We start from the raw sequence: 144179 nt of genomic DNA, 5'->3' as shown, positions 1-144179 counted from the left end.
GCCTCCTCAAAGATGAACAAAATTCCCAACCTATATAATAACCTACTTTATCCTTTGGTCTTTCATAAAACTGTACCTGATAATACCATGTTTGTAGTCATCAAAATGAAAAAGTTGGGAAGTAACCTCATAAGGACAAAAAATTGGATCATCCTAATAATTGAAATTGAAGTTACTTGGGTGTGTATATTTTCATCATTTTTCTTAATTTTGACTCAGTTTTTTAAAAGAATTTATTTGTTCATGAAAGACAGTGAAAGAGAGAGAGAGAGAGAAGAAGGTTCCCTGTAGAGCAGGGAGCCAGGATGTGGGACTCGATTCCAGGACCCTAGGATCATGACCTGAGCTGAAGGCAGATGCTTAACTGACTGAGCCACACAGACACCCCAATTTTGACTCAGTTTTTGTTGAATTCTGTTCCTAGCCAAGTCCATAGTTTTTTGCTTGCTTTGGCTTTTCCATTTTAAAAAATACTAATCTCTGTTTAAAGTCAAAGGAGGCTGTGTGCATGAAATATATGCAAAAGTGTGAAGTTGCCGAAAAGTAAGATGCCCCAGAAGGACAGATTGCTTGGTGAGGAGTGGTTTAGAATGAGGTAGATAAATTATCTGTTACTACCATATTTTTCACAAAACATTAGAAAAGGGGCAAAAGGCTGAAAGTTAATGGTTCTTCACCTGATGATGCCCTGCCCTTGTCATTTTGAATAGTGTTTTCTTGAAAGGGCGTCACTATTTTAAGGCTGTGAATTCACAGGAAAAGTGAAGCTGATTTTTTGATGCTGAATATTGTTTTTAATTACTAAGTCCTGAGGGAGATCTGAAAAGCATAGAATAGTTTTTAATTTTCTTTCCAGTTTACAGAATTTTCTTTAAAAATTAACTTTTAATCACTTACAGAGGAGAGTTATTTTGGTGCGGTAAACCAACTGAAAAAAGAATTGTATCCCCAAGTCACAGTTTGAAATAACAGTATTTTTGACATGACTACCTATATTTTGAAGACTGAATAGAGAAATACTGAGTGTTTAGTATGTTGTGAATTTCTCTCTATTTATTGTCTAAGTGGAAGTTAAGAAAATTAGGCATTATCCCACAATAAGCCTGATACATAATCAATCCATTCAGTAATTCCCGCTATGCCCAGACCTCCATAAGGTAACTCCAATGTTGGCAAGTCTTGATACAAAGTCAGTGATTCAAAGTTATAGGCAGCTGGATAAGCGCATCACATGTAATAAAGACATCTACTTAGGTGCTTCCTCAATACTTTGACCTTGAAAAATTTCCATTTCACCAACTGGAAAGTGGTCTAAAGATGGTCATTTCTTGAGTATCTGACAGCTCCTAGAAATTCCTGTTTTCCTTGCTTTTCCCTAAGAATTAGAGATAGAAAGACTTTGAATTCATTTTAAACTTATGTGACAAGGTAATCACAATTCAACATAAAAGATAATAATATAGTATCTGTCATGACTCAGAAACATTTGCTGGTTTTTCCTGACCCTATGACAGCCTTCACACTACCACAGCTCTCTTTTCAATTCAGTGTGAAAAATGATGTAGAATTAGGAACATACATTTGGTTTTTTTCGTTGATAGGCAACATTAAAAGTTTATAATTTTATATTTAATGAAAACACTGCAGTGATCTTTTTAGGTGTATTGTCATAATCGGTGATTCCTTGTTTTGGTCATTGTTGTCACTTTACAAGAGTTGCTGGTCATCAACCTATCCACAAATTGTTCTCCAAAGTTACTGAGTGTCCTGAGCAAAAAAGTTTGCAATGATTTTGAAAGGCTCATCTCTTTAACTGTGTTGACCTTTGGCTTCCTAATTTCAAATTGTTTCTGAGAAGCAGTAAGAGAATTATAATTACATTTCAGGCACAACAAATAGTCATGTCAGCTCCCATGACTACATGATAATAACCAAGTGCTTGGGAAGAAATAACCTAGTACATAAGGTCACAAAGGAGTTTCTCTGTGAGAAAACAAGATTTTTCACATAAAATGCTTCATTCAAGTGCCTCTTTTTAGTAGTGCTAAAGAAAGATTTCTAGCTACAGTGTTTTTAATTGCCCTAAGGAAAGCTAAACATTTTATGAAAATTGGGATTCATTTTTAGACTTTCTCTCCATTTTGCCATTTGGAAACAGGGTTATGTGTTGGATGGGTTTTCACTTGACTTCACAAAAGGGGCTCAGATAGACTTGCTGGGTGCTTTCATGAATTGGTGGTAAATAGGCAGTTGTGTTAAATGACTGAATGTAGTAAACATAAGGATTAGTGGTCCACAGTGACTTGATTCAAAAAGACACCTTAGGGGAAATAGAGTTCACCCTCCCCATCTTGAGTAGCTAGGCTTCTGTCTTTCAGTTGCAAGAAAATGAAACCCAACTTTAACTAACTTAAACAAAAGAGAAATTAATTGACTCATATAATCAAGGAGGGATATAGGATAATTCATAAAATTGAAAAGAAACAAAAGACTTATGGATTCAAAACTTAGAACCCAGGGTTTAATGGCTTCAGGATTCTTTTTGACCTCTCATTTGTTTCTTTTCATGTCCTGGAGGAGTTTCCTTTTGAACATAAATCAGCAATCACATATCAGCAACTCCATTGGAAAAGCAAGTACATAGCGTCCCTAAAATCCATGGATTAATACCAAGGAAGGTCTCTGATTTGTCCATCCTTTGGGCCAATCACATTTGTCTGGAGAATAAGTTATAACAGTTACCAAGTCTTATTGCACATCCCTATACCTAAGGGACTAGTGTAAATTATAGGAATAAGGATATGAAATCTAGCTGGACAAGCAGAAGAATAGCTAACACAGTCCAAGGAAATATTTCTTGCTGAAACACCTCTACAACATCATGAAAGGTGCTCCTCTAGCATCACATTGAAAAACCATTGTGCATGGTAAAGAGATCACTTGAGTGGGGAACAGGAGATCACCCATCCCGTCTCTGCTTCTAACCACTTTATGATAGTTAAAAAGCTGCTTTGCAGCTCTGGACTTCAGTTCCCTCATCCATAGCATTACGTCAAGCTTGTTATTCTATCAAGTTCATTTTCAGTGAATAGAAATTACTCCGCTGGCAGGCTCATTCTGTTGTTGGAGAACTCAGATAAAGTTATATTGAGTTGAATTTTGCCTTTTTTACAATGTAGCAAAGAGATTAAAAGCAGATTCTGATGTTGGATAGCCCTGAGTTTGAATTCTGGTATGTGATATTGTGCAATTTACTCAATTTCTCTATCTCAATTTTCTCATTTGTAAAGTTAGGGTGCATAATTTTCCCAGCTGGTAAGGTTGTTCAAAGGACTTAATTAAAACATGGATATAAAATATTTTGCAAAGCACCTAGGACTTACAAGTACTGAATAAATATTAGTCATTGTTGTCATTATTACTGTTTTTCTTTATTTATTTTAAAATTTTCAGTGACTGATGTCCATTGTGTTCTCAAAAGCTACGCAGAATTAAAGAATCTCTCTTTCATGAGACAGGTTTTTCTTTTTTTCTGATACCCTTTCTACTTTACCATAGTTTTTTATTGTTTAGTAAATAGGTCCTTAACACTTCCTTACAGAGCACAAAAAATTTCTAGTTGTCCATGTTTAGAGATTAACTGCCTTGTCATTTTAACTGTGCTTTGGATAATTTATAACCCAGAGTTATCTCAATATAACAAAATTTTTAAAGGTGGTGGCAAAAGGCACCAGAAGAACATGGACATATGGATTGGATTGTAGGAATGGATAATTGAGCACAGTTCAAGTAAATATCTAGATCATATAAAAATACTTATTTGAGAACTGACCCAAGTAATTTGGTCACCCATTTCTGGCATGATGAAACTGCTTTTGATAATTAGTTTTCTGGCCTGTGTTATTGTCGGGGAGAAGGTAATAAAAGGTGAGAAAATAATTGCTATTTTAAATGATGTCCTCGGGATGCCAAAACATTCTATCAGTTGGGTCAAAAATTCAGTCAAACCAGTTCAAAATCATGTGGAAAAAGTCTGTTTATGGATTGGGCATTTTCCACTGAATGTGCCAAAAATCTTGACTTTTCTCTGCTTTTTTTTTTAATTTTCTGTTTTGGATTTATTTATAGTTCTATGAATAGTGATTTCTTAAATTAATTTTAACAGGGAAATTTAATATGAAAATTCTTATTTCATTATTTTTACAACCTGCGAAGGTAGGTAAGGCATGTATTATAACTATCGCCTTATTTTTAATCAAAGCAATTTACTCGAAGTCACCCAGCTAGTAGATGGCAGCAGAGACTTGCACATAGGTATTATAACTCTAAGTGTTCTTATTAATAGAAAACAGTTAATGTATTTGTTCCATTTTTCTAATGTTGCCTGAGGTTCCTTAGATAAATCATCAGCATTAAGGTTGCTCATAAATGAATCTGAAGATTCATGGAATTAAGTTGGGACAATTCTAAAATGAAAATTCAAGTGATGACATCCCCTAGAGTTCAATTATCTGAGTTAACTGTTTGTAATAATAGATCTGGGTACACAGCTGGCATAATTCTCTGTTGTGTTTTTCCTCTTTCCATCACCTTTCTGTTTCTATTACAACACCCCTAGGGATATTGCTAATAAATTAATTATTGCAAAAGCATATATAACCTCAAGGTTCATGTACGGTAACCATTAGCCACAATGTGGTAGAACAGATATGCCATTTCCCTGAAGAAATACCAATCAAGTGGAAGTAAATGATCAATGTTCGGAGGACATGCAAAGGGAAAAAAAATAAGGATATGGTGCATATCCATTTGGGGTATTTTATTCCATTAGGCGTAACAAGAATGAACTCATGCAAGAGTTGGAACACAGCTGGTTGGAACCATGACACTATGAAATTGAGAGTTGTTTTACAAACGTATGTTCCAGGTCAGGAGCAGCCTCTCATAATAACAGCTTCTTTTTAATAGCAGCATCCTAGGCACTTGATCCACAGAGGGAAGTAATTAAATTTAATAGACACAATCCTCATTTTGAGGATACCCTTGATTTAAAGTAGCAGGGGAGCATAATTAAGTCTAATAGAAACTATGGCTCGAAAATGAAGATACACTAGCAAGGAAACACAGACCAAGTCTACACAGTACCAATTACCCAGTCAACCAGGGTTACAAACTGTGTTTATTTCCAGGGATGAAAGGTGCAGCATAGGAAATTGTCAATGATATTAGTAATAGCATTGTCTGGTGACAGATGGTAGCTACACTTGTGGTGAGCATAGGGTAACATAAACCTGTCAAATCACGTGTTATACATCTGAAACTAATGTAACATTATGTGTCAAGTATACTTTAAAAAAGAAAACTAGCTTTGCTCTGAAAAATATATGTAACAACTGTTTTTATTTCATATTACTCAATGAAAGCAAAGCTTGAGGGTTGAGATTTATTTATTTATTTAGTTTGAAATACGTTTACATTTGGAAGTGAGTGAATATAAACCACAATATTAAGATGAGCTTAAGGTTCACACATATCCAAAACACACATATCCAAAACCACAATATTAAGATGAGCTTAAGGTTCACACATATCCAAAACAAAGTGAAAAAGTGAAATAATTGGGTATTTCTAACTAAAAGAATATAGTCTGAAATATAGATATTTGAATTAGCAAATGTATAGCCTAAACCATCAGAGTAATTACTGTCTTTGTCCTCCTTTCTAGTCTTACCCAGTTTACTCATAGATATATTTGAAATTAAAGGAAATAACTAATTTGCAGTTAGATCATAATATAGTATCTGTTGGCCTGTCTGTCATGGATAAAGTCAGCTTGGTGCAGTGCAAAGAGGAGCTGGCCTGGGAGTTGCATTCTCACTTTTAATCTTGCCTCTATTCATTTATGCTTCTATTTGTCTAATATATGTTGAACTCACAATGTATCAGTTTAGCATGCAGAGAGTGGGGGGGAATAATTAAATGAACAAGATCCATTTCTTATCATTGAAGAGCTTATAGAATATTGGGAGAGATAAACATGTAAAAATAATTATGACCAAATGTATTTAATACTAGAATTGATTTTTATAGAATATATTGTAAGAGATAAGAATGGAGACATAAATATATGAGTCATCTGAAAAATTGCTCATGAATGAGTTAATGTTTTCTCTGGGTCTCAAAGGATGATAATAATAAAGATTTATTTATTTATTCAAGAGAGAAAGTGTGCTTGTGGGAGTAGGGGGAGGGTCAGAGGGAGAAAATCTTCAGGCCGACTCCCCATTGAGTGCAGAGCCTCACTCAGGGCTCAATCTCACACAGGACTCCATCTCACAACCCATGAGATCACAACCCATGAGGTCATGCCCTTAGCTGAAACCAAGAATCGGTCCCTTAACCAACTGAGCCACCCAGGCGCCCCTCAAAGGATGAAAAAATGGCTTCAGAGATGAAGAAAGCCATATGTACAAGGGTATGAGTAAGGACCTAATAGGTTTCTTTGAGATTTCAGTGTATATGGAGAATAGATGGTAAAATGGGAATGTAGGCGAAAGCTCTGGTTGTTCAGAGCAGATGGGACTTGAGGTATAAAAGAAAAAATAAGACTAGAGAGTGGGCAACCTTATAGGATATGTTCAAGAGTTTGACTTTGATCCTTAGAAAATAACCCTTTAAACCAAGGAGTTATTCATGTTCTATCTGTATTCTTACCTAAACTGCATAATCTTTGGGTTTTTTTTTTTCTATCCGGTATACAATACACTGTGTTGAGTGAATATGAATGAGAAAATAATTGGTCACAATATGTATTCAATTTTATGTCATAGTTTTTAATTTATGACCTTAAGAAGATTTAAAGGATTATAACTTTAATAAATTTGTCATCCAGTGACATTCCTGGAATACTATTTTTTTTGGAATACTTTTATACTCAGATAAAACACTAGAAATATCAGGATACAGAAATGGTACACATGTTAAAAACCAGTAATGTAAGCAGCTCTTCCTTCAGAAAAGCTGGAGCAGAGCATGCATAGTTTAAGAGAAGGCTATTTATTGGGAAGAAATAATGGAAGGAAATATCAAAGGGAATGTAATCTAACGTAGGTTCTGGAATAATCTGCTTGTGAAACCTAACATGTCACTCCATTCTTCTATGTTTTATTCATTAATTCTGAAAATATTGTTTGAGCACTAGTGCATGAAACAATGATAAACACATTCTTGTCCTAACTGAGCTTTCATGTAATGAGCTAAAGTCAGCAAGGATTCTTTGAGAACAGGCTACCTAAACCAACTTGAGTTCTCACCAGCCAAAAATGATTTAATTCTAAGGACCTGGGGTAGCTGACAGACTTGAAGGGGAAGCTAGAAATCCAGGCTTTGGAAGGAGCAAATAACAATGAATTCCAGAAAACCAGATGGAAGGGAACTAGAAGAAAATGGACTGTGTGCTGTCATCATCAGGGGAGGAGTGATTTTGCATGAGTTATCATGAATAGAAAAGATCATGGAAACTGGGCAGGCAAAAGAAAATGTTTCTCCCCAATAATGTTTGTCTTATTCTTTAAATGATTTCTAAGGGCTTTTTGTGTTGTAAAAATTCTAGAGATAGTTAGATTATGATTTGCTGTTTCACAGTTTTTGTTTTTCAGGTATACTTTATTTTCTTTAACATAGAGACCTGCTTTTTGTAAATAGAATCTCAGAACTAAAGGAAGATGGCTTTCATCTCAAAGTTAAATGGAAAAAAATAGTGAAAATATTTTTTTTTTCTAAAGAAGAGGTCTTGATCATATTTAAAGTAGTTCTATAAATAGGCATTCTACAATGCACCATACACTTTAGGGAAAGAGCAAGGTTCAGTTCTAAAGCTCATTTAAAGCTATCTTTCTGGAGCTGAGATGGCCCAGAGAGATTTATTTTCATGGATTTATAAGCTCTCAGAAACTGCAGCTTGAACATGGGCTAGCTGTGAGATGTTTAATTACTGATTTTGGTCATTGCAGCAACGATGTTAGGCCTTTCGTTAAAGACAATGGCAGTGTTATCAAAAACTGCAAAGCTTTATTAAAACTATCTTTGAGGATAACCTCTTTTAGGAAGCATTGTTTTTAATTAGACCCTGGGTTTGAAAGCAAGAAAGGTCAATGAAAAGAAAATTTTTAATCATACCCCAGCTACTCAGCTATTCCTTTACAAAATTCAATTACTTGCATCCAGTGCAGCATAAGAAACATTTGGTAATTGATTAAAACAATTCTTAAAGCAAATTATAGCCCTGTCAGAAAACAAGAAATCAGAATGTCAAAACACAAGGACATTTCTATGCAAAATGTCTTGCAAGTGTCTTTGACAATTTCTGTCTGCTTGTTATATTAGTTTCATTAATTCGGTCCACATCAAGCAAAAGAAAAAAAAATAAAGTACTTCCATACATTTGCTGTTTGAAATAAAAATCCTCAAATGAATAATATTCCCAAAGATAACTAAAGTAGTCATGTGGGGAAGTTTTATGCTTTAATTTTATCCAAGCTTACTCAGCACTGTAAAAATCTATGTACAGGTTTATAGCTATAGAGACCCCAAAATAACTGCTTTTTCTTTTGGCAGTAAAGCTGCTTCTATAAAATTTCAGCCACTACTAATATGTAAATGCCTCTAGACATAGATTTTATTTATTGCTTTCTGGGGAGAGCCAAACATAACAATATGTTATTTGTAGTATATTCGGTATATGCTTTAAAAAGTTAACTTATAAGCTACATAGATTTGATCCATGAGTCCTAAAATATATTGTTATTTTCACCTCAGTTAAATGTTGTTTATACTGTGTTTATAGAAGATTATAGATTGTTCTTCTCTTCTAAAGCTAAAGAAAAACTCAAAATACATATTGCAGAAAGATAAAACTATAGGTTATTAGTGAAATAAGGTTACAAGAAATCTGGCTTCTTGTTAATAGATTTCCTGTCCCATATCAAAATGAAAGTACTGGAATCTTGTATTCAGCCTTATAAAGCCTGTTAACTGACTCCATGCTTTGTACATATAAAAATCCTCATTTCAGTGAAGGGAAGCCTTGAGTATAGTAGTATCACAACGCATTTGTTGAAGTACAGCTGATCCCTGAACAACATGGATGTTAGGGGCACCCTCTTCCCCCTACAAAGTCAAAAAACTGTATATAACTTTTTCCTCCCCCCCAAAACTACTAATAGCTTACTTAGATCTGAAGCTTTATTGATAACATAAACAGTAGATTAACACATACTTTTTAATGTTATATGTCTTAAGTACTGTATTTTTACCATAAGCTAGAGAAAATAAAATGTTATTAGGAAAATCATAAGGAAGAGAAAATACATTTATAGCACTGTGCTGTATTTATATTTTTAAAATCCACATATAAGTGGACTTGCATAGTTCAAACCTGTGTTATTCAAGGATCAATTGTATATTGAAATAAAGAGACATGAGAGCCATCGATCAACAAGTGTTTATTGAGCCCCTTAGAACTGCTTGACAAATAACTATATACTCAATGTTCACAGATTTTATGAGATTGGGTCTTACTTGAATTAGAGAAAGAATTTGGATCATGGAGTTTTATTATTATACCTACCATATTGGCAAGTATAATGTGTAAATGAGATTTCTTTTAAATAATAAAACCTTAACTGAGAAGGCTTAAAGGATAGAGTCATGATGATGGATCTAGACTGACAGACAGACAAACAGATAGACATTTTGGCTCAAGAAATAAAATTTTAGAGGGAGTTTGGCTTTGATTCAGGAACTCATATGATGTAACCTGGATTTTTTTTTTTTTCCCTTTCTCATACACATAGATGCACACACACACACACACACACACACACACTTTCGTCTTCTTTGGTGTTGATTTCATTCTCCAATAGCTCACTCACTCTATATAGTTGACCCCCCAAATTACAGGCTTACACGTTTTTATCTTAGCCAGTGTCCCTAGTGAAAGAGATCATCCTTGTTTTGAATACTTACAAAATGATCCCAGCATTGAGGTACTTTCTTTTAACTCACTTATTCTCTCTAACTGTGGCCCATGGAGATGAACTGGGCTGAAACATCAGTGCACTGACTCCAGGGGAAGGATGAAAAACTATTAACACAAGCCAATGCAGCCAATGTCCACAGATACTAAGAAACACAGTAGTGAAAAAAATAAAAGGAAAATTATACAGTATGACATTATGCCTGGCTTATGGACTTCCTTACTATCCTGTAACTTCAATTTTGATGTCTATGAAACTCACACAATTTTTTTTAATTTTATTGTGTTATGTTAGTCACCATACAGTACATCATTAGATTCCGATGTGGTGATCCACGATCCATTGTTTTCGTATAACACCCAGTGCTCCATGCAGTACATGCCCTCCTCAATACCCATCACCGGGCCAAGCAATCCCCCCTCCCTCCTCCCCTCTAAAACCCTGCTTGTTTCTCAGAGTCGACAGAATCTCATGGTTCATCTCCCCCTCCAATTCCGCCTCCCTTCATTTTTCCCTTCCTTCTCCTAATGTCCTCCGTGCTATTCTTTATGTTCCACAAATAAGTGAAACCATATGATAATGGACTTTCTCTGCTTGACTTATTTCACTTAGCGTAATCTCCTCCAGTCCCATCCATATTGATGTAAAAGTTGGGTATTCATCCTTTCTGATGGTGAAACTCACACAATTTTTTTAAAGATATTATTTATTTATTTATTTATTTATTTATTTATTTATTTATTAAAGAGAGAGAGAGCAGAGGAAGGGGCAGAGGAAGAGGGAGAGAGACAACATCAGGCAGACTCCCCACTGAGCAGGGGGCCCAGCATGGGGCTCGATCCCAAGACCCTGAGATCATGATTGAGCTGAAACCAAAAGTCAGATGCTTAACCAACTTAGCCACCCAGGCATTCCAGCCTTATACAGTTCATTAGTGGTCCCTTGACTCCAGCACCCTCATCAGAATTCCTGTCTCAGACAGTAGAAGGAGGCAGGGTTTATGGTTTAGGCTGGGGTACTCAAGACTAGGTTTGGCATGAAGGAATGCAGGTAGCTTAGTGCTGTCGGTTTGGAACAATGTGAAGCTAAACATTCTCAAAATTCTAGACCCACATTGCTAACTCTCTGCCACAGAACTCTTCCTACTTCTCAGCATGCTGAATTCACCTATTCTAAAACTTAGTGCATTCGGTGTGTTCCAAGCTGAACTGACTCTCTTTCCTGCCAAGTCAGTTACCTTCCAATTTTCTATTCAGATCTTTATGGTTACTGCTTGGGAGCCTCCCCATAATGTCTTCTACAAGATACTCCTTTTCAAAAATTTTTTTTGTTTAATTTAAAATTTGACTAGATAATGAGTTTACCTGTAACTGTGAAAAGTATCCCCATCTCTATCTCCTAGTCCTAGCCTAGTGTAGGCAAATACTGCTTTCTTGTATGCTAACCCAATAAAGATAGAATATACATACACAAGAATGCATGTTTTTGTTAGCCTAAGATAAATTCTATTTGGGTCCTACCTTAAATACTTTACGATATCTTCAAGAATAATTTTATGTTCCTTTAAAAAATAAAATTTTAAATGGATGCATAATGATATAGTATACATGTAACATATATATGTAACCAGTGATGAGCACATATTTACAACACTTTTGCTATTGTAAACAATACTGTAATGAATAACATTGTGCATATATCATATGTCTTTTTCTTTTCTTTTTTTTTAAATATTTATTTTGAGAGAGTGAGAATGAGAGAGAGAGAGAGAGATAGTACATGAGAGGGGGTAGGGTCAGAGGGAGAAGCAGACTCCCTGCTGAGCAGGGAGCCCAATGCAGGACTCGATCCCGGGACTCCAGGATCATGACCCGAGACAAAGGCAGGCCCTTAACTGACTGAGCCACCCAGGCGCCATCGTATGTCTTTTTCTTATTGAGTTTTAAGACTACTTATATTATATTCTTATCTATAAATACTAAATGTTTTTATCCAAGTATGTAATTTGCTTTTGAATTTTTCTTGGTCATGCAGAATTTATTTTTATGTAGCTAAATGTATCAGTTTTTCTTTTATGGATTTTGTATTTGATATCATAATTAGAAAGGTTTTTCCCACTCTAAGATTATTGAGAAACAAAGTAAAACTAAACTTCTGTGTTGTCTAATACTTTCATGAAAAATCTCATAGTAATGCTTTGATTCTTATATTAGAATTATCTCATTCTCCCTTTCCTCTCTTCCCTGATAGATTATAAACTACATTTTTATAGCCTCACAACATTTGTTGCCTTGTCCCTAGCACTCACTGAATAAATTTTTGTTCGGTGGGAATAAATTGCAAACGTTGGTCTTTTCAGATATCTACAGGAACATATCTAATGCAAGTATGAAACTATTTTATGCATATATAATTAACTGATTTTCTTTATAAAATCATTTTTAGGTGAAAATTAATACTTGAATATAGAACTCTTCTATTAATGACTGTGAAAGATTTTTTTTTAAATATTATCTAGTATTTAAGTCACAAGTCACACTGGCCTACTTTCAAATGAAATAAAAGGATGAATAGTTTGAAAAGAAAGGAAAGGATTCTTAGATGAGAGTATGGTTTTGATTTCAGATAAACAGAAGTTCTGAGTCTCAGTTCTACATATTGAAGCTGTATAAACCAGGGCCAGCTTCCATGCAATGTGCAGTTTGTGAAACTAAGAATCAGTTTCCTCATCCATGCAATGGGATTAACAGCATTTACCCCATTTAGTTGCTGTGAGGAATAAATGAGGGGATGTAAGTAAGCCATTGATTTCTTAAAATTGAAATGACATGCTAATGTGCATCATTAGCTAGACTGAAACTCCTTTGTAATATTGGATACACACTTTATTTCACAAGATAACCTCAAAGTGTCAGATAATTGCCATTGCATACTGTTTAGGGGATCATTGTAACCCACACTTTGAGGGTGAAGCCATTACAGAGTTTGAAATAAGCTGTGAAGCAACATGTATCCCAAAACAGATAAACTGTGAAAATCCCAATTGAATATTACGAATTTTTGTCAGCCCTCAAGAAAAAAAGTTGATATTCTACACTTTCATGGGCAAAGTAGGAGATTTAAGGAGGTGACTAGAATACTACTAATTCTTTGTTTGAACTTAATTTGCCCTCTAAAGTGTTTTGGCAGAATTTTGGCCTCATTCTCACTGTACCCAAACAAATGTACCTACCAGGCTACTACAAGGGAACAGTAGACATATTTTGCTTTATTAAATTGAGAGAACCAGCTAAACTTGACGAATCAGACCAAAACCTCATAATCCAGGCTATATGCATAATTAATCCATAATCCAGTTATCCCTCTATTTTATCAAATTAGTTAAGAATTGCAGACTGTTTACTTCTGGTAACTTTTGGTAATAGTTTGTGCACATACTCACTGTCTTACCTTGAACAAGGTAAGGAGATCCAGGGACTCTTATTTCTTGAGATCCTACTTGAAATTCCTTTGGTAAATATTGCCTTCCAACCCCTGTTTACTTACAAATGAAGCAAAACAAAACCCAGAAGCTTTGGGATGTTATTCCTTTCAGAGCTCACCTTTCTGGTGGAAATAATTAGTTACCGAGGAATAAGCAGCCCCTCACCTAGGAGACAGGTGAATTAAAAAGCTAAGATGTTTGCCGGCATTTCAGGAGCAGCATAAATGCAAGAACTAGACACACAAGGAGAAAGCCATTCCTTAAATTCAAAGGGGACCCTAGGCCCCAGCATCAATAAACAACGCAATTTAATATAATCATAGGGAGAAGGAAAGTTAAAGTCACGGTGTTTGTGTGTGTATTTATCTGTAGGTTGTGTAACATTAAAGGAGAGGGGCGTATATTATATACTTTTTAATTCAGAGTTTAAGTGTGTGTTCCTGTTGTTTTTGTTCCTTCGCTGTGTAAGTTTCTGACTAATATTCTAGCAGTTTCAGTTTAGCAGCCTTTGGAATTTGTTGAGAAAAGCCAGGAACTATATGCTGTAGGGTCAAAATGGCTGATGAATTCACTTCATGCTTTCACTGGGGTAACTAGTGTGGCCATCATAACTAAGGGTTGGAATGTGTGGGGGAGGTTTTGACTCTCAAGTCATAAATCTCATTAGTAGAAATAATCAAATGGGTGAGTTCTGTTTCCAGGGCATGTCTGTATGTGCCCTCTGCCCAGTTTCCAAGTATAATGTATACCTTGGGTTTTCAAAGTCAGGCATAAAATCCATAGTTTAGGACACAAGCAGTGACGCTGATCATTACTGAATGAGGTGCTTCACTCTGTATCATACGGAAATATCAGAGAATACGTCTTTCTGTTTAACTGACACAGCATTGATTCTGTTTGGTTCTTCCATCTGTCTAGGCCAGTAGTTCTTGACTAGGTGTGAATTTGCTGCCCCCTTCATCCCCAGGGGACATCTGGCAATATTTGGAGACACTTTTGATTGTCGCACCTGGCATCTAATAACCAGAGACTAGGAATGCGCCCTTACCACTCAAATGTCAACAGTATGAGGTTCAGAAATCCTGGGCCATCATTTGGGTTGAGTGCAAATTCAGATAAAATTTTAACTAAGCTTCTTGAAATAAAAACTTGATAAAGGAAAAGCACCAATTTATTTTGAGGATACTGAGATTTTGTTACATAAAAACGTGTGGGCACGGAGTTTCTACTAGATTTAGTTTTAATTCTTTTCTGGCAAGTGGGTTTTTCCAATGGGAAGGACAATACCACTGATCTCCACAGGGGGCAAAAAAACTTAGTAGGTTGTTTGCATTGTACTCACTCAATTGTGAATAATCTGTAATTTTCCATCTCCTAAAAAATGCCTTTTAGTTATTTTTCTTCTTTAAAATTAAAATGGCTTTTGCCTATGCAAAACTTACCTTGAGCAAGTTCTACATATAAAAACACGGATTAAAAAAAATTTATCTTGGCTTACTGTTTGCTTTAGAGTAAGAATTTATAGTTTTATCAAAGTCAGTGAAAGAAAGTTTCCTGTAAAAATACAAATGGTAGTACCTTTACATAGTGTGATTTTTCCCACTTTAGGAGACACATAAATATTAATTTAAAAATTAAAAGAATTAAAATCAATCATTTGTTCACTTTCATAAAACAATCTGTTATTTTCTAACAAAAATTGCTACTCATCTTCCTCTGAGTAGATACAGTTGTTAAAGTGCATGTTTTACATCATTGCTGTGTCTGTTGAACAGGTCCCACAGAAGTGCTTTTCATCTCTACACTGTTATCATTCTTGGAAGAAATACTGCCAAAGGTGAGACTTTCTGTTTTTTTTTTATCAATCTAAGTTTTTAGGGGTGTTAATCCAACTGAACAGGTTTATATACAATGCAGCATTACGTGAGGAGTATGTTGAATATATATTGAAAATCAAAAGAAAACTTAAAAAGACACCATCAAATATTAATCACACATAAAGCCCTAGCATTTATTCTCAAAATTTCTGCAAAACTCACATTTCATTAACCTATTTGTTCATTCATTTTATCATCAGTTATATATCTGGTACCTACCAGAATTTAGTGCTTGTGAGATGTACTCCAGCACCCAAGCCCTAGGGTATGGTGATGTGGCTTTTAAGCCAGACAGGCAAGGTCCTTCTTTCCCTAAGCTTAAAGTGGAGGGATAAAGAGGAAGAACCACACTGACTGCTCATAGCAGAGCTATGATTAACTAGAATTTAAATTGAAACTTGATACAAAAAATAATAATCATAATAAAAAAATAAATAAATAAAATGCCATGTCTTTCCAGATTTTTTCTTATGGTTGATTTCTAGTTTCATAGCATTGTGGCCAGAAACTATACATAGTATGATTTCAATCTTTTTTGTATTTGTTGAGGACTGTTTTGTGATCTAACCTGTGATCTGTTATGGAGAATGCTCTGTGTGCACTTGAAAAGAATGTGTATTCTGCTGTTTTAGGAAATATTTATAAATCCAAAAAAAAAAAGGAAGTGCACAGAATCAATGACAACTAACTTTGTGCAAGGATGAGTATGTGTGGGACAGCCTCTTAGAGAAAATAACATAAGAAAACAACCTTTGAAGACAGAAAAAAGAAAAATGACAAAGGAGCAGATAACTTCTCGGATGTCTATGGAAACTTGAACTTTACTTCATGTTATAATGCTTTTCACTTATTATGCCCCTGTATTAATAAAGTCATTTGGAGACTAATGGGGGAAAGATTCATTCATGATGAAACCCAGAAGCCAGACTAGAATACATACAATAAGATATTTTAAAATAACCATTACCTAAAACTATGTCACCTGCAGAATGGAATTTTCTATTTTCTACTAATGTAGTCTACCTTTTGACCAGTTTCTAGATTTAGAGAGTAAGCCCATAATCCATCACCTGCATAGCCTTAGTGAACTTACAAGTTCATTCTGAGTCTGTTTTGTCATTCTTAAATTGGACATAATAATACCTACCTTTAGAATTTTGTTCTGATAATTTAAAATTACAGAGCTTTAATTCCTAGCACATAGTAATTTAATTTTTCTCTAAACTGCAAGAAATTGGTCATCACCCTTGAAAAACACTTTTAAGAGAAAGTTTGCTTTTTTAAGATAAATGATAAATATACATATATGTAATGTGTATATTCTTTTTGAAAAGCATTATAAAATGACTTATTTTTGTGAAAGGAAAATAATTTTAAATGACAATTTTATAAAATGGACTGGCAAACCTGCATGAGGTTTTATTACTATAGCATAGAAATAAAATACTTTAATATTAAATTGTTAAGCACTTTAAAAATGAATGATGAATAATAAGCAAAAATCAATGTGATATTTACATGACATTATATGATGTGGGAAACAATCAGTTCATACTTAAATTATAAGGTGTTACAATAGGCTGAATAATGGGCCCCCCAAAATGTCCATGTCTTAATCCCCAGAACCTGTCAGTATGTCGGCTTGTGTGATAAAAGGGACTTTCAGATGTGATTAAAGAATCTTGAGTTGGATGGGAAGATTTTCCTATATTATCTGGGTGAACCGAATGTAACCAAGGGTCCTCTTAAGGACAAGTGTCCTTATCAGAGGGAGGCAGAACAATCAGGGCTGGCAGTAAGAGTTGTGACGATGAAAACAAGAAGCTGGAGAAAGAAGACAAGGCAAGGGCCAAAGGTCAAGGAATGCAAGAAGCTGAAAAGGCAAAGAAATGGGTTCTTTCTCAAAGCTTCTAGAGAAAATGCAGCCTTCCCAACAAAACTTGATTTAAGACTTTTCGCCTCGAGAACTGTAAGTTAATAAATTCAGGTTATTTTAAACCATGCAGTTTGTGGCAATTTGTTATGGCAGCAATGAAAAACTAATAGAGGTCTAAAAATACCCAGGTATATTTACATAAAAGAAGAAGACTGAAAATGACTGATAGAATAATTGAATTAAAAGTCAAGGAATACAGGGGCACCTGGGTGGCTCTGTCGGTTAAACCTCCGACTCTTCATTTTGGCTCAGGTCGTGATCTCAGGGTTGTGGAATCGAGCCCCAGGTCAGACTCCGTGCTCAGCAGGATGTGTGCTTGACATTCTCTCTCTCCTCTTCCTCCCCCTCAGTCCCTCCCCCACATCTAAATTAAATAAAAATATTTTTTTAAAAAAGTCAAAGAACATGAAAAGCCAAAATGTATTATATATTTCTATTTTTCACTGCAAAAGTAATGCACTTACTTTTTTATACGTACAGAATTACTATATAAATTTCAAACTGTGTTTAGTTCATTTGACTGCAGTATGAAATGAGACTAGAGTAATGGGTATACAAATACTCTGAAACATTTGTAATACAATATTGAAACATCATAGAGATACTTTATTCCTCAGCTAGAAGCTTCTTTGTCATTTTATCAGTCAAAGTCTTTCTTCCCAGGTCAAATTTTCAGATCATTCATAAGTTAACTCTTTATTTTATATGTTTGTTTATTATTTTGGAATTAATTGTAGATTTTAATGTCTTTATGGTTAGCATGGTAAGTAAGCCTTAGAAAAACCTCAATCTGTTTGCCATATCATAGCAAAATTGGTTTTGCCCTAGAGCAAATTTCTCTTTGTGTAGTGTGTATTTCTCTACTAAGGAAATTTTGCTTTAAGATACTTACCAGAAATCGGTGTCTATCTTATTGTATATAATTAAACAAAGAATATCTGTTAGAATGTCCTAAAACTTGTATCATTTTCTCCCTATGGTTGAGAATGCCCTCTTGTTTGATCCTACTACATGGAAATGGAATTTGTGGTTGAAATGGTACCTCAGAAGGAAACAATGCATGACAATGGAGGTTGGTCAAAGGGAAAAATAACTGCTGGAAAATCTCCATCTTATTCAATGTCCACAATGCTGATTGCTTTGGGGAGGAGATAAATTTGTATTGGCTTAGGGGAAATCAGTGTGTGGACCCTGCTGCTTTAGGGGGAATTTTGTTGCATTTTTAATTCCCTGACCTGGGTCACTCCAATCAAACAAAATTTTGTTCTTTTCACTTGTGCTCCAGATGGAAGAAAATGTAAACAGCTGTCCAAGTGGTAATGGAGCCTTTTCTTCCACATTCTTGCATGTCATTATGTTAGAGATTTACTTTTTCAGCAAATTGAAACCTCTAAAACCTAGTAATCAAATTTTCCCCCTCTCCCTTGCTTTGTATTCCAACTATCATCAATTGCTTACTTTCTGAAATAGTTTTCCAAAGAGGAAGCTATGATGAGTATGCATGGTCATTATCATATTTACTCTTGTCAGTACCATATAGCATTATGTTGTTTACAATAATTAGCTGCTGGAAACAATCCTGTAAACACAACAATGTGACAGTCTGCATATAGAAAAGCAAATCGCGGTTAGCGGAGCCAATGGGTACATGCTAACTTGGCTACTATGCTGTGGCTCTTGGGTGTGTCTACAACAGAAAGGTCTAAAAGAAACCACTTATTCAATGCTTTTTAAGATGATGGATAAATGTGAAAAAATAAGATATGAGGTAATTTGGAAGTTTTAATAAAACAAATGGGAGATGGGTCTTTAAGTTGATGAACTAAGTTCACTTGAGAAGCAATACAATGAAATTGTATAATTAATGTATTTATCTTACGCAAATTTAATTTTATGCATGGGATATGCCCCTATTTCCTCAAATTAAATAGGCAGTGGATGTAGTCACACCAAAAACAACCAATGCAAACTATTAAAATTTATGGAAAGTACGTATAAAGATTTTTTCAGGGTTTCCTGACCATTAGAAAGAATTAAATAGGTTATTTAAGTGATCTTTAAGTAGGTCGTGACAAATCAGCACTATCCTTGAGGAAGAAATTGAGGAATAATTGAGAAGCATAAAAAATATTGAGTAAATGGAATTAGAAGAGCTGACAGGAATATATACACAAAACCATATATATTTCTTAATGGGAGTTTTATAAGCTTTTCAAAGATAATTTTAATTTTATGGAATTGTTGCTTTTCTTGCTGTCTTGATTAACTGACCACCTCATAAAATGTAATGTCACTGTCTATTCAACACACATCTATTGAGCACCTCCTATATTGAAGGCACGAGTCCATTCAGAAAACATGAAGAACCAGACACTGCTCCTTCTTGGAGCTGTCTCAGTGGTACAGATATATCAAAGAAAAAAGTGATACTTTTTAATATTGGAATCAAAAACATGCTAACAAAGCATGAAAAAGTTGGAAAGTGATGTGAGAGGAAAAACTATTTATGGTTTCTCCATTAAGATTAAGATATATCTTGGGACGCCTGGGTGGCTCTGTCGTTAAGCATCTGCCTTTGGCTCAGGTCATGATCCCAGGTGCTGGGATCAAGCCCTGCATCCGGCTCCCTGCTCAGCAGGAAGCCTGCTTCTCCCTCTCCCACACCCCCTGCTTGTGTTCCCTCTCTCACTGTGTCTCTCTCTGTCAAATAAATAAACAAAATCTTTTTTAAAAAATAGATTAAGATATATCTTAATCTCCATTGAGATATATTGGAGTTTTAGAGTTCATTTTTGTTTGCTAAATTATTAATGGAGGTCAGATGGTGAAAATTAGGGAATAGATTGGTAAAATGTATATATTTACTAGCACATTTTAAAGAAAAGCAAATGTGTATTTCTGCATGTACTTTTTTTTATTATGTTATGTTAATCACCATACATTACATCATTAGTTTTTGATGTAGTGTTCCATGATTCATTGTTTGCATATAACACCCAGTGCTCCATCTGCATGTACTTTTATGTTTTATTTTGTTTTTCTGGTAGTGCAGAGAGGAAATGGATTTTCAAAGTTATTTCATGACCAGATAAAGAATAAACAAATAGTGAAACAACCAAGCCAGTTCTAATGCCAAAATTTGATATTGGTTATGAGTTCAAAGGACTTTTTTTATACTAATGGTAATTTTTTGTTTTCTTGTAAATATGTATTTGCTTGTTTGTATAGGGTATTCTTCCTCTAGTCACCTTATAATGCTGGGTAATCTTTCTAAGTGGTTAAGTGAAAGTCTCGTTCTGTCATATGGTGGTCATAACAGAGGCTTCTGTAGTGGATGGTGTTGTTACCCTATGCAGATTGCTTTTCCAGGCCAGTGCATGTACACTCCAGCCACTGTGAGACTTGGCTGCTAAGGGTTTATTGTTGCCTTTTTCCAGATAAGTGCCTTCATTTAAACTGGAGCTATTGTGCTTGAGTGAGAGTGCTGCCCCTCACCCACTCTCTTTCAAAGCCCACAGCTAAACTGACTGACTTGATGAGATAGCTGTTTTCACTGCATAAAGTAGAATCAACTCTGTGGTGCAGGCCATGCTCCAGAGCTTTCCACTGGGACAGGCTGGACTTAGTTTATAGCTCCTTAGCTGTTTTCTCCTGCCACATCCTGCTTTCCTCCCTCTCTTTATCCAGAGCAATTAGCCTATAAATTACTTGAACAAGAATTCCCATCTCAGACTTTCTGCTAGGGAACCAAGTTAAAGCAGTATCTCTATATTCCATCTATCTACCTAGTCCAATACCAAACACATATCAAATTCAGATAATGATAATTGAATGAATATTGAGTGATATTTGCATTAATGGTATTAGCTATTAAGTAATACCCAGGACTACTGGTTTATTGGTGGATGTATGTCTTTTTTTTTTTTTTTTAATTAGGGAGAGAGAGGGGCCCATGGAGCGGGAGAGAGAGAATCTTAAGCAGGCTTCACACCCAGCTCAGAGCCCGACATGGGGCTCAACCTCACAACCCTGAGATCATGACCTAAGCCAAAATCAAGAGTCAGAACCTTAATCAACTGAACAACTCAGACACCCCTGGTGGATATATGTCTTGATAGACCTCTCTACCCTGCAGTGTTCAGAAAGGAAACAGTTTTAGTGATCATTTTGCAAACTTAAGAAGGACAACATTGCAAACCCATTGCCATTTTAGCTTTCTTTTCTTTTCTTTTCTTTTCTTTTTTCTTTCTTTTCTTTTCCTTTTTTAGATTTTTCTCCCTTAGAAAGTCAATTTATGAGGTAACCAACTTACCTGCTACTAGATTCAGTGAAGTTGCAGTAACAACAGCAACCACACACACAAAAAATCTGGAATTTAGGAAACAATTTGTTCTAGTATGTAGATTGTTAAAAGAAAAAGTTGTGAAATACATGCTGTGAATAAATTGAAAACTGTCTAGCTACAAAGCTTCTATAAAGATACGAGGACAGCTTAAGATGGTACAGTTGCATGATGGTTTATAATTTACACATGGTTATTTATCTGAAACTCTCCAGAAGAAAACATAGGTTGCTTAAATGACTTCAGAGTAAACCCTTTCCCCCATTTTTCCCAAACATGTCCAATAATCTCACATCAGTCTTGACAGTGAATTGTCTTGTTAAAGAGCTTGCAATTCCATTACAGATAAGCTCCAGATATTGATTTGTACCTTTTATTTCCTTGGCCTGAGACATCATGGTGGGGCTAAAAATGTTCAAATCTGTTGCTGCACGGCAGAAAAGAATTGACTCCAGAGAAAGGCAGATGAATGTACAAAACGGTTTACTAAATTTATACTTCACTGGACATCTTTGTGTCGGCTAGGCTTATGCTGATCCAACAGGGAAGAATGTACCAAAGTGTGAGCAATGAACACAATTCTGAGACACAGTAAGCATTCAGTAGAGACACATGGAAGGTGGTCATAAAGCAAGGTCTGTGTAGAGTGGCCTCAGAGAACCCCACTGACATTGTGGCAGTTAGTAGAAAGGACATTGTACAAGATAGAATTCACAGTGCCTAATTTATAGGCATGCAGATTAATGAGTTTGTTGTATAAAAGATTTAAGGTGAGCTCCTCAGGGTAAAACAAAGAAACATATAGACAAAAATTCCTTTTTGTTCGTCTCCTTATCCTCAGAAATCTATATCACAATGAATTGCTGGAACAATGCTGATGAAATGTGTGAGTAAATGATAAATTGAGACTAATTACTATGTATTTATTTGGCATCTTAGGAGGGTGCCAAATGTGGAAAGCCATTCCAGCCTCACCTGCCCACCTCTCCCCACCTCGCTGCCTCTCAGTCAGCCTTGCCTTCTTTTAATGTTTTGAATACTCATTGCTTTCCTTCTGATACGGGACCTTTGTCCTGACTGGTCCCATTTGTTGGTCATATTTTTCTCTCCCTTTACTGCAGTTAATTCTTACCCATTGACCTTAACTCAAACATTTTATTATTAGGGGACTTTTCTTTGAACTTCAGGTTTTAAAATCAGTTTGTTTATTTTCTACCAATCATGTTAACTTGATTTAATTTTTTTCATTTGCTAAGAGGTTAATTTGAAATTTTCAGATTTTATCATTAATTAAATAGTATCATAACTGATAAAGTAAACATAGAATAATTGTCTAATGAATACCACCAGTGTGAGCTACTAATTTAGGTAACCACTTAGAAGTAATTTGTATTTTTCCTCCAGAATAAATTCTTTTTTTTTTAAGATTTTATTTATTTATTTGAGAGAGAGAGACAGAGATAGCGACAGAGAGCAGGGAGGAGAGCTGAGCAGGGAGCCCGACTTGGGGCTCGATCCCAGGACGCTAGAGATCATGACCTGAGCTGAAGGCAGACACTTAACCAACTGAGCCACCCAGGCACCCCTAGAGTAAATTCTTTTAACTTATGTTTAATTTGTCCAAATGACTACATGCACTTATCAAAGAAAATAAGAATGGTATTGGATATATTGAGCAATTAAATATCATATAATTTTTCTAGGAATAATGTTTCTACTAGGTAAGCAAGATATAACTATATGGGGCGTTTGACAGTTATTTTGTTCTTACTATACAATGACAGAGACATGTATAGTTGTTGCTCTATTTCATCCATTTTTATATTTAATTAACTGATACTTTAGATAAATTCTGTAAGATTATTTTTCACTAATTATAAAGGATGTATATTACACTAAAATTCATAAGAATTGACTTAAAGGGAAGTGAAATCATGAGATCTTCTTGCTCACTGGTAAGCCACTGCTCTAGTAGATTTGTTGGCAAATTATTCAGAAAGTAGACATGATGATTATTAAACTCAACTCTCAACATATTATAGAAGGCACCTGGCATAAACAGTTTGTTTACCCAGTATCCATTTCCTGGGTTCCATGAATCTAGATAGAGTCAAATGATTCATTTTTATAGTGGAGAATGAACAGAATTGATGTGGCCTTCTGGTCATGACAAAAACATGTGAATATATCTTCCTCAAGCTTTCTTTGTCCTCAGCACAGGTATAAACAAAGGAGTGTAAGGTGGCAAAGTTTTGAGATAGAAGTAGCTTAGTCTTTGAATTCCTTGTTGTAAGATAAGTAAGTGTAAGCTGCTTAACCTGCACTGGGCTCGGGTAATATTAGCAAGTGAATTTCCAGGTCTATTTATGGCCATGGCATGGCCTTGCATTACCTGACTATAGCATGTCTTAAGATTTGCCAAAGAAAAGCTATCACACATCACACTTGGTCAACAAAATCAATCCAACAAAATTCTACTTAGTGAGTACTGACCAAGTAGTATACTGCATCTGTAATTATAGACAGAAATAGTATCTTTTTTTCTTTTCTCTAGGACCAAAAACTCATCAGGAGAGGTGTGGCTTTACAAATCAATAAATGGATGTTATTTGCTGTTATCATGATAAAAACAAAGCAAAAAAGATAGGTATTTTGACTTAAACAATAAAAATTTATTTTCTCACAGTTCTGGAGGCTATAAGGCCAAGTTCATGGTACCAGCATTGTTGGCTTCTGGTGAAGGCTCTTTTCCTGATTTACAGACAGCTGCTTTCCTGCCATGATCGCACATGGCAGAGAGAGAGAAAAAGATCTCTCCCTCTTCTTACAGGGCCACAGTCATATTGGATTAGGGCCTGCCCTTTTGACCTCATTTAATCTTAATTACCTCTTAAAGACCCTATCTCCAGATACTTTCACATTTGGGGTTAGGCTTTAACATATGAATGGGGGGTAGAGGGAATTCAGTCCATAAAAGTATTTTTCTAGAACTAGGCATTAAGTACTATATATATATTTTGAATCATGGAGAAAAGGAATAATGCTTCCAGAGAGGTGGTGAGGTTTCTCAACCAAGTCAAATTTTAAGCTACACTAAGAAATAAAAATCATTAAAATTGAAAATATCAAAAATTCAATTAAATATATACCCACAGACACAAAAATATTAAGTACAATACCGGAGATAAAAAAACATAATTAAGATAAAAAAAGAGATAGTAAGACATAAAAGATACAGTAAATATAGGATCGGTCAAAGAAATGCAACACAAAACCATTATAATATTTAGAAAAAAGAGCAGAATAAGGGGAGGGGAAGAAGTTATCAAGAAATAATAAAATGCCCCAGAACATGAGAGACACACATATAGAGAGAAAAATAATCTAAACTGGTAAGTGAGGGGAATTTTTAAAAATATGTACCTAAACATGCCATCATAAGACCTCAGAACACCAAGAAAAAGTGTTAAATTTCCTGGAAAAACAAAGATAATCTATAAAATATTGAGTATCACAGTGGCATCAGATACTGCATCAGTAAAACCAGTTTCTAGAAAACAGTGCTTTCAGATTTATATTAACTATAAATCCTATGCCAGTCAGAAAACTAATGCTAAAGTAAATATTTCTCTGACAAGAAGATTCACAGGATACATGTGGGTTTCTGCCAGAAAAAATGAAGGTGAAAAACAAGAGAAGAAGTTGTGAGAAATAAGAACAAATGGAGTTAACTTACAAGTACAGTGAAAATAAACTACAGGGTGATGTCCAGAAAGGCAGTTATATGTAGATCTAAGTGTAATGTCTAAAAAAAATGGAATGGAGTCTTCAAATGAAAGAATGAATATGAAGCTAAAAAATGATTGCAAGCTGGTAATTAATACTTGAAAAAGGAATTTTTTTTTTTCTCTCAACAAGGAAAAAAAAATAAAAGCAATAAGAAAATCACAAAAATACTAAGGGCATCCAAGGTTCCATTATAAAGTACAATGAAATGTAGTATGATCCTAAGCAATTGATGAGTTAAGACAATGAAGGAATTTATCTGAATATGACTCCAGGAATAGTTTTTTATCAAATGACTGAGAAGTAATGGACATTGGAACCACAGGGAAGAAAAGTGAATCCAAAATAGTTAAAATCCTGCTAATGGTTTTCAGTATTTCAAATCAATGGCAAAAAAATTAATAGAAGTCTTAATTACATTTATTGGAACAAAAAAAATAATCTTTGCACCATTGACAAATTGAAAGGAAAGATATAGCTGGAGAAGAGAGTTGCTTGTTGTTGGAGAAGTGTGGCCAGAAGAATAGGAATGCTAATATTTTTTATATGGCATAGTATGTAGAAATACTTTCTAATTTGATGAGATGATAAGAGGCTTAAATGTTCTACTCATAGATTAAAAGGTAATTAGTAGAATATCTAAAAATAATAAGATTACAAAAACCCTCAAGATGGAAAAAGGAATATTAGGTGACAAATACTTGCATTATAAGAAGTCAGAAGATTCTGTCTAAAGTTATGTAACCAAACTTAGGACTATAAATACATATTTGTGAAATAAACATAGAATTTAGAAACTGAAATTCAAAATAACAGAGACCATAAAGTTAAAATTGTATCTGGAAGGTATGACTGAAGGTGAGGAGGGGCAGAACACAGCCATTAACAAAATACAAAGTAAGTTTCAACTAACCTTGTACATTCAAAAGTACTAAAATTACCTATTTAAAAAGTGAAACTAGGGATGCCTGGGTGGTTCAGTAGGTTGAGCGTCTGCCTTCAGCTCAGGTCATGGTCCTGGGGTCCTGGGATTGAGTCCTAGGTCAGGCTCCTTGGTCAGCAGGGAGCCTGCTTCTCCCTCTCCCTCTGCCTCTCCCCCCTCTCATGCTCTCTCTCTCTCTCTGACAAAAAAATAAATAAAACCTTTTTTAAAAAGTGAAACTAAATAATAAAAAATACAACAATTTTATTTTCATCCCTTTTATTTCTCAGAGCATTATCTATCGTATTGCTCCTGGACACTGCTTCAGATCTTTTCAGCTTCATCTCCTGTGTCATCTGACTATGTGCAGTCTTTGACCAGATTCACGCAGGTGCTGTTTGATGGCATTTGCTTAAGTTTGTACAATATACCCTTCATCTTCTGCTCCAAGGCTTCTCTGACCCTGTGGCAGTTGGACAACCCTGGGTACTTTTCAGCATTCACAAATGCACAAAGCATGGATGTGGAGGAGTTTATGCCCCCCATGAGACAAACTTTGAGCACTGGGGGTCAGGAGCTTATGGATAGATGATTCTGAGACTGATCTAAATCACAAAGTCCAATGGAATGGAGGAACCAATTACCCATAGACACCTTCAGTATATTCACTCTTGTACTGAGTCCTCTTTCTTCTTTCCCCATCCCTCATCTCTGCTCCAAGTTCATCTTCCTAATTTAACCAGTTGGTATAAACTAATTTAACCACTCTGGTTCTCCTTTGAAGGGAACCAAGGATAAGACCCAGGGCATATATTAGGGGAACATAAATTGTCACAGGAGTACTGATCTGTGAATCCCTTCTCAATATTCTGGGAAGGACATCTGGAATCAGTCATTAATGCTCTTTATGATAGCTCCTAGGAACTCAGACATGCTAATGTATCTAGTAAAAGAGGTTAGGTGATAAAATGTGAATATATCTAGTAAAAGAGGTTAGGTGATAAAATTGTCTTGCCACTGTATTGAGGTAAGAGTCAGAAGACTAAAGAAAGTTAGAAGGTTAAAATGGACTTATAATGTGGTACAGGAAAACCCACTCTCTCTTACCATGTTTCCTTGGAGGACTAAGGGGAGAATCCTTTCACTAAGGCAATAAAGAATACCCTAACAAAGGGGGCACTGGTCCTATGGTGGTGGCTGTCCTCTGTAGACCAGATTTGACAATATTATATATAATAGAACAGGGCTTCTTAGTATCAATAGGAGTAATGAATTGCAGAATGGCAGTTTTATTTGGCAGCAGTTTACTTTTAAAAGGCAAGTTAGATAAGATTACTATAATTGGCAGCAAGCCTGAGTGACAATCAAAATTCCTAAACTGCAGAGATGACCGACAATGTCTAATAGATTATGGCATGTCCTCAAATGTAACACATTAGCAGTCAAAAAAAGGAATTACTGGACTTTTAATATTTTTTTAAAAACCCACTTTTTTTATGTCAAAGATCAAAATGAAAAAACCACTGTTTATAAGATCTAAGTTTCCAGATGTCAGTCTTACCCCAAAGCCCACTGATTGAAAGTAAAGCAGGAAGAACTTGTAATGACACTGCAATTGTGCACAATATGCTTCCAATTCTTAAAGAGGACAGTGGCTATTTACCAGAGTGATTGTGCTCTGGGAAGGGGAATGTCCAGAATTTTTGAGAATTGTTAGATACGAACTCTGAACTGCTACTGGGGTACATGGCAAGCCATGAAGTCCTCTAGTTAAAGTGGAAGCCAGGTTAAAAAAAAAAAAAAAAAGATTGATCCAAGCCCAGTGTATATATGGACCAACTATATGGTTATTTCCCAATCTCTGAGTATAAAATTGGATAAATATATGTAACAGCCAGCCAGCAGAACCTTCAAATTATCTCCCATCCTGTAGCAGAGGAGGCATAATGGTAGAAAGAACCAAGTGTAAGATCTCTGTATGTTCTTTCTTAGTCCTACATCATGGCAAAAATAACAAGTCTAAAGAAATACCACATCCCTGGGCGCCTGGGTGGCTCAGTTGGTTAAGCAACTGCCTTCGGCTCAGGTCATGATCCCGGAGTCCTGGGATCGAGCCCCACATCAGGCTCCCGGCTCGGCGGGGAGCCTGCTTCTCCCTCTGACACTTTCCCTCTCATGCTGTCTCTCTCTCTCTTTCTCTCTCAAATAAATAAATAAAATCTTAAAAAAAAAAAAAGAAATACCACATCCCAAAAGGAACTGTGGAAATTAGCATCACTATCAAAGACTTAAAGGATGTAGGAATGGTAGTCCTATCATATTTCCATTTATTTAACCACGTGGCTCTTTTAACAACGACAAGATAACATATAGATTAGGACGTTAGGATTTCCCAATACTTGGGACTATTTTACACATTTGCAAGTATATTGCTGAGCTAAGCTAAATGTGTTCTCTTTACTGAAACACATCAACACAGTATCTGACACAGAATGTTAATGTTGGTCTAGCGAACATGCTTTTCTCATTCTGCATCAACAAAAGGAAGCAAAACTAGATTATCTTTAGTAGTACATATTCACTCTCTTGTTATGGGCTATGTTAATTCTCTTACATTGTTCTCATAGTCTGCAGTTACCTTGATTATCTTGCACTTATGCAGAATACCACACCGGTGCATTATACTGAAGATTATCCTGATTGATCTGGTCAGCAAGAAGGACAAGTAACTGAGATGTCCTAGTAAGATAAATATGCCATATGATTGTAAAAAACCTACAAAGTTTCTGAGACTGCTACCTATTGACATCTTCAGGTTGTGGCATCCTGAGACATCCCTTCTAACGTAGGATGATTTATTTCACCATTTACCCCCTATCATTAGTAAAGAGACACATTATTTTGTGCATGTTCTATATTTTTCAACCAACATATATTGTACCTAGAAATATTGACTAACTGAATAAAAAGGGAAAACATACATAACAATTCAGTTGGTGTGAGAGACTGTGGTGAACCAAAAATGGACTGTTTTCTCATTATATCCATTTCAGGGTGGCTCTAAACAAAGGGGTAAATGAGAATCTTTCTGGAAGACTGATCTGTGAGAAGTTCACTGTTTTCTTGGTAGGGTACCTTAGTTATGAATAGACATGGACTCCTGAGCAATAGTGAATGGTTTGCCTAATTAGTAGAGAATCTGGAAAGAACAAGCATAAAAATCAGACACAAGAAACAAAGACTAATAGTGATGAACTTAAAGGAGCAAGCATAATGTGTGTACTTGTTTGTGCCTCATATTAATACCAAACAGAGGTTATCCACTGCAAAGAGATGCCTAACCACTAATTGAAGAGAGTAACGTGTTCTTGAATGCCAGTCACTCTCTCTCCTTGATCACACAAGTCTTAATGCAGTGAGCCATGGATTGAGTGGCCATGGCCTCATGGATGGATTTATTTTTTAACATGAACTTCCTCAACATATAGATGACTAGCTATTGCCACTGCTGACTCCATAGTCTACTTGCAATAGAGACCAATCATGACTCCTCAATATGGCACTATTCCTCAAGGATCCAGGTACCATGTGATGGCCAGTTGATTATAATGGACATCATCAATCCTGGGAAATAGTGATTTATTCTTATCAGAATTGAAAGCTACCCAGGATATAACTTTTCCTTCCCTGCCTGTAATTCCTATGTTGGCACTACCCTCAGAGGACTTATAGAATGCCTAATCTATCATGATGGTACCCTATATATCATTGCTTAGGCCCAGAGGATCCATTTTATGTCAAAGGATGAGTGACACTGGGTGGATGACAATGAGATTTTCAATATTCGTATCATGAGACCTTATCACTCAGAGACACCTAGTCAGATAGAATGATGGAATAAACTGTTCAAGACTCAGCCAAACTGAGTTCCAGGAACACACCTTGCAGAATTAGAGCCCAGTCACCTAGAATGTGATATATATACTAAAAGTGCATTTGATATATGGTGGTGCCCACACTGGTGGAATACATGGATCCAAGAAATGAAAGCGAGTAGAACAATTGGTTATTCTTACCACCATGCCCAATTATCCGTTCACAGAATTTGTGTCCCATCCTAACTTCAGATCACTTAGATTAAAGGTCCTGAATCCTAAAGGAAGAAACTTGCATTAGGGGGACACAATAAATATTCTGGGATATCTACCTGATCTCTTGAATCTTCTTATTCTCATGCACTCACACAGAAGAAAGAAGTTAATATATTGCTTGTACTAGTTAACCCTTAATATCATCAGAAGCAACATTGCTGTGATATATCATGATCTTAGAGTAGTCCCTATCTGTAATGTTGACTATTCATTGGAATATCTCCTGGATTTTATATGAAAATTAATAGTGAAAAGGCAAGTGCAGCAATGTAGTTTCACTAGGGCAAGGGATCTAAGGGTGTAACCTCCCCAGGGAAGAGGGTGTGTGTTACCTGAACAAACAGCCAAATTGCTAGTTGAGGATGGAGGTACAGGGTGTGATAGTGGATACAAGTTATGGTCCCAAGATGAGTTTCAGTGGGGCATAGATATTTTTCACTAAGCCTCTTGCCTTTAAGTCATTACAGGGAGGGTCGCCTGGATGACTCAGTTTGTTAAGTGTCCAACTCTTGATTTCAGCTCACGTCATGGTCTCAGGGTTGTGGGATCAAGCCCCACATCAGGTTTGTGCTCAGTGTGGAATCTGCTTGAGATTGTCTCTCCCTCTCCCCTTCCCCCTGCTCTCTCTCTCTCTCTCTCTAAATAAAATAAAGGTTTTTTAAAAAGCAGGAAGCACTTGGGTGGCACAGTCAGTTAAGCATCCAACTCTCAGTTTAGGCTCAGGTCCTGATCTCAGGATCGTGAGATCCAGCTCCAGGCCAGGGCTCCCTGCTCAGCACAGAGTCTGCTTAGAGTTTCTCTCTCCCTCTCTCTGCCCCACCCCTCTCAAGTAAATAAATAAATCTTAAAAAAAACAAAAAACAAAAAACTCATTGCAGGGAATTTGCCCAGCTGAATCCAGAAGCTGACTGTTGCCAGTTGTACTTAATGAAGTTTTGTGGGTTTTGTTTTTTTTTAAGATTTTATTTATTTATTTGATAGAGCACGCGTGCATAAGCAGGGGGAGTAGGAGAGGGAGAAACAGACTTCTCGCTGAACAGGGATCCCAATGCAGGGCTCGATCCCAGGACCCTGGAATCATGACCTGAGCTGAACGCAGATGCTTAACTGACTGGGACACCCCAGTGCCCCTTAATGAAAGTTTTTGCGATCTGAGTGATTCAAAATGGAAACCAAGTTTGATACCTTTTTCTGTCAACTCTATGGTCAACTAATCTTCAACAAGTCAGAAAAGAATATTCAATGGAAAAAAGACAGTCTCTTCAATAAATGGTGCTGGGAAAATTGGACAGCCACATGCAAAAGAATGAAACTGGACCATTTCCTTATACCACACACAAAAATAGACTCAAAATGGATGAAAGACCTAAATGTGAGACAGTCAAAATCCTAGAGGAGAACACAGGCAGCAACCTCCTCGACCTCAACCACAGCAACTTCTTCCTAGAAACATCACCAAAAGCAAAGGAAACAAGGGCATTGGGACTTTATCAAGATAAAAAGCTTTTGCACAGCAAAAGAAACAGTCCACAAAACCAAAAGACAACTGACTGAATGGGAGAAGATATTTGCCAATGACATATCAGATAAAGGGCTAGTATCCAAAATCTATAGAAAACTTATCAAACTCAACACCCAAAAAACAACTAATCCAATGAAGAAATGGGCAGAAGACATGAACAGACATATCTGCAAAGGAGACATCCAAATGGCCAACAGACACATGAAAAACTGTTCAACATCACTTAGCATCAGGGAAATCCAAATCAAAACCTCAGTGAGATACCACCTTACACCAGACAGAATGGCTTAAAATTAACAAGTTGGAAACGACGGATGTTGGAGAGGATGCAGAGAAAGGGGAACCCTCCTACACTGTTGGTGGGAATGCAAGCTGGTGCAGCCACTTTGGAAAAAAGTATGGAGGTTCCTCAAAAAGTTGAAAATAGAGCTACCCTATGATCCAGCAATTGCACTGCTGGGTATTTACCCCAAAGATACAAATGTAGGGATCCAAAGGGGTACGTGCACCCCGATGTTTATAGTGACAATGTCCACAATAGCCAAACTGTGGAAAGAGCCAAGATGTCCATTGACAGATGAATGGATAAAGAAGATGTGGTATGTATATACAATGGAATATTATGCAGCCATCAAAAAAATATTGGCATTTGTAACGACATGGATAGAACTAGAGGGTATTATGCTAAGTGAAATAAGTCAATCAGAGAAAGACAAGTATCATATGATCTCACTGATATGAGGCATTCTTAATCTCAGGAAACAAACTGAGGGTTGCTGGAGTGGTGGGTGGTGGGAGGGATGGGGTGGCTGGGTGATAGACATTGGGGAGGGTATGTGCTATGGTGAGTGCTATGAATTGTATAAGACTGATGAATCACAGACCTGTACCTCTGAAAGAAATAATACATTATATGTTTAAAAAAAAAAAGAAGATAGTAGGAAGGGAAAAATGAAGGGGGGAAATCGGAGGGGGAGACGAACCATGATAGACTATGGACTCTGAGAAAGAAACTGAGAGTTCTAGAGGGGAGGTGGTGGGGGGATGAGTTAGCCCTGTGATGGGTATTAAGAAAGGCACATATTGAATGGAGCACTAGGTGTTATATGCAAACAATGAATCATGGAACACTACATCAAAAACTAATGATGTAATGTATGGTGACTAACATAACATAATAAAATAAAATGAAAAAAGATTTTATTTATTTGATAGAGCATGTGCGCACAATCAGGGGGAGTAGAAGAGGGAGAAGCAGGCTCCCCACTGAGCAGGGAGCCCGACGCGGGGCTCAATCCCAGGACCCCGGGATCATGACCTGAGCTGAAGGCAGATGCTTAACTGACTGAGGCACCCAAGCTCCCCTTAATGAAGGTTTTTAATAGATCTGAGTGATTCAAAGTGGGAACAAAGTTTAATACCTATTTCTGTCCAATTTCAAATCTTTTCAGCCTTACCAAATATCCAAGCCAATATTTCATGTAACCTAACACAGCTGTGACCTGACAATCTTTCATTTGTATTTCATCTCATTTCTATTCAGCAGTTTCTCTGATTCCATGGTATTGAGGGCCCACACAAACTTGACTGGCGCTCTTGTGTGTGTGTACCATACATGTGTAGGAGAGTTAATTTCTCCCAGAACTTTCTTGCATCAGTGTGTAGGGTAGCCATACATCCTCTCAGCCTGAGATAGATCCTAGTTATATCAGTTGTGCCAGGATTGCTATTAATACTTTTTCTTTTCACTGTCACAGTTGTCCTGTTTTACATGATCAAGTGTCTGGTTGTCTTATCATTGGATATGAGAGCCAGAAGATAAATGCTTCCCCCATGTTCTGTCTAGGTGGTTGGCCCTAAGGGGTGTTTGATATGGTAGGCTCTGAGATGTCCCCATAGTATTGAACAGTCGTTCATACTTAGTGTTAGAAAACTCAGTGATGCACCCTTTATTGGCTTTTTCTGCTCCCCATGAGACTTTTTAACTCTCCCTGTCCCTCACTCACTCATAGGTCACGTTTTCAAATAAATAACTCATACATGACAAAAGACAGAAAGTCCTTGTCTCAGACTCTGCTCTAAGCAGAATCCAGCCTTTGATGACTTGGCTTTAATAAGTAACAATAACTGTGTTCACTAGCTATTATTGAATGACAAATTACCCCAATATTCAGTGGCTTAAAATACTAAAATCAATTTTATCTGTTATGTCTGCACGATAGCTGAGGTTTGTACAGCTCATCTAGGTTGCCCTGGGCTGAGCAGCTTTCTTATTACCCAGTCGTGTGGATAGCTAAAGTGGCTCTGCTCCAAGTATCCTTCATCCTCCTTGGACCGCAAGTAGCCAAAACATGGTTTTCTATGGCAACACCAAAGGAACAAGAAGGTAAGCAGAAACACATAAGGGCACTTAAAAGCTAGGCCTCTAGCCAGCCAGCAAACTGACTTCAATTCACATGCTGTTGGTCCAAGTAATTCATGTGTCAAGTTCAAAATCAAAGGGCAGGAAAGTGTACTCTATCTACAATAAAGGAATGGCAAAAGTATATATACATGGAAGGATAAAAGACTGAAGGTGATATCGATCTACAGTATGATTTTGAAAGAAATACCAGTATATTGTCTGTGAAAGAAAAGAACTTGTTCTGTATCTCTGGTAACGGTGTCAGTGGGCCAATAGGTAAATTCTATTTAATGGGAAAAAAAATCTCATGAAACTCACATTCTATGTCTAACCACCATTATAACTTAATGTAATAGTTGTATATTTTAGAAATGAAGGACAAAAATGGGAAAGACAGAAATTTGTTAAAGCCACTAAACTCTTGATGAAAATCCAGATCTTAGAACTTATGTTGTATGATGTTTATACTGTGTCTAAGAAATAGAATATAATAATTATTACACATGGAAAAATCTCTCAATATTTAGAGTTAAAAAGGTTAGAGTAGAAGAGGAACCACATTAATGAAATACATTTATTTTTGCTGGGGCCCAAACAATTTACCTTATAATTTAGAAAGATCACAATGGGTCTCACAGTAAATAATATTCCTAAAATAAGAGTCTTGCAAAGCAATTGGTGCTCATTAAAATTCAGTATTGAAAGCAGCATGTGACAGGCAGTTCCATGAAACAATTTTGCAGTGTCCTTCTATGATTGAAGCAAAACAATTCATGTCACAAGATGCCAGGTCTTACTCCCTGTTTTAAGTTATCATTGTGTAACAAATCTTCTATTTTTATATAAATATAATCAAGGAACTCAAGCTGGATTATTGCAATAGCTTTCTAAAATACACATTTGCTTAACATGTGGTAGAAGGAGAATACATGCATTTCACTGTTAACACTTTGAAAAGTAATACATTTCATGGCAAAATGTTATTTTTTTTTTCCAGAGGGAAGTGAATTTTTGAATATCTGTAAAATTATACATATGTGGTCTCAAGTGAAAAGAAAATTTTTTGTTGGGGCAAAAGACTAAAAAAATTGTTATCACCCATCTTCCAATGTGTTTTTTTTTTTTCTGAGTGAAAGTAAATATGTGTCGCAGGTTTCCCTTCCTGACACTAATCCCTACCTCTCCCTTACCAAAAAGGAAAAGGGAAAGGAAAAAGATAATTTAGATTTCTTGGAACCATTTAATACTTCTGTCCTTTTCAAAGCTTAACTACCTAGTTAATTGTCAAAGTCTGTGTAGTAATGGCTTAAAACACTATATTCAAGAGAAACCTTTAATTATGTCTTTAAGAGGGGAAACAACCATAAAAGTTAGAGCAAAAGTATTGCCTTCCATTTGATATACCAATGGATATGGCAGAGAGCTCCTGGCAGAGAGGTTTAAAAGACAGATTTGTGGAGTAAACGGACCTGCATCGAAATCTCTGTTTGGCCTTTTACTGTTTGTGTGATCTCAACATACTGTTTAATCTCTCCAAACCTCAGGTGCCGTAAAGCAAAGGTGCTAGTACCTACCTCATATGGTTGTTGTAAGGATCGAGTGAGATTTTAGAGTTAGTGTCTAGCCCACAGAAAGCACTCAGGAAATTATATAAAATTGTTTATAATCTAATAATATTAGAAGAATCACCTATGGTGGGCAGGGGAAAATATCTCATAAAATATATGTTTTAAACATGAGTTATACAGGGATGCTTGGATGGCTCAGTTGGTTAAGCGTCTGCCTTCAGCTCAGGTCATGATCCCCGGTCCTGGGATTGAGCCCTGCATTGGGCTCCCTGCTCAGCGGGGAACCTGCTTCTCCCTCTGCCTGCAGCTCCCCCTGCTTGTGCTCTCTCTCTCTCTTACAAATAAATAAATAAAATCTTAAAAAATAAATAAACATGAGTTATTCAGAATAATTGTTTATCTGAATGAAAAATAAACCAAACAATCAAAAACAATAACACCAACCACAAAATACAGACTGTGTTAGCATATCATATAATTTTTAAATGATTGCATAAGTTCAATAAAGCATTATGTGTTAATCTTTTTTTTAATTCCTTCAGACAAAAAATATTAGAAGTAACTTCACCATAAGGCAATCATATGCAAGTAATAGTTATTAGTCATATTCTTTTCCTGCGAGAGGTAGAAGTAGATCAAGATTTAGTGAGGTTTGAAGCTTATACAACTTGGGGCGCCCACTTTAAGAGTTGGCAGGTGAGGGGATCCTAAGTATTTTATGGGGAAGTATTGGGAAGAAGACAGAAGCAGAATTTCCTGATAACAGGAAAGCAGAAGAAATAGCAGCCATGAAGGCAGATTATCCTGGGGCAGGGGTGAAAAAGACAAACAAACCAACAAAAAAAAAACAACTGCTTCAAAGTTCCCTGAAGTTGGTTTCACTGCTGAAGGAATTCTGTGACAGAATCTCTTGAGAGGCTCTACACCTGTCAGCTGTGACTGATGTTGGGGGTCCTGCTGAATGATGTTGTCCCACTGCACTGGGTGCAAACAGCTGTTGGTTTCAGTGTCTCCCAGACCATGTGGACATGTGAGGATTCCTTGCACCTAGAGAGACTGCTGACTCCATACCTCCGCAAAACTGAGAGGAAATCAGTACATTTTAATATAAATGTCAGCTGCCATACTAAATGCAAGTGCACTAAGGTACCCTATCAAAAATATGAAGTCTTATTGGGCTTAAACCATGCAACTGTATAACAATTATGAGAAATATACCTGAACCAAAGTGGCAGAAAAAATGTTTTGTTCACATGCAAGTATATCAGGAAATGCAAACCAGAAAGAAAGCAGGGATGCCAAATAAAATTCTAAGAGATGTAAACACATTTTTACAAATTCCTAAAGATTTTATAAAATCATAAAAATGCAATCATGCGTATAGTTATATATGTATATATATAATTCACTATATATTTATATATATAATTCACTATGTATTTATATATAGTGTATTTATATATTTTTATATTTATTTATATTAAATATAATATATATATTATATAAATAATAAAATAAAATATATTTATATATATTATATATATTTATATATAGTATTTGTATATAGTGAGATATATATAGTCCTATATATGTATATACACATACATATATACACAATACACACACACACCCTTAATCCACTAAGCAATGTAGTAGAAAAATATATAGTGCTAAAGCTTCTCTGAAAATTAAGATTACTTGATTTTAAAAATCTTTATAAGAAATATTTACTATGCCTCTCACAGGATTTGACATGTCAAGCAGATAAAATATAAAGAATATTAAGATTTGAATAATAAAATCAATATTTTTATAGATTCTTCAGCCAGACTGCCTCGGATTGATCCCTCCTCCATCTCCTGTTTGGATGCTCTTAGACAATTCAGTTAACTGCTGTGTGCTTCAGTTTCCTTGTTTGTTAGATGTGGAAAAGAATAATGTAATGCTAATCAGGTTATTGTGAGAATTATGTAGATTACCAATTTAAGTACTTAAAACATTTCCTACCATATATTTTGAGCTATAGAAGTTACCTTTCAGTATCTCATCATCATCATCATCATCATCATCATCATCCCCTAGAAAAATATAAATGATTCAAATTGACCCAAATAGATCACTCATTTTTGCAGTTTGATCAGATTTTTCGGATGCATATACCCATGTAACTGCTGTCACAATCAGAAACAGGATATTTTGTCACTTTAAAATATTCCCTTATATCTATTTGCACTTAATCTTCACCCACCTCAGCCTTAAGCAACCATTTTGTTTCCTGGTCAGTGTAGAATTGCTTTGACTTTTTTTTCTATATATTATTTTTGGCATTTTTCTTTTAAGATTAATTCAAATAGTAGGGCACCTGGATGGCTCAGTCAGTTAAACATCTGCCTTCAGCTTAGGTCATGATATCCGGGTCCTAGGATTAAGCCCTGCGTAGGGTTTCCTGCTCAGCAGGGAGTTTGCTTCTCCCTATCCCTCTGCCCCTCCCCAAGCTCATTCTCTCTCTCTCTCTCTCAAATAAATAAAATCTTTAAAAAAGATTAATTCAAATAGTGAATATTAGGAATTCTTGTCTTTTTATTGTTGACTAGTTTTACATTTTTGAATGTATCACAATTTTTAATTTATTATCCTACAGATGGGCATTTGTGCTGTTTCCAATATTTGCCTATTATAAAAAATTGTCATGAATTTTTATTGCAGATCTTTGTATGGACATATGCTTTCAGTTCCTTTGGGAAAATATTTAAGAGTGGTGCTTCATATTTTAAGAACTGTCAAATTGCTTTTCAAGGTAGTTTTAACACTTTATACTTCTACCAGCCAGATGTAAGAGTTCTAGCTGCTTCACATCCTCAAAAACCCTTGGAATTTTCAGTGTTCTTAATTTTGGCCTTTCTCATGGGTGTGCAGTGGTATTTCAATGTGGTCTTAATTTATGTTTCCTTGATATATAATGATGTGGAATACCCATTTTTATGTGTTTAAATGTCATACAGATATCTTTGGTGAAATGTTTGTTCATATATTTTTTAAAAATTATTTTAATTGGTTGTTTGTTTTGTTATTGAGCTGTAAAAATACATTAATGATGTATTTCAAAGATCAGCCATTTTTCATTTTGGTGAAGCCCAATATTTCTATTTTTTTGTCTCTTAGGTTTCATGTTTTTGTATACGAATGTGTATGTGTGAGTGTGTGTCTTAACAAATCTTTGCCTATTCCAGGATCTTGTATATTTTCTTCTAGGAGTTGAAAGTTTTACCTTTAGGTTTGTGATCGATTTCAAGCTATTTTTCATGTATATGGTCTGAGGTAATGTTCAAAGTTAATTTATTTCAAATGAATATTCATTTGTTTAGGCATCATTTCTTGAAATATGAGCTTTTATCATTGAACTGTCTTGACACTATAGTCTAATATCAATAGACCCTATAAATGCAGTTCTATTTTTAGACCTTATATTATATTCTTTTGACCTAAATTGCCAATACCATACTAATTTGATCAGTTTAAATTAGTAGTGAATGGTAAAATCAAAGTATAAGTCTTCCAACCTTGTTATCGTTTTAATTTTACTTTTCTTCATTTCCATATATATCTTTACTTTCTTGGTTTCATTCCCATATAAATTTTAGCATCATTTGATAATTAACCCAAGAAAACCTGCTAGGACTTTAATTGGAATCATTTCAAATCTAAAGACCTACTTGGAGATAACTGACCTCTTAAAAATACTGAGTTTTCCGGTCCATGAACATAGTATATTTCTTCATTTATTTAGGTTTTATTTTATTTATCTCAGTAATTCTTGGTAGTTTTTAGTGTATAGATCTTAATTTAGAAGGCTGACGCACATCCCACTGCCCTACAGTGATTAAAGATTAAGAGAATGAGAAGATACCAGCAGAAGTTTTTGAGAAGGAGCTGCTAGTGATGTAAGGGAAGGGAGACAAAAGACCAATCAAATTGCATTCAAGATAGAATGAGAAAGGATTATTTGGAGACAATGAGTATAGCCAATTCTTTTAAGATGCTTTAATGTAAAAAGAAGCAAGGAAATGAAATGGTAGCTGGAGGAAGATGTGAAGTCAAAAAGGTTGTTGATTTTTAAGATGGGCAAAATAGCAGCAAATCTCTATGCTGTAATGATACGAAGAGAAGGGAAAACTGTTGATTCTGAAGAGAGAGGGATGCATACCTGGAACCAGTCTCTTGAATATGTAAGAGAGCATGGTAACTGGAGCACAATAGAGAGCTTGTCCTGTGGAAAGAGTGTGGTTTACCCAAAGCAGAAAGAAGGCAGAGTTTATGGGTACAGATGCACACATATGACTAGCTGCAGTGGTAGGAGCTACTGAAGGTCTCTTTTGATTCTTATTTTCTTATCAGTGAAATGGGTAGCAAAGCTATCAGCTGTCTTGGAATATGGGGTAGAAGTTTTGGAGATTTAACTAAAGGAGTGTCCTTTAAATTGAATGAATTCCTCTTCAAGGAAAAAACCCACTACAAGGTAACTATTTTTCTCCTATCTCAGTAGAAAAATTCAGCATTTTGGTGTTTTTTGTTTTGTTTTGTTTTTTTAAGATTGTATTTATTTATCCGAGAGACAGAGAGAGAGAGAGAGAGAGAGATCAGGAGTAGGGGGAAGGGGTTGAGGGAGAAGTAGGCTCCCCGCTGAGCAAGAAGCCCGATGCAGGACTCTATCCCAGGACTCTGGGATCATGACCTAAGCTGAAGGCAGACACTTAACCAGCTGAGCCACCCAGGTGCCCAGCATTTTGGTGTTTTTATAAATAAATAATATTTTTATTTTGAAAGAGGTAGAGATACTTTTCATTTAAAAAATTAGATATTCAATTAGGACAAATACCACAACTATAAAATAATTCATCCAGTTTGCCTTCTTGTGTACTCATTTTGAGTACACCTAATGTTAAGAAACAGTAATTCCTCTCTCAAGCCTCTTATGATGGTGGTTAGACCCTATGTAGAAATGAGGTATATGACTGATGTATTTACAGAAGTATGTAATCATGGAAATCTGTAGGATATAGTATAAAAATGTAGCCATAGAAACCTTCTGGCTCATCAGATAAAAGCAAACTGAGTCTGAAAGATTATCTTTTGGTTTACTCACATTTTATTTTGTGGATTTATTTTCCCAGTATTCATTTACTTTAAGATGCTGAGAGTATAATTTCTTTTCATTACAACATGAAAATAAGCCCAAGCAATTATTCTGCTCTCATGTTATAGCCATGTTTGTATGTGTTGGTGTCTCTGTGTGCATGCAGCTGTTTTTCCTATTGTTAGCTTTTTTTTATTGTTGTTAGCTTTTTTTCAGTAAGAAGTTAGTCCCTTCCAAATCAATGACAAGACCCAAACATATTAAAAAGTTTAGTTGGAGGGCAGGGTGTGTAGCACGAACAGCATTCTTTCCCTTACAGAGTTGTTTTGCAAACACATGCACACTTGTTCGTGGCCTCTGGAGATTATAAGCACGTTACCTAGGAGAGCAGCAATACTCTTTTGGACTTGACTTCACTTTCTTTACACACTTCTCCGTCTTTTAGAAGCCTCGTGCATAGATTTTAAAAATATGATTTAGAAAGGATTTAGTGACAGTGCATAAGATCCTTCGATTTTATGTCCCTTTCCTCTTCACCCTAACTAGTAGTGGGAGTTACTGGCATGCTTCAGAAAGCTTACTTCCGTTTGAATACTGTCTAAATCGGTGCAGACCCTTGCCTGACTTAATCTTCATTTGCAAATGACAATGCAGTGAAACCAGAGGAAGGAAAAAAAATGACTTCCTTTCCTATTGGAAACCTACTAAGTAGTTCGCCTGACCCAGTTTTCAATAAGAGAGATTTTTCTGATGACCCAACAGGAGTGACTGTCTCTAGTCAAAGAAAGGGGAGGGTGGATTTAATCTTTCATGCCCCTGGGATGGCAGCTGCTGGCAGCTCTCTCTCATTCTGTGAAGGATGGTGAAGATAGAGCTGTTTTTTCAATATAGGGAGAATTTTCCTTTTGACTGTTCCAAACGGGAGATTTGCACATGTGCCTCCAGAACTAATTGTCTAGGTTCCGTCAGGAATGCAGCAGGAGAGGAGCGGATTTCATGCCTAAGACCAGAGAAGAGCCACGCAATACTCAGTGGATAAAAGGCTCGCAGTCCCAGCTGGGAAAAAGAGTCCCATTATCTCCCAGCTGCATAGACATTCCATACGGCTTGGTTCTGCCTGGATGCACAGCATGCCTGGCTGAGAGCTTGAAACAGAGTTCTGCAGAAAAATTGTAAAGATCCCGACATTTCCCTGGTAAGATCTGTAAGTACAAAATTGTGCTGTCTGCTGCAATGAGAATTTTGCTGGGCAAGCTGCAGCTTTTCTCCCTTTCGATGTCTTTGTATTAGCGTAACAGGTAAAAGCTGGGGTTGGGGGAGAAGTCACTGCTATATGCTATGTTTCTATGATGTTGATGCTTAAAATGCATTTATTCCTCGTGAGAAAAAATGTATTGAATCTGTGTTCTGGAGAGCTTAGGATCAAACCAGGGAAAGAGAGACTACAGGTACATTTTTCAGTGTTTCACCAGTCTTTGCTGCAGTAAAACTAATGGGCAAGACGGGATGACAGTGCTAATTCAGATACTTTCAGATGGCTTCATGCCCTTTCTATGATGGCAAGTGGGAAAATGTTATTGCTAATTTTTTTTCATCAAAGGGTAGAAAGGTGGGGTTTGCAGTGTCGGACTGATGATTTAATGGAATGGTTATAAAAAGTTTCCTGGGGGAGGGATTTGGTGAAGGGAGCAGTGCAAGACTGGAGGTCACATGACCCCACCAAATTCTGTCTGGCATTTTGCTTCTCACCCAGCTTCCAGATAATAGCTTCTGGAGTTTCCATTTACAGTAGTTAAGCTTGTCAGTATTAAGGTACCTGTAATACTTTATGAAAAGTTTCAGAAGTTGATGACTTGGGAACAAAACTTATAAGAGCTCTGAGATTAGCACATATAACCCATTATGTTAATGGAATACTGTCAACTTTGAGGGTTTGGGGAGAAATTGGAATTCATAGTTCTTGCTTCTCCAATTGAAAACTACTTATGTTTAAATAATCAGCATCCTGACTACATCCTCTGAGAAATATTCACAGAATGACTAAACAGACGTTATACTGAGAGAAAATAGGGAGAACAGTAGAATTACACAGAATCAGTTTGGAAAATGAAGTATTCATAATCTTATCTACAGTGGCAAGGTTTTAAAAATTTTTTGCAAGAGAAAGAGCTATATGTTGAATATTGAGTTTCCAGTTTTGAACAATATTTATCTGATGGGTTTATCTTTATTGTTGTTAAAGGTTTCATCAATTTATGTGCATTGTATTTTATAAGATAAGATATTTAAGCACACTCTCCCATGTCCCACCCCCCTCTCACACATGTGTAAACCTACACAGATTCAGAAAACAAACATACACACACAATACTGACATGATTTGTACACCAAACAGAAATACGGAGTCATTTCATCTTTGATGCTTCAGTGATTTTTTTAAAGCAATATCATGGCTATGCAATCCAGAGATTTCAAATATATAAATTTGCAATTTTTATAAGGTTATATAAATGCATAACTTATCACATCTTAGCCAAAAAGCTTGTCATTTATAAACTGCACTGCATTACTTCCTTTGAACATTTCTAGTGAAGTGCCAGAATAGTTTGTTTAGTATTCTCCATGTAACTTTCCCTAATGAAAACAAATTCACATTGTCATTTGGAGAATTAATACATATTTGGTCTAAGCTTAGACAAAAAAAAAACAATTATCTTGTGAAAAGAGTGTGAGGTATATTAAGTTGTTTGCATACTTTTGTGTTTTTGACAAATGAAAATACTCAGTTATAGAAAAGTAAGTTTGTACCTTTTTTTATTATTTTAGTGGAAGGAGGAGGGTTACAAAATATATTTTTTCACTTAGTATTTAACATCATATTAATTAGAATGAAGTAGCATAAACTATACTCCTTAAAAATAACTCAAGCTAAACATAAAAGTTCAAAAAAAATCTTGTCACCTGTAAAAAACAATCATAATATGTGTAGACATCCTATGCCTAAGTTCAAATAACAAAATGAGAGGGAGAGACTTTAGAAGAATGCTTTCTTATCGTATGTTTTTGTTTGTTTTTGGCAAATAAGTATTTAGATCATGTGATCAGTGATAGATGATAGATTGATAGATATTCTTTTAAAAGAATATGATCTTACCCTATTCTTTAAAAAAAAGTATTGAATTTATTTTAGATTTTGATTAAATAGAAAAAAAAGAAATTGCTAAATTTCAGGTATTTGTTCCCCCCCCGCCCCAAGGAGATATTAGGTCCATAAAAATAACACGAGTTAAGAACAAAAATTAAGAAAATATTAGTAGTTCAAAGTCACCATTTTTAGGATGCATGTTTAAATATTAAACAATCTCTTGTAAGTCTGTGTTATGATAGTTAAAGAAATTAACACAAGTTCTTTATGGTTATTTTCCTTACATACACCACCTAAACTTCAATTATATTATCAGTTTTACATTATTGAGATTTATAGTATTTACATTCTGGCTTAATTCACACAGTCTTGGTTAGACTTACTTGGAATTTGAAAAAAAATCAGTTGTTACCAATTACTTACTACTCAATTCATCATTCCTGTATTCCTAATTTTGAATTATTTCTTGGATTGTTGGATTTCACTGTTAAGTAGTACCCCTCCACCAAAGAAACAGTCATAGATGCTATATTTTCTATGTTACTACATAGAACATTTTCTTCTTTTGCCTACTTTTGACTCATTAAGCTTCTTGAATCAAACATAATTTTCTCTTTAAAAACTTGTAAATATTTGTAAACAATGCTGGAGACTTCCCATACTGAATGTTGCTGTCCATTGGTTATTAGGTATGTCTGAAATTTCTATCCTTGAATATAAGTTGCTTCTTTCTGATGCATGTCCATATGATTCTTTGGGTTTTTTTGTTTGTTGGTTGGTTGGTTGGGTTTTTTTATTTTGTTTTGTTTTTGCCATAGCATGTCCTAGAGTTAGTCAGTCTTCATCAGCTGTGCTTGAATATGGTGTACCACATTGATTTGAGATTTTTATATTTCAATTTTGTTGTTGTTTTTACACTCTGTATTTGATTATTTTATTGTTATTATATTGCTTGTTCCTTTTCTTCAGGATCACCACTTATGAGCATGTTGGATCTCATTTGTCTGTCTTCTGCACCAATCATTTTATCCAAATTTATTTTTAGTTTTATTCTTTTTCATTTCATTTTGATTTTCTTTTTAAAAATATACAAGGAAAGATTATGTTTTAGAGATATTTAATCTATATAAGAGTAATTGTCTAAGCACTTTGCTCAAACTGTGGCTGATTCTTCTTGAGATTTACATTTTCCAGCTGTGTTTCTCTTAATTTTTTCCCTTTTATCTTATTTTTATTCAAAAGTGTATGCATGAGGGATGAATAGAGAAAGCACAGAGGATTTTTAGGGCACTGAAACAATTCTGTGTGATACTGTCATGGTAGATACATGTCACTATGTATTTGTCTAAACCCATAGAATATATAATACCAGGAGTGAACCCTGGTATGAACTATGGATTTTGGGTGATAATTATATATCATTGTAGGTTCATTGATTATAACAAATTGTAAAACCATGCACACAGTGGTGGGGATGTTGATAATGGGTGAAGCTGTGCACATATGGGGAAAGGGGGTATAACCTAGCAGATTGGGGGCAATCTATATCCTCCTAAAAGTAGATAAAGGAGAAAATACTTGTCAGCTTTCCTATATGCCTCCACCCACCCACTTCATGTAGGTCCATGTTTTTGTTTTTGTTTAGTATTTGGCAGCAGTGGAAATATGCTTCAGAATCTATGTTTTAGGGTTGTATTTGCATGCATTTTTATTAAAGACAGAAGGCTTTTTACTTTGATTTTGTATCCCACCACATCACTGTGTTTTTCTTTCTTTGTTGTTTCTGTAGAACAAGAGAGGAATTAAAATCTCTTTATTTAATGAAACTTAAGTAAAAATCTTTCAGTTTGGGAGAATTATTTTAAATAGAAATTTCATTAGAAAATGAAATTACTCCCATTATTCATAGTGACAAGAACTATTCTAGTCAAAATTTAGTATGTAGTATATATTCTAATACTTGCTGTGATGAAGGCATAACACAGAGCATACTAGGGAAGAAAAAAAAGCAGAGTCAGAGTCATTGGTCACTCTTTTATTCTTCTTGTATTTATTATTTTATTATTATATTTTCATTTTTTATTCTTTTATTCTTTTATTCTCCTATCAGTCTTTAGTAATGAAGTCTATGGCCTATTTAACTATCTTGTAAGGAATCTTAGGGTAATTTAGAGTGAATTTGGGTCCCAGTAACGTGAATCAAAATTAGGCATCTCAAGTATTTTATGGTAGTAGGGTGGGCATAAAATTTATATATAACGAGCTTTCAATTAAATCAATACATGAATGAAATTACTCAGATATTGAGATTTTTTAAAAGAAGCCACGGGAGAGTCATGTATCCTATGAAGTATAAAAGAAATAATGTTACTGGTAAAAGAAGTTCCATTTTCTCCAGTGTGTATAAAGCAACACCAAGATTCTGGAAGCAGGCCTTTTGTAATGAAGGGCCACACATCAGCTATATACTTGCTTTTCTCTACATTTGGCACAAATACCTTTGTGGTCTAAAGCAAGTAACTTAGCCTCTCTACATCTCCATTTCCCATCCATAATGGGAATAATAGTAGAACTGACTTCATAGTAATAACAAGAGGAATAAGTAGGTTAACATATGAAAAATACCTTCAAGAAAGCCTTGAAATTAATAAGCACTCTTTATATTAGTTGTTTTTATATTTTGTCTACAAGCCTGGGATTGATTGTGAAAAATAATATAAAACAATAAAAATGAAAATTTTAATCATCATCTAATCAGTTATAATGGGTATTTAGTAGAGAATTAAATTTGGAGGTGTAAATTATAGTTAGATATGAAAATGGAGCTCAGGGAATCTTGTGAGAACAGAACAGAGATGCTGGTCCTCAGATTCACATAGCCTAAAAATAGAAATGATAGTTCTGCATGCACCAGAGATGATCAAGAAAAATGGCTTATTTAATTTTCTAACTATAAAAATAATATACAGAAAAACATAAGAAAAGAATAAGCCATAATTCCTTTCACCAAAGAAAACCACCACTTGTGAATTTCTTTTCTGTTGTTAATCGTTTTGTTTTTTCTATTTTTTTCTTTAATTAAAATTTTAATGTCCTAAAAAAGTAATGTGTGAACCTGGAAACAACAATAAAATTTGAAATTTTTTTATTTATAGGAACAATAATAAAAATTAATATCTTCCCACATATTTCTAATCTCACTTCCCAGAGATATTTTCAACAGTTTAGTTTATTGTATTTATTGTTTACTATCTTTTATTGTATTTATTAAGCATTCTCTATTCAATTTTTCCAACTTTTAGTATCTTAAAAATTATTCTATTACATTTTAATGAACATAAATATTTTAACATAAAATAAAACTTTATGTTTTCCAATAAAAGCTAAAGATAATGTATCTATCCTTTTCACAAACAGGACAATGGCTATTTTAATTTCTTCCAAGGTATTTCTGCCAATGTCCATGTTTCTACTATTTTATTTTTACTTTGTTTTTAAACTTCTCCTAATATTTTATCAATGTTTATTTAGATTTATGACATGTTTTTCTGAGTTATTTATTAACCATTTCTTCTTTCTACATGCCTACATCTTGTGGGTTCATTTCCTGTGTACTGAAGACCATTTGAAGGTCATTATAGAAACAGTCTTAAACTCTCTTACCGTTTGTCTTTCTAAAATTTACTTACTTTACTCACATTTTAAAATAATAATACGGTTGGTTACAGAACTCCATGATGACCAATAATTTTTTCTCTCGACATTTTTGCATATTTTGTTCATTGCTCTTCTGGAATATAATTTTGCTCATGAGAAGACTGCTCATAGTCTAACTATAACATCTTTGAAGATATATTTGTCTTTCATTCTGGTAGATTTTTAAAATTTCTCCTTGCAATGATGTCTTTAGGTTCATTACAATGTGTGTAGGTGTGGATTTGTTTTAAATTTATACCATTCTGGCCTCTACAAGTTCTTAACTCTGTCTAACTTCAATTTTGAAAAATTCTCAGCTACTATATATTTACTTTTATACCTTTTCCATCTTTATTTTCTCTAAGATGCTCATTAAGTATTTGAACCTTCTTCTGTTCTTCTGTCTTTGTCTTATTTTATATATTTTTATATCTCCCTTTGTGTGTTTCACTCTGGGTGATTTCCTGTCATTTGTATTTCATAAATTTATTTTTCTTTTCAGAAAATATTTTTGATTTCTGTAATTTCTATTGCTTATTTTAAAAATTCTTTTATTTTCAAGTTGATTTTTGATTATTCAATTAGTTTTAGTTTACTTAGGGACAAATTATTTCATTATTTGTGTCTGCAGAATCTCCCTTATGGCGGTTTATTCCTTTCGATGTTTATAATCTCCTTTTATGACAGATTCACCTTCAGCAGATGTTGATTCCCGTGAGAGACCAGCATTATCACAGTTGAAGATGCTTCTCTACAGCATTGTTTCACTTTTGCCTCTAGATTTGCTCTATAATTTCCCCATTTTGTACTAGCTTCTATGTTAATTTTTGGCCTAAAATTACCTTAACATGCAGAGAGAATAAATTTAGGCCCTACAACCAAATTTGGCAAAAACTTGATTTTCAGCCTATCCCTGGAAGACCCTTTCTTTCCAGCAGATAAGCAGAATCCTTTACATTCCCCTGTTTTGTGGAGGATCCTCTTTTCTTTGGTTTATTCCAGCTAACATTGAGTTTCCTCTTCATTTTGGGTCTTGACAATTTATCTTTCTTATTTACAACCTTGATTATGCATATTTTAAAGGATTTCTTATATAGCATTCTATGTGTCTATGGTAGAAATGATACCTTTCTGCATCATATTGCAAAGTATCATATACTACCATGTTGACTACAGTTTCCTCATCTGCTTTCCATCAAAAAAGAGGTCATCAAATTTTCTGGTTTGCTGGTACTTTATTTTTCCTGGTATTCTTACGATTTCATATATTTACTTTGGTGTGTTTTCTATCAGTTTAGTGGTGCTTTGGGGTCAAGGAATAAACTCACTCCAAAGTCTTGAACCACAAGTTAATTATGGGTTAAAAATAAGATTTTTCACAGAAATCAAAGATGTCTTTCCACAATTTTTTTTTCATTAGATCATCACACTAGCTTATAGAAATGGGTGAAGTCAATTGTATATGTCTTTCCATTAATTCCTCAAACGTTAGTTTAATTTACCAAAGTGCTGATTTAGTCCAAAAGCACAGTTCATTCAATGAGACAACATGTGGATGTCTTTCCACAATTTTTTTTTCATTAGATCATCACACTAGCTTATAGAAATGGGTGAAGTCAATTGTATATGTCTTTCCATTAATTCCTCAAACGTTAGTTTAATTTACCAAAGTGCTGATTTAGTCCAAAAGCACAGTTCATTCAATGAGACAACATGCTAGGAAACACTCTAGATGTAGTTAGAAAAGCTGGCCAATTGGTGTTGTTTACATATTCTCTAGGAATGGTAGCTATATTAATTCCTTATGTTTAGTGGTGTACAAATTCTTAAAATGTAGAGGAAATTATTCAAAATGTTTGTCAGCACAATAATTCCTAATAACACATTAAGCTGAGTGCTAAACAGACCATTCTTCCTTTAGATGATTTCTGTTGATTAAAAGTGAGAATTTTGGATGGATTTTTTATAAGTGTTCTTTTAAGGGTGGAAGGAGAAACTCAAATAAGACATTTTGTAAAGTTCCTAGTAATTTATCACCCTTGTATGTAAGAAGCCAATATGGACATTTTATTTTCAATGCTTTTATTTGTCCGTTATTTCCAAAGTTTAATTGATCTGGCTTCTCTTACATTTGTATGATAAAAGGGTTGTACATAAGGAGACTTTTGTAGTATCTTTGTAAATATCAGGAGTATCATATACTGGTTGGAATAGAGCTCTTAGCAAAAGAACATAATTTTCCTCTCTAGCACCTGTTAAAGTCCTCCAATCAGTAAAGAGCGATAAATGAAAGAGAAGGTCAGAAATCAGACATGCTGCTAATTTTCTATCAGCTGATACAAGAGTAAATTAAAGAAAGTCCTTAAAGTTTTGTAGGGATGAAAAGGTTACAATTACTCAAGTATTGATAGAAGGTAAATTTTTTTGACGTATAACATGAAGATGTTTTCTGGATATTTAATGTTAGCAAATTCTTCAACATGCTTAATTGTGAATCTGTGGTGCTAACAGATAAGCTAATTCTGACATTCCTATTTATAAGTTAACACAAAAGTGTATATTCAAGGATTGTCTTAAAATTAGCATAGTGGTTCTAACATATGTATTTTTCAGAGGTGGCTACTTTATTTTAAGTTGATATTTTGTGCAAACTGTGTCTGTATGATTTGTAGACAGGAGGATGAGGACTTCATCTGCATCTTCCTGTCAAGATATAGGGCATTTTGGTGTGGAAAGCTTTCTGTTTGCTGACTTCATTCTAGTTCCATCTTTTGTCATAAGATGTTCAGAATGATTATGCAGTGACAGAAACAACTTAATTACAGAAAAAAAGAGGCTGGAACTTAAGAGAAAAATCACCTTTTTGCCATGTGTAATTCAACACAAAAAGCAAGATAGAAGTTTTCATACATTTACACAACACACACATCCACAACACTTGAGACAATCCCTTTTACCATGAGTGGCTTCTTTACTTAATGAGTGAAGGTCATTTTTCACAAAGAAGCATGGGACAACAACAACAATAAATCATGCCACTGAAGTTTCAAGATTCATGAACACATCTTTGGATGTCCTAAAATATTTTTTTTTCCATTCTCAGAGTTTTAGGCCCTGGATGTTATTTCTTTTAGGCTTTCATTTGTACATGAAATCACTTCAGTTTATCCAAAACTTCTAGTTAATTTAGATGACTAATTTAACATACTTAATTACCAAAATTAATATTATAATTAATTAAAATGTACTACTAACAAAGCAATAGTAAAAGTAATTTTAAAATTTAATTAAATAACATCTCAGAGCACCAAAATTTGTTAATTTCATCTTTATAGATGATTGAAAAGTGTGATACATAGTGTTAGTTACAACTTGTCTTATAAACACAGTTTTAAAGGGTTGTTTTTTCTTTTTACTTTTTTTTTAAATACTTGGTATTCACAGAAGTTTGAGTCATGTATTTGGACTTGTTTTATTAACTGTGGTTGTGCTCTCTCGCAGTCTAAGTTCTTGAAAGCTTGGACCCTGACTGATTCCTCTTTGTATATCCAGTGCCCGTTCATAGTAGACAATGATCTTCACTAATATCTTAATTCCACAAATATTGCCTGAATGCTTATTGTGTGATTGATGCCATTGCAGGCATGGGGGTGTTTAACTCTGAGTAAGATAGAGAAGAGTTCTGCTATTGTAAAGTTAAAATTTTAATATGTGTTCTTGAACTCAATTAAGCATTCATCTCTACCAGTTGAGTGGCTAACATTGTTAATTTTATATCTTACTTGAGAAATGAGCATTAGAAGTTAATAAATTATCTAATTCCAAGATAATTTTTTAAAAAGAAAATACTGTAATATAGTGAGAAATACCAAAAGGACTACATTAAAAGGGATATGTATTTGCTTGGAATAATAATTATCCCTCAGTTGTGCCAGCTAGTGATATAGTCTAGGTTATGCAGAGGATTCATAATCCGCCTAAAAAAGAGTGGATTAGCAAAAAGTAGCATCTCATATTATATAAATGTTCACATAATTATCTAATCACATATCCTATTTCCTTTACCTGAATGTTACTCATTTTCATCAAGTAAATAGTACTTATGGACTTACTGAGATGATGATATCTGTTCAAAATTTGCAAACTACATCAAATTCTTAAGTAACTTTAGAAAATTATATAGCAAGTAAAGAAAATAAAAGACAAATGCCATTTATTTATTTTTAATTATTTTTTATTGAAGTAGAATTAACATACAATGTTATATGTTTCAGGTGTACAACATATTGATTTAGTAATTACATAGATTACTCAGTGCTCATCACAATAAGTATAATCACCATCTGTCATCATACAATGTCATTACAATATTATTGACTATATTCTCTAAGCTGTCCTTTACATCTCTATGACTATGTTGTTGTATAACTGGAATTTTGTCCTTCTTAAGCCCTTTTATTTCACCCATCCCCCTACCCATCTCCCCTCCAGCAACTGCCAGATTGTTCTCTATATTCAAAAGTTTATTTTGTGGTTTGTTTCTTTGTTCATTTGTTTTTTAGATTCCACATATAAGTGAAACCGTATGGTATTTGCCTTTCTCTGACTTACTTCACTTAGCATAATACCCTCTAGGTCCATCCATGTTGTCACAAATGGCAAGATTTGATTATTTTTTATGGCTTTGTAATATTTCAGTGTGTGTGTGTGTGTGTGTGTGTGTGTGTGTGTGTGTATCACATCTTCATCCATTTAATTATTGATAGACACTTGGGTTCCTTCTTTATCTTGGCGATTGTAAATAATGCTGCTATAAAAATAGGGGTGTATGTATCTTTTCAAATTAGTGTTTTTGTTTTCTTTGGGTAAATATTCAGTAGTGGGACTAACTGGATCAAGAATATCATTTATTTTAATCTTTTTTTCAGATTATGAAACTTATATGCCTTTATTATGCAAAATTTGGAAAATGCAGAAAAATTACTAATTATCATGTCACTCAAGATATGGCATCCTTTCAGTCATCTTTGTGTGTGTGTGTGTGTGTGTGTGTGTGTGTGTAAAGTACATTGGGGTGAATCTATCTGTTCTGTTTTATAACTTGTTCTTGTTAATTAACATACTGTGAGCATTTTCAAATATCATAAATATTCTCTGAAATCTGAGAGATATTCACCAGATGGGTGTGCCATAAATTTTCTCAAACCAATAATGTATCCTCAGATATTTAGTTTTTTAGAATTATTTACTACTTACAAAAATATTATGATGCCTACTTATATCCTTGTACCTGAATATTTTATATATATCTCTGATTACTTTTAAAAAATAAATCCATAGTATTAAAATTTTAGTGTTAAATAGTATTCATTATTTTAAAGATGCCAGTGTGTATATTACTAAATTGTCCTTTGGGAAGACAATTCCATCTGTACTTCTGGGCAGCTCAATTCCCATTGCCACATACTTGTAAACAGTACCTGTGTATATTGTGAGTACTCTCCAATTGGATTGGCAAAACAAACACACAAATAAACTCTATTCCAGTATTGCTCTAAATCAACCTTTTTCCATAAATATGGTCTGAATATCTCATGACTTTCTGCTCCTTTTATTGAGGTCACCCCATATCCTTTGTCCATTTTCCCAGTGGTATTTCCTTTTTTTCTTTGGCTCAAGAAGTTCATCATACATCAAGAAGATCACACTTATTTTTCACACATTTCAAACTTTTTTCTAAGTTTATAATATAATTGCATTTTAGGCATAAAACCTTGTAAAATGTGTGAAATAATATCTGAACCTCAGTTTCTATGTGTATACAGTAGCCTGGCTTTCACAAAGTCAAAGAACTACATGAAAACTGAATGAGTTAATGTTTCCAAATATGTTTTTGTAACTATAAGTGATCTACAACTACTGATGTACAATTACTGTTCTCAGTCTTATTAAATTAAATCACTATTTAATATGGATTGTGTATTAAGTCATAAAGTCTAAATAAATAAATTTGAAGTTTACTAAGGAGAGGGACTATGTTTTCAGTTTTATAGTTCCAGCACCTCACAGTGTCTGGCATGTGGTGGGTACTCAACAAATGTTTGCTCTAATGAATGTAGATTCTAAATATACTAGAGAAACATTAAATTACATATATTTGTGCTTATTCCAAATATGCAGTTGCAGTGTCATCTAAATCTAATGGTGTCAAAAATAAGACATTAAAATGATAATTAATGTTAAATTTATGTCTCTGCCCTTGACAACCACTATAATCTATCCATGATGAAGCAATCAGAAAATTTAAATAGTTATTTATTATATAAATACAAATTGTATTTGACCCATCTTTGGAGTTGATGTATATTGTGGGCTTTCAGGGATTTGGCCTATTAAGACAATTCAGAAGTGCATATAGGTGATAGAAAATAGTTTTGAGGATAAAACCTGTAATTGTAAATATCTCTGGATCTGGCAACAATTTATAAATTTACAGAGAGACAGACTATATATGTGAGGTGTGTGATAATTTCTTTTTCAGAAAGATCAAAGAATGTAAAATTCATAATTGGCTTCTCCGGATCCTCAGAAGAACTTACTATTTTTTTGTTAACCTGCATTTAACTTAGTAAAACTTATTATGTTCATATATGATCCTATTTTATTTTGGAGAAAAATGAGATATTTGGCTTGCCGAACAGTATTTTAGGAATAAATTTTTGTTTGATTTAGACCTGAGTATATTCATTTGTTTGGCATATTTAATAATAAGATAAAAGCCATCAAATAAACTTGTTTTATTTCTGTTTCTAATCATGACATTTATAAATCAGGTTATGCTATGGTAAAAAAAATAAGCTTTGAATCTTTCTTTTCCTTCTTTTTTTTTTTTAACAAGAGCTCTTGCTCATTCTACTCAATGACTTATATTCAGGAAATGTCCATATAATCTACTTTAAGCAGGCAGAGCACAGACAACAAATACAAAATCAAATATTGTATGTGTGTTACTGAGTGCTCTTTTTACACATTGTTTTTTGTTTTCCAGCCTTATTTAGATATAATTGACATATAACATGTTATTTTAAGGTATACAAAATAGTAATATGATATATGAATATTTTGCAAAATGATTACCATAATAAAGTTAGTGAACATATACATCACTTCACATAATCGCATTTTTTTCTTTTTATAGTGAGAACTTCTAAGATCTACTCTTTTGGCAACTTTCATATATACAATACAGTATTGTTAACTATAGTCACCAATGCAGAGCATTACATCCCAGAAATTATTTATCTTATAACTGGGAGCTGGTTACTTTTGACCACTTTCCCCCATATCCCCCACTTCCACCCTCACACCCTTCCCTGACACTGCTCATCTGTTCTCTGTTTCTGTGAGTTTGGTTTTTAATTCCATAAGTGAGATTATACAGTATTTGTCTTTTCCTCTCTGTTTTAATTCACTTAGTATAAGGCCCTCAAAGTTCATTCATGTTGTCACAAATAGCAGAATTTCTTTCTTTCTTTCTTTTTTTTTTTTTTTACTTGACAAGTTGTCGTAGTACATTTATTTCCTATGGTCATTAACAAGAACTCACAACTTTAGGAGTTTAAAAAGTAATCAGACCAGTATAAAATGGTATGTGTACAAGGATGTGAGTTGAAGGATTGGTCCAAAATGCAAAACTTGGAAGTAAATTGGTTAAATGAATTATGACATTTCCATGCTGTAGAGTATTATGCAGTCAGTAAGCATGGAAATAAATGTAGACATTATGTCATGTTGGGCTTTTTCCTGTTTAAAACACTACATACTCAAGTTCGATTAGTCAGAAGTTTGTATTATTAGTAACATCAGAAATACAGAGAAACGGTTTCAATAGCCACCCAGCTAGGCTGCATGGAAATTGAATGGATTTTATTTTTTATCTTGTTTCCCCAGAGTGCCATACTTTAGTCTCTAACCATTATGGGGTTCTGTGATGCTGTGTCTCTCCCTCTGTTGATGTCATTTTTCTGTGTCCAGCTCACATTCAGATTTAGAATTTCTTTCTTTTTTATGGCTGGAAAATATTCCAGTGTTTGTGTGGGGTGTGTGTGTGTGTGTGTGTGTGTGTGTGTTTATACACATACCACATTTTCTTTACACATTAACCCAATGATGGACATAGGTTGTTTCCATGTCTTGGCTATCATAAATAATGCTACAGTGAATATTGGAAAACAGATATCTCTTTAGAACAGTGATTTAACTTCCTTCAGATATATACTCAGAAGTGGAATGGCTGGATCATATGGAAGTCCTGTTTTTAATTTTTTGAGGAATCTTCATGTTGTTTTTTATAGTGACGTTACCATATACAATCCCACCAACAGTGTACAAGGGAAAAAAAACCTAAATCTTAGGAGTTTGAATCCACAAAGATTTTTTTTGGTGTGCATCTCTAAGGAAACTCTTCTCCAAGAGGAAGTTCAGTGTTAAATTTTATATAAACATGTTCTTCCACTATTATAGAAAAGAGAATTTTCTAGGGTCTTACAGCGGCAGTTAAATGCTTCCACCCAGAGGTGATACATATTACTTGAATTCCCATTTAATTGGCTGAAGCAAATCACTCAGGGGAATAAAGAACTGAAATCACTTACATACTTGAAAAGAGGAGAGTAAGAAACAATGGTGAGTAGCAGCAATACTTCCCACTTTGAATTTGCTAACAAGAAATTCTCTGCCTGGCCCTTTTGCTCACTAACTTAGCTGTGCTAAGCAATCTCACTCAATACTTCAGGTAACTTTTTCATTTTGTTTTATTGAGATGCATTTTTACTCTTTGTACGTATTGAGGAAGGAATATAGTTTGTAAGCAACTTTTCTTTGTCTGCTATGCACTAATCAGCCACCTCATTCATTGCATTTTCACTCATTGATTCATTCAGTCAGTAACCATTTATCTGGATCATCTATCCACCATGCCGAATACTTTGTTTGGAGTATCATGGCTTAGAGAAACATGCCTTGTACTCCTGAATCATAGAGCATTTCAAGGATATATTTGAATTAAATCATCACGTAAAATATCACCTGTGCTAAATTTCCAGAAGAACAGCTACATGGTGCTATAAGAACCTAAATTAATCAATAAGGAAAGCCAGAAAAAATTTCCATGGGAGAGTGCTGACTCTGTGTTGACTAGGTGGATGTGAGGGGAAGATGTTCATGTAAAAGGAAGAGCAGATGAGTGGAGGAGGCATGGCAGGGATGAGAGATGGAAAAATGCAGGGGTTGAGGTCTAGGTGGATCAGAGGTCCAGGGGCCAGAGGAACCTAGAGAAGTGGACTAGAAACTAACCAAGAGGTTTTTTAGCTCATGTAAAGACTGAATATTCTTCCTAAGAAAATAGAGGAAATATTGAAAACTATTGAGAATGAAGTAATATCATCAGATTTAGATATTGAAATAATCATCCTGTCTACAATGTGAGAAACTTGATCGTTCATTATTCCAATATTTGGCATCAGGTAGATATGGAAATCGGGAAGGAATGGCATAGGCAAGAGAGAGAATAGCCACCTATCTAGGATTTTTTTCTCCTTTGACAATAAAGCAAACCTTGTTTTGAACTTCACAAATTCTGAAATTTGGTTGTTTGTTCCACATGCTAACTTTTTCTCTCACAATAGTCAATTATAACATTTGAAAAAAAATGAAAAGAACAGTTTACTAATTTTTAAATTTTTCTTTTTTTCAATAGGCTCCATGTCCTGTGTGGAGCCTAGTGTGGGGCCCAAACTCACAACCCTAAGATCAAGACCTGAACTGAGATGAAGAGTCAGATGCCCAATTGATTGAGCTACCCAGGCCCTCCAAGTTTACTAATTTTTTAAGTATAAGTCCAAAGTGGGAATTTCATAAAGTATATAAAATAGCAATATGGAAAAATGAAATCATAAATAATACATCTTCTGAAAATTACTCCAGAATATTTCTCTAAACCTTTATGTTTTAAGGATAACAAGAGTTGTAATATTTTTATTCTAAGCTAAAATTGTATTAACATTTCCCAGACATGTAAGATTCTCACTGTAGTAGATAATCTTTGAGGATGGTCACCATGTATGTATATGCCATCCCTCCTTTTAAGAAGTGGTGCCTGTTTTCTTCCCCTTGACTTTGCTTTGAACTCATGACTTACTCTGACCAAAAGTGGAAGTGAAACTATGCCCATTCTCAGTCCTTGAGAGGCCAGTTTCCACTTGTTCTGTGGTGTATATGAAGCCATGGTATCTGCTGGAAAGAGTGATCAATAGAATCCCTAAATGATGAGAGGAGGCTGCTTGGGTGAGAAACATAGGCTCCCTAACTAAGAATCTGTGCCAAGGCTTAGAGATCTTCCAGTCCAGTTGCAGTGTCAGTGACTCCAGGTAACACTACATAGATCCAAAGAACTATCTAGTGAACCCACAGAATTTTGAGAAATAATGAATTTTTTGTTATGGAGCATTAAATAAGTAAAATAGTTACAATCACTTAGTTAATTTTTATAAGGAAAATAAAATGCTATGGAGTATCTTCAAGTTTCCTATTTTGTACATTGCAGACCCCTAATTTATACATCCTTATTAAAAGTATGCCAAGAGTTGGGGTGCCTGGGTGGCTCAGTTGGTTAAACATCTACCTTTGGCTCAGGTCATGGCAGATCACTCCAAGTCCTGGGATTGAGCCCTGCTCAGCAGGGAGTCTGCTTCTCTCTCTCTCTCTCCCCTTCTGCCCCTCCTCCCTACTAGTTCTCTCTCTCTCTCTCTCAAATAAATAAATAAAATCTTAAAAAAATATGCCAAGATTTCCATGGCACAAATTTGGCTCTGAAAGCTGTATGTGGTTAATTTTGGACTTTCAAATCTTTAAAATTATAAACTACAATATCAGCCCAGGGAAATGAAAAAATAGACAGGAAATCTCTGTTTGATTCATTTCACCTTAATGTGTATTATATGTTGGTTAGAACTTGAGCCAAGACCAAAATACAAGATATGTTTGCTATTTTTGGCCTTTGAGGTGGATTGGAGGGAAGAAGAGTAAAGCAGTTTCACAGATACCCATATACTTAGGTCAAGAATATGCAGAACTCTTTTTTTTTAATTCTTGGAAACCTTTATAATAATTTTCTTAAGTGATTTATTTAATACACTGTGGACTTGAGTGTTATTTTTATATCAGGTTATAAATATTGTTGGTTAGAAGTCTGTCCAATGAACATCATATATTTCTCTGGGCTTATAAAACAATTTAGAGGTAAAAATATAACCAAAAAATTCATATTTTTAAGCATAATTCTATTTTTACAATGCATGTTACCATGTGGATTTTTGTTTTGTAACATGATTATTTTATTTTGCTAATATACATCGTTGTGGTCACTAATGATGATAATAATAAAACTACACTGATTTCCTTAAGTGTTATCTTATTAGTAGGTAAGAGAAACTCTGTTGACCTGGTTAATAAACAGGTACTTTACAGTTGAAAGCTAAAGAAATGACTATCGTATATATTTGTTGCTTTAAAATTATACTCATGGCATTTCTATTTCCCTAAAATTTCCATTATTCATTTGAAAACTAAACATTAAAATGATTCAATTTTCTATATAATTATGATGTGACTACATATTTATTCATTCCGGATTCAAGAACATTCATTTGCAGTTGCCATTCATGTAGATGTCAAAAATGCCACTTTTTATTGTGTATATTGTGAGAGGGCAAAATAAATAACCTTTCCTGCTTAAAATTAGATTGCTTTTTAAGAATGTCATTAATCATATTTTAGACTTTAAAAGATCAAAATGAAATGGCCCAGAGTTTTAAATTTTCCCAAGTGATAAGCACTGAGTAGTTTGGTAATGTTTGACCATGCTCCAGGTGTGTTGTTGAATTTCTGAAGATGGTGTACTTCTCTGTTCTACAGTCTTTGAGTTTTTATGTTAGGTGGTAATGTGTATAGTTAGCCTGATTTCAGAGTTATAACCCCGAAGGTAGAGAAGTATTTATAAGAGTTGTGGTCTAGCCACATGAGAATAATATGAAATGGATATGGAATTAATTGAGCTGTAAAGACTTTGCTGAACAAAGTTAGCTGCAACCTGGGTCAGGAGTTGCAAAATTGAATCACAAGAAGCTATTTAAGAGTAACTAGGGCCAGCAAAAATCTACCTCCATCTGAAGGGTTTAAACTTGATATCTCCAGTTAGTATAGTAGATATAAATATAATTAAGGTTCAGAGTGTCTGTGTGAGTGTTATTCAGAAAATCACCCAAGACATAGTTAGCTCCCTGTACCTATATTTTGTCCTCAAGTTTCTGTCCCCCCCCCAAAAGTTTTAATTAATTTGATGTAGTAAAACTCCTTAGAGGATGAGTCTTTCTGTATGGGAAGCTTTAGAATGAAATATAGACAATGACATAAATAAAACCTATAGTATTCATACCTTTGAGTTAAACTTAGGATTTAAGTTTTAGATTTAAGTCTGTGCTAATTAGAACTGTTTCTGTGTGTGTGTGTGTGTGGGTGTGTGTGTGTGTGTATGTGTATAAAATGCTTGTAATACTTAAAACTCTGAAGGAGCCTTTACCCAGTTAGACTTTGTAATTAAATAACTGACTAAAAACTGACTAAAAATCTTACAGTTTAAATAAAAATATATTTTAAAAATTACTAATTTTTATTTTAAAAAGTTTGGAAATATTTAGAAGTTAAGATTTACTATTTTATCAGGGTAATATATAAGATTTAAATACTTAGAAGTATTTTCCTTGTCAAAGTCCTAAAGTTGATTGGTCAGGCATTTAAAACACTAAGGAAAACAGAATATTTCAATTTTATAAATAACATTCAAAATATTAAATAAATTGTAATAAACTAAGTAGTCAGTGAGCCTGATTGTTTATATTTCATCCATTCAACTTGAAATAATTGAATATTAATCATGGCAAAAGTGAAGTTTTTTCTTATTTTACTAACATTATAAAAAGTATAGTCATATAAATTAAGCTTAACATTTTAAGAAGAAAACAGCATTACATGAAACTCAAGTAAAGTAGATATTAATTTACAGTCTTCGCTGAACACTGAGACCCTGAGTTTTATGGAGGTAAAGAGACTTGCCCAGGACTATGGAGCAGACACTGAGATTTAGATTTTAATATGCAAATCCAGTGGCTGTGGTTTCCATATTCATTCCAAAAAAAATTTAAATTTTGTAGATGTGGGGAAATTTTTAGAGTGAAATAATGTAATGTCCTGAAACAATCTGTAATCTTTTATTATTAATTTTCTTGTTTAAAACCTACCAAAGCCAAAAGAAAATAAATCTACAGTACATTAAAAGAAGTCATAATACTGTAAGTAAGATATTATCTGACATCGTTTTTCTCTGCCCAATTAAAAAAGGGGTTTATCTTCTTGGATATGATTTTTAACTCTAAACAGAACCAGCAGTTCTGCTGCTATTGACTTTTTAAAACAACATAACTATTTTGAGTCTATATTTACACTATATTCTTACTTAGAATGCATAATAATTCCTTTTATATTATTTATTGCCTCTTGAACAGATTTGAAGAAGATCTGAGTAATATCTACAAAAATGGTATCTTTTTTTATTCTCTTCCTTTTACCAATTTTGATGATGATCCTGTGATATAAATCTAAATGGAAAGCAAATAGACCGATATTTCTATTCATATGTACACACATACTTTGTATTTGTATACAGCTGTATCAGCTTTTTGACAAAGGAACTACAAACAGATTAAAAAATTGTTAATGCCTCTTCCCACTCTTCCTTTTTATTATAATTTTTTACATGTTAAATTATTTTCATATATTTCTTCTCCACACAGTTATTTTCAAGGGTTTATAGTTATTTTCAAGGGTAGGTCAATTTTAAACTACTTATGGGTGGTATTTTAAAATTGTTGTATTATATTTGAGCACTTATATTTAGCTGTTATGTCACCTTTGGATATTTTACATGGCTCAAAAATGTACCAGATTAGTGTCCTTCTTCAGGAAAAGTGCTTTACATTCTCTACATCTGATGTTTACATCAGAGGCATTCAAAAAGCCGTGAACAGAGTCTTATGAAAATAGATGGAAGAATCATCTTTTTAAATATTAATGTCAAAAAAGCAGAATTGCTTTTTGATTTAGGATATGTAAATATTCACTTTTATTAAAAGTTTGACTTTAAAACATATACAGCTCTGCTCAACAATAGAAGAACCTTTTTTTTTTTAATTGAAAAAAAACACATAAAACAGGTATACTATCATGGGGAAAGTAGGTACTTTCTATATCATTGTCAAAAAACAAAAATTGCTTCTTGATTTAGGATCCAATAAACTCATAAAGAGATGTGAGTGGCTGGAAGAAATCAATACCCTCCATTGTTTCTTGGAGGGTGGACTACGCACACATTCCAGCTTCTGTACATTTCTAAAACAGTTTCTCTCAAAGATGGCAAATTTGGGAAAAATAAATTCCTTTTATAGATGAATCCTGCAGTAAGGTGACATGTCTTATGAAGACTCCACTAAGATTTTCACTTAATATTCAGCAGCCCTGAGGATTTCTCTATCTTCTACTCTAAATCAGTACTTTAGGAAAAAATGATGAGCAGGTTGACAGGGTTGTCAGGATTGTGATTGAGATGAAGCTAGCATTGTGAGTGATGTGAATATAAGGCCTCCTGGATCCTGACCCAAACCTACACCTGGTTTCGTGATCTCTGCTTTGTCCTTCAGTCACAAGAAGATCTGAGATTCTTAGTGTAGAGATAGAATCTGTCTTTCCCTTTTGGTACAAACGAAAAGGGAGTAGTGAAGAATTCACATTGGCAGTCAGGCACATCTAGATTTAAATACTGGTCAGGGAAGCCACTTATGAGCTGGTTGAACTGGGACATACATTTTGACTTTTCTAGCCTCACCAGTGTTCTTACTTGTAAAACTGGGAAATAATAGTAGCCCTATCTCTTATGGTTGGTTGGAGGATTAATTGGTATTAATGAATCTAAAGGTTTAGCACAGTGCCTGACATATAGTAATTACTCAGTGTGTTTCAAGTGGTATAGTTTCATTAGATTCATTATGAATTAAAAAAATGTCATAGATGGTATAAGGAAAGTGGTAGCCCACTGAGGACATATAGGGACGCCATACAGTATTTGACTCATCTCTCTTGCAAATGTGTGATACTCAATTCAAATTAATAATGATACCAAGACTAGCTACCCACATTATATAGTCCCAGGTACTTTCCCAAGTTCTATACATAGACTAACATTTATTTTCGTAAAACCCCTAAGAGATAAGTGATATCATTCCACATTTTACAGATAAGTAAAATGAGACCCAGAGGGATAAAAGAAATTATTCACCATCAAACAGCTATTAAACAGTGGAGCCAGAGTTCAAAACCAGGCAGTCTTTTGCCAAAATCAGTGGGTTTTACCACCATAGTCTGCATTCCTAAACTGAAAGCCAAGGCACCCCAGTCCAGCCCCATGAACTCAGACAGACATCACAGGGCAGCATTAAAATGTTTCAGAGAAACACCCCTGATGTTCGACATCTGTCAGTTACTGCATGAACTACTACTTTGAGGTTTCTTTCAGCATTATATGGTACTATTTTCCTTTCACTATCATATCTTTGTTGAAGCTGGGTTTCCTGCAATTGTTTTGATAAGAAGCAAATACTGCATGACAATCAGTATAGAATAGGAAATAACACAGAGCACCCTTATTCCAAGGTTTGAGAAGCTGTGTTTTGCCTAACAGGAATACACTTGTCATAAGTAAAAGTAGTTATTTATGAATGGAATAAAAGTATTATTTTTCTTCCAATATATACATATTATGATTTTCAAACAGCCCCCTAAGTTGTTAGAACATAAATTGTTTGAACCAAACTATTTTATAAATGAGATTGTTAGATATTTATTTTGGCCTAGGGATGCCATAAGAAAATTACTGAGAGTAAGAGCAACATGATCAGAAAATGTTGCAGAATCTCTGCACTGCATTGTTCAGCACCTCAGGGAAAACTCTATTTGAAATTTAGGGATCAGTTCAATCAAACCTTAATGCACCTATAATTTCTCAGGTACTTAGAAATTCCTTTCCCAAGGAGCTCACAGTAAAATAGGGAAAACAGACAGAAAGATTCATAGGAGAGCGTGGGATTAAGTGTCAGAAGGACCGGATCCTCCCAGGCAGGTCACATAATGATTTAGAGGGACCATGGCATTGAGAAATGGGAGGAAATTTAATTGGGTGGAAAAGCAACCATAAGAAGAGATAAATGAACGAAAGAGGTCAAAATGTATAGTATTTATAGAATAATGAGTACAGTAATAATGGAGCATTTACTACTTACACTATCACTTACACTAAATACTTGTTAGTTTCCAGGCAATACTTTTGGTACTGGGTTGTGAAGATGAAAGTCAGAGTGCCTTTCCTCAGGCTCTGCTATCTCTTGGGGTTCTTGACAAGAAAACTGAGTTCAAGTGAGTGGTAGGAGATGAGATTAGAAGGGAAGAATAGGGGTGGAAGTAATATATTGCTTTTAACTTCTAAAGAGGCAAGGGATGTTTAGAATAATAAATAAAGGGTCTAATTACTTTCGATTAACTAGTAACCAAATGCATTCACAAATATTGATATTATTCAAATTAGCTTCATCTTACTGAAAAAAGATGCCGAATTTTTGTACCCTACTGCTGAATAAATGAGAGGCATATGTATATGTTTCCAGAATCATGACTTATTCAGTTTATGGTCTAATTATTGGTTGAGAAGATAAGTAAGTAACAAATTATCATATGAAAAATGTAAGCCTGGGAGTAATTAATGCAATAAAATAGATTGCTCAATATGTGAACAACTTCATTGTAAATTCTAGGAAAAGGGCTTGATTTCTGAAGAAAGATCATAACACTAAAATCTTAAGGATTAAATTAAGAGATAATTAAAAATATTTGCAGGATGTAGTAATCAAATTCAATAAACAAATTCACTAACTCTGGCACAATGAGACTATTGAATCTGCATTGCCCTGTTTGTCCTAGAGGATTGACTCAGGTGGTTAGGATGCAATGATAACTCTCCTTTGTCATCTAGTTAATCCTAGAATAGCACTCTAGTGTTAACTGGAGACCTCTATTAAGCTGCAGATTATCTCAGGTTGCACACAGCAATGAATAATTACACATAATGGTATCATGTTACTAAAACACATTAGTAAAAAGCCCCACCTACACAATGGGCTAGGACAATCATCTCTCTAGGCTATCTATCCCTCAGTGGTATGGGCACACAGCTAGAACAATCCTCTCTTCGTGTACAGTCACCATTCATTTTTTTGTCCATTCAATGGAGATTTGAATGCTCACAGCCAGCCACTATGATAACAAAAGTATTACAGAGTTCAAAAGAGCAGATGATTTCCAGTTGGAAAACTCAGGAAGAGTTTAAGAAGGTAGTGGCATACAATCCATGTACTAAAGAATAGACTGTTCAGTTATGTGTGGGTGTATGAGTATTCAGTATTCTAGTCACAGACTTTGGCAAGACAGGAGGGTATAAGTAAACTAAAAGAAAGGAGAGGAATGATTGCAATGGCAGGATGAGTGATAGCATTAATTGAAGAGCTCTATATTTGTATTCACGGTGTGAGCCTCTTTCCTATCTAGCTATCACATAACTTGAATGAAGTTTGTTATTAGCTGTTGCTTTATTCACCTGATGAATCAACCTTGGAGATGTTGAAAGCTGTTTCTGTGTGTTGCAGGAAGGGAAAGATGAAAAGAAGCAATGACATCCTCTTGCTTCTTGCATTATTAATTTGATTCGACCAAAGGTTATTAGCACCTTCTATGTGCTAGGTCCTATGTGAAATTATGTGGATGTAAATTTAAGAAAAGACAAATTTCCTGTCTGATAGGTCAACAGAAACACAGGAATCGGTAAAGAATCATGATAAATGTAATCAATAAAAGAACATTAAATATAGACATAGTAGACTGTTAGCTCAGAAGAGGTGAAGGATAATTGCTATTCGTGGTCAAGAAAGAAGACTTCACAAAAGTGTTATTTTTAGTCTCAAGATGTTAAACGAGAGATTTCTCACCCCTCTGTCCTCCCTTGAAAGACTCATAAAAGCTAGGAGAACAAGCAGCAGAAACAAAAATTCCATTGTTAATGAAACAGAGACAGTATAATTCAAAAACACAGAAACACAAAGCAGAAGGATACATGGTGAAAGGAAATGAAGAGAGGAAAAAAGTCACACCAAAGTACCCTTACACAAAGAAAACTGCAAGAAATATGTGAATTGCCTTGCAGATTCCCCAAAAAGGATTAGGAGCAGAAGCTACCTTGTAGCATGAAAGTTAGTAGTAGGTGGGATGCTGAGACTGAAAATAGAAGGCTTATATGAAAGTCTTCCAGTTGGGCTCCCAGGTGTCCACCTTCTCCCATCAGTGAACTATCTGTCTGCCTGTCTCTCTCTCACACATACACCCCTACACATGACCTCCACAGGGAAACTGGAGGAATATTTGCAGAGAAATTGAGCTAGGGAGGCTATAAACTTTCAGTCTTAAGATAGAAAATAAAATAGCATGAGACTTCAGATAGAAAACTGAGAGTTTAGTTGATCCTTCTTTGGAGAAATGGAAAGACTCCAATTATAGACCCATAAGTATTCATGTTTAGGAATTTTTCAATGAAGAATAGTCAACCTTGATAACCTAAGAATTAATACCACCAGCCAATAAATCACATTCATAAATAGAGATACATGAATGAATATCTAGGTTTACTAGACATTTGAGGAAGCCCTCAATATAAGAGGGTGAGGCCTACAACTAAATAACAATTTAGTACTATTAAATGGTATTATAAAGAAACAAATAAAAAAACCTCAAAAAATCACCAATTTCTTTTTTTAACCAATTTAATTAATATTATAAAAGCTTTTTTTATCCAAGAAAACAAGATAAATAAAAGGGTACAAACAATACAAAAATTAGAAATAATATATAAGTTGTAATTTGTAAGTTGTGAGACTAAAGTTAAGGGAATTATCCAGAAAGGAAACTAGAAATAAAAATAAGTTGATAAGAGTGGCAATAAGATAAGAAAGTTAAAGAATTAATGTATAAAGTTCAACATCCTTGGGAATTTCTAAAACATAGACAAGATAAAAGAAAAAAAAGGTGGAGGGGAAAATAACATATTATAACAAAAATAGCCCAATGGTAAAAGGTATAGGTCTTAGGAAAGGATGCCAGTGTCCAACACAATGAATGTAAAGACCCAAATCTTGACATAGTAGGAAAAGAGAGAATATCCTAAGCAAATAAGAGTATAGAATGGAAACTTTTCCGTACTCTGAAATTAATTGAAACTTACTCCCTATAATCAGACATTTAAAGAAATGCTCCAAAAGCTAGGGATAGACCAATAAGGAGAGTGACTAAGGGAAGCCCCTGAATAACAGCAGTTCCACAAGCTTAGAGAAGAACAAATGCATCTTGAAACAATGTATGAAGGACTTCAAAGGAATAACTCAAGGGAAATTAAAGGAATGGACTGATTATTTGGCAGGATTGACCAGGACATTTGTAACAAAAGGGTTTTATAGACCTATTTAAAAGCAAAGAAGATTCATTCATAAAAGCAAAGAAGATTCATTCATACATGCTAAGACATCAAAGGACATGAAGCTATGGAGAAATTATTAACTCTTAAAGAAAATGAAGAATTGTCTAAAAAAAAGAAAATGTGGTCATATTATTTGGATCTGCAGTACACAGTATTTGGGTAGTCATAATCATTAGAACACTGAGTATGGATTTAAAGAAAAACCAAGATAGGATTATGCTAGGGGACCTGGAGAGGGCAATAGGGATGTAAAAGAGTTATATTATCACCTGTCATAACTGGACACCAATGGAGAATTCTCTTATGGATCAAGATATTGTCATAACATGCATATTATTTAAAAATAGAGAGGAAAATGCCTGTGGAACCATTTGGAGGACTGAAAGTGGATACTTATAGAGTATAGACTAGGGAGATCTGTATTCTTTGTTGTTATTGTTCTCAGACTCTCACACTTGTTGGCTTCATAAACATATATGTGTGTGTTATTTTGATAAGGATATAAATAAATTTTAAAAATAAAAAGAAAGGATATCTGATAGAGATTTGGAATACTATTTGGTGTTTTCAAGATTACCAAGGACAGAAAAACACGGTAGCAAGAGAGATAGAGAAGATTAAAAGCAAAGATCAGAAAAAACAAGTCCTGTCCATGGAGCTGCAATATGGCTGACAGTTAAGAAGCAGAGATGCAATGTGGCATGATGATTTTAGGCCCCGGACTCTGTCTTCCTGTTTTTGTATTGTGGCTACACAACTTGCTGTATTTCCTTGGTCAAGTTAGTTAACCTAAGTTTCTAGGTCAATTTCCATAACAGAAAATTGAGGAGGTGCCTGGGTGGCTTAGTTGGTTAAGTGTCTGACTCTTGATTTCAGCTCAGGTCATGATCTCAGGGTTGTGAGATAGAGCCCTGCATAGGCTCTGCGCTGGGTGTGGAACCTGCTTAAGATTCTCTCTCTCCCTCTCCCTCTCCCCCTCCCTCTCTTGCTATCTCTCTCTCTCTAATAAAAAAAAGGAAGAAGGAAGGAAGGAAGGAAGGAAGGAAGGAAGGAAGGAAGGAAGGAAGGAAGGAAGGAAGGAAAAGGAAGGAAGAAAGAGAAAATTGGAGACGTTAATTAGTACTGTAGGAGATTAATCCACATCCTGTCAGTATGCCTCTAAGCTCACCCACAGATGGCACTGGAGAAACCCAAGCTTCCCTTCTTCAAGCTTCTGTGTTGTTCTCTGCTTCTTCTGAGAGCTTCCAGGAGTTTTTTCATCAACACATAAAGCAAACCAAAAGCACTAACCGGAAGTGCCAGTGATTTAATGTCCTCAGATAAGGTAAAGGGGCAGGTCAATAATATGCCATCTTTTCCATCCCTTCATGGAACAATCCTGAAGTACATACTATGTGGTTCCTCAGAGGGTCTGCAGAGGAACAATGTGACACGTTACTAGATTTTCTTCTGTCTGTGTCTCCCATTCCCCATACTCACACCTGTGTTTCATGTAATCACTTCCCAAATAAAAAAGTCCTTGTCTCAGGGTCTGCGGTTCAGGAAAGCCAATCTAAGCAAATGCATAACCCATGTTTTCACGAGGATTAAATAGTATAATCCATACACAGCACAGCTAATTACACTGCTCCAGGCACATGGTAATGTTTGCTAAATATTAATTGTTAATCCATTATTATCATTATTGTTAAATGCCAGAATATGAGGAAAGTCTTTTGCACCTGTTACCAGCTTAGGCATTATCCTAAGGGTAAAAATAAGACTTTGGTAGAGCAGAAGTTAAATCTATAAGACTTAATAACTAACTGAATATGTGGGGGTGGTGGGAGGAAAAGGTTGGGGCTTTGAATGACTCCCAAATATTTGACTTGTATGATTAATGGAATAGTCATGTCAATAAACCAGAAGAGGAATGGAGAAATTGTTTCATTTGAAATAAAATTCCCTCCTAAAAATAAATAAACATTTTAAGGAATGTACTGCGCAGGCTATTCTTGAGATATTTAAATATTTATTTGATAGAGGTTTAAGTGAAGAAATATCAGATTTGGTCAAAAATTGGGTGTCAGAATCAGAATGGCTAAAATTAACAAGTCAGGAAATGACAGATGTTGGCGGGGATGTGGAGAAAGGGGAACCTTCCTACACTGTTGGTGGGAATGCAAACTGGTGCAACCACTCTGGAAAACAGTATGGAGGTTCCTCAAACAGTTGAAAATAGAGCTACCATATGATCCAGCAATTGCACTACTGGGTATTTAGCCCAAAGAACAAATGTAGGGACCCGAAGGGGTACGTGCACCCCAATGTTTATAGCAGCAATGTCCACAATAGCCAAACTGTGGAAAGAGCCAAGATGTCCATTGACAGATGAGTGGATAAAGAAGAAGTGGTATATATACACAATGGAATATTATGCAGCCATCAAAAGAAATGAGATCTTGCCATTTGCAACATTGGGGATGGAACTGGAGGGTGTTATGCTGAGTGAAATAAGTCAATCAGAGAAAGACATGTATCCTATGACCTCACTGATATGAGGAATTCTTAATCTCAGGAAACAAACTGAGGGTTGCTGGAGTGGTGGGGGGTGGGAGGGATGGGGTGGCTGGGTGATAGACATTGGGGAGGGTATATGCTATGGTGAGCGCTGTGAATTGTGCAAGACTGTTGAATCACAGATCTGTACTTCTGCAACAAATAATGCAATATATGTTAAGGAAAAAAAAGAAGAAGATAGCAGGAGGGGAAGAATGAAGGGGGGAAAATCAGAGGGGGAGACGAACCATGAGAGACTATGGACTCTGAAAAACAAACTGAGGGTTCTAGAGGGGAGGAGGGTAGGGGGATGGGTTAGCCTGGTGATGGGTATTAAAGAGGGCACGTTCTGCGTGGAGCACTGGGTGTTATGCACAAACAGTGAATCATGGAACACTGTATCAAAAACTAATGATGTAATGTATGGTGATTAACAAAACAATAAAAAATAAATTAAAAAAAACAGATGGGGAGACAAACCGTAAGAGGCTCTTAATCTCAGGTAACAAACTGAGGGTTGCCGGAGTGGTGGGGGGTGGGAGCGATGGGGTGGCTGGGTGATAGACATTGGGGAGGGTATGTGCTATGGTGAGCACTGTGAATTGTGTAAGACTGATGAATCATAGACCTGTACGCCTGAAACAAATAATACATTATATGTTAATAAAAAAAATTTAGATTCCTTAGAAAAAAAAGAAAATTGGGTGTCAGGGTCAACACTGATTCCCAAACCAAGAAATCAGGGACTTTAAAGTCATGCTTTCATAAATGCAGAAAATAAGACCTTCTAGATAAGTGACTTTTTATCATCATTTTTCCAACTCTCTTTCTCATTTATTATTCTGTTCTCTTCTTGAGGTTATGGTTGGTGGACAGGTGGTCAATATAGGTAGCATAATTGCTGAAAAGATGAATATTTATTTATTTCCCAAACCGATCCAATTCATGTTGTTTTCCTCAGTTCAAGTACTGGTCACTTTGTCTTTCATATAGTCAGGTCTCTCTAATTCATAATTTAATGGAAATGATTTTGGCAACTCCAAGAGACATCTGAGAGTTACATTTAGCATTTGTGTTATTAACGTTTTCTGCCAGACTGACGACCTTCGTGTTAATAAGATGGCTGCTTTCCAGTTCTTCTATAGAAAATGTCATTTCTCTTTCCCTGTTTTCTTTATTTACAAATGTAATCTCTGATCCATAAATTTATAAGGTGAGAATGGTGAGTGGCTAGTGTTTTATAGGAGCATGCATAAAGGGTAAAATTCACTGATCCATTTCACATCTTTACACCCACTTAGGGAATGATTTTGAAAAGAAATCAGTCTGGCAGAAGTGAAGGAGGGAGCTATTGGCGAGTGTGTCACAAGCTTTTTCAGATTCCCTCTTCCAAATAATTGTAATATACATTTTGAAGCTACTGTTAGTAAACTGATGATTTCAATTTTTTTAAGTCTGTAGATATAGATCATAACATGACTCTCATTTTATTTATCTGACGATATTCTGATTTTTGCCCTTAGAACGTTAATGTCTAGGCACATTTGAGAAAGAGAATGAGTAACATTAGAAAAAAATGAGTGTGTGTGTGTGTGTGTGTGTGTGTGTAAGAGAGATAAGAAATTGAAAAATCCAATGAGAATGTCCCCTTGGCGCAGCTCAGCTCTTAGAACACTGCTAACTTACACACCATGATCACAATTATACATATTTAGATATTTATGTTATTTCTTAAAAGATCTGAAAAGTGGTTAAACTGGGGTGTCTTTACCAAGTTCTGAGAAACTTTGAAAGACAATGTAAGTAGAACAGAGTTCTAAATCTACTAGCCTAACATTTTTCAATTGAACATTAAAAAATGTTAGGCTAGTAGCAAAAAAATAAAAGCCAACAACAAGCCTAAAAGAGAATTGCAAATGTGCATAAAGACACAAGTTCAAGTATTAGATAAGCATATTTTTCTCTTTATTTTCCTACCCTTTTCTTCACTGGAATTTCCTTCACTCCATCTTACTTCTCCCCAGAATATTGTTTTTAGTTAACTTTGTTGAGATATAATTCTGATACAGTGCATATACACATTTTAAATTTGAGTATGAAAAATGAATATGCCCATGTAACTACCTACCCCCATCAGGATATGGAATATTTCTATCATGGACAAAAGGTCTTTCTTCATTTCTTTGGAATCAATTCTACCACATCTCCTACCCACAACCACCAATCAGATTTTGATCACTATAGATTAGTTTTGTTTTTTTCCTGACTCTAGAGATTTGTTTAAATGGTATCATACAGTATGTTACTCTTTTATGCTTGACATTTAGCCCAGCATTTACTTTTTTTTTCAACTTTTAGAAATTATTTCCATCAACCTTATTTCCGTTTGGTTTGCCTTTGTGGAAGAGCAGCTTAAGGCCACTCAATGGGTGCTTCCACCTATTCAGTGGCCTGAGCAGTGGGAGCTGCAAATCAGTCTTCAGTGGCAGGCTGAGCACCCAGTCTTCAGTAGGGAACTGCTTAATGGCACAGAGGGCACCTGCACACCTTCAGATCAGTCTGTGGCTTCATGTTGAGTAGCAGTGACCTTGAAACTGGAGCAGTCCATTCACCCTAAAACTCCTCCTTGGTCACAGTCTTTTAGCAGCAACCTGTTCTTCCTTCTCAGTATTTTCAGGTTCTTTGTAGAAGTTGAGATCCAGCATGACCTTCCATGGGTGTTCACAGGAAATGGTGCCACACATGTGCAGAACTTCCTGGGCCAGGATCCACCACATCAGACCCACTGAGTGATCTCTCTTCTTATTGCAAGAGATGGCAACGTCCACATAGCACAGAGAAGAGTCTGTGTTACACAGAGAAATGATAGGCAGGTTAACATAAGACGCCTCTGTGAGAGGCTGGTGGTCCACCATAGGATCAGTAACCACCGGAAGTCTGGGCTGCCGGAAGGCTGCCTGGACCTGGTTAGTTGAAGGTTCCAGAGTGAACCAGCAGTAGGAGTGGCTCCAGCAGCAGCAGCAGCACACTTCAGCACAGCTCACTGGCCACTATTCCTGGATGATGTGACACTGACATCAGCCAGGTTTTCAGTGTCAACAAAGGCCTGAGCTGCCAGCAGAAGCATCTCTCATGTTTTCTTGGGATTGATGATGCAGATGCCATCACTTTTCCTTTTGTAGATGTACTATTCCATTTGGAAGTCAAGGTTTGTGCCACCTAAGTGGATTCCTGCTGCAAGGAATTTGAGAACATCCTCCTCCTTCACTTGCAGGACATCAAGGACTCCAGACACTAGAAAAGTTTCCCTTTAAGTGACAATGGGAACCCACAGCAATGCCATATGGACCCCTTTCTGGGTAGCATAGAAAAAGTTCAACATAATGTTTTTGAGATTCATTCATGTAATCATATGTAGCACTATCTTTGTTCCTTTTTATAGCTTAGTAATATTCCATTATAGGAATATACCATTATTTGTTTATCCTTTCACCTACTGATAGATATCTGGGTTGCTTCTAGTTTAGAGCAATTATGAATAAAGTTGCCATTAACGTTTTTGAGCAGTTATTTGGGTAGATATATGTTTTCATTTGCCTTGGATAATACCTAAGACTATAATTGAAGGATTGTATGCATGTTTGACTTAAGAAACATTTTCCAAAGTAGTTGTGCCATTTTATATTTCTACCAGCAATATGTGAGAATTCCCACTGCTGTAAAAAACGTCATTAGAATTTTGATAAGTATTGCTTTGAATCTGTAGATCACATTAGGTAGTTGACATTGAAAAATTAACAAATATTAAGTTTGTCAATCCATGAACATGGGGAATTTTTTCATTTATTTAGGCTTTCTTTAATTTCTTTCAGCAATTTTTTGTAGTTCTTGGTGTACAAGTCTTGTGCCTCTTTGGTTATTCATAAGTATTTTCTTCTTTTGAATGCTACTGTAAATGGAATAGTTTTCTTAATTTGTTTTTTAGATTGTTTATTGCTGGTGCATAGGGCACAACTGATTTTTGTGTGTTGCTCTTGTATCCTGAAACTTTGCTGAATTCATTTATTAAGTTTAGTAACTTTTTTGAGTATTCTTTGGGATTTTTTTTCCTTTTTATTTTATTATTAATTTTTTTGTTTCAAGTTTTTATTTAAATTCCAGTTAGTTAACAGATAGTGTAATATTGGTTTCAAGAATAGAATTTAGTGATTCATCACTTAATAACATCCAGTGCTCATCACAAGTACCCTCCTTAATACCCAGTTAGCCCATGCCTGTCCACCTCTCCTCTATCAATCCTCAGTTTGTTTTCTGTAGTTGGGTCTCTTATGGTTTGCCTCTATCTCTTTTTTTCCCCCCACCCCCTGTGTTCATCTCTTTTGTTTCTTAATATAAGATCATGCCATTTGCAAAAAGGCATGGTTTTATTTTTCACCTTCTCAATTTGTATCTTTTATTTTCTTAACTAAAGAATCTCCCAGTACAATTTGAATAACAATTGTGAAGGAGGACATACCTGTCTTGTTTCTGATCCTATTAGAAAGATTTCAGTCTTTCACCATTGAGTATAATATTAGCTCTAGTTTTTTCTTAAATGCTTTTTATCATTTTAAGTAAGTTCTTTTCTATCCCTAGTTTTCTGAATGTGTTTATCACGACAGGGTGTTAGATTTTGTCAAATCACTTTTATGCATCAATTAACAAAATCATATTTTTTATTCTCTTTAGTCTCTTAATGTGGTATATTTCATTGATTGATTTTCTTATATTGAACCATCCTTGCATTCCCGGAATAAATCCCAGTTGATCATGTTACGTAATCCTTTTAATGTGCTATTGGACCAATGGTGATTTTGTCCCCTGGATAGACACTTGGCAATGTTGAGATATTGATTATCATAACTGGAAGGGTGTGCTACTGGCATCTGATGTGTGGAGGCTAGGGTGTTGCTAAATATTCTATAATGAAGAGGACAGCTCTCTTTCTTCCACACAACATGGGATTAGCCATAGCAAGGTATCATTACTGTTCAGGGTGAGAAACTCTTAATTATGCCAACCCTGCTAACATTCCTTTAGTGTGGACAACCATTCTCTCTCTAACCTATCACCTGATCTCACTTTCTTCAGCCTCCTCCAAACACCTCACCTTCCTCCTACCTTCTTTCATGCTCTAACCATAGCAAACCTCACTTAATTTTGTCTGTCAGCCAAGTTATCTTTTGCTTTCATCTTCCACATGTATATTCCCTCTGATCAGAACATCACTTTCCCTCTCTTACTCCCCAACACCATTACTAGGTTCACTTCTACTCATTCTTCAGCTCTCAGTTACTTCCTCCAGGATGGTTTTCTGATTCCCCTTAGACTAAGAAAGGTACTCTTGCAGCATTTTGCCCAAATGCCAGCACTGCTTATAACATTGCAGTTGTCAGAGTTTGTTAAAATCACATGTTAATTTCAGTCACATATTAGAGCATCCTATCCAATCCTGTTTGCTCCTTTAATCAATCCTAATTGCTATATCATCATGACACACATCTTTGCCATTTATGTAGCTGTGTTTTGTTTTGTTTTTTAAGTTGCAAGAATAATGAATGAGCCCAAACTCATTTTCCTTTATCTGTAGCATTCAGGAAGGGTGGGAGTTAAGAAATATAAGTTAGTGTTTTATGTGTGTACATCTCAGATATATCTGTGAAATAGAAATAACCAATTAAAGTGTTTTAATTTTAGTTATCTAAATTTTTGCTACTCTGCCTAACCCATAGTTAGTTATTAAAATATCTGATTTTTTTAAATTGTCAAATGGTTGATCCAGTATCTGTTCAAAGATTGAGACACAGACCCAGAGTTTTAGAGTACTGATTTTTAGAGTCGGTTCTTGAATAAATTATCACATATACAAGCAAGATTTGAAAGTGGAATTTGGGGCAAAAGAAGGTATCTCATGTCAGCCTTTTAAATCAATAGGTTTGGAGTATGGCTTTCTAGGAATTTCTGATTTCCCAGGCAGTGCCCAATTTCTGGAGAAAGAAACAAAATGTAATCTGCACACAGTCAAATGCCAGGGGCAATATGAGTATTGTGCAAGTTCAAACCAGGTCAGAATAAAAATGACTACTAACCAGCCATCTAGCTTGTAAAATGATATAAGAACTCATTCTCACTTATTGCCCTTTACAAATATTAAAAAATAAGTCATACTGTCAGCAAGATGCCTCAGGTTTCAGTGTTGCTTTAAGGACCAGAAGTGTTTCAAGTAGGAGTTGGCTATGATATGAACTTCTGTAAATCAAGGCTACTTTTTCATTTAATCTAATCAAAGTACTGATAATATATCCTTATGGTTATTTGACAAGCCCCAGTACACCGAGTTAGTAGGAGAAAAGATTTAAGATTTAAGACAAAAGCTAACATCATGTTATTATGGTGTGCTAGATATGTTCTGCCTTTGGGGGATTATAGTTTTCAGTTTGTTTGCTTTTATGTTTCTTAGCATTTTTCAAAAACGCTAATTTCTTCTTTTTCCATTAGCTACATACCAAAACCTCTAGAATTATAGGAGTTTTATAAGGCCTAACAATCTTCTAAATGCATATTATGTTTCTTAGAGTATTTTTGTCTTCCTCATATGTTTGTCCAAATATTTAAATTGAGAATTATTTGGAGCAGTTATGGATTTTATTAACTTATTTTGCTTGCAGACTTTCAGAGCCTCCATTTCCTTGGCTGCAATGTAAAGAATTGGAGAGAAAATTAATCAGGACTTGATATTAAAAAAAAGCGTATGCATGTATATGGGTATGGACTGATCATAGTTGCTTATTAAAATAAATCTTATTATTCTGGTCAAAGTAAATCTGATCCTCAGGTTCATTCCTCACTTTTGTCTTAGCATTCAGTAAGGCAAGAGTACATTTAGCTGGAAGGGTTTTCAGAGATTTGATCCTCCCTAATCAGCTTATCTAAAGTAGAGGCAATGAGTTCTCATTTCATTATCTCCCAGGTCACTATCTTATTATTCCATTTATTTCCTTCTTCATACTTTTTTTTAAATTTTATTTATTTATTTGACAGCACAAGCAGGGAGAGGGAGAAGCAGGCTCCCTGCAGAGCAAGGGGGAGCCCGATATGGGACTGGATCCCAGGACCCCGGGATCATGACTTGAGCTGAAGGCAGTTGCTTAACCAACTGAGCCACCCAGGTGCCCTCCTTCTTCATACTTATTGTAATCTTTATTTATTGTGATTCTGCCTACTTTCTTTTTGTTTCTGACAACACCATCTTTAGAATAAAAGCTCCAGGAGGGCAGGGGCCGTGTTTGCCTTGTTCATTTTTTTTTTTTATCACTGACATGAAGAGCACTTAGTAGGTCATCAACCAATATTTGTTAAATTAAATTTTTTTCGTTGTAGATATCACGTTTTAGGGACTGAAATCAATGCCCTGGGTAAAGCCAGAAGAAGTGAGAAAGGCTTTCACAAAGATTGCATAATCTTTACATTTAGAGCTTCTTCCTGTGTATCTTCTGCATGCCTACTCCTCTTCCTAACACCAACTAGCAACTTCACACATATCCAAAGGAAGGATAGAAGGAAAGCCATTTGGAGAAAAGTACTTTTCTCACTGGTTCTGAAACCTCTTGTCTCCTAATAATCTGATAGGTCATCAATACATCACTGGTGGCTTAACCATTCTAAATGCTATCTATTATATGTATCAGATATAGATAAACATACAATAATATAGGCTATATAAAATAATAATAGAAATATATAATCAATATATAACTATTATAATATGATATAATATATATTATACATGGATTATGATTATATACATTTCATTTATTTTATATGTACTGTATATACTTTATATATACTTTTGTAAAAGTACTTATTATTTGCACATATAATAGAAAAGTTAAAAATGCCTCTTTTCCTTTACTAAGAGATATGGAAATGTGGTTGCTTAAAAACCCTAGCACAGTTTGATAACTACACAACAACCACAAAAAAGACAATTTGTCATTTACAATAAATTATTTATTAATTAATTAGAACTTAATAGAAATGTTTATTATATACAGTAATATAATTTTATAATGGATAAAAAGAGGAAAACTCCTTAAGATTGATACTTTGCATATCATAAATCAAATCCATTTTCAGTGACATAAATTCTTTGAGTTCTAAACTTTTCAAGTCAAATTTATCTGTATTGATATGTACTGTCAGAGATATATGTAAGCACATAGACCTCTCTGACTATACTTTATTCCTCTCTAATCATGAGATTCAATTAGGGCCAATTATTAGATTCAGCTGACCAGAGGAAATTTATCAAGACAATAGTTTCATGTCTTATATACAAAAACAATACAATGAATTTTTCACTTTTTAATCTGTTACTTTGATATCAAATATTCTCAGCATTAAATGTATTTTTTGATTGAATTCCTGCCCACTGGGTAAGACAACCTAACATATAATGAGAGAATCTTTTCTGTCTTCCCAGAATTTTTAGGGACTCCCATTAAGCTAAAGCAGCTATTGAACTGATATTCTCAGGATGTGAAACTTCAATATTTAAAATGGCCTTTCAATTTTATGTGAGTGTATATATATACACTCACATAAAACATAGATTGTTCAAGGAAAAAAATTGAAAAGGGTACCAAAGGGTATTTTTTTTTTAATTGAGGGAGGACCCACTGCAGGGCCTAGAGGTTCAAAAATTTTATAGCAGGGAATCATTGTCTAACAAGAAATATTCTAAATTAAGTATGTACCAATCATGTTTTGTAATTGCCTTCCCTTTAGCTACTGTTAGATTTTACCTTGAAATGGTTTAATTAATTTGTTATTGGTTGAATTATAGAGACACTGTCCTACCTGAGTCAATTACCTCATCATTTTGAAATTGCTATCTCTCATCTCAGAATATTTTTCATACCACAGCTTTCAGCATTTCTTATGCACCATAAACGTATTGTTCACATTTTGTTATATAATGCTTACTTTGTTACATTCATGCCCACATGATGATACCTTGAAGTAAACAGGATGGCATGTGTGGCCAAGATACAGAGAGGGCCCCACCTCCACCTTGTGATTCCCCATTAATCTCGGGCCAGCTATCATGTTCCTTGTCATCAGATCAACTTCTCTAACTCAGTCTAGTTTGACTTCCTCCCTGCTCCACAATTTGTCAGTTACAAAACTGGCATCCAAACAAGAAAAATACATTCCTACAGTCACACAGAAAATTAGAAGACAGTACTTTCAGCAGAAGTCAGGTATATAGATAAACAACTGTCCTATGGAAGCCTCAAGGAATGGAATCGCTGAGTTTAGAAGTGAGGAATTTAGCTGTGCTGGTTTTTAGCTGCTGACCTAACTTTTTTCCTTTTGAATGTCAACAGCCTCCGACAGATACATACTACTACACAGCAACATTGCGGTAGCTGTTTGTTTCTCAAGTTTTTGATCAAATGACATTAGAACTTCTGATTTTCCCTTTAGCAACCCAAATATATTCAAATTATAAATTGAAAGATATTGGACTTCTAATGACTCAAGCTTTAAGTGTACTATTAAGTTCTATAAAGCTATTTTGGATAGGTAGTTTTTCATTCTTATCTCATCTAATCTTCATTTCAATATTGGAACAACTGGGTATATGCCTTCTTTTATTTGTATGGTTTTCTTTTTAGTATTTATGTAAATGGATATAAGTGAAAACTGAGTAAAATATATTCCAGGAAGGATATTAGACCACTGATACAGCTAATGCCATTCTTGGGAACCATTTAGGAAAAAATGGATTAATTTAAAAAAGAAAGTTATAGAATATTACTAATCTTAAAAGATCAGCAGTGTGCTCTTCTAGAACTGTGACTCTGGAGAATGTATACAGAGCAGTATGAGTACCACAGACTTCAGGAGGTGCTTTTAAAATTATGTGCATATGTTAAGTGTCAGAGGGCTCAACTTTTCCTGTTTGCCTGGGATTGTCCTGATTATAGAATTCAAAATTTTGCATCCCAAGAAATCCTCCATTCACAGGCAGCTCAAGAAATTTGGTCCTGTTGGTCTGGCCAAACGTTCTGAGTGAAAAAGTAGCCAGGAATGCAGTGTCTTCGGGTATGTAGGCACAAGTTGGAAGAAAATTTGGGCTGATTTTTGGCTACAACCTTTCCTAGTATTGTGACCTAAAGCAAATCACCCAACTGTTCACTCTCACTCCCCATTTTTCCCTAAAATATAAATAATACTTTCCTCACATGTATTTATGAAGTTTAAGTAAAATATGAATGTGAAATGTATTCTAACATTCCTAATGCTATATAAATATGTTTTTCTTAACTCTGACAAGTTTGTAGCATCAATGTTGGTACATACAACACTTTCTATGTAATAACTGCTGGAAACATGTATACTGTAACTTGAATGTTAAGTGTACATGACTTGGTTCTAGATATGAGTTTTTGTTTACTTATCAATATTGATTTCAAGTCCCAGGTCATGCTTTTGGAAACTATTTACATTAGGCAATGTTTATTTGTATAAACTAACTTTTGTCTTCTTTTTAAACTTTTCATCATTACCTATATTAAATACTAAATTCTTTTGTATATATACATATAAACATACATGTCTAGGTAGACATAGATATGTTTCCTTAATGTGAAGTTTAAAAATTGGTTTGAAAGGCCAAACCTTAATTTTTAGTGTGACTAATCTATTAAAAGTTCTGTCTTCTCTATCTTCTCTTTACTTAATGAAAAAGCCAATTTCAAAACAAGAAGATTGATTAATAGCAATAGTCTTGGTATTCTAGCAGTAAAAATCCTTGCTGAAGTCCAATCTTCATAAAAGGCACTGACTGTATTTTAAGGCTAATATCTAATAGATGGCAGAATTTAATAACTGTAGCTGATGCTGTCCATTTGCTGAGTGATTTTTCTTACACCACTACCCACCCCCAAGATTGACCACTACAACCCTGATGACTAGCTAATACTGTGGAAACCTATCTCTGACTGTTTTCTCACATGGGAAACATGCTTTCCTCCATGCAGGACAAACTAGAACTGCCTGAGAGTTAATACTCCCAGAAGCAACCCTCAATCAATAATGGATGGGGAAACGATAAATAAATACCCATCTTCTGTGCCCTTCAGTTGGGATAACTGTACATTGTTCTGTACCCAGTGTACTCAGTTCCTCAGAGAGACTGAGATTCAGTTGACCACAGTGATAATAGGCCTGATAACAAACCTTTATCTTCATTTCCTGTCTGAGTAATCCATTTCTCTTCTGCTGTTTCTTGGGATCACCTTCCAAAATATCTTCTTGAATTCAAGTCCTTAATTCATAATCTACTTTGAGGGGAACTCAAAATAAGAAAATAATGTTTGATAAAGAAATTAATCCACCTGGATGAAAAGATATACACATATACAGGTAAGCCTCTGCCTCTTTGTCTCAACATGCAAATCATGTCATCTTTCTCTCAGTTGGTTTATAACAACTGTTACAAATGGAACCCAGTTAAGATTTGGGGAGAGTAAGTCCTTCCTTAATTAAGATGGAACTTATTATTTTACTCTGTCTCTAGAGATTCTTTAAGTATAAATAATAAAGCTGAAGTCATAGAATATAAAGAAGAGCAAAGGAACTGAGAACTGTTCTTCTCAAATGGGAGGTTGACCCATTAACATAAGAGGCAGACCCTGGAGATGTTCCATAAAACTAAGTTCTGCTAAAGCCTGCTCTGATATCTCCTATGTGATAAAAGTTCTTGACACTTAGCAGGAGTTGATGTCTTGATAGTCTACCTGTGAATGGTAAGTCTGCAGGGGATATGGAGGACTATGGTATGTATCCTAGAAATTCAGCACAAGAGCTCAGAAATAGGTAGAGTGTGAATTATGAGCCACTAGTCACATAAAGCCTGATGGTCATGTCTCATAACCTATTCTGCCCTGGGATATGTGGTACACAAAGGGAGGTTCTTGTTAATGCTGGTGGGAGCTATGCGCAAGCTTCCACATGAACAGTTAGTCCTTCAGAGTCTAATCAAAGGCTGCTTAGGGGGTTATTCTCCTTGAGTTAATGGAAGTATGAGTGTTCAATGAAGGCAAATTAGCCCCAGAAGACAGGGAAGCAAATTAAACCTTTATTTTGATTTGAATTGGGAGTGAATAAAGTGTTCACTGCTCACTAAACTCAAGTGAAGTTAACATGTGAGAATGAATGGAGACAAACTTCTCTGTGTGGCAGGGAAGACCTCAGGGCTCTTTGCACCCAGGAATCTCCCAGGGCAGAGCTGAGATGGAGGTGGGCATTCATCATACCCTGGGGGTGATGGGGATTTTCAGTAAATGCTGTATCAATGTAGTTAAATCTTCCCAGAACCAATAAAAATGCCCTTGCCTTTTCTATCCTCTATTACAAGTAATTGCTATTCATCTGCTTATGGATATCCTGGAAGTAGTCACAGAGTACTTGGAGTGCCCGGGGGATGAAAAGTTTGAAGGAAAAATCTAGCTGTATATCATTGGCATTCATGAGAAAATTCACATTAGATGTTTGAAAGGCAGGTCCCCAGGAGGCAATAGAGAAATCAGGAACAATATTGTGCCAAAAATACTACTCTGGCCAGGACATCGGGGAGTTTATGTCAGGTAGAGTGAAGGAAAGTGATTTGAAAAGAAAAGATGTATGTGCTTTTCTATATGCATTTAGTTTATTTGTATGTTTACATCCCCTGAAAAACTAGTATGTTCTGGGAACTGACAACCAGATTGGGCCTGAACTTGTGAAATATGCAGCTGTGCTTGTATTTCTTTGACTCTAAAATCTTTGAATAACATCTCGTAACATGATCAATACATTTTTAAACTCATATTCTTTTAAAATCTGTTTGTAACCAGTAAGCCAAAAATGTCTTGTACCTGGGTACCATTTTATATTTGGAAAGGCAGGTTTAAGCCACTGGGGGTCCAGATGCAGAATCTGAAGTTGTTGCCTTTTTCTAGAAGTTATGCACCTTTTCTGGGCCCTAAAGATCAATTGTCCCATTGATGTCATACCGGACACATACGTTCAAAAAAAGATATGAAGAGGTGGGTGGGCGATACCACCCTTGCCTGGGGTCACTTTAGTGCAAAAAGAATTCTTCCTTCACTTATGTTCTCATTCTCAGTCACTTGAAGGCAGGTAGTCCAGATTATTTTAAAGACCTGATTTAAAAGGTCTAGTGTATCACCTTTCATGGAGATTTTGCTAAATTCTATCAAGATAACAAAGAGAACAGTAACTCTCAAAATTATTATTGCTTCTGGATGGCTTTTTTCCATAACACTCTGGAATACATTTAAGTTGCTTGTAAGTACCAACAAATCACCCATTCACTCAGTGATTTAATGTAACTTAACCCCTCCTGTGTACAAGGACACAGACGTACACACACGCACACACACAACCACACAACCCTGAAAAATAGATGGTGCAAAATATATCATAAAAAAGCAAAACCACCTTAAATGTTTCATTCGTTCCTTCATTAAAGATAAATCAGAAATTGAAAGGAAAGCAAAAGCATTTCTAAATGAAGATAAAATAAAAATCTTCATGGAATAAAGGTCATTGGATCTTGGCAGAATGCTAAAATTAGAGAATTCTGGAAAGATGGCCCAACATAATCAAAGATAGAAGCATCCTTGAAAATGACCTGATCTTTTAAATTTGTTTTTTTGTACTTAATAATGATGATAATGATGACAGTAATAGTAGCAACTATTATTTGTTGAGCTCTGACTTCATCTGAGATGCTCTTTTAAGCGGTTTATATGAATTAATGTGTCCTCACTCCAAACCTGGAAAGAAGCTATTATTATTATCATCATTTTACTGAGGAGGAAACTAAGGCACAGAAGAGTTTAGTAACCTGTATGTACCAAATCTCTCCCCTAGTGAGAGGCAGAGTTTGAACTGGAAGGAGCACCTTGGCTACAAAGCATGGACTACTACTGCTTTCTCTTGAGGAGCCCACAGAGCCACTGAGTCAATGACTGTTTTTCTTATTTCCCTGCAGACATGGATGGTCTGAGAGAATCAATGCCATCTTTGAGAGCAACACTTTGCTCTTATTCTTACTACAGCCCCTCCTTCCTTAGACTTTCTCCCCAATTACCTTCACATTTCAACCTGCCACCTGTGTTACAAAGTAACTAATACTCTTCAGAGTAATTCCAAACATGTATATCCAGATAGCTGACAACAATCCTGTGCTTCCTATATATAATAGGAAAAGGGCCCTTGTTTTGAAATCAAAAAAGATCTGGGTACAAGGTCCAGCTCAGGTACATACCATCTATGTGCTTTTGACCCAATAATACTTGAAGTAGTGTTACATTATTTTTGGAAGTTTCCCTCCTACTTGTCTCTGTTGAATTACCTGCTCACTCATCTCAGTTTAGAATTCTGAGACCCAGAATTGTTGCTGAACTTACTGAAATTATGTCACTGATTATAGGCAGTGAGCCCTTTGGACTCCTGGTTCAACCCCTTCCCCCTTCCCATCACTGGGCCAGTCTACCCTTGGGGAAGCTCTGCAGAAGGCACTGAGTATGGTTTTCACATCCTCTCTTAACTCCCTCCCCACTGTTAATAGCTCGCAAGACTCTTATCTAGATCTGGATGCAAATTAGCCTTTCAGTTTTGTCCTAAGTCACCACAGAGTACATAATATAAAACAGTGCTTTTAAAGGAGTATGCACACTTTATCCTGTGTGGGTCTAGGAAAGTTAGTTAATCTCTCTGAGCCTTACTTTCTTTTTTCTTGGTAATTTAAGAAATCAAAAAGAGACATTTTATTTGAGAAAGCACTTTTCACACTATAGATCAGTTTATAAAAGTGGGTACTATTTATATGAACATGAGTTCTAAGTATTAGAAGGTAGTTAGGTCCTGTTAGTAAGAGGGCAAGAAGCAGACGTGAAGTGGGAGAAAACTGTGACAGTATCTTAATGCCCTCCCCTTGGGAAAGTGTCTGATCAGGTCAACAGTTGCATTTATTTTGCCTGCAAATGCTACCTCCAAAGGTGATAGAATGTGCCAAGGGCTGGGAATGGTCGGTCCCCCATGCCTCTTTCCACAGTCTCTCCTTTCAGGGCCCATGTATTTAAAGAGAATAACACACCTTCAACAAAAGAGACTGATCCGCATTTCTGTAACTTCAAAAAGCCAAGGAATGGGGCCCTTAAGAGACTGAGGTATAATGGCATTCCCTGTTCCCAAATGAGTTATTTTTTTTCTTTTTCTCCTTTTTATGTTTATTATTTTCAAATTTCTTGCCTCTCAATAACAGAGGAATTTCCCAGACTTTTGCAGCAACAGTGTTGACGGGCAACTGCATTTTCCTCTTGAGGCGACTCCTATTTCTGTGAGGTCAGGACTGCCAGTGGGAGCACATATCAGGGGACAGGTTGATGGAAGAGAAGGCAAAAGGTCCAATTGTCCAGGGGCCGGGGACCATGAACCTTAGCCAAAGGGAACAGAATGAAATCAGTGTACATCCTGCTGTGAGTGTTCACAATTTTTTTCACCCTTTCTCCCTTAATGGATAGCCTTGGAGGAAAGTGTGTTCTTTCTCAGCAGAGAGCCTACAACTGCATACTTTTAATGTATTCATGATAATATGACTATACAGATTTTCTTTTAATAATTCTCTTCCAGGTAGGTCAAAAAATTCACACATCCAGTAAAAAAAGATATGCCATTAAGTGTGGTCAGAAAATCACTGATTGGCATGAAAGCGTTTAGAATCCAGCCAATTTTCCTGATCAGCTATGCAAGAGAGAGACACTTTAGTCATTTAATCCCTGATGTATATCTTGAGCTTTTCCAATTTAGAGAGTTCTCTCAAATCCTTTATTTAGTTGATCCCTACAAAAATTAGGAGCAATCAGTAGGACAGCTGTTACTGCCCCAATATTTACCGTGAGCAACCTAAGAACAGAGGTTGCCAACAAGACTTACTCAGATTGTATCACTAGCTATTGGCAGAGATGGAACTTGGAGACCTTTGTATTTCTGGTCCAGGGCTCTTTTGCCTGGATCAGGTTTTCCCAAAGTGCTTCTTTGGAGCATTCACCCTAGGAAACGCACTGTAGAAAACAGAATCCAAGGATCGTGGAAGTCTGAGCAACACTATATACCATACCTTTCTCTTCAAATGTTATGATATACCTTCGAGTAGCAGAGACAGTGAAAAATACTGCAGGAATTTGTTCACCTTATCCAACCTGGTGTTTTGCATAGTATTTGACTGCATGCTACTTTTTTTTAAGCCGGAAAAGCACATGATGGGAACCCTTTCCCGTGCCATATAGCTTTATAACCGTTCAGATTCTTCACAAGGAAGGAGGAATCATCCATTTGCAACTCTAAGGAAGGATCTTTCTTTTTCAATGCTAAGAAATTTGAGGTGCCTCTCTCAGAGCCACCTTTGGGCAAAATTGTAAAGTCTATAAAATTCTGGTGGGAAACACAGGCTCAGTATCTAAACAGATACTGGTCGGATTTGGGACTTTTCTGCCACTGATTAGTTGGCTGCACTTTGTTCAGTTCCTTACCCCTCCCAGCTTTAGTCCCCAATGAGAGCAGTCATTGTACATATCTTGCAGGACTACTGGGTAAATTAGATGCGACAGTGCACGTACAATCCTTGGCATAGAGCCTGGTCAGTATTCAAAAAGTCATATTACTCTTCTTCCTGTCATTTTCCCTTTCAGCCAGCCCCCTGGTATTTCATTCTTTCTCCCCTTCCTCCTGTATTTTTGCGCGGTCATACAATCCAAAACGACTCTGCTTCTAGCTCTCTCACCTGGGTGGTGTCGGGCAGAGATGGCAAAGACCAGGCAGGTGGTAAGAAAGAGTGAGATGGTATGGGTCTGAGATAGTCGGGGTCCCCCAGACACAGGCGAACAGTGGAAAAGGGCCGACACTCCTGAAACTGGTTGTCGTTAATGCATTTTTGTTGTATTGTTACTGTGTGGAAATGTGGACCCAGTGATGCCAAATCTGTAGATTTTTTAAAAAATTCTTTATATATATACCACGTCTTCTTTATCCATTCATCTGTTGATGGTCATCTGGGCTCTTTCTGTAGTTTGGCTATCGTGGACATTGCTGCTGTAAACATTGGGATGCAGGTGCCACTTCGAATCACTGTATTTGTATCCTTTGGGTAAATACCCAGTAGTGCAATTGCTGGGTCGTAGGGTAGCTCTATTTTCAACTTTTTGAGGAACCTCCATACTGTTTTCCAGAGTGGCTGCATCCGTTTGCATTCCCCCCCAAGTGTAAGAGGTTTCCCCTTTCTCCACATTCTCACCAACACCTGGTGTTTCCTGAGTTGTTCATTTTAGCCATTCTGACAGGTGTGAAGTGGTATCTCTTCAGATATTTAAAGAGAAACCCAAATGTTCATTTTTATATGGGTTTCCCAGTATGTAAATACTCTGCTACAAAAATCTAGCCTTTGGACCACCACCTAATGAACCTGGTCCAGAGGATTTCTGGCTTCCTGCTCTAATATAGAACTAAAAAGCTACAAGTTTAGAAGGGCTTAAGAGGCCATCTGGTTTAACCTTCTCCCTAATGCAAAAATGCCCTCTGTATTATCCAGGAAAGGTGTCATCTAGCTACTCTTATATACTCCTAGTCATAAAGAACTTGGTATCCCAAGGAGAAAACGTTTCACTTTTACTCTTTGTAGGAACAATTTCATGGAATACTCATATAAACCCCATGCAGTAGATAATAATTTTTCCATTACAATTATCACAAAACTTAGGCTCCGAGAGACTATTTTACTTCCTCTAAAGTCACAAAGCTATTAAGTATCTGGAGGTTGTGAGACAGAAGCCCAGACTGTCTAGGTTTTAAAGCCAGTACACTTAACCACTGGCTAAACAATTCTACTTGTTAAATGCTCTGGGCTGATACTAAGCTGAAATTTGCTGCCCTGAAATGTCTACCCTTTGGTCACAGTTCTGCTCTCCTGAGACACAAATAATAAGTCTAATCCTTCTTCCACAAGACAGCCCTTCAAATATTTGAAGATGGCTCTTCTCTGCCTGCTAAATCCTCTCTTCTCCAGGCTAAACACACTCATTTCTTTCTACTGATCCTCTCATAAGTTGCTAGGCACTTCATCATCCTTTCCCTGCTCCCCAGGAGGGAGTTTCGATTTCTCAAAATTCCTCTTAAACCATGATATTTAGAAGAGAAAACAACCCCCCATGTGGTTACATAAGTGCAGGTTAAGACAGAAGTAACACCTCCCTTGTTTTGACCACTGTGCTTTTATTAATGCAATCTTGGTTATATCTGATTTTTGGCAACTATGTAAAAAATAGGCAAAATTAAACGTTGGCCTAGAATCACCACATACGTGTGTGTTGTGTCCTTTTTTAACCATTGATTGATATAAAGTCACTTTTCCCCACCCCACTCCAATTCTAAATAAGTAAATCATTTTTTAAACCTAAGTATAAGACTTAATATATATTTTTATTAAATATGATTTATCAGATTTAGGTAATATTCTGGCCTATACTGATCTGTTTTGTTTTGTTTTTCTTTAATTTGAAAAATGTAGCAAAGCAGAAATTTTTTAAAAAAATTCTTCTAACTTTTTTTAGGCATGGAAAGAAGTAAAAGGTTTTTTGTTGTTTTTTTTTTCTACTGCTCTAATACTGTTCCCCAGATTTTATACTTTCCCCAAAGTAAAACAAAAACACTTCACACACTTAAGTGTTTTAAAATAGGGTCTTGCTATAAATATTCTTGTTTTGATTATTTTTTGGTTAATTTGTGATCAAGAGGCAAAAAAGTGAAAAGAGAAATAATCTCCTTGCTGTTTAATATATATATATATATAATATATGTTATGTTATTATATACATGTTAAAATATATATATGTTATACCAAATCATATGTCATTATTATATGTATATTTTATACAGTAGCAAAGTTCAAAAATATCTGAATTAAAAATAATGGAATAAATGCATACACTTCATTCTTTGTAATCCAGATATTTCTGAAATTTGTTACCTGATGTGTTTACTATCCCTCTCAGCTTTTGTCATTACAGAGATTAAGCAAATATTCAGTAGGCTTGGGCTGAGAACTTAACCACTAGAAACTACTCTCCATGTCATTCTTTAACCAGGGATTGGTAAACTGCAACCTTGGACTAAACTCTATCCTTGATTGTTTTTTGGTAAATAAAGTTTTATTAGAACACAGCTACTCCATTTGTTACTGTCTTGTCAATGGCTGCTTTTATGCTACAACAGTCCAGTTTAAGTAGTGGTGACAAAGGCCAAATGATCTGCAAAACCAAAGTATTTACTATCTGATCCTTTACAGAAAAAGTTTCCTAACTTCTGTTTTCGCGGTTGGTTTGCAGTCCATTCGTTCTATTATACTGGGAACTAAAACTGGCATATCCCTATCCCTATGTTAAATGATACTGAAAGCAAAGAAATCATTTAGTTATTTGCTTCAGGAAATACTTGCTTCTACAGGATAAAACTTACATTTCAAGACGCAATCAAGAGTCTCACCTCATGGTGCCCATCAATCTAAAGCTATTATTCCATAAACTGTGCCCAGTCCTACTCAGGTTCTCGTCTTGCAAGAACAACTTTAAAATCACTCAGCTCAGGCTGTAAAATCCTATATATATATATCATCCATAATAACTTCCCCTTCTGAGGTAGTGCTAAGACTGTGTCAAGTTATATTCTCTTCTTCTGCAGTAAGTCTAGTAAACTTGGATTTGGCTGAACAGGTATTTCTTGTCTCCCTTTTGGGAGTGGAGAGTGGACATTACAAAGCCTCCAAACTAGTATCACCCATCCTGCATTCTCTTATTCTGATTAACGTAAACACCGAGGGCATTGCTCTCTGGTATAATTACCCATATTTTACGTTTGAGAAAATGGACCCACAGAAGCTGAAGCTATTTAGACTTGGGTGGCATGCCCTGTGTCGCAGATCAAGAGGGATAACTAGTAAGGAGAACCCACCGTCAGGGTTCTGCTGGGAAGTCCCAAGTCTATTCTAGGTCCTGAACTGAATTGGAATAAACATTTACCTGCTCTAGGCCTCAGTGTCCTCATCAATGCAAGCAAAGGGCTGGCCTATCTTATCCATACAGTTCCTTTAAATTCTGCAATCCACTGAAAATATGAGTTTTTAGCAGTTAGAAAATCCGTTTTTCCACACTAATCTGTTTCAGTGAGACTCCTCAAGCAAAAGGCATCTGAGATCAACTGTATTAAAGACTAAGTTGAGTTCTACAGCTTGGTTGCTCTAATAACAACAACGAAAATATACAAATGATTCTAACTATTTTCATAACATATTTGCATTTATTTCATGCTGTTAACAACTTAACATGTAATCATGCCTCCTCTAAGAAAAGAAGTAATACTTCTGTGATTGCATTAAACACGCTGTGTTCTATCTTTCTACTAATCTATCATCTATTATGACTGCCTATTTTGAGAGCTGACATAACAATTATCATAAGTGATAGCATTATATTCTGAAAACAAAGAATGTGGTAGTACCATTTATCTTGCTACTTTGCCTGACTTAATGGCAGTCGGGATTTCCTAGTCCAAGCCAGATTTTTTTCAGATCATAAATATTTCATCTTTTAATTTATTATTGATTTAGTTTGATAGTAAATAACTCCATGAATGCTGAGGTTGGAAATCTGTTGTAAAAATTGTTAAGCATATTTTTTTCTGTCCGTCGGTGGAATTTGATCACACTAAAATACAACAGTGAAGTGAAGGTACCTGAAGAAAATGGATTTGGGATTTTTAATTTATCTGATGCAGTTAATTAACTGGTCAATTAAAAACAAAAGGGCAATTAGTGCTGAGCCCATTTGTTCTGATGATGAGTACACAATCTGAAAATGGATCTTGATCTCTGCTACAAAATTCTTTAATGTCAAAGCAGTGTTGCTGTAAGTAGAGGAAGAATAAGCCCCTTAGAACTAATGCACTTTCAACAACGGTTTTTTTTCATGCTAAAGTAACATAAGTGAAACCCAATTAGAGAGAGAAGTTGACCAATATTTTAAGTAATATTCCTGCATGGGCCATTCTATTACCTGTATTTAGAGCCATTCCAATCACCAAGCCTTTCAGTAGTAGTGGTAGTTTGTTTTGATTGTTCTATCAAAGTGAGAAAATCGTTTCAGATAGTACAGAAGAGGTAAGGAACAGTTATAATTTGTAATTCACTTCAAGATTTCTATAAAGAGTGTATATTAATGAACATAATTCTCCATCACCCAGACTGGTATCACCTACATATCTCTATTATTAAAGAGCATCAGATTGAGAGTTGGACAAGAATAACTTCCCATATTTTCATTCTGTCTTTCAATGTGATATATTAGGTCATCTTAAGCATTCTCTGAAGCTTGTGCGTATGGTTGGGGAGTACCCACTAGAATCCTGTATGAGCCCTTTTCAAAGGCTTGTTACAGAGCTACACATGCACATTCACCCTGACTTTAAAAAAAAAAAAAAAGATTGATTTATTTATTTTAAAGGGTGGGGAGCAAAGGGAAAGAATCTTTTAAGCAGATTCCCCACTGAACGCAGAGCCTGATGCAGGGCCTGATCCCGCCACCCATGAGATCATGACCTGAGTCGAAACCAAGAGTCAGATGCCTAACTAACAGAGTCACCCAGGGGCTCCACACCTTGCCCCCCCCTTTTTTTAAACTCCTGTCCCTAGTTCCCAGCACAAACAGAAGTTGGAAACCTCTTTTTTAAAAGAAAAAGAATTTTTCTCTTTTGATAAATCCCATGGTCTTCCATATCAGCTGGAATACCACAGTTGAACATGACAACTGCCCCCCCAGAATTTCCTTGCTGCTTGAGGCTTAGCCAATACTTGACTTTCCTAATTAATTCCTTGTTTACTGGCAATTGTATGCAGTTCATAGACTGATGAATGGTTTTATAGCCAAGGGGTAGATTGAGTGATAGCGTTCCAATTCTAAAAAAGCATTTATTCTTTTTTCTTATTAACATATAATGTCTTATTTGTTTCAGGGATACAGGTCTGTGATTCATCAGTCCTACACAATTCACAGCGCTCACCATAGCACATACCCTCCCCAATGTCCATCACCCAGCCACCTCATCCCTCCCACACCCCTCCACTCCAGCAAACCTCAGTTTGCTTCCTGAGATTAAGAGTCTTTTATGGTTTGTCTCCCTCTCTGGTTTCATCTTGTTTCATTTTTCCTTCCTTTCCCCTATGATCCTCTGCCTTGTTTGTCAAATTCCACATATCAGTGAGATCATATGATAATTGTCTTTCTCTGATTGACTTATTTCGCTTAGCATAATACCTTCTAGTTCCATCCACATCGTTGCAAATGTCAAGCTTTTGGTTTTTTGATGGCTGCATAATATTCCATGGTGTGTGTGTGTTTGTGTGTGTGTGTGTGTGTGTGTGTGTGTGTGTGTGTGTGTCACATCTTCGGCCATCTTGGCTCTTTCCATAGTTTGGTTATTGTGGACATTAAAAAAGCAATTATTCTGACCCATACAAAGAAACTGTTAGTGTTGTCTGGGTTAAGAATAATTAATGTTGGGTGCCTGGGTGGCTCAGTTGGTTAAGCGACTGCCTTCGGCTCAGGTCATGATCCTGGAGTCCCGGAATCGAGTCCCGCATCGGGCTCCCTGCTCAGCAGGGAGTCTGCTTCTCCCTCTGACCCAACCCCCTCTCATGCTCTCTCTCTCTCTCATTCTTTCTCTCAAATAAATAAATAAAATCTTAAAAAAAAAGAAAGAATAATTAATGTTGGGTGTGACCTCACAGTCACAGCAATTGTTTCCAAATTCTTCTCTTATCTGCTTTCTGGGGTCAGACGCTTGTGAACAACACATGGTACAAAGAGGTCAATTTTAAGGCAGGACACTCACTGGCTGAAGCTATTTCAAAATTCAGGACGCATTTTTTTCTGCTAAACAGATATTATTTTTGCTGAGTGTATATACATAGGGTTGAAGAAATACAGTGCCACAATCCTTTACCTGAAAGCTTTATAGCCAAATATATTTTAGAGCTTAGAATGTATTAGAATAGGGATGAGCAAAAGAACTTCCAGAAACTAAATCTATAAAGGGTCAAATAATAAATATTTTCTTGAGGGTCATATGGTCTCATGTGCTAGAGCTATTCAACTCTGCCTTTGTAGCACAAAAATAGCCATACATAGTACATAAATAAACAGGCATGTTGGGTCCCAGGGAAACTTTATTACAAAAATAGACAGGGGACCAAATTTTGTCATCATTCTGTAGTTTGCTGATCCCTAGTTTAGCCTTTAGAAAGACACTGTGGTATAATTTCATATGTATTTAGACAATACCTCCAGTGGGCAACAGCTCTATCAACCAACATTTCTGGTTTAGCAGCAAAACATGTAAAGACTCATAATAGGTTGGATAAAACAGATTGAACAACCTCACATTAATTCAGGACAGGTTTTACCACCCACTGAATTTTGCCATCCAACTTAAAAGGATATTTAACTTTCAGAGATTTAAAAAAGTATATTTTGGAATTGCAAGAAAGGAATTCTGAACTTATGCATATGATTTTGTTGAAGTGTTTGAAATTAATACTTTTGTATTGAGAAATTCCATGAGAGATAAAAGAAACACCATGGTCTAGAGAGGACAAAGTTTGTACAGTAAAAATACAGTAGTGATCTTAGTAATTGGGTCATGAACCAAGACACCTACTTTTCCAGGTCAAAATGATATTTAAAAGATTGCCTGGCCTAAAAACCTCACCTAAAACAAAATGCTGGTGATGCATTTTTGAAACTTTTTTAGAGCTTCTGGAAATTCTTTTAAGTTTATATATTGGCCTGCTTTATTTGCCTCAAGCAATCTTTAGGATTCTAGGAACCTAGAAACAATTCCTGTGGCTATTTTGTGTGTCAATGACCAGCATAAATTTTACCTACTGAATATTTCTAGGCCATTTGACTGTGAGTAAATAACCAGACTCTTCTAATCTGGATGGCTCTCATTGAGCCAGAGTACTCTCCTTCCTCATGTAATTTAAACTTTTACGAATGGAACTTTTACAAATGACAACCGATTTATAAATAATAACTATTAACCTATCTTTATAGAGTTTTGCCAAATAAAATATCTCCTGGGTTTTTGCCCATTACAGGATGCTGGTAAATACTCAGATGGTAAAGGAAAATATTTGCTATGAAATTATACACTGGGTTGAATCAAACAATTTTAGAATATTAGAGCTGGAAGAAACAAAAAGGTAATCTCTAGGTCAAACCCCTCCATTTTCATAAGAGGAAAATGTCAGTCATTGTGATTATAAATGAATCACCCAACATTACTCAGCCGGTTAAGAGTGAGAGACAACAGTAGAAGCAATGTCTCTAGGTTCCCAGTTTAGTCTTTTTATTGGTAATACTAGATTGTTTGGCTACCAAATACAAACCAAGCACATATTATGGAATAACTGTGAGCTCTACATTAAACCCACCACACCAAGTATTATGAGCAAGTATTATATATGGTGTGTATCTTCAAGGTAAGGTATGAAAATTCTGGCAATACCATGGAGCCTTTGATAAATACAAGTCTCAGAATGTATATATCAGCCAGTTTGCTCTGGCATCTTTGAGGAATACTTCGTATAAATTCAGGGTGAAGAATGTATGGACGATTCAGATGATTTTGGTTGCAAGAGATAAACATACAACACAAACTGGACTAGGCAAATTTTCATTTTATTGGTTCACATCTGGAAATTCCAGGGGTGTAAGCATAGCAGATGGCTTCACAATTTCATGGTATCAAGTATGAGTATAGGTTTTTTGAATGGCAGACTACAACACAATAACTCTCAGATATACAAAACTGGGATAGATGAAGCAGAAGATCCAGCTGAGACAAGGGCCGTGCAGGGGAGTGTACCCAGGAACAGGATAAAAGCAAGCTAGGACAGTAGGAAGCAGCTCATGGATATCAGGTGGGGTAAGGTTAGCTAGGTTTTGTGGGCTTCTGTGACACTGGGTATTTTGAATAATTATACCAGCCCAAGGAAGAAGGAACCATTCCTGAATGTTAGGTATCTGGACACTGCTGGAAATCGGGTTTGTGTGCATTTTAACCCAGGAGTATTAGATCCTGTAAGAGAAATAGTTGGGGTGAGGACTTAGTAAACTGTCTGCCAAGGGGAATTGAGAGCTTTTAGCCACGTTTACAAAATTGAGTTAAGACAGCCCTTGTGAAATATTATATTACATTGGATCAACAGATTTTTATATTAGCAATTTAATCATCTTAATAATATTGACAAAGGTCCTGGTTCTGACTGTCATTGGTTTGGCTTATGTGCCCCTCCTTTTATAAAACACTGTGGTGAGTTAAATGGATTTCTGATTGACAAGGCCCTGGACGCATCCTCATCCTTGGAGCTAGAAGGTGGAGGCAATCCCACTCCAACTATATGGATTGAGGGTGTTTAGGGAAGTGGCTCCTTAAAAGAAAGTCAGAGAGCTTTTATCAAAAGAAGGGGAAGGAATTGCTGGGTTGGAAAAATAATGAATATCCATCAAATAAGTTGGTCATATAATTTATCTTGTAAATTAGGACTTTTTTGGAGGAGGAAAAGGGTACTGTTACTATTTGTGCTTTGACATTTCAATAAACAGAAACTGTCAGGGAAAAATAGTGATGTATGGTCATGTTACCATTACATGGTTTTTAAGAGAGATGTATGCTCCAATGGGGAATTCTATGCAAGTCAAAGAGCATCCATACGGAGACAATGTATGACACATATGCAGAGTAAATAGAGAGTAGATCCTTGTGCCTATACTGGAAGTATTTACTGAGTAATCTGGCTGGAAAAGAACAAGATAGAAATTCATTCTATAAGACCTTAAATACCATTCCAAAAACTTTAGATGGTTATGCCGTAGAGAATGATCAAAGGTTTCAGAATGCTGGCATAATTGAACCAAAGCTTTGTTTTAGAAAGATAATTTTGCATGTAATATTCACATGTATGGAGAGGACAAGAGATTTCAGGAAGGAAGGCTATTCAGAGATCACATTATCTTTATCTTAGATTCCACTACTCTAGTCAAAACCATCATTATCCCTTTCTTAGACTGCAAAAGTAACCTTGTCATTTATCTGTGTAAGCCCACGTTTCAGCCCATCCCTTCCATTCTCCACCACAGCAACCAGACTAATGTTTGTAAGATGTAAATTAAATTGCATCTGTCCTGCTTAAAATCCTCAATTATAATTTGAAAGTATGATATCCATACTTGTTAACATGGCCCATAGGCCCTGCATATTTGAGCTTCTTTCTCCTTTTTCAACTTTGTCTCCTGCCATTGTCCTTCTGATATCATGAACTGGTTCTTTTTCAGGTCTTTGAAAATGCAAACTTAGTCCTGCCTCAGGACCATGTCCTATTTCTTTCCCTTTTGCTTAGACTGCTAGTCTCATTCCTCATCCTTTACACATCTTAATCCCTCCAGACCTACACCCCCCCATACCATGTACACCCTTTGCCTGGCTAAGAGCTACCTGTCCTTCAAGCTTCAGCTCAAAAATGCTATTTGAACCCCAGCCCATAGGTCTCATAGATTTCATTTTTTAGTTCAAAACATTACCATATTTACCACGCATAAACATTCACCAATGTATATATCTGTGTTTGATTCTGTTCTTTTGTTAAATGTCTGTGTCTCTCATAAGATGGCAGGACTGAATATTAATTATTTTCTCTTGGATTTTTATTCCTTGATTAAATTTGAAAGAATTTAACTTAGATTTTGTAAAAACTTTAAGTTGAATATAGTCAGTGTTTTACTTTAGTTGAAGTAATTAGCAACAGAAAGAAAAGAGTTTTAAAATTTAAAACTATATCAGGAAACATTCAAAATTTCATTATCTGCTAGCATCACATATAAAGTCCACATATTTCCAAAAGTATTTGAAGTTACAAGAAACATATATGTGTAAGTTGAAAATTCCCAAAGGGTCCTATCATTTGATATATGTATATCATTTTATCAAATGTAACCTAGTTGAGTGTATTCTGAACTTATTCTCGATATATTTTTTGAGATCATGAGTTTTAAGAGTCTCCTTATTAGATTTCTCTTTTGAAGTGAAGAACAAAAAACACTTCATCTTAATTTCATTTATCATCAGATAGCTTAACTGTCAAAATAAATTAGAGAAAATTATGATGTAACACCATAGGAAACGCATGTCTCATATTTGAAAGATAACACTTTCAGAAATTCATTTCTTGCACAAATTTTGTAGTACAATATTAGTTTTAGTTGTACTAATATCAGGAAAGATCATGTTTCTTAATGAATATATTCTCAAAAATAGTAATAAAAAAACTTAGAAGAGTCCATGAAATTTATAAAATCACTGTTAATTCATATAAGATGGAGTAATATTTTATCCCATTTCTAATGGCATAGAATAAAAAATAAGAGCAGCAACAGAATTACAGGAGTTGGTTTAATATGTTTTTAATCCTCATTAACACATCAAAAGCAATTAAACTAAAAATTATATTCGTGGAAGTTTTAATCTATACAATACATTCAATTGAATTGCATTCCACCCCATTATCTACTATATCAAATCTCATAGCAAATGACATGTGTATCTAAGGTATGAATTGAAATTATGGAAACTTGGCAAAATATAGATATACATAAAAGGTAGACATTTAGGTTGCTTTATTTTGAATAACAAAAATTCGTATACATTTTTAAGTATTCATGTTTGTATTTTTGTCATTTCATGACAATTTTGTTTCTTTCAGACTCTTGAGATACTGACTGGAAGATAGACATTTTTTTTCCTGCTGATTGTATGGGAGAAATTTTGACCTTAGAAAGTGGAAATGAGGTTGCTATGGAAACTGGTAATTCTGCTGCCACTCATAAATACTTGTGCAGGTAAAGTGTTCTATTTATGAGTTTTGATTGATAATCTATTGGCATTTTATTTTTTTCAATATATGAAGCAATTTTCAAATGCATAACATGTATGTTATTTGAATTACTAAGTGATAAACAAAAATTTTAAGTTAATTTCTATGGCTAATATAGAATCCTTAAAAAAATGCATCAAGCTCTATTTTTAAACAGAACTAACGTTTCAATTATAAATGGTCAAATATGAAATTTTTATTGTAAAAAGATGCAATTAAATGATTTTTGCATCAATAAACAATGAAGAATAGTTATTTTTTATTTTCTGTATAGTTAAGTCTTTACAAATTAAGGTTGAAATACCTATTTTCTCTCAAATTTAAAATTTGGTATAAAAAAAGCTATATTGAAATAGAAGAAAAAGTGAGATAGAATGTTATATCAAAACTAGAAATAACCTTTGAAATTGTTCTTTCCATTTCAATGATACATGTTCTTTTACTCAACCTAGATCTATTAATATTGGTGTGTCAGTTAGCTTTTGCTGTGTAACAAACCATGCCAAATCTAAGTAGATTAAAGCAAGAAATAACCATGTATTTAGTTGACAAGTCTGAAAGTTGGCAATTCAGGGTAGACTCACTCGGGCTGTTCTTTTAGTTTTAGCTTGGATAAATAACATCTGTGGTCAGCTCCTGGGTCTTCTGGGACTATGCTGGTCAAGGACATTCTTAGCTGAGACAAGTGGGCTGCCTTGGCCTTGGTTCAAGTGATCTCTCATCCTCTGTGACCCTGGGCTCTTTCACATAGTGACTGCTCAGAGTGCCAAGAGAAATCAGGAGCATGCAAAATATCATGATGCTGAGACTTGCAACTGGCCCAGTGACATTTTTGCTATATCCTTTTAACCATTCTAAGTCACAAGACCAGTCCAGATTCAGGAGGTTTGGAAATATACTTCATCTCTTGATAGAGAAACTGCAAAACTATAATATAGAGGGGCATGGAAATAGAAAAGGAAATAATACTGGCCATTTTTTCTGAATCATCAGCCATGGTCTGTCAAGATTGTAGAGTTCTATTCTTAATTGTCAAGTTTACCTGTTTGAGTTGTCACAGAGTCTGGACATTAGCTAGATAATCTCCCTGTCAGAGTAGCCCTTCTACCATATCACGCTCCTTCCCACCAACTGTGTGATAATGGGTACTTTTGAAGTTCATATATTTGTAAAAAAACAAAACAAAACAAAACAGTAATATATTGGGAGAACACAGAAACCATCATAGTAATTTACAAGCCAGAAAAGCAGCAATTATAAGAGACACATATTTAATAGCAATTCCAAGAAATGGAAAGATATACTAATCTTGAAAGCTATGAGAATGCTAAAATATGTAGAAATCAACTATTAGAATCAGAAAACCATATAAATAAAGGTATTTTTACCCCTAGAGAATCCAGTGTTTAGAAGTGCTACAATCATATTTATTCAAAGTGATAACATTATTTTGATTCATGTCACTTTTAACTCTCTGTAACTAAGATTCAGAGGTAAATAATGTCTCTTTTTTGGTAATAGATTAAAAAAAGGCAGCGCAGAATCATCAAGATGCCCCCAAATTATATGTGTATAAATAAGAAATTCTCTTCCAGCTTCACATTTCAGCTTCCTGTCAAAATTTAGCATTAACATTTTGCTCTTTAAATATGTATACTGAATCAGCATAGTATCTCTAAAAGACCTTTTGTGTTAAGTTAAAATAAATTATTAGTCTCAGAATGCATGTCAGATCTGAGAAATCCTCCAGTTCTTCTATTAACTTTATTTATCCAAATTGGATGTAATGCAACATGTCCTTTTGCTTTAGTCTAAAGGGAAAAATAATCATATGTCCTTGGTGCATAATATCCCTGTGAAAGAACAGATTGGATCTTTTTTTTTTTTTTAAGCCATAGCTATTTAAATAAAATTGTCTGAGCTAAACAATGCCCCAGAGGTAAGGATGTTGATAATGATATACACAACAGAACACTGCTTTAAATTTGTTTGGGATTTTTTGTTGTTGTATTTTATTTTTGTTTTTGTTTTTGTTTCTTTAGAGATCTCATGGTGTTTCTCCCTACTTGCAAATACTATGCTAGTTTGGAAAAGTAGATTATCTGATGATGAAGTACTATTTCTATGCATATATATAATAACTTATTTGCTTTCCCAAAACCAACTTTTTATTAATTCTGAAAAGTTAGCCAATCTTTTACAGTTATCTGCTTTTCCCTTCCTTTTTTCACAGGTATAATCTTTTGAAAATTTTGATATTTTGAATCTTCCCAGACTCTAATATTTTTTTTAAGATTTTATTTATTTATTTATTTATTTATTTGAGAGAGAGCGAGAGAAAGTAGGGGGAAGGAGCAAAGGGAGATGGACAAGCAGACTCTGCATTGAGCTTAGAGCCGGATGTGGGACTCAGTCTCACAACCCTGAGATCATGACCTGAGCTGAAACCAAGAGTCAGTCACTTAACCAACTGAGCCAACCAGGCACCCTCTAGACTCTAAATTAAAACAAAATTTTGCCCCCAAACTCTTCACCTGTTTTCTTTTTGTTTGTTTGTTTTCATTAAGTTTACAACTTCTTCTACCACCTTTATTATAGACGGAAGCCCTTGAGCATTTACTATAAATTGTAGTCCATCTAGGCATATAATATGATTCTGGAACATTTTTTAAATTTTGAGTGTTTAAAAGTTCTATCAGCATTTTTTCAATATTGTGAGAAAACAAAGGCCCATTTCATTAAGATACTAACTGCTAATCATATACTTTCAAATTATTTCATTAATGTGTGAGATAGACTAAATAATGGCCCTTAAGAATATCTAGGTTCTAGTATCTGGAATTGAATTTTACATTAAATAACAAAATGGAGGACGCTGGGTGGCTCAGTCGGTTAAGCGTCTGCCTTCGGCTCAGGTCATGATCCCAAGGTCCTGGGATAGAGTCCCACGTCAGGTTCCTTGCTGAGCAGGGAACTTGCTTCTCCCTCTGCCCCTCCCCTTGCTTGTGTTCTCTCTCTTTCTCTCTCTCTCTCCCTCCTCTCTCTGTCAAATAAATAAATAAAATATTTAAAAATAAATAAATAACAAAATGGATTTTGAGGATGTGATTAAGTTAAAAAGATCTTGAAATGGGTAGATTATTCTGAAAAATCCATGTGGGAAATCACAAGTGCCCTTATAAGAAAAATGCAGAGGGGATTGGACACAGAGCAGAAGGCAATATGAAAACAGCAGAAAAAGATTTGAAGATACTATGCTGTTGACCTTACGTGTGGAGGAGGGAATTATCAGCCAATGAATGAGAGGAATGAAACTCTAGAAGCTAGAAAAGGCAAGGGAACCAATGGATTCACCCCTTGCACCTTTGGAAGGAGTGTGGCCCTGTGGATACCATGGTTTCTGCCGTGTGAAACCCATTTTGGACTCCTGACCTCCAGAATTGTGAGAAGATAAGTGTGTGTTGTTTCAGGCCACCATGTTGTAATTTTTATAGGAGCCATAGGAAACCAAGGCAGTATGTTTCTTCCTCACTAGACCTTATGTTCCAGGGGGCAGGGACTGTATCTTCCTGGCACTAGGCAGGGATTCAGTAAACATTTGTTGAATGAATGAATGAATGAATGAGATTCAGTATTGTTGGTCCTATTTGGATTATCATCAAATAGAAAAAATTTGGTCATATCATTTCCTCTGAGAAACAACTGGTCTAGTCTATCCCAATAAATATGTGTTATATTATTGTCATAGGGTTTCTAGTAATATTTAGTAATGTTTAAAAGTTTCAAACCATTTGAATGGAAACTCCATGAGGACAATGATTTCTGTCTGCTATATTCTCTACTATTTCTTCATCACCTAGCAGATGGTCTAGAAATATTTATCGAATAAACTAAAGAAAGCAGTTCCATTCAATTCAACAGATGTGTGTTAGTAGCTCATATGTTCCAGGCACTGAGCTAGATGTTGCCTTTCAGTAAGAGGGCCCTGGTCCCTGCTCCCTTCACCCTATAGTCTAAAAAGGGAAACAAGCAAGTTAAGTCAATATACGCAATTAAGTACAAGTTGCTGTGTGAACAACATAGTAGCGAGTACATAACATGGAAATGTTCAAAGAGGACATCTGATGCTTTTTTCAACCTTTAATCTATTTATGTATTTTACCTAGCAAATCTCTAGATTTTTTTCTAAAATAAAATGACAGAGAGGCATTCCACTGTGTTGTTCTAGTTAGTGGAAGGATGTACCCAGGGCCACTGTAAAGGGAGAGTCCACCTGAAAATGAAATTAACACAGAAGCAGGACAATCCAAGGGAAGAAGAGCACAGTTTTTTTTATTCTACCTTTGGAACTTTAAGTAAGATAAGCCAATAAGATGTCCCTTTCTCATTTAAGGCTAATTTACATTGAGATTCTGTCCCTCATGACAGAAAGAATCTTTTCTAGTACAGGTTAGAAAACTTGTTTTTGATGTAAAATACTGAAGATGCTAAGGTTAAGCTAAACATGGAATTCCACCTGGGATAAATGCCTACTCACCGCTGGGAATGAGGAAGAGAACAAATAAAAGAATGACAAAAAGACACAGTTTTTCCTGAAAGGGAAAAAAGCATCAACAGGTTTAGTATAGACTCAGAAGTTTGATTTTTAGCTCCCAAATGCACTGAGGATGTGCATGTCTTTAGGGTAGGAAAAACATAAATATTAATGGGATAATTTGGAGACCACATTGATAAATGGAGGGAAACTCTAATTTTCTTTTAGACAATGCACAGGAAGTTTTCACAAAGAAATATTTTGTTCTTAAGATACATTTTAAACAAAGTAGCTAAAGCAAATCTATAGTGGTAGTAATGAAGAAGCCAAAAAACCATGTAGGATCAGATTCTGTTGATGATAGAATATCACAAGTGTGAGAAACCCAAGTTTCTTTAAATCTTTCACTTTACTATGATTTTTGTGTAAAATTTGATAAATTATAGGCAAATTGCAAAATTCAAGTTTTCACGTTTAAAAATGTGACAATTGTAAAAATTTTTAAACATTAAATAATAGGATAAAAGTAATAATCAGCTGAATTGTGTGCTGTGTCTGTTTTGGGTCATCTGGGCTTAGAGACAGTGTAATTTTAAACCCAATGCCTAATACATGCTTGGCAGTCCTTAAGAATAGTGCCAATGAAGGTTGATTATGGCTGGTATTATATTATAGAACATAATAAGAAATAGCAACCCTCACTAGTTATAAGGAATTTTATTTCTATGGCATGCAAAATTCATATCATCTTAAGAACTTCTATTTTTAACTTTGTTATTTTAACAAAATATTATCATTTATATGATAGTTTTTCTAAACATTCCACTTGGTTCATAAATGTAATATGGCTTATCTGTGTGCCATTTGTATTTATTTTTTATGGCTGAGCACTCTGTACATATCTTATAAAATTATGGACTTGAAAACCTATTTGGTCAGTCCTGAAGAAATACTGGTTATTCACTGTGAGACTCATTTTTGTTTCAGAGAGAAAGTGAATAATTCAAGGAAGTGAACATGGAGCTAGTATATTTATTGGCAGAGTAGTATTAAAGGCTTCCTTTAGGCATTCTAACTATTGTATTATGTCATCAGGGTCTAATGAGCTGGTTTCTTCCTCTGTATTAATTACTCTTGAGAAATAAACTGAGACTAGGAATTATGTCTTTCCTGCCACCATATACATGCAATTTCTACTGACAAATGTGCTTGTATTATTATCAAAACTTCTCCCAAAGTAACTGATTTTTAAAATTTGAATAAAGTTGTTTTTAGGGCTTATCCCAATAAAGGAAAAAAAAAATACCTGTGTGTCAGTATTTTTACATAGCTTGCCGTTTTGCAAATGGAGTAGCCTGAAATTGAATCTGGAAGAAAATCTACCTCCTTCCGAACACTCACAACCAGAGGACTACGATAAGGAGACATTGAAAAGATTGCTTGAATTTTACTCTGTTTCAAGCATAACCTTCTACTGAATTGAGAACCAGAGTAAATGAACTACCTGAGAGAGAAAGCCACAAGAATGGAAATATGTACCGTGACCAAGATTTCTTCAAAGAAGACAGTGTATCACACAGCAAATCCATGAAAATTGGCAGGTGTAATAAACCTGCTTTGCTCAAGGATCCCCAAAGCACATGATGGATATTCCTTTGGGTCAGAGTGTGATGAATATTGAGTACATCACAACCCACAGTCTGCCTATGGTCTTGTTCAGATTTATTGTTAGCATAATAGCACCTTTAGGAATGGAACACTGGGCTATATTTTTAAGCCAAGTGACATCTTTGCAATTTCTAATAGAGATGGCCCAATTTAGAAATGCTGAAAACACCATTTTTATGCAATGCCTACTGATAAAGGTATTTGTACGGTTATAAAATCTTCCTCCAAAGTAATTGATTCTTAAACCCTAAATGAAATTGCTTTTTAGGATTGATAACAATGTAGAACAAAATTTTCTGTTTTGTCAGCACTAGAAGAAAATGATTGGTATGTAGATCAGGCATTTTATAGGGAATGTTGGCCCTTAGTAGATGGGAGTGTGGGACATAGTTGCTTTCGACTCCAAGTCTTTGAAGGAGAGTGTCAACTTTTCTCTGGAGGTGATAACATCAGGTAATATTTTTATTTTAAGGGTACCATAAATAGCTTAACCAGTAATTGAAAATAACATGGGCATTTTTGATAGAGTTTTTCTTCTCCTATTTAAAACTTCCCTGAGACTTCCAATCAACCTCCTTACGGCTAGCAAGAAACTAGTCAATCTGACCTTTTTTCAGCCTTTTTCATCTCAACTTATACTAAACTCCCCTTTGCTCACTGCACTAGAGCCATAATTCTTTCTTATGCTCCCAGAAATATCAAGATTGTTCTCTGCTCCAGGCTTCTTCTCTTCTTGTTCAGTTGCCTGGAGCACTCTTCTTCAAATCTCTCTAGGCCTGGCTCTTTCCATTGTGCCCATCTCCAATTAGTCACTGCAATGGAATGATCTCTTAGAAACCTATCAAAAAAAGAAAAAAAAAAGAATAAAAGAAACTTATCGAGGTACCCAGCACCTGGTCCCACTGCTGGCCCCAGTCACTCTTATCAACCTTTTTTACTGTGTTTAATGCACTTGTTACTATCTGGAATTAACATACATTTGTTGATTACTTTTCCATTTTCTGTCTACGTCTAGTGGAATACAAGCTCTCTGCAGGTAAAAATATTTCCACTTAGGTATGTGGCTGCATCTCTTGTGCATAGTAGAATGTCTGACACATAATAAGCACTCAATAAATATTTTTAAATAAATTAATAAATGATTGACCTCCCAAAGTAAGCCCCCAAAACTACTTAAGGGTAATCCAATATCCCCAAACACTTAGAATTTTATTATATATTATTAGAATCTACTTTTAAAAATATGCATTTTAACCACAATATATCATTTGGTTTCAGGCACTTGTTTTACTCTTTAAAAAAATCCATGATGGGGCACCTGGGTGGCCCAGTTGGTTAGGCAACTGCCTTCAGCTCAGGTCATGATCCTGGAGTCCTGGGATCGAGTCCCATATCGGGCTCCCTGCTCGGCAGGGAGTCTGCTTCTCTCTCTGACCCTCTTCCCTCTTGTGCTCTCTATCCCTCATTCACTCTCTCTCAAATAAATAAATAAAATCTTTAAAATAAATAAATTAAAAAAAAAATCCATGATGTATACTGAACACATGATGTTTGCTCAGGCACACTTGACCTAAACAGGCATAATTTCAGTGTTGTTTGTTCAAGGACTAGCATACTTGACACACAGCCAGTGCTATTTTAATATTATTGGGTAGCAGATACCTACTGATATTGTGTCACAAATAATCTGAATATTTAAAACCTTTGAGCTGTATTTCATCTCAGAATGTATTTGTCCATTCCTTCCCAGTTCCAGGGTTATCAGCCAGGTCCATCCCCCATTACCTCTCCTCTAGACTTTTCTAGTAGCCTCCTATGTGTTCTCCCTATTTCGAGGTGTCCCCTATATCTTTCCAAAGACATAGCTTATTGACACAGACTCCTATCAAAGCAAATCTTCATCAAGCACAGAGGATTTTGTCATTACTCTGTGTCAAGACCTCCACAGATCCCATTTCCTATGAAGTTCAAACTGTCTAATCAAGCATTCAAATTCAATTTCCTTCAACAAATATTGAAAGTTCTCCAATTAATTTAATTCAACCTGTGTCCTGGGCCATGTCTTCTCTTTCTGTCCTTCATGTATCCTTCATTTAAGTCAGACTGAACTATCAATGAAATCTCTGCACTTTTTTCCATTCCTCATATGCATGTGTCCACCTGCATTGCCCTTCTTCGGATCCACTTCCTTCCAATGAAGTCAAATCCAGTCTTTCTTAACCACATTCAAATGTGACCTCCATTCTGAAAAATCCTCCAAGCAACATATAATTCGCCTTTTTTCCTAATACTTACTCCATGAAGTGGAATTTTATTTCCACATACTTTGTTTAAAAAGAGGTCATTTTTCTCAAATATGTACTCATTCTGAGAAATATATTGTATTTACTGTTGTTGAAAATAAATTTATAATGATGGAATTCTCAGTTCTAAAGGGAAAATAAAAACTAACCTTTAATATTTGATTAGTTACACTTTATACCTAGTGCTTTATAGTTTATAAAGTGTTTTATGTGCAGTGTTTCATCTGTGCTTGAAAGTGACCAGAGAAAAGATTGTTATCTTTCTCCTCTAGCTGGGGAAACTGAAATTCAGAGGTACAAGACTTATCAAGGACCATAGGGCTAGAAAATAGCAGAGTTTATGATGAGAATCCAAAGCTCAGATGAAAATTTTGTTCAGTATTTATTCAAGACATCACTTCTTGACACAGACTCAAATTTATGTAACAGTTTTTTTTTTTTTTTTAAGTTAGTGTCAGTTGTGTTTAGAGGCCAGCTTCTGCTCAGAGTGTAATAAGACTTAAAGACATGTTCTCCAAAATTTTATGACCAACAAATAAAGGAGTAGTAGTTATAAGCATATAAATCCAATGTGTGGATATTTATTTTATATACATTAAAAAACAAAATATGTATATGTTAAAATTATAGACAAAATAAACACTTACATAATTTCTAATATTTTCTTCCCTCACTATCAGTAGTTCACCTTGTATACCTCTTATGCCCCACTTTGGAGATTATGCATTTTATTTATTTATTTTTTTTAATTTTATTATGTTATGTTAGTCACCATACAGTACATCATTAGTTTTTGATGTGGTGTTCCATGATCCATTGTTTTCGTATAACACCCAGTGCTCCATGCATTACGTGCCCTCCTTAATACCCATCACCGGCCTAACCAATCCCCCCTCCCCCATCCCCTCTAAAACCCTGTTTGTTTCTCAGAGTCCATCGTCTCTCATGGTTCATCTCTCCCTCCGATTTCCGCCCCCCTTCATTTCTCCCTTCCTTCTCCTAATGTCCTCCGTGCTATTCCTTATGTTCCACAAATAAGTGAAATCATATGATAATTGACTCGCTCTGCTTGACTTATTTCACTTAGCATAATCTCCAGTTCCATCCATGTTGATGTAAAAGTTGGGTATTCATCCTTTCTGATGGCTGAGTAATATTCCATTGTATATATGGACCACATCTTCTTTATCCATTCCTCTGTTGAAGGGCATCTCGGCTCTTTCCACAGTTTGGCTATTGCGGACATTGCTGCTATGAACATTGGGGTGCATATGGCCCTTCTTTTCACTACATCTGTGTCTTTGGGCTAAATATCCAGGAGTGCAATTGCTGAGTCATAGGGTAGCTCTATTTTTAAATTTTTGAGGAGCCTCCACACTGTTTTCCAAAGTGGCTGTACCAACTTGCATTCCCACCAACAGTGTAAGAGAGTTCCCATTGCTCCACAACCTCTCCAACATTTGTTGTTTCTTTCCCTGCCCATTTTTGCCATTCTAACTGGTGTAAGGTGGTATCTCAATGTGGTTTTGATTTCAATTTCCCTGATGGCAAATGATGATGAACATTTTTTCATGTGTCTGTTAGCCATTTCTATGTCTTCTTCAGAGAAGTGTCTTTTCATATCTTCTGCCCATTTTTTGACTTGATTATTTGTTTTTTGGGTGTTGAGTTTGAGAAGTTCTTTATAAATCTCAGATACTAGCCCTTTATCTATAGTGTCATTTGCAAATATCTTCTCCATTCTTTGGGTTGCCTCTTTGTTTTGTTGACTCTTGGCTGTGCAGAAGCTTTTTATCTTGATGAAGTCCCAAAAGTTCATTTTTGCTTTTGTTTCACTAGCTTTTGGAGATGTATCTTGAAAGAAGTTGCTGTGGCCGATGTCAAAGAGGTTACTGCTTATGTTCTCCTCTAGGATTTTGATGGATTCCTGTCTCACATTGAGGTCTTTCATCCGTTTTGAGTTTATCTTTGTGTATGGTGTTAGAGAATGGTCGAGTTTCATTCTTCTGCATGTGGCTGTCCAATTTTCCCAGCACCATTTCTTGAAGAGACTGTCTTTTTTCCATTGCATGTTTTTTCCTGCTTTGTCAAAGATTATTTGACCATAGAGTTGAGGATCCATATCTGGGTTCTCTATTCTGTTCCATTGGTCTATATGTCTGTTTCTGTGCCAGTACCATGCTGTCTTGGTGATCACAGCTCGGGCAATGTGATGCCCCCAGCTTTGTTTTTCTTTTTCAACATTTCCTTGGCGATTCGGGGTCTTTTCTGATTACATAGAAATTTTAGGATTGTTTCTTCCAGCACTTTGAAAAATGTCATTAGAATTTTGATCGGGATGGCTTTGAAGGCATAGATTGCTCTGGGTAGCATAGACATTTTAAAGTTTATTCTTCTGATCCATGAGCATGGAATATTTTTCCATCATTTTGTGTCTTCTTCAGTTTCTTTCATGAGTGTTCTGTAGTTCTTAGTGTATAGATCCTTTACCTCTTTGGTTAGGTTTATTCCAAGGTATCTTATGGTTTTTGGTGCTATTGTAAATGGAATCGTTTCTCTAATTTCTCTTTCTACAGTTGTGTTGTTAGTGTATAAGAAAGCAACTGATTTCTGTGCATTGATTTTGTATCCTGCCACATTACTGAATTGCTGTATCAGTTCTAGTAATTTGGGGGTGGAATCTTTTGGGTTTTCCACATAAAGTATCATGTCGTCTGTGAAAAGAGAGAGTTTGACTTCTTCTTTGCCAATTTGAATACCATTTATTTCTTTTTGTTGTCTGATTGCTGTTGCTAGGACTTCTAGTACTATGTTGAACAATAGTGGCAAGAGTGGGCAACCTTGACATGTTCCTGATCTTAAGGGAAAGGCTCTCAGCTTTTCCCCATTGAGGATGATATTAGCTGTGGGTTTTTCATAGATGGATTTTATGAACTTGACGAATGTTCCCTCTATCCCTATGCTCTGAAGAGTTTTGATCAGGAAAGAATGTTGTATTTTGTCAAATGCTTTTTCTGCATCAATTGAGAGGACCATATGATTCTTCTCCCTCCTCTTATTAATGTGTTCTATCACACTGATTGATTTGCGAATGTTGAACCACTCCTGAATCCCAGGGATAAATCCCTCTTGGTCGTGGTGGATGATCCTTTCAATGGATCCTATTAGCTAAGATTTTGTTGAGGATTTTGGAATCCATATTCATCAGGGATATCGGTCTGAAATTCTCCTTTTTGATGGGGTCTTTGCCTGGTTTGGGGATTAAGGTAATGCTGGCCTCATAGAATGAGTTTGGAAGTTTTCCTTCTGTTTCTATTTTTTGAAACAGCTTCAGTAGAATAGGTATTATTTCTTCTTTGAATGTTTGGTAGAATTCGTAGAGAATCCATCAGGCCCTGGACTCTTGTTTTTTGGGAGGTTTTTGATCACTGCTTCAATCTCGTTACTGGTTATTGGCCTATTCAGGTTGTCAGTTTCTTCCTGTTTCAGTCTTGACAGCTTATAGGTTTCCAGGAAAGCATCATTTCATCCAGATTGCTCAGTTTATTGACATATAGTTGTTGATAAAAATTTCTAATAATTGTTTCTATTTCCTTGGTGTTAGTCGTGATCTCTCCCCTTTCATTCATAATTTTATTAATTTGGGTCCTTTCTCTTTTCTTTTGGATAAGTCTGGCCAGTGGTTTATCGATCTTATTAATTCTTTCAAAGAACCAACTTCTAGTTTCGTTGATCTGATCTCCTGTGCTTCTGGTTTCTAATTCATTGATCTCTGCTCTAATTTTAATTATTTCTCTTCTAATGCATGGCTTAGGCATCATTTGTTGCTTTTTCTCTAGTTCTTTAAGGTGTAGAGTTAGTTGGTGAATTCGGGATTTTTTTATTTTTTTGAGTGAGGCTTGGATGGCTATGTATTTCCCCCTTAGGACCGCCTATGCAGTATCCCATAGGTTTTGGACTGATGTGTTTTCGTTCTTATTAATTTCCATGAATTGTTTAAGTTCTTCTTTGATTTCCTGGTTGACCCAAACATTCTTGAGCAGAGTGGTCTTTAGCTTCCAAGTGTTTGAATTTCTGTCAATTTTTTTCTTGTGATTGAGTTCCAGTTTTAAAGCATTGTGGTCTGAGAATATGCAGGAAATAATCTCAATCTTTTGGTATCGGTTGAGACCTGATTTGTGACCCAGTATGTGGTCTATTCTGGAGAAAGTTCCATGTGCGCTCCAGAAGAATGAGTATTCTGTTGTTTTAGGGTGGAATGTTCTGTATATATCTATGTGGTCCATCTGGTCCAGTGTATCATTCAAAGCTCTTGTTTCCTTGTTGATTTTCTGCTTAGATGATCTGTCCATTGCTGAGAGTGGAGTATTGAAGTCTCCTACAATTAACGTATTATTATCAATATGACTCTTTATTTTGGTTAACAGTTTGCTTATGTAGATGGCTGCTCCCATGTTGGGGGCATAGATACTTACAATTGTTAGATCTTCCTGTTAGATAGACCCTTTAAGAATGATATAGTGTCCTTCTGTGTCTCTAACTACAGACTTTAGTTTAAAATCTAAATTGTCTGATATAAGAATTGCTACCCCAGCTTTCTTTTGAGGTCCACTGGCATGGAAGATGGATCTCCATCCCTTCACTTTCAGTCTGGATGTATCTTTAGGTTCAAAATGAGTCTCTTGTAGACAGCATATGGATGGGTCCTGTCTTTTTATCCAATCTGCAACCCTGGGCCATTTTATGGGAGCATTTAGGCCATTCACGTTGAGAGTGATTATTAAAAGATATGAATTAATTGTCATCATGTTGCCTGTGAAGACGTTGTTTTTATAGATTGTCCCTGTAAATTTCTGTTGTATATCACTCTTGGGGTCTTTCTCCTTTTATAGAACCCCCCTTAATATTTTTTGCAGGGCCGGTTTAGTGGTCACATATTCTTTCAGTTTCTGCCAGTCTTGGAAGCTCTGCATCTCTCCATCCATTCTAAATGACAGCCTTGCTGGATAGTGTATTCTTGGCTGCATGTTCTTCTCGTTTAGTACCCTGAATATGTCTTGCCAGGCCTTTCTGGCTTGCCAGGTCTCTGTGGATAGGTCTGACGTTATTCTGATGTTCCTCCCTCTGTACGTAAGGAATCTCTTCCCCCTAACTGCCTTTAAGACAGTTTCCTTGGTTCTAAGATTTGCAAGTTTTACTATTACATGCTGGGGTGTTGGCCTGTTTTCCTTGATCTTGGGAGGGGTCCTCTCTGCCTCTAGGATGCGAATGTTTGTTTCATTCCCCAGATTAAGGAAGTTCTCAGCTATGATTTGGTCAAATACATCTTCTAGTCCTCTCTCTCTCCACTCCCTCCGGGATTCCAATTATTCTGACATTGGAATGCTTCATATTGTCACTTATTTCTCTGATTCTATTTTCATGGATTCTGAGTTGTTTTTCCCTGGCCTCCTCTTTTCCCTTTTTATCTATTATATTGTCTTCCAGGTCGCTTATTCGTTCTTCTGCCTCACTTACCCTAGCTGTTAGATTATCTAGATTGGATTGGATCTCATTGATAGCATTTTTAAATTCTGCCAATTCAGCTTTCATTTCTGCCCTTAGAGACTCTATGTTACCATTAATTGATTTCTCCATTCTAGCTATTGTCTTCACAATTGCTAGCCTGAATTCCATCTCTGACATCTTGGTTATATCTGCATCCATTTGTAAATCTGCAGCATAAGTCATAATCTTTGAATCTTTTCTATTTGGGGGGGGGTCCCTCCTCCTACTCATTCTGTTGATGGCTGGTTGAGGGAATGTATGGAGTCCAAATTATTGACCAGAACCCAAGCAAGATGCACCTGTTTTCTAGAGATCTTAGGGTTGCTGGCCTCTTGTTTTCCCAGCCTGTCTTCTGGGGGAGGGGCCTGCCATGCTGTTACTCAGGCAACCCTGTTTGGGCAGAGTTGCCCTGCCCCCCTGTGGCGGGGGATGGGCTCAGTGGGAATCAGTTTTGGGGGGCTTTTGTCCTCTGGTGGCATTCTCTGGTGGCTTTCTGTGTGTCTTCTGAGAGTCAAAGCAGAAAAGTCCATTTCCAACCCTCTGCCTCAGAGCAGAGAGATCTCAGTCTGTTCTTCAGTGAGCTCTCCAGGCCACACTATCTCCATTTCTGTCTGTGCTGCTATAAACTACAGCGTCCTGGGTTGTGCACCCCTCTGCAATGCCCCCAATCCTGCCTCCAGGTCGGGGCATGTCTCTGCCCTTTATGCTTCTAAAACTGCCAGCCGCTCCCAGTTTGCAGGTGCAACCCCACCACTCCAGGTTTCTGACCCCGGGCGCTGCCCTAAAATCCTTTCCCGACGCTAGGGGTCTGCGAGTCTGTGCCCCATCCCCAGTGTGCAAGGCTGTCACTCACCAGCAGTGTAGGATCCCCATGGCCAGGCTCCCTCCCATTGCTGTTTATCCTCCAATATCTGCCCTCAGAATCATGGCTCCCTGCTTCATACCTCAAAACCAATCGCCTGCGATATTCTGTTTGTAGAGATCCAGATCTTCTTACATCTCAGGCTGATTTTGTGGGTGCTCAGAGTGGTCCAGTAGATATCCAGCTCAATTCTGGGGACCAGTTGAAATAGGGTCCCCTACTCTTCTGCCATCTTTTCTTCCCTCCAAGATCATGCATTTTAAAGATAAGGAAAGGATATGTCTTAATGTGGAAGAGTCACAGGGAAGTAGAAAACCATCTGCACTTACAGCAATTCTCAACTCACCAGAATAATGGGGAATGTTTGAGATAGAAAAGTAGTCATATTTGAAAAATTGTGATTAAAGCAAAAGTAGGTAAAATTGAGAAATAGATTTAATATATCTGATTTCATTAAAATATTATGCAAACCTTAAGAACACACATGCAGTCCTACAGATCCATTACTTAAAACTGTAGATATATGTATCAGTTGCCTATTGCTATGTAACTAATTCTGTAATTTGGCAGCTTATCCAGATATTTCCTCTGCTGATTTCACTTTGTTTCTCTCTCATGTGGCTTCACTGAGTTGGAATCAGAGAAAACTAGAAGGTTGGACAGAGGTAGAGAGAGATCAAATTACCCACGGTGTTATAAGTCATGATAAGGGGCTGGATTTTGTTCAAAATACCTCTGAATTATACGGATTTTGTGCAGTTATATTGCCACTTGTTTCTTTTCTTTTCCTTCCTTTTCTTCTCCTTTCTTTTCTTTTCTGTTTTTTTTCCCCCTCAAAGAATCACCTTAGTATATTTTAAAGAATCATGTGAGGACCTTTCAAAATCCTGTGCCAGAAACCCACCCCCTGCAATTCAGATTTAATCATGCTCAGTTTGGTCATCAGGATTAAGTTTAAGTGTCAGTTCAATAAATTTTCATAAATTGAACCCACCCAATATAACCAGCACTCCGATCAGGATGCAAAATTTTTCCAACATCCCAGAAGCCCCTCCAATTACAGCTGAGGCTCAAAAGGATAACTATTAACTGACTTCTGATCACATAAATCCATTTTATATTTTATATGCAAAGTTTGTGTAATATTAAACTTCTCTATGTTGTATGTATCTATAACCATGTGTATTAATATGTATGATTATAATACATACAAAATCATACAGTGTGTATTTTTTCCCATCTGACTTTTTAAATTTAACATTAACTCTATGAGATCCACTCAGGTTGTTGTGTATAATAGGAGTTTGCTAATTCCCATTAGTGTATTCCATTTTATGATTCCATTGTATGAATCTTTCACAGTTTATCTTTCATTCTACTCTTGATGGGCATTGGAGGTTATATGTTTTAATTTTTTAATTTATTTTTCCAGCTTTATTGAGGTATAATTGAGAGAATTGTATATATTTAGAGAGTACAATGTGATGCTTTCATATCCTTAAATATTGTGATATGACTACTTTAATCAAACTATTTAAGATATCCATCACCTCACATAATCAAAGGGTACAAAATATTTTGTTTACCTTACGGAATTAGTACTAATTTCAGAAACAAACAACAGGTTTTGATGCTGCTCAAAAAAAACTCAATCTGAAAATGTACCTAGTAAGTTATCAAAAAAAGATGAAGAGAATTTCTTTCCCTTCTCATAATTAATAAATCAAACTTGCATTTCCTAAAGCTTGCACCTAACAACAGGTGTTTGCTCACTTTACCAGAAGCTCACAATGGAGAGATATGGTACATACAGAACTAAAACCAACGTTTGAACAAAGAACAAAACCCTCCCCAAGTGCTCACCAGCTCTGTAATTGGGTCTCAACATTGAGCCAGGAAACAATGATTATTTCTTATGTCAAAAGGGCAGGGAGATTTGTTTGTTTTTGTGTGTTTTACCTGCATTTGCATGCCTCAAAATTATAAAAAGCATTTATGTCAAAGTACACAGGAGTGCTACATTTGTGATTGGAGCTCTACACAGCCACGATTGTACAACTGAAAAGAGAGGGAGGTGCAAATCCCCCATCCTCTTCATAGAAGTTTTATTCAGAATCACCTATAATTGAAGGAAGAGTGCTTTCTGGGGGCAAATTATCTGTATCAACCTCACAGCCACCGTATCTCTTAATAATTGCCAATTGTTCTTTCCATTTTGTACTCTTCATGAGTACAAAATGAAACTAAACTGAATCCAAGGCCATAAGTATAATTTGATATATGTAAGTTCATGGCCATACATTAATTTTGCTTACCCAGACTTTCAGTCTCTCTTAAGTAGAAGTTGACAACTGGCCAAATGATTTTCTGTTGTGTGATAAAATATCTGTGGGAGCTGGACCATGCCTTGTGTTGGAGAACATATTTCCAGAGTCCAAAGCACATGACGATTGCTGATGCAGATGGGTTTTTATCTTATTTTTTATTTATTTTTTAACAGATAGATTATTATTTTTATTGAAAAATAGTTTATTGAAATAATGTTACAGTTTCAGTTGTACAACTTAGTGATTCCACGAGTCTGTACATTAGGCTATGCTCACTACAACCAGCAAATGGATTTTTTCTTTTTTTTTTTTTAGAGAACTGGTTCCAGAAAAATCATCTCCTATTCTATTGCTGGGTTTTTCTCTTTACCACCTACCTGGATATTCTGCCTCTTTGCATCTGCCTATTGCCTTTATTTTTACAACATCAAAATCATTTCAAATGAGAACAGGAATAGAAAAAGGAGGCAGAAGTAAAGTCAGACCAGGGATAATCATCTGTGTCTGAGGACTGGCCTTTTAGCCTATTTAGTTTGGCCCTTGATGACATTTGAGTTTGTAATGCATGTTACAGAAGATGACCACAATCCTTTACAGTCTTGATATTCAGTAATTCTAAAATGAAAAGCATTACACAACTTACTGTTTGTTAATCGTTCTGATGAAAGAATGTACAAGTACAGCACCGCTTCTTTTGGCTAAAAGGCACTTTGGGACTCATCTATGAATTTCATTTATCCATCTTATGCTATTTCCTTGGGTAATTATGAGTGAATTGCTCTGTGCTGTTCTTTCATCAAACATTTTCTGATTGTTATTTTGAAATTATTTTCAAGAGCATCACCGATGGAGTGTAGTCACACATAAGTAATGCTTTTTATCTTTAAACCCCAGTGCTGTGGTCGAGTTGTCGAATGCCACAATTTCATGGCTAAGTCTGTGTTATACTCTCCTGTCCCAGCCTCCAGAGCTCATTGATTAGTCTGCCTATCTGTCAAAGTGGTCAATCAGTTAATTCAGTGGGACACCCAGACACTCCAAACAAACTATTAATGTGGGCAGACAGACTGAAATACATGTTTAGCAGATGATGTGTTAAGAAGATAAACAGCCAATCTATAATCATTTGATTCTTCTCAATTTACATGACTGCTTCTTTTCAGTAGAAAACTGAGTGATGGTCAGGAGAAATCTGAATCCAGAAAAAAGAAGGACTGACAAACTTGGCTTAGCTAAAACTACACTTCCTACATTTCCCTGCCTTGTACGGTTTTAGGTTAGGGTTGACCAAAAAGGAAATTTGGGTGAAATTTAGAAGGTAGGAATGACACATTTCTCCGAAAGCTACATGTAAGGAATTGTGAGAGAGACATAGATAAGCTAAGAGCTTGTGCTCGGGCCTTTTCTTCATACCAGCTTTTGTCCCAACAGGATCAACAGTGACCCCAAACCCACTCCCCAAACTTTTCACTTTATTTGACAAATCTTGGCCATTCTAAATTTCCAAATACCATCAAGAATTTTGACTTTGGTAAATAATCAAATACTTAGCTCTTTTGTATATTTTCTTAGAACTATTGAGTTATATATCTGGCCCAAGTTATATTTCATCTTTAATTTTATTAGAAAAGGAGTACTTTTAATATTCTTATTAATACTATATAATTAAAATTCTTTAATTATACCATAACAATTAACAAAGATATGAAGTAGAAAGGAAAAATGTCATTCTCTCCATTATGTAAAAAAATGAGTAAAGCTATCTCCTAAGACTCTCAGTTAATAGCAGAACTGAGTCTAAAACCGAGTGTCTATTTAAATTGCAAACTTCCTTGGGAGGGGAAATGCTTGATCTCTAGAGCCCTTTGATTTCAAGAATTTGATATCCCAGGAAGATACAGATTGAGGTCTTAGCATAAATCAGAATAATCAAAGTGCAACTTAAAACATTTATATGAAGTTCAAAAATACTTCTTTTTTGTATTGCTTGTATTACCCAAATCTTAGCACAGGTGACATAGAGAATCAACTTCAGAGTGTCAGAAGTTACATATCCCATGGCCGACTCTTTTCTCCTTCCCGTATTCCTTCCTCAAATACAGTGCTGTGTACTTAGCATTGAACATGGACTTTGGAAAAGGACATACCAGGGTACAAATCCCATTGTTGCCCTTCAGGTAGTTGGCTACCCTAAAATTGCCTACCTTTCTCAGCATCAGTCTCTTCACCTTTATGAGAGAGATAACAACGACTTCATAGAGTGAGTTTGACATATTACTATTCACATTCACATTAGTACAGACATATAAGAGTGCAGAATGCTTGGCACAGTGCTCAATAAATGATAGCTAGTGATCACAGTAGGAGTGGAGCTAAGAGCTGTGTTAGTAGTAACAGTTGAAATAGCAGCAGTGACCAATGTTCATGACTGCTAGATTGTGTTCGTATCTCTAAGGGCAGATCTTTAAACTCAGTCAACTGGGAAATTTACTGTCTTCTTTTGATCCCTGGGCTTTGGCTGGCTACTTCTTAATGTTTCTTACTTCTCTGAGTCACATATCCAATGTTAAAATGGATAAAAGGCCATGCTCCACCTCCATTTTACTAACTGGGTTATGATGACCACAGATAAAATCCCAAACTTAAATGAAGGAATAATTACAGGTACCAGAAAGAAATGGGAGGAATTGTGAAAATTCAGATAAAATAACCCAAAATTTTGCTTCAAAATTTCATTTCAAAATTTTGGCTACAGAATCAATCTGCTATCCATAAATTAGGTTTTCTCAGCTTCAATGCTGTTGACCTGATAATTAATCAGATTTTGAACCAGATAATCCTTTGCTATATGGGACAGACCTGTGCATTGTAGACTGTTTGGCAGCATCCTGGGCCTCCAGACTGGATGCCAGTAATATCTCCCCAACTAAGTCATGATGATCAAAAATGTCTCCTCCAGACTCAAAAAGTCCACTGGGGAGCAGAAGTGCCTCAGTTGAAACCAACCCCTGTATGCGCTTGATTTAAGAAATCTCCCAATCTCTGGAAAGAGCCAAGATGTCCATCAGCAGATGAATGGATAAAGAAGATGTGGTATATATACACAATGGAATATTATGCAGCCATCAAAAGGAATGAGATCTGGCCATTTGCAACGACGTGGATGGAACTGAAGGGTGTTATGCTGAGCGAAAGAAGTCAATCAGAGAAAGACATGTATCATATGACCTCACTGATATGAGGAATTCTTAATCTCAGGAAACAAACTGAGTGTTGCTGGAGTGGTGGGGGGTGGGAGGGATGGGGTGGCTGGGTGATAGACATTGGAGAAGATATGTGCTATGGTGAGCGCTGTGAATTGTGCAAGACTGTTGAATCACAGATCTGTGCTTCTAAAACAAATAATGCAACATATGTTAAGAAAAAAGAAAAAGAAGAAGATAGCAGGAGGGGAAAAATGAAGGGAAGTAAGTCAGAGGGGGAGACGAACCATGAGAGACGATGGACTCTGAAAAACAAACTGAGGGTTCCAGAGGGGAGGGGGGTGGGGGGATGGGTTAGCCTGGTGATGGGTATTAAAGAGGGCACATTCTGCATGGAGCACTGGGTGTTATGCACAAACAATGAATCATGGAACACTACATCAAAAACGATGTAATATATGGTGGTTCACATAACAATAAAAAATTAAAAAAAAAATAAATCTCCCAATCTCTAAGCAACTATTAGTTATATTCTGCCTTCCAGTGAAGACCTAGCCCCTCATTTCACACTATTCAAACCTACTATAGCTGTTGAGTCTTCAGACCTGGGAACTCCTACCCTGTCCTTTTGGACCATCTCTCCATACAGGTTGACAGTTATTTTAGGAATACCTCCCATCAAATTCATTCCCCCTTGTGCTTTCTAGAAAGAATAACTACTTGAAATTCATACTTCTCTCTTTCCCAACTTTGCACTTACTTCCTCAGAGGTGCTTTAAAAAATAGTATTTTTCATTGCTCTAAATCCTACTTCACTCTTTCATCAATTTCTGAGGGTCTCTAAAAACAGCAGGATTACATTGGCTTCTACAGATACTACAGGGAATAAAATTTTTTTTAAAAAAAAATGGGCTTTTAACATAAAACAGTGTATCAGGAAGGAAGGAAAAAGACAAAAAATTAGCGAACTCTCAATGACTGAGCACCTACCACATGCCGGCCTCTAAACTAAGTAGCCTGTATATATTCTCATTTAGTTTTTACAGTGAAAACTCGCATGAAGAAACTGAGACTGAGATAGATTAAGTTTTCAACAGTGCATTGTAAGTAATTGGCCAATCCAGATTGTTCTGCCTTACTCAGTACTCTGTGCCCACTTTAGTGTACCCTTGTAACCATGTTCAGGAATTCCTGTGAAAAGTGGGAACAGCCGGTATAATCATATTTGTGTGTGGGGGGTGTGTGTGTGTGTGTGTGTGTATGTGTGTGTGTGTGTGTGTGTGTCTTACAGCTTAAGCCTACTTTTAAAATGTTAATCGTTTCACTAAAATCTGAATCAACTATGTCCCAGAGGATCATAGAGAATAATCGGATTTTTTGATAAGCAACTCATACACGTCATAGTAAAGACAAGTTTCTATCTACAGACCTGTCATGAGGCAAGCTGTCTCTTTTTTAAAATGATTTAGAGGCAGCTGGGCCTCCAGTCTGCTAGTCTGTTAGTGTCTAGCTTGGCTATTCATCATCAGAGTCAGGAATCTCTGCTCATTTCACGTAAGATACGTGTCTTGCTACTGGAAGATCTTTCTCCAGAAGTGGATGGGTTCAGGCCAAGGTCTCATCTTGCGAAATAGAGAAAGATCTCAGCACTATTTATATCACACTTGAACTGACTCTGTGCCGTTGCTCATTTAACCTACTTGTCTTCCTATCTGAAGATGTTCTTTCCTTCTGGCCTTCCTGCCATCTGTGACATCATTCCAGGCAAACCTTAAGGAGAGGACGTTTTTAAGGATTACTCTATTTGTTTCATCCTAGAAAAGTTTAACATTCTTGCTATAGATATAGGGAGTGCTTGTATATATTATCTCCTTTCTTCTTTGCAGTAGGAGTTAATCAGTCCAGTTCTGCTTATTACTGACTCATCTCTGGCTTATTCATTTGGAAATCTAGCCCTTATGCTAAATGCTTTTATATCATCTGGTAGTTTGCATAGACTTTAGTGTGAATGCTCCAATAAAAATAGCTGTCTTCATTAAGCTTTCTAACATGTGCCCAATATTGTGCTAAGTGCTTTACATGAACGATTTCATTTAATTTTCAGAAAACTATTACGGGAAATAGATATTGTTACCCCCTTTTTAGACAGAGGAAACTAATGAAGAACAGCTAAATAGCTTTTGAATTTCACATACCTAGTATCTGGCACAGTTGGGATTGGAACCCAGATTTGTCCAATCCCAAGATTCAAGTATGTTCCATTTATCACACTGCCTTCCAGTGAGTTTCTGTTGGGATTATTTTTTATTACTTGATCAGTAATATTATTTTCATCTTCATTTTATTTTTTTGTTGACAAAATGAATGCCTTTGTAGAATCTTCAAAGACATAAAAATTGGATCAAAAACAAAAGTCTCTGGAAGTTCCCCTTTCCTAATATTTTATGTGTGTGTGTGTGATAGGAGCCTAGAATAATGGACTGTACCAGTATTCCAATCTAAAACATGTTTCTCCTTGCTGACACCAGAAAAGTCATGTTGCTTCTATAGACTTCAGTTTCTTTATTTGTAAACTAATGGGGTTGGACTTATGAATTCTTAATCCTTTCTATCTTTGATATTCTCTGATTTTCTGATGCGTAGGGTATTTCTGCCTCACAAAGGGCTTGTAAAATACACTGGAGACAACACCAGTAACAGGAAATTCTACATCCACTGCTACTTAACTTTGCTCATTCAAATATCTCCATAATGTCTCTCTAGAGATTCCAAGCACTTACTTAATTTAATATAGTCCTTTATAAAATGGGTCTTCTCTGCAAATCTCTGCTTGAGGCATTTCTCTGGTACCCACACAATACATTCACTTTTACAAAGGCTTTATTTTTTCCTCTAAGAATTTCCTGTTCATTTAGCTACACCAGAGGTAAAGCTAACAAATTTGTACATCTCTTCAGAGGCACCCAATTTACTAAATGTCTTTTAATTGGCATTGGAGGCTATACAATGCCCTCTGAGAGACAATGAGAAGAATTATTTCTTTAAATACACAACTATGTAGGATATGTTTTCAGATTGAATCTTTTTTTTTTTTTATGCATTAGAGTGGACTCTGCCCCAAATTGAAATTATTTAGCTGCATCTCATGGACTTCCCAGGTTTCGTATCACAGAACATTCTCCTGTCAGGTTTCCTGTCATAAATGGGACTCTATAAATTGAATGATGGTAATGACAATCACTGAATTCTCCTCCTTTTTTTTAATATTCCAGATTATAATTATGGTAAGAAGTATAATTAGTAACTATTCGTGTGGACTTTAGGGTCCACTGTCATCTCATAAGACCTTAGTCATCCATTCAACAAGTGTTAGTCATATGTCTCTGACTGCTCACTTCTGAATCCCTGTGCCTAAATCAGTGAGGGGCACACAGGAGAAACTCAAATAAAATTAAATTAAGATACCAACCACTATGCTATAGGTAAAGTACGGAGCAAAACTGACATGGGCCCAATCCTTACAGAGCTTATAGGCCAGTAATTTTATCTTTACACACACACACACACACACACACACACACACACACACACCTGTGATTAGTGCATGGAAAGACACCTATCTTTAAGTGTTTTATAATAGGAAAAACTCACTTCTTTTGGGGAATTCAATAAAACTACTTTGAGGAATTAACTTTCTGAAATCTGAATAATAATTGACCATTAATTAGATAAAGTGGAGAAAAGGCATTTCAGATTGGACACAAGCAAAAATAAACAACAGAGAAACTGGGTGGAAAGATACACAGGTAGTTCAAGGCCAACAGAAAGGTAGTAGAGATAGCAGATGAGGCAACGGGGAGAGGCAGAAACCAAGTCATATAGGACTTTGTGGGTCCTTTTGTAAATTTGCATTTTTCCTTTTGTCCAAAATAATCTAGTCATTAAATGACTCCAGCTGGAAGAGAGAGGTGGGAAAGGGGAGAGAAACAACAAAGACATGATCAAATTTGTGTGTGTGTGTGTGTGTGTGTGTGTGTGTGTGTATGTATGACCATTGATTGGTCAAGTACATGAAGAGTTAAAGGAAATATCTATAAATGCGATGACAAGTATGTCACTTGTAATCTTAGTTGAACTATATATTTATTTAAGAAATAAGAAGTAGGGCGCCTGGGTGGCTCAGTCGCTAAGCATCTGCCTTCGGCTCAGGTCATGATCTCAGAGTCCTGGAATCGAGTCCCACATCGGGCTCCCTGATCAGTGGGAAGCCTGCTTCTCCCTCTCTCACTCCCCCTGCTTGTGTTCCCTCACTCACTGTCTCTCTCTCTGTCAAATAAATAAATAAAAATCTTAAAAAAAAAAAAGAAATAAGAAGTAAAGTTAAATTTAGCAAATGACAAGTAAGAAAATAAAACCAACGCATGTAGAAGCCAATTTATAGATATTAGCTTTGATGGAAGTTAAAATGTTTATAATTTATTGGGGAATAAAATACACTGCACATAATCTCAAATTATCACCCCACAGATTATGTCTGCATTACAGAGAAAGAGACTTCCCCACTGGCAAGATATGCACATTCCACTCTAACCAAGTGATCAAACTTAGCATCACTAATAAAGGGACCAACTGAAACAGCATGCTTCCTAATAGAATAAGATGTATAGAACATCATCTATGTCATATTCTTGCCAAGAATGTTTAACCTGAATCTGATGAGGAAACCATCATAGAATTCAGGTTGGGAAACTCTCCATAAGGCCCTTCAAAAATCTTGATATGGTAAAAGTAGAAAACATAGAACTGTTCCAGATTAAAAGAAGCTGAAGAAATTATATTGAAAATGCAATTTTGATGTGATCCTGAAAAACATAATCAGATATAAAGAGTAAATATTTTTGGCCAGTTGGACAAATTTAATATAGACTATAATGAAATGCTGTATCCATGTTAATTGTTTCAATCGTGATAATACTATAATGATTATTGAAGGATAATAGCCTTTTATTAGAAAATAAATGCTGAGGCATTTAGAGATGAAATGTAGTAGTCTGCAACTTATCATTAGAGCAATAAATCACATTTTTACCATTTGCAGCACACTTAGTTTCCTTGTTTCAAATATTGATTCAAGATTTTGTCTAGCATCACATTCCTTCCACCTGAGGAGCTTTCTTCAATATTTCTTTTAGTGCAGATCTGCTGACAATGTATTCTATGAGTTTTTGTTTGTCTAAAGAAAATCTTTATTTTCCCTTCATTGTGAAAGATATATATAGAATTGGGTATAGAATTGTGGGCAGACAGATTTTTCGTTCAGGCTTTTAAAGATATCCTCCATTTTCTTCTGACCTGCATGATTTCTGAAGGTAAGTCTGCAATTTTTGTATTTGTTTTTCTGTATGTATGTGTTTTCTCTGTGTTTGACTTTAAGATTTTTCTGTTTGTCTTGATTTTTTTCTGTTTGAATATGACTCACTTAAATATTTTTAGTCCTAATTAGTATTCTTTCTGCCCTGGTCTCACTTTCTTCTTGTGAGAGTCTAATTACATTTGAGTTAGTTTGATATTGTCTAATAGTTCTTGGAGGCTCTGTTCTGCTTTCTTCACTGATATTCTTTCTTTATTATTTAGTTTAGGGATTCCTATTAACTTATCTTCAGTTTCATTGATTCTTTCCTCAAATGTGTCAAGTCTGCTGATGAGACTGTTAAAGGCTTTCTTTATCATTGTTTTTCATTTCTAACATATCCAATTGATTTTTCCCATCTATCTGTTTAAATTATCCTCCTGGTGTTACCTATTATCTGTGTTTTCCATTAGAGCTTTAATGCATTAATCATAGTTATTTAAAATTTTCTGTGTGATCGTTCCAGTACCTGTGTTATATCTGATTCTGGTTCTGTCGATTGGTTTGTCCCTTGGTAGTATTTTTTTTTCCTTGTTTTCTCATATGCTTTATAATTTTTTGCTGAGAGCTGAACATTTTGGACAGAACAGTAGAAACTAAATAGTTTCTATTCCTGGGAGTAGGCATGCTTTTACCTCTGGCAAGCCTCCCATGTGGGAGTTTGAGTCAGTTTAGCTGAGAGAGGTACTGGGTTTAGATTTGCTATGATTATCCTCAGTGTACCACTGGTTTCAACTTCCTTTGGGACAGTGGTGTTTAGGGTGAGGATTGGTTTGCCAGAAATTTTTTCTCAATGTCTATTCCACTCTCCTCTTTGGAGACTTCTCTTTTCACTGCACCTCAAACGGTGTCTTTACACATGTTTTTGAAACTCCCCAAGTTGTGTTCCACTATTAGATATCACTCACCTCTGTTCAACTCTGTACAGTGATGGAGAGGCATTCTTGTTCTGATTAAGCTTCAGTTTTGGGCAAACACTATGTTTCTAGGTTTCAGGAATGTGTCTGCACCAGTCTTCTTGTCCTCTTCCCAGCTGTAACTCTGGGAAAGATGTATAGGCTTTGATTTGTTTTATTTATGTTTCTATCTCCAGCTATAATGTGTTTTCACCACTTCCTGAAGGCACTTCTCCCTGCAGTTTGAAGCTTTCCTTCCATAAAAGAGATGGGGGTGAAGGATATGAATAGGGTTTTTGTCTTTCCTTCAGTGGCTATTGTTCCCTCCCCTTGTCTGTATAATAATGATTATACCACAGTAATTTTTTATGAGCTTCTGCTGAGGTCCAAAGAAGGAGACTGTGATTGGGTACAAAGTTCCCTTATAGCTCTTGCCCCAAGAGTTTCTGTGGTGAGAGCCTGAAAATGAGAGAAAATTTTTGTGTTATTGCAGCCATCAGCCCCATGCTCTTCTTTACCAGTTTGTTACAAAAGAAGCAAACTACCTTACCAACTCTCTCTAGGCATGTTTTCCTTTAGATCTGGAGCTAGTTTGTATTCTTATGATCTCAGCTCTGATTGGTTCAAGAAAAGTTGGCTCAAAAAAGTGTTGGCATAATATTTTCCAGCTTTGTTCATCCTAAGCAAAAATTGTTGGTTCCCCGCAACTGCCTTTCAAATGGTTCAGGAAAAAAAAAAAGGAAAGAAGAACACAGAAACATAAAAAAAGAAAGAGGGAGTAAGAGACTGCAAATGTGGAAAGACAATAATTAGTGAATCTAGGAGAAGTAAATATGGGTATTCATAATACCTACCTTTCCATTTCTCTGTGTTAACACATAGAAAGTGCTTAATTCATTACCATACATGTAATTAAGACATAATCTGTTGAGTGATAATATTATGAAATTCTTATTAGTCACAACCAAAATGGGTGAGTCATTTTTTTTTTCCATCCTAGATGGACATTGTCACCCAAGATACTACTCCAGCTAATTCTATTTTAAAAATAGACATTCACTAAATACTTTATTTACTTCTCTCTCAGCACAGTTTTTAATAAAATAGAAATGGTTTTGCGTAGATTTATCACTTACTGAGGGAGTCAGCTTACTGGAAAGAACGTAAGATTTAGAATTAGAAAAATAGGCTTAAGTACAAGCTTATTTATTTAACAAATATGTGTGGAGATCCTACAATGTTCTATTGATTGTTTTAAAGGCTTGGAAGAGAACAGTAGCTCTGATGCCAACAGTTCTTTGAACTTGCACAAATTTATACCATCTTAACCTTGGTCTCCATTTCTCTGAAGTATGGATAACAATACCTACCTCACTTGTGAGGGTTAAATTCCCTGGTATATGCTAAAGCATTTTGTGAATCATAAACAAATTACCAAAAGCATGTTATTACAATTCTATTCTAGTTGTTTATTTTTCTTCACTTGTTAGAATTATTCTTTTTGACTCTTTCCTCTATATTTCTATAATGTCCTTGGCCTTTCTTTCTTACTTTATTTTATTATGACTGCTTACAATGTTATAGCCATTTACAACTTCATGTTAATCAAAACCATGAATTTCAGCAAAGGCAACAATCCCTGCCTAGTCTGTGACCTTTTTCCCTTTGATCCTGGCATCTGAAAGCTTTTTATACATTCTAATTCTCTTCCATTTTAATAGCTTCTGTGAAGCAGTCCTATTTTCTTTGACTGATAAGATCACTGAAGGTGACCTGATTTTCTCCAGAGATGCACAATGAATAAAACACATTGCTGCACACACTTACTTACCCATACCCCCACAAAGGGGAGAAAAACTCGGAGTTGTTCTTTCTATACAGAGGTTATATTCGGAGGAACTCAATTCTCAAACATTGTGATTATATATGCATCGTCAAATTATGTGAGCTGCTTTTGTTATTATTGCAAATCTTTGTGGAGTTTTTTGAGATTTTATCTTATTTTACACACACACACACAAAGGAATAACAAAAGCTTTACAAGAAGAAACATAGAGTTTATTTTTGTTTCTTATTTTTTAAAGTGCTCTGAAAATATAAACATCTAAACTTTTGGGCTATGTTTTGTTGAGACACAAACTTATCTATACTTCTAAACATTATGTGTAGAGGTGTCTCTCCAAACATTATGTTTATGGAGTTTTGAGTTTGCAAGGTGACTTATGTCTAACTAAGTGTGTGTCTTGCACACAGAGTACTTTATCCTTGTGATTTGTTTGTGCCATGTTAATGATTCATGGCTTAAACAGCTAGATTATTCACGAGTGTGGAAAATTGCTCTTTGAGAGTATTTTATTCTGCTCAGTTGGGCTTATTCTTTATAAAGAATCCAACTAGTAACAACATTTACAAAAGAATGCTGAATATTCAGTATATATCTATTGCACACATTTGTACGCACTCCATAGCAAAACACCATCTCTGTCCACCATCAGCCTTCACCTCCAGCACCCCACCACCATCACACTTGTCACCACAGCAATCACCCCAGAACATCTTTTCCTTCTGCTTCTCAAAGCTTTATATTATCAAAGCACCCAGTGTATATTGAATGATTTCAAGACCTTTTGACTTTCATCTATTAATATCTCCTTAATTATTTCCAGCTACTCTTCTAAGCCTTTTGTTTAGGAACGGTGACAAATCTACTCAATGTTTTATCACATTATCCCAGAGAGACAAGTAAAACTAGCTTAGCATTTCTATGCAAGAACTTTTAATGATTATATTTTCCTTATCAGGGTTAGAGTCTGAAGATAAGCATCTTCCTTCTCCAGTTTTCAGGGAGGTACTCCAGTTAACAGACTTTTTGCATAGTTTGTTTCCAGAGTCCTAGAAAGGTGAATCATGGATGTGAGGATGTTATGTTCTCTGAAGTCATTGTAGAACTATAGTTACTTGGTAGTTCATTTTCAGCAAGTCTTGTTGATTTTTTTTTCCTCTTTCAAAATAGTGTCATCCTCCTGAACAATGATCAAATATGTAGTTATAATGAGTATTCTCTTAGTTTAAAACATATCATTAATCTGCAGTCTTTGTTAAAATAAAATATAAGCACTCATTTCTATTGCCATTTTCTCTGGCTATTTTTTTTTTTTAACCTCAAAAGTGTAACTCATATACAAAGTATGCATATATTTATATCATTTATCACACATTTCATATGGGCAAAGGAACAGAAAATTGATGAAACATGCCTGAATGCTTGTGGCTTAAAATTATATTTCAGTTCCAGCTATAAAAGTGTAATCCAATTGAAATGTTTATCATGCATCTGTGAATATTTTTTCTTGCATATGTAATGGTGTTGCATGGACAATTTAATTTCTTTCTTTAAAAGTAATCCTGGAGAAATTCATTTTATAGCTTTTTGAAAAGATGCAACTAAAGATCAGCTCTATAGGAGTCCAAGTTTAATGCATAAAAGGTATTATCTTAAATAATTATTTTATTTTTATTTTATCATTGACTTAAGTTGCTGAAAAACATTGGTGCAATTTTCACAGGCATGGTCTTTTTTTGTCCTTCATGTGTGGGTTAAAGTTGTGAATTTTAAAAAGGACAAGATGAAATATTCTATATACATGGGCATGGAATTTAAAAGGCAACATACCGTGCTTCTAAGTTAATATTGAAATTTACAGTTCTCAGAGAAATAGAATCATCCTAACATCAAGATTATCATCAGAAAAAAATTAATGTGGTGAAAAAAAACTCAGAGTAAAGAAAGTAAAGAAAGTGAGTCTGAAGATATAATGTGCCAAATTCTTCTACTTAAAAATATTCCATTGATTCAAAGAGATACCATGGCTTAATATCTATTATTAGTCAATTAGTAATTTTAAATGTATGAAAAATATTAGTGAAAATAAATTTAAAAAGAAGTAGATTGATCAAAAGCTGGTGTAAGCAGGTTATTGGCCATGGTCATATTTTTTTCCTTCAGCATTATTTAAGTACCAAAATGTCTCACAAGGGCCAATATTCTACTAATTGTACAGTACACAATTTGATTTCATATTTTATAATCCTCAGTGTCACTTATTTTCTAGGTATTTTAGGCATATTTTCATATAAAATTTCCTTACTTTTTTATAAATAACAGTACCTCCTAGAATCAAATCCCTAATTCTGTTTCTGACAACTTTTAAAGAGAACTGGTATCTGAGTCACTATATTGATTTTCTGTTGCTACAAAATATTACCACACTTGGTGGCTTAAAACAACCTACATTTATCATGTCACAGTTTTTTGTGGGTCAGTATTCTGGTCACAGCTCACCTGGGTTCTTTGCTTCAAGATCTCATATGAAAGTGGTACTCAAGGTGTCAAGCATGACTAGGTTTTTATCTGAAGACTCAACTGGGGAAGGATCTGCTTTCAAACACTTAAGTTTGGCAGACTCAATTCCTTGAGTATTGTTGGACTGAGGGCCTCATCTCTCAGCAGGTTTTAGCCCAGAGGCTGCTCTCCGTTAGTTACCACATGGGCCTCTTCACACAGCTGCTTACTTTAATAAAGTATAGGAGTAATCAATAGAGACACTCTTCTGGCAAGATGGAAGTTACAGTCTTATGTAACTAATCATGGATGTGACACTCCATCTCCTCTGCTTTGTTTTGTTGATTAGAAGCAAGTCCCTGGGCCCAACCACAATCAAGGGCAGGGAATTACAAAAGGGTGTGAATATGGAGGAAAGGTCATTGGGGATCATCTTAAAGAGTCTTCCCACCATACTTGTTCTAATTCACAACTGGCAGTTTGACAGTTTTGCCAAATGATTATTACAGAAGTACAACAGAAGAGATAGCATGTGTCACTGAATCTAGGTCTGACCTGGAAATTTAAGGGAAGATAATGCTCATACAGTAGGTGGAAAAGTTTCATTATTAATTATTTGCTGTGGCTGATACCAAAAATTCTAATGTTTCATTGAGAAGAGTGTGCTTTGAATTCATTAAATATCATAAAGATACCTTCCTTTAATGTAATGGTGGATATTTGTCCATGAAGCCAGATGTTTATTTTTATGTTAATGCCATATTTGAGGAACACAAATTCATGTTAAAATAATAATAATAATGCCCAAATTTGGAACTAGTTGTATTACAGTACCATAATATACTGATTTCACTGGAATATAATGATGACTTTCCTTATGAACATCTGAAAATATGTAATAGTTATTTCAGTGGTCCTGGGATATAATTCAAACAGCTAACTGCAAACTACATGAAACTTACAAAGCCTAGGAATTAAGCATATATGTGTACAGCAAATCTTATGAAATGATGTATTATTTATTAGAACATTTTCAGTCTTGGTATTTTTCATGAGAAGTTCAAATTAGGGAATCATATGAGACTGTAAAGTTAATAATAATATATAAGATTATGTTGTTTATGTTTATAGAATCAGGAACAACTAGTGCTTGTTTTAGCATTACATTAATACACTTCTGGTATAGATTAGATCAATAAGTAGCTCTACCAGGAATGGTTAAAAATAATACACACACACACATACACACACACACACGCACACACACATATATATATATACACACTTAAAGTACCATCATTGCATTAGAGAAAGTTAGACAGTAAAGAATCATTCCTAAAATTTGTGGAATAATCATTGCTTTTTAGATTTTTATCTAATAAGGAATTTCATATGGCTTGCTAGTGAATAGAGCAAGTCCTATGGGATACAGTACGTCAAAATAACTTCTGCTTAAAATTGTTGAATTTAAGAAGCTGATCCATGATTTCCTTTTTAACTTTATATTTATTTGCTATAGTTTTTACAGTTAAGGATTCTTATCTCTTCCACAAGGAAAACCATTTCTTTAAAAAGAATGTTTTTTAGAACATGTGAAGAGAAAAAGAACAGAAAAGTACAAAACACTTTGGTATCAAGAAGAGCTTTGATTGCACACTTAATCTAAAAGGCAATCAGGAACCCCTAGGGGTTCTCAATGGACATTTTGATAACCACTGCATTAGAATAAAACCCACAAAAGTATAAAATTATCAGTCTTGTTTGATATTGCTAAAGGCCAGTTAAAGTGCTAATATATCCCATCCTGGCATATAACCAGCTTCTTTAAACAGAACTCATGATAGAAATGAATTAGTGCCTATAAAGCACTTACAACAGACACAATAAATATAATCTGTTAGAAAAGCTATATATAGTATAGTAATTAAAAGCACAGACTGCAGACTGCATTCATTCAAATCCTTGCTCTGCTGCTCTGTAAACTTGAATCACTTAATCTCCCTATCTCACTGTTCTTATTTGAAACATTGAAATATTAATAATGACATCTCATGAAGTTTTATGAGGATTATATAAATTGAGAAAATAGACTTGCATAGATTAGGAACTATGTACTATTTTTTGTCCTTACTATTTTCTAGTTCCTAGAGACATAATCTTATCAATAAATTTAAGGCCTGTGTTATTTTCATTCATTTAACAAATATTAATTGATTCATCTGCCAACTTTAAGGCACTGCACCAAATAATAGAAGGAATATAAAAGGGAATAAGATGACTTTTGTCATAGAAGTATTTATTATTTAATGTAGAAGATAGGTATTTGTATATATGTTAGTAGTATATTGAAGGAAATGGAAGAGATTACAAATCCCAAATTCTCAAGAAAAAATAAAAATTAAAATAAAAGGAGTTATTTCTATGTATTTGTAGAAGAAACCCCAGAAGGGTGTCAGAATTGAACCACAAAGATGGTTGGTGTTCCTGGAGGGTTACCTAGCATTTGAAAAGAGATTTGCAGATGTATGTTTATATATGAAAATGTTTCATACCTTCAGACCTTCTTGTGAATACAAACCCAATTTTCACAGATGGCTTCACAAATTCCACCTACTCTATGAGAATTACTCAGGAGAGAAAATGACCTGTTTCATTTTGCTCATTTTGGGAAATTTTCACAAAGACATCTTTAATTTAGAATGACCAAAATATCGAGTCTTATGGCATGACCAGCAAAATAAAATCCAAATGCAAGTCATTTAGCCACCCTGCTTTCCACTTAGGTGTTTTTCTTTTTTTAAAATATTTCCTGTGAGTTAGGGTTCTTTCATCTTTTATTTACAGCATGAAAAGCTAAATTGGTACCTCTTAACTCCTAATTTAGCTTTCTGAGTGGAAAAGACAACCTGAACTTGGCTGTGGTGAGAAGCACTGCTCAGTCTTGCTGGCGGGAGACCTTTTACAGTGTGGAGCCCCTGTTGCACTGGCTAAATGTCTGCCCCACTCAGTAGCCTTCTGAAGTCATTCAATCTAGTCTTATTATTAAAATAAAGGAGAGGGGGGAAAGAGGTATGATAAACTGCCCTTTTCAGTGTGATTTCTACCCCTTATTCCTGGGCAAATACACATATAAAAGAAATCTTGTCGTATATAAAGGTCTTTTTCACATTGCCTAAGAGAAAAAGAAAAAGTTGAGGGGTGAAACCAATCAAGGCAGGTGAAGAGGTAAGGCCAGTGTGTCCTCATAAATGCCTCAATGTGAGGTTTACCTACTTTATCCACATAGAATAACTTGAAAAAGCCTTTGTTGTTGTTTTTACAATTCATGGTCTTCCCCACTGTCAGTTTCAATGGTTGATTTCCCCCTAAAGTAAAAGCCTTCCACACGGAGCTACACAAGCTCAAAAAGCTGCCTAATATATAGTGAAGTATTTCTTTGGTAGCCAGTCAGTTCTATCCACACATACCATTGTTTTTTCCTTTTCTACCATGCTTTACATTCCTTTGAGTTGTGAAAGCCAACAGAGATTAAATAATTAAAGTTTGTGTATGTTGTACAAAAATCCTTCTTCATAGAAATAATTTTCACTTGATCTTTTATAGAAAATATAGTATGTTTACATACACAGTTATGGGCCATGGTGTCAGGCTACAAAGGCTTCATTTCCTCATATCAAGTCCTCATATTATTCCCCAAGTATAATTCAGTAGTTTCTTTCCTATAGCCCAGCAACTGCCTGGTTTTACCTTTGGTCCTGTAGTTTTCATGGGGACAGCAGTAGGGAAGGTGGAGTGATCTGAAGATTGGTGGTAGGGATCCAGCATTGCTCCTGCTCGGGATTGGTTGCATAATTTGGGAAGCCAAGGTAGAAATGAAAATGCAGGGTGTCTTGTTCATAAGTTATTGTATGGAGTCCTTATAAGTATGGGTCACTGTACAGTTGCCATATCAGTCCCTGGCCACCTAGATAACAAAGATCCAGTGTGTGGCTGTTCTTTGGAACACAAAATCTGCACAGTCGGTGAGGGCAATCTATCTCTGACTCCATGAGGTTCCTGAGGCCTCTTATGATGACCCTTACCTTAATACTTCCAGCTCTTTCCCAAATAGGAGCCCCACACCGTACGACTCCCTTGAGAGGACAACATGTATCTGTGTTGGATCCCACTGCCACCAACCTTCCTTCCTCTTCTTCCTCATCTTCCTTTACAAGTGCTCATTTACCCACAATCAGCCTACTCCCCATGCCACATACACACATGCCAAAGTCCTAATAACAACCCAATAATCCAAGGAGAATAATCCAGCAACAACCAAGAACAACTGAAAAATAGTATCCCCCACCTCGATGGTAGGAAGGAGTCAGTCTTCATGAACTCAGTAGCTGGTATGTACTTTCAGAACTGGAGGGCAATGTTTGCATTTCTTCATGTTTATCTTTCTCTTCTTACCTAGAAAGGACTGAAAGACTTCTATAAGACACCACTTCTTATAAACTACCTCCCCCAAAATAAGATTTTATACCAAAAATATTGATGGTTCTTATATTCTGCTTATGGGATTAGCAAGAATTTTATTCCTTTAGAATTTCCAGGAGTTGATAATAACATTTTGAAAGTTTACAGTGTGATAATATTAGAAAAAAATTAAAAGATTTCAGGATACACAGAATTAGCCATTCCATTGTACATTTGGTTTTTCTATGATCTCTTAGGACTAGATTTTGGTTAAAAAATGACAAAAAAAATCAATTGAGGTTTTTAAGGATCTTTTTTCATTTTTTTCAAAGATTTTATTAATTTACTTGAGAGAAAGATCATGAGGGAGAGCAGAGAGCACAAGGTGGGAGGGGGGACAGAGGGGCAGAGGGAGAGGGAGAAGCAGACTCCTCACTGAGCACGGAGCCTGAGATCAGGACCTGAGCCAAAGGTAGATGCTTAACCAACTGAGCTACCCAGGCACCCCTTAAAATGCTTTCTATTTCAGTGAAACTAAAAATGAAAAATGAGAAATGGCTGTACCTTATAAGAGTAAAAATTAATATTACCAGTACCCAATATAAATATTGATCATAAATTCAATTAAAATTCTTAATTTAAATTTAGAAAAAGAGAATATTCAGTTATCTCCTGGAGAATGGTAGGCTTCCTCCCAAACTTCTATAGAAAAATATGATATGAAATTTCTATCAATACTTTTCTATTAGGTATCTCAATTCAGTTTTCTTTTATGGACCATGCATTTAGGGATAGGTTAATTTTGGTTTTGGGTTTTTTTCTGTGCACATGTGTGATTACATATCTGTCTAGAATAGGCTTGAGTTACTTCATTCAATTGGTATCACAAATCTGTCAGAACATCTTTGGCATGCAGGTATCTGTAGGTGATGTAGGAAGAGCCTGGAAAAGGTATTTGCTGTAAAAGGCAAGACTCAGCATGGGTTGACTGCCATGTAGCCTGGTGTAGCTAAAGTTGATATATTATACCAGAATTTATTATACCCATCTTAGGATTTCACAACAGCCTTGTGACCCAAGTATATGATTTTTGATGACTTAAGAAACAACATGCAGCCAAATCGCTGTCTCCTATGAACTCTTTTGCCCCTCCCCTAACACATACATACACACACACACAACAACCTCATTTCTAAACATCCTTCACTGTAGTTATCACTGTCCACTTTATTCTGTAGAATAGATGTAGAGGCATCATCACATTTAACCTCTAACTCCTTTGGGTTTGTCCAGTTTATTTCAGTATCTTTGCCTATCATGTTGACTTGCACGTTCTGAGCACACTTAGCAAGTATCTGTTTAATGAATGGGTATATAAAATAATCTAACAGTTTTTGACTTTTGGAGCCAGGAAATTCAGATTATCTATACCTGAACTGGTGATATATTGTCTTCTCCAACTTAACTCCAAATCAGTTAGCTATGATTACCAACATTTTGTACTGACTGCAATGAGAATCCCTTGGTGGCAAATATGAACTCAATGGGAAAGAATTCTGTGATTGAATATTAATGTCTACTAAGCTAACAGAATAGAGAGGGCTACCACCTTTGCTGTAAAATAACCCCCAAGATGTGTTCTACTCCCTCATTCTACAGATAAAACTAGGCTTCAGCATGTTAACATATTTTATGTCACACAATCAGTGGCAAAATTATAATACAAACTCAGACCCTCAAACTCTTGACTATATTATATGTCTCTTCTCACACTCTGCTCACTAAATCTCTTTCATTGAGACTATCTTACTTTTACTATTAAAGGTAATTTTATCCTTAGTGGATTACAAACAGCCTCTAGGAATACACACAGGTCAGTTGTTAGGTATGAACATCACCTTAAATAAAAAGTTTGAAATGCTAATACAGTACCTAGCATATGGTGAACAATCAGTGCATATTCTTGAATATTATTTCTTTAATGTTACTCTTCTTCTGGTTGCTATATTTATAAAGTTACCTTCCTCTCTGGGCTTCCATTTTTTCATGAACTCTATGATTCACTTTTTACAAATAATGTGATTTTCCAGTGCTGTTTCATCTGTTACATAAAGTACAACAAGCTTATGGTTAGTTCTCTATTTGTTCAAACTTAGTTATATATGAAGGAATCAACCCTGTAAACCTCAGATTTAAGTCATCATTCAGTCTTCCCACTGTACTCATTTTAAAAAAGTCAAAGTATAATTAATATTCAATAAAATACAGTAATCTTGAGTGTTCAGTTCAATGAGTTTTAATAATTGTACTCACCATGAAACCCTCACTTAAAGCAAGATATAAAACATTCCTATTGCCCCAGGGAATTTCTTATGTCTTTTCTCAATTAAAAAAAAAATGGAATGCCTCAAAAACCTGTGTCATCCTTCTAAGGCTCTATGATAATTTTCTCTGTATCGGGCCAATTTTACTTCATTCTGTCAAAGTGGGCACTGCCCACTGCATTTCTTATTATCTCCCCTATTCCCTCAGATCCAACAGAAATTATTAAAAAAGAGAAAAGAGCAATTCATCCAGAAATCCTTTTGAGCCAATTTAAGATCAGCAAACTCTTGGTGAGCATCACCCCCCAGACTGTTTAAAAGTGAAAATTTCTGTCTTATAAGATGTCTTTATAACGTTATTGGTATTTTAGAGGGAGAAGATGGGAAATCTCTTAGAGGAATGGTGGTACACAAACAGAACATCATGGAGTTGTAGTCATTACATTTCTGTCTGATTCTCAGCTCTGTGGAGTTAGAAGAGATTTGGTTTTCTTAGCACAGAGTTGATCATCTCAACTTGTATTTCATTATCACTCTCCTATTTCCACAAAGATGCTCTTTTAGTGATCTACCCATGAACTTTTAATACCATATATGCTGTATATCTGTTTATGTAATATATGTGTTCTTGTGCTTTATACATAAAAAGTAACATTTTACACCCTGAAGCCAAGTTTTACTTCTTTGGGGATTGATATGGACCCCATTAAGAATGTATGCCCTATTCCTTTTTTCTTGCTACCTGGCATTATGGATTATTGTATTAATCATGGCTTCTTATTTTCTGTATCTCTGATACTTTGCCATCTTGAGTGTTGCTGGACATGGAGAGACGGCCAAGGCTAGCCAATTCCTACAGATATTAAAGGACTCACCTTTTTTTTAATTTTATTATGTTATGTTAATCACTATACATTACATCATTAGTTTTTGATGTAGTGTTCCATGATTCATTGTTTGCATGTAACTCCCAGTGCTCTATTCAATACGTGCCCTCCTTAATACCCATCACCGGGCTAACCCATCCCCCCACTCCCCTCCCCTCCAGAACCCTCAGTTTGTTTCTCAGAGTCCATAGTCTCTCATGGTTCTTCTCCCCCTCCGATTCCCCACCCCCTTCATTTTTAAAGGACTCACCTTTGAGCGGTCTTTCATGTGCAAACTAACCAATCCAGACCCCATAATTCCAACCACTCTTAGGTTGAGCTCTTACACTTTGGCCCTATTCCCCTGCCTGGATGGCTCCAGAGCCAAGCACCAAACAATTAGGGATAGCCCCTACACTCCAGAGGCTGATGAAATTATAGAAACTAGTCTATCCTAAGACTTCCTAACTGGCCTTGCCTGTTCCTTCACTCTTACCTACATTTCCCTCTGCCTCCTGACTGGCCCCAGTACTCCCCTGTGTGGCCTTGCATGATGTGGCATCTCCCCTCCTCTTGGGAACTGTCTTTTCAGTGGCAGCCATCTCCCAATCAATTGTCCTCATTATACCTAAATAATAATAAAACCCACATTTTAAAACAATTATGTATCAGGAAGTTGGTTGGTCAGCATGAAATATGGATAGTCTTTTTTTTAAGGATATAGAAGTCTATTGAATACACCACAAGAGAGGGGCAGGCAGGGCAGCAGAAGAGATGCTGTCTGCTGAAATGCCTTGAGAGTTACTTGTTAGAGTTATGGTGAAGCCTTGTAAATTCTCCCTGTCCCTTACAAAGTATCATCCTTATTGTTCTCTATGATGGTGGGGAGTACTGCAAAGTGATAAATGTACGATCTTAGCAGTCAGACTCTTGGGTTCAGACCTTACCTTTGCTACTTCTTAGCTATGTGATCATGAACTTCATGGATTAGCTATGCGTACTAACAGTATGTGTAATATACTGCAAAGGTTAGGAATCTCCAAGACCATCCTCACTTCTGATACTAACTGCAAGTTCTCAAGATCCCAAGATCACCCTCAAGCTTGATCATTCCCTTGAAGGATTCACAGAATACAAAGCCATCATATTCCCTGTAATGGTTTATCACAACGAAAGGATACAGATTCAAATAAGCCAAGGGCAGAGGCACATAGAGCAGAGCCCAGGAAAGGCCCAGGTGCAGGGCTTCCAGCTGTACTCTCCTAGCAGATGTGCAGACACTGCTTACTTCTCCCCGGGAAGACGTACCGGCAATATGCAGGGAAGCTCACTTGAGTCCTGATGTTGGGTTTTTGTTGATGCTCAATCATGTAGATTTGGTTGATTGCCCATGTGGTTTACTTCAGTCCCAAGCCACTCCAGAGGTCAAGCTGATACCACAAAGCCCAAGCTTCCCCTTACCTTTCACACACTGCACCATAAATCACATTGTTACTGTAGACTGTGCAGTGTAGCCCAAAGCACCCACCATAGATCACATTGTGGGCATTGACTATCTGGCATGGCCCAAGGCCCCAGGTAAATAGACACTCTTATCACATACATTATCACAACATTCCAAGGAATACAGATTATATCCTTGGGCAAAGGACAAACATTCCTTTGGGCAAGTTTAATTTTTTCCTAAATAAGCACTTAAGACCAGTTGCCACACCCATTAAATGCATAATCAGCATTAGTATTGTTATTGTCTTAGTTGTCATGCTAAATCTCTCCTGCCTGAAGTGTACTGTAAAAACACTGCCAAATTTTTACTCTTTTTGCTTTTCTTTTCTGGGTCTGTGCAGACATTTTTATGTTGTTAATGGGCTCTTTATTCATGCATGGTAACATGTACCTGATTAAGACTTAACAGCCTTTGGTTAGATGTACTGTAGTTTTGCCTTCTTAGTTTACCCCTTAAGTAACCCTAGGTATTCCCAGACCTTTTCAGGTACATAGTTATAGACAACCCCTGGGGCTATTTTGACAGATAGTTGATCTCATTCATTATATATTGAATCTTACTATTCTCACCTTTAGCATAATCTTATTTCTACATTATTAGAGGACATATCACTGTAACTTTCTGTATTCAACATAAGAACCTATACCCATCGTTCAGCAGCCAAGTAAGTTTTTGTGTTTTGTTGTTGTTGTTTTTTTTTTTTTTTAATGAGGCATTATTAAAGGCTTGCACAAAATTCAGGGGCAAGTAATTCCTTTTTTTCCCAGCCTAGAAAGGTGCTCTCTTTGTTATAAAGCAAAAAGACACATGAAAGGTTACATTCTTATTGCCCCATCTCATTATTGTTGAGGCAAAACTCCAAATTAATTTGCTTGTAGTTACGGAAATATCTCCTTTAACCTTGGTGACACAATCTGAAAGAATTTGTTTTAGCAATGGGCTTTGCTTAACAGCTTTTGGCATTTGCTCAGGCTGAAGAGTCATCCAGAGAGCTTGTATCTTCTTTCTTTCTTTAGTAGAGTGATCGCTGCAGAAATATTACATGGAATATGGTGCAGAAAACCTTTATTATGGTGGCTGGTATAGAGGCGGTATGCTCTGATTAGCAGTAGGGGCTCTCTAAGGTATTTAAGTCTACCCTGGAACCTGGCTCTTGATGACCTCAGACAAATAGCTTAACTGCTCTGCTCAAAAGGGGGTGGTGGTAATATCACTTTCTTCTTTTTAGATCCAGGAGGAGAAAGGATTTTTTGTTTATTTGTTTTGTTTTCTGCTGTATGCTCTGCTTCTAAAAGTGACTGGCACAGAGGAAGGAATGAACAAAGTGTTGTGATGAAGATAAACTGACATCAGGCTTGTAAAGCCCTTAGACTAGAACCTGGCACATAGTAAGCTCAAAGGAAATACTGATTTGAAAAAAATACACTTGTTGCAGGATTTCTTTTTCTTTAGTGCCCACGGTTCTTGGTCAAGGTAGACCAAACAAAGAGTAGTGGGCAGCAGAGCAAAGTTTTTGAGAAATAGTAAAGCAAAGCCTATTGAGCACTAGTACAAAGCTCCTGAAGAGGGAGGGGGCCCAAAAGGGTTGCCAGCAGAGTTTCTAAGTCTAGGGGTTTTTATGGGCTTGTTGGTGAGCTGTTTTAATTTGATTAACCCTCCATGCACCTGTCACCCAATCAGGTTTTTGTGCACACACTCATCTACCTATCAGGTCGTTGTTCTGTGGGAAAGGGTGGAGAGATCCTTCCAGGGTGCTGTAAAATCCTTTGAAGGGTGGTTTCTGTTAGGGCAGTCCCCTTGTCTCTGCTTGTCTTTCTTCCAGCTATCCTTCATTACAATGAAAATAGAAACAGATTAAACCCTTTATATTCAATGAAGTGTGTGTTGATGGGTTTATAGGAAATTCCTTAATTATATTAGACTCCTAACTGTATTGTCCATTTTTTTATTCACCAAATATATATTCAATTATCACATGCACATGCACTATTGGAGGTCCTGGGAACTCAGAGGTTAACAAAAATAGTGAAATAAAGGACACTGATGAAACTTTCTGCCCACCCTAGGACAGTTCCCCCATGTCTGTCAGTGACCAATAGCTGAGGAAAAAGAAACCTGTAGGCCAGGGATGAAAACAGAGCTTTCCGATCATTAACTTTACTATTAATCTTTTGCCATTTTTGTATCTGTCAGAGTCTTTAAAACTCTTGAGCTACAAAAGCATTTTCTCTGAGATAAGAGATTATTCAGAGACTCCCCTCTTCATTTCCCATTTCTGCCTTAGAGAATTTCTCAACCAGTTGTTTCAGGTTATAAACATAATTGGCTATTAGTCATTTTGGTGTCATTGTTCATTGACACACATCTCTGCATCATCTCTCAGCCAGGGTTCCAGTTTCTGATTGATCTTTGTCCAGTCATTGAGGATATTGAAGCAGCTCCTGGTTAATTAGACCATTTTGTTTCTAACCTCATACATTTTCTGAATGTAACAGTGATAGAGGTGTCAGCAGTTCCAAGCACGGCCCTGAAACCTTGCTAATCAGCTCCTGTGATTTGCTGGGGTACCATTGTTTCAATTGTTAAAGCCAAATTGTTGTGAGAGGTTATATGTATATGGACATTTTTATCTCCAAGTCAATTACACACACATTTAATGAAACCTAAGGAGTTCATAAAGTAAAAATAAATACATAAATAAATAAATAGCATCCACAACATTTAGTGATGTAAATCTAGCATGCTTGTGTGCACGCATGCACACACACACACACACACACACACACATACACACACAATGTGATAAAACAGTGAAATATGTACTTATATGGAGAGAAGAGCATGGGCTTCTTACTATCAGCTCTGTGAAGATGGCCAAGTTTTAGCTCTCTGAATGTCATTCTCCTTATCTGTCAAATAGTAATAATATTAATACCTACAGGGTTCTAGTAAGGATTAAAACACACTAAATAATATTTTATAAGATTTTCAGTCTGCTCAATAATGTGTGCTAGTTACATGATAGTTATTATTCTAGGAAACCACCCCATTCTCCCAACTCATAAAAGAAAGCAATTAACATTTTATAATAATTTTTATTAAAAAGTGATTGCTCCAGTTTTATAAGGATATGCAGAAAATCACAGTAGAAGTCAAAGACAAGTTTTATTATTTCAACTGGGTTTCTCAAGATGTGTAGTCCAACTGTACTAGAGTTTAGGACAGAATTCCAAGAGATACTGGAAGGCAGGAAAAGAAATGAACTTCGTTTTTTGAACTGCTTGAGGCTTGTCTTCCCCAGCATTTCAAGAGAACTGTACATAAGAAAACAAAAAGCAAAGCAAACAAAATAAATTGATGAGGTGCTACCAAAAACCAACAAAAATCTACCTTCAAAGAAGTTGGAAAAACACTGAATATTAAATTGCCCCTTGAAGAATCACAATTCTTATTTTAGTGTTGAAGGGTTGGAGAAATTTGGAAAAGCTCTAATGAAAGGAATAAAAGGACAGCCTTAAATCCTTTTATTTGGCTTATTATTTAGGGTTTTGTTTTGTTTTGTTTTTCCCAAATGTTCCACATAACCTGTGTTACCACACAAAACATCTTTCAACAAAATGCCAAGGTTAAATGTTGTGGATTGAATAGTGTCCTCCACAAAATTCATGTCCCCCCCCAGAAATTAAGAACGGGATCTTATTTGGAAATAAGGTCTTTGCAAATGTAATTAGTTAACAGCCACTGACATGAAATCATCCTGATTCTGATTGGGTTCTGAATCCAATGACTGGTGTCTTTATGAGAAGAGAGGAAGATACTCAGAGATACGGAAGTGATGTGATATGAAGATAGATACAAAGACTGGAGTGATGCTGACCCAAGACCACCAGGGACTGCTGACAACCTCCAGAAGCCAGGATAGAGGCACAGGATGGTTTCTCCCTCAGAACCTCCAGAACAAATCTATCTTGACAACACCTTCATTTTAGACTTTAAGGCTTCTGAACTGTAAGAGAATAAATTTATTGGTTTGTGCCTCTAAGTTGGTGGTAATTTGTCATGGCAGTCCTAGGAAACTAATAAATAAAACATATATGTAGTATTCCAAAAACAACAATTTGAAATTTGAAAAATGTCATTAACTGTATCTCGGTAAGAGCTTTCTTCTCTTTTCTGCCCATTTGTTTAGGTTCCATTTTTTTGGTCATTGCAGGGGCAGAGGGAGAAATTGTACATGCTACTGATAAGCAGAATGTCCAGTGCTAAGTAGTCTGATTAAGAGCTAACTCATAGCTTAAAAATGAAGTCTCCATTATTATCACTTGCACTCTTGTCAGCAAAAGCACTTGGCACTTGTGAATTATTAGTGTTTGTGAAAAGTTTATAAAATAGCTTCTTTCATTATAGCACCAAGAGAAACAAATAAAATAAATAATAAAATAAGTAATAGTCAATATGTGATAGCAATGTTTGCTAAATTTAAATTAGTCTCTCTGGTTAGCTTTGGAATCAGCATGGAAAATTAAGATGAATGATTACATTTTCAAAGATCAAGAGCTGAATAGAATTTTGTTTTCTTTTCTTTGTCTAGAAAAACAAACCACACATACTTTTAATTCAGCCATTCAGAGAGCTGCATCCACTCAGCTCTCTTTGAACTGAGTCTCAGAGTCTATGTCACACTTGGTGGTGGGCTACCTGTGATTTCTCCAAAGCAGCACAAGGAACAGCCAAGGTCATGGCTTCTGTAGAAGCCAAAGGCACTTAAGCCCTTTGAGCTCTGATAGGAAAATAAAGAAAAAAAGTAGTTTTGCCTTAAGTCTAGTTCCTTCTTATCTGGAGAGCACTTCCTATCAGGATTCCCTGTTAAGCTCCTTGAGTGCAAGCCTGACCGCAACTGCTTCTTTTGCATGCAGAATTTGGACATGTTTTTCTTTTCTTTTTTTTTTTTAAAGATTTTATTTATTTGACAGAGAGAGAGAGAGAGAGAGAGCACAAGTAGGCAGAGAGGCAGGCAGAGGGAGAGGGAGAAGCAGGCTCCCCACCAAGCAGATATCCTGATATGGGGCTCGATCCCAGGACCCTGGGATCATGACCTGAGCCGAAGGCAGCTGCTTAACCAACTGAGCCACCCAGGCGCCCCTTGGACATGTTTTTCAAATTGAAAATGTGACAAGCTTAAGTCACATTTATGGCTTCCCAAAGCCCTCAAGATGAGTTCCTCATTCTTTAAGGTAGCTAAAAGTGACTTCTTGATGTCTCTTTGGATATCTATCTTTCTAGCCCCATCTCTTGTCAACTTCCCTAACAAGGATTACTTGATCTTCAAATACTTCTTGGTTTCTCTCAACTCAAGGGATTTGCATTTACTTACCCTATCCTCTTTCTAAAGAATCTCTCCATCCTAATTCCTGTAGTTTGAGGTTGTTTAAATTGTGGTTTCTGATGTTAGACTGACTAGTTTTAACCTGTGTAAACTGCGGGAGGATTAGCATTTCC

At 35.7% G+C, this 144179-nt stretch overlaps 1 pseudogene; it reads right to left on the bottom strand.

Moving 5' to 3' along the window:
- Positions 1 to 72719: 72719 nt before the first annotated feature.
- Positions 72720 to 137489, bottom strand: LOC114207640 (small ribosomal subunit protein uS2 pseudogene; annotated as a pseudogene).
- Between the last annotated feature and the right edge of the window lie 6690 nt (positions 137490 to 144179).

This window comes from Eumetopias jubatus, unplaced genomic scaffold, assembly GCF_037043125.1.
Source record: "Eumetopias jubatus isolate StellerSeaLion01/CBP00866 unplaced genomic scaffold, mEumJub1_p1.0 scaffold_1, whole genome shotgun sequence".
In the NCBI taxonomy this organism is placed as follows: domain Eukaryota; kingdom Metazoa; phylum Chordata; class Mammalia; order Carnivora; family Otariidae; genus Eumetopias; species Eumetopias jubatus.
The sequence above is the reverse complement of the archived record's forward strand: the minus strand, read 5'-3'. Positions and strand labels throughout refer to the sequence as shown.